Source organism: Gossypium arboreum, chromosome 12 (genome assembly GCF_025698485.1).
Source record: "Gossypium arboreum isolate Shixiya-1 chromosome 12, ASM2569848v2, whole genome shotgun sequence".
Classification (NCBI taxonomy): domain Eukaryota; kingdom Viridiplantae; phylum Streptophyta; class Magnoliopsida; order Malvales; family Malvaceae; genus Gossypium; species Gossypium arboreum.
The window spans coordinates 113,121,332-113,262,453 of record NC_069081.1 but is presented as its reverse complement, the minus strand read 5'-3'; the positions used below and the strand labels follow the sequence as shown (position 1 = coordinate 113,262,453).

Sequence of the window (141,122 nt, the reverse complement as noted above, 5' to 3'; positions counted from 1 at the left end):
CTATTTAACAATGAATAACTAAAAAAAATTGAATAATCAGATTCTAAATGAGTGAGTAAAAAAAACTTTCTAATAAGTGATTGACTAGTAGTATATTTTACCATTCGGGAAAAGAATTTAACGAATACGAGCTTTAATGTTTGAATGAACCCCAATCCAAAATATGGGGTTACAACTAGGTTTTAAATATGGGCTAATGAGTAAGCCTTGATTATTTTAAAGATAACAAATATTATTTTAACAAATTATATATATGTATTTTTTAAAATTAGAAAAATATATAGATACATATACATGATTCTCATAAGCCATATATCCATTATTTTATATAAATATTTTACATAAATATGCTTAAAAATCTTAATAAGAAAAAAAAAAAAAAAAGGTGGTTGAGTAATAGCTTAAAAAATGAAACGGTTCAGGAAAGTCCTAAGAATAACAAAAAAAAAGATGAGGTGGACGAAATATGTAGTTAGTTAGTTGAGGTATAAACATCGAATTAGGGGGGTTGGTAATAAAACCGCCACTTGGCCACCTCCACGCAGGAAATAAGAGGAAGCTCCTCCACCTCTTTTTCCGCCACCATCTCTTCATTCTGTAAGTACCAAAAGGGATACATTCGTCATTCTGTAAATAAATAAATATTGTTTGCTAATACATTTTTGTCGCCAAATTCGTAAGCCTGCCTGTGCAGAAGAGAAGAGAGGCGAGGAGAGGTGTTACATATCCTCCTCTTCCCTACAAATCTTCTCTTCTTCAAGCCAAAACTCCCCAATATTTCTTTCTGAAATTCTAAATAATAATTGAAAATAAACACACCAATGGCGTCCTCTGATAACTTGAGTGACAAGAACGCTGTTTTCAGAAAGCTGAAAACAAAATCCGATAACAAGGTTTGTTTTTGTTTTTCTTTCTTTCTTTCTCTCTTTTTTTTTTTAAAGATCTGATTCCGCTCTAGAAAATTCCGTTACTCGATCTCTGGTTTTTCTTTTTGTTTTTTAAATTTTGTAGATGTGTTTCGATTGTAATGCAAAGAACCCGACGTGGGCGTCGGTGACGTATGGGATCTTTCTTTGCATCGATTGTTCTGCCGTTCATCGTAGTCTCGGTGTCCATGTCAGCTTTGTCAGGTACTAGCATATATATGAATATATAAATACGATTTCTGTTTTTTTATATATATTTTTTGAATTAATTGATGTGTTTTAATTTTGTGATCCAAAATTCCAATCATGCGTGAAGAAGTTGTATATATTTTCTTAAATTATACGAGGGTAGAAAAAGGCTTTATTTTCCCTTCTGATTAATCTTTTCGTAAGGAAACTGAACTATCTGGTGTTGACATTTATAAATTCAATATAGGGGAAGGTTTGATTAAGCAGATTATGTTCTATTGGTGCCTGGCGGGGTTCTCCAGGAAATTGAATTTCGAAATGAATGCTTGTGAGAAAATTTGGTTCCTTTTTGTATTTTTTGTCTCTGTGAAATTTCCGTTCATATTTCTATAGGTGGCTTGCATTGGACCTGAATCGTAATATGAAATATCTTTTGTGTTATTGTAATGAATTTGATAAATTCATTGTCTGATTTATCATGCATATGAGATAAGCTGCTACTATGTTAGTATTTGTTCTTTGATATATTTCCAGAAACTACTCAGAGAGGATTGAATTTCTTTTAATGGTTTGATAGTTGAAACCTTTTTGTAGAGATTAATATGCTATCATACTTAACATCTCTGCAAGTTTTTGTGGGTAAACAATGTAGCATGAAAATTACTTCCTATTGAGCTATTTTCTGGGTATTAAGGTTGTTGATGCTCATGTTTAGCCAAAATTGGAGGTACATAATCACTTAACCTTCTCAATAATTTCCTCCTTACTGGCTGAAAAAGCACCTTTCCTAGAGTGTCCTACTTACTAGCCAAAACAGCAAGAGCTTTCAGATATTTTGTCTACTATGAAACATGTTCATTAGCGAAGACTTGTGACTTTGAGAATCTTATGGTGTTAATACCATCATTCAATGTCCCAGCTATTGGGTATATATATGAGCCTCTGTGTTCTTAGAAGTACTTATATTTTTGCAGGTCTACAAATTTAGATTCATGGTCTCCTGAACAGTTGAAAATGATGATCTATGGAGGAAACAACCGTGCACAAGTTTTCTTTAAGCAGCATGGATGGACTGATGGTGGCAAAATTGAGGCCAAATATACTTCAAGAGCTGCCGAATTATACAGGCAACTACTGGCAAAAGAAGTCACTAAAAGCATGGAAGAAGAGGTGGGTATGCCATTGTCCCCTGTTGCTTCTCAGTCATTGAAAGCATCCAATGGGTTTTCTGATAGCAAGATTGATGAAGCTCCTAAAGAAAGTTCTTTAAGAGGGTTAGGAAAACCGGAAGTTTCTGCTACACAAAAGGCTTCTCATACGGTTGCTACAAGCACTGTCAAGAAGCCTTTTGGTGCAAAGAAGACTGGGAAAACTGGGGGGCTTGGTGCCCGGAAGCTTACTTCAAAGGTATTCGCATAGACTATTGTGAGCTATTCAGTATTTCAGTTAGAGCAGAATGATCATAGGGATATCTTGATTAGAACAGTTACTTATTTTGGAGTTACTTTAAGGTCCTTTTCTCTTTATAACCTAGTCCATTTTAATTTCAGCCAAGTGAAAACCTCTATGACCAGAAGCCCGAAGAACCAGTTGCTCCTGTTACTTCCTCAACTAAAAACACTGTGCCCGTTGCCTCATCTTTTCCATCGCGTTTTGAGTATGTAGAAAATGGTCAATCTTCTGAATTTAATTCTGGTGGCCCACAAGTAGTTAGCCACATTGCTCCTCCAAAATCATCAAGCTTCTTTGCTGATTTTGGAATGGACAGGGGGTTTCAGAAGAATTCAATCTCAAATTCCCCAAAAGTGCAAGTAAGTAATATATCTCCTGGATGACCAAAAGCTTAATATTTTGTACAAGTGGCTGATGGTTTAATGGAAGGCCTCCTTTTGGTTTTAGAACATATGGCTCTTCTGTTTGATTCTTCATATCACAAACTTGTACTGCTAGAGACGTTTGCCACTTTCATAATGAGGATGTTTGACATCAAGGGATTGAACTCAGTATATTATTCTGGTTATGGTTTTAGCTAAAGTGAAGTTAAAATTTTCTTTGAAAATCAAATTAAAAAACATGAATTTGAAAGGAAAATGCTCCTATATTGCACATGTCCATGAAATACAAGGTTGGAGAATTTGATGGGCAGGAAGTTTTGTGTGATTATGTTTTACTTTTATAATTGCCCCTGGAAGTGGTCAATCTTAGTTATTTTTTCTTTTCTAAACTGTTTCTGCTTTTTTGCTGTTTTTCTTATTGCTTCTTTTTAATCCCAGGTTCAGGAAACAGATGAAGCTAGAAGAAAGTTCTTGAATGCGAAATCTATTTCATCAGCCCAATTTTTTGGTGATCAGACAAGAGCAGCAGACAATGACGCTCAAGTCACTTTGCAGAAATTCTCAGTATGTGCAGCGGCTATTCCTTTCTCGAAAGATATCTTTTTTAAGTGCTCAAAAGGCACTATTACTCTATCACAAAATTTAGTACCATTGCATTTTATCCTTTCCCTTAGTTTTATGGTTTGACAGTCGGCTGTAAACAAAGTAGATTCTTAGAAGAACCGTGATCATAATTTTTTGTTTTCGATTTTAGTATATAACCGTAGTAGCATCACTTATTTATGGTAAGGAAGCAAAAGAAAACACTAATTCTTGTAATATGCTTTGTTTAATCATCTTCAACTAAAATATATAGGCATGACTGGAAGTAGTTGGTAATCCAATTATCAGTTCAGTGGCTGTGAGAGCTGTAACAAGTACAAATTTACTTTGAAATGTGGTTTGTATTATGACCAGCCATCTTGTTCTTTTTTGCAGGGATCAACAGCCATCTCCAGTGCTGATCTATTTGGTAAAGACGCAGATCATGACCTCACCGCTAGTGACCTCATCAACCGATTCTCTTTCCAGGTCTGCTTACTAATGTTCTTTTCCCTTTGTTTTGCTTTATTTTATGAAGTCGAATTATTTATTCATTTATAATTTATAAAATTTTACTTGCAGGCACAACACGATATGTCGAACCTTAAGAACATTGCAGGGGAGACTGGAAAGAAACTTAGCTCATTTGCATCCACTTTTATGTCGGACCTGCAGGATAGAATGCTGTAATGTAGTGTTTTGGGTCTGAATATATACGAGTTTTTGTAGTGAATGAAGAGCAAAAGTGGGTTTATCATACAATTGGTTGACAGTGAGAAATAAGATGGTTAAAAACCTCCACAGCACAGAGCGGATAGTGTGTGTGTACTGGGGACCTGAAACAATGAAAATCAAAAATCAAAGCTTGCCAAAATGGCATTTCATTACCTGTGTATTCATGTTCTTTTCTTTATGTTAACAGCTTGAGATTCCTTACGTCAATAAATTTTGCAGTTTTCTTTCCTTTTCTCATTCAAATAATTGCTTAATGACCAAGTCACTACCCACACTTCATACGTTTCCAAAACAAATCTCTTGATTATCTCACCGTGTTTCTTCAGATACTGCACTGCCCCTCCCCAAGTACTAGCTTCTTTTTCAAAGTAATGATCTAAAGCTATCAAACCTTTTAAAAGTTCAGTAATGCATATAAAGCTACATCAAATGGATGGTTTTCCTATATGGTTTTGGCTGTCATTATCAGATTCCTATGAGAATATATATCGGCAAACCCATCTAAAGTAAACAAAAAAGGATGGGTAAGGGTAACCCTAGTCACCAAAAAAGATATGGGAACAAAGGATATAGGCCATAGCAATTGATCGACCATCATTCCATTGGCTGTACATAATGCTTATGCTTTTTCATTATTAAATAAATAAAACAACATACTAGTTAAAAAGTACACCAAAAAGCTCTAATTTTTTTTTTTAAAGTAATAGTTTCCTTCGTACTCGTTGGAACTTGGAAGACCAGACCAATACTTTTTTTCCCATAATCCTCTTTTTAATGGGTTTGGTAAGGTTCTTCTACCTCTCCTTCCCGTCCAATGAGCTTTCACCTCTAATTTCAATTTCAATTTCTTTTGTTGTTTATTTCTCCTTTTTCTGAAAAGAAAAAAAAAAAACCCCATGAGGTTTGCTTTTAGGCACATATTCTTTCCAATAGCTTCATTTCTTTATACTAGTGATTATATAAATAAACAACTCTTACTCTTTTTTTTTTTTTTTGTCTTTTTCTTTCTCTTATCATGATCTATCCATTTCCATAATTGTTGACTCTCCCACTCCTTGTTGAGGACAAGATCCAAATACTTGCAAGAGAAATAGCATTTGGATTCTTTATCAGCTAAGCTAAGTGCAACTTTTACGAAAAGAAACTGAAATTGCCTGCATTAATAGACACAGTCCAATTATATAGCTGTATTTCGGAAGTAAGATCATAAATGTATGATATCAGTATAAAAAAAAAAAAAACACATCTCTAAAATTACTTGTAAAGAGACTGGATCAAGAATAAAGACAACCCAAAAGGGAGAGAAATTGGAGAAGCATGCATTACCCTACATTATTATTTAGTCTCAGGGATCATATATAAATGTTGAGTGGGTGGGTGAATGAGTGGATGAATTTCATATTAATCAAAATTCAAAGTGAATCAACTTTAGTGTACAATAATTAAGTAAAAGGCAAAGCAATCACTTTTTTTCAGGCTTTCAGTATTTTCTTGGATCATCACAAGTAAGCTCCACTCTCTTTCACATATATTCAGTTCACATATACATATATATGTGGGTGTGTATGTATATAGTGGGAAACCGCTAAGAAACTTCCAAGCTTGGGCTATCAAAGGGCATGGAATTTAATGTAATTTTGGTATAAACACAGTGAAGTTGACGTAGTTGTGATAATGAAAGATGGCAAATGACAAAGAGAAGGAAACAACTTGGTTGGGCTGCCTCGTGGCAATGAAAATCATGCCACCTTCTTTGCAACTTGCCCCACCCCTCCAACCCTAAAAGATCCTTTATTTTTTTTCTTTACATTATAAAATTTATATAAAGGAGCTTTGTTTTTATTAAGACTTATGGTTCGTACAAAATTACCTTCATATTAATTTTAGAATTTTTGTTCACTGACCAAATTTTATTATAAAATTCTTATCATTTACCAAGTCAACATTCTAGAAATTCAACAATAATTTCAATTAAGAAATCTCCTTATTTAATCCACTAATATTAATTTTATATTATAATATTATATATTTGACATTTATGTCCTATAAATTACATAATATATATAAAAATAAAATACAATATTATAACATTAAAAACGGATTAAACCGGGTTAGGTTAAGACCTTGAACGTTGAAGTACAAACTTGACTCATATTTTAAATGAGCCTTGCTCAAGTTTATTTTTTAAATCCTTTCAAATATTGAAAGAGACTTTAAACTTGAACGACTAGTTCAACTCTTAAATAAGTATAGTCATTTATATAAATGATGCTATGTATTTTTTTAAAATTTTTATTTAACGATAAAATAAGTTGTAATTTATAATAAAACAAAATTAAAATTTAAAATTTATGAAATATTATATTGTAAGAATAATATACATTGAATGTCTTAGGAGAGAACAACAAATTGCAAATCAGATATCCAAACAAATAGAGCCAAAAGAAAAATAAAATAAAATAAAAGATATTAATGCCCTTAAATTTGAGAAAACTCAAACAAAATAAAACGACGGCAAAGGTACGCAGCAAAAAAGGAAAGGAGGAAGAATAGTCAAAGTCAAAATCTTGACTTGATGACATGGCACGAAGTCATTGGCCAGAACGCTAAACCTACGAAGACTTGAGAAATGAGACGGAAAGGGGGCAGTCGCAGTTGCAATAATAGAAAGCCGTCCCACACCCAAACCACACGGTGTGAAAAACGACGTAGCATCAAACAGCACCAATCTTTTGGTGGGTTCAAACCAACCCAATTAATTCTACCATAAAACATCTTCTATTCGTTTTATTTTTCATATATATATATAGAGAGAGTATTTATTTGTAGTTAATGTAAAATTAATAATGATGGTGAAATTAAATACTGTAGTGATATAATAATTTGAGATAAAAATTAATCTAAACGCACTACATCGTACTGCTCATCCAAATATCTACTTAAGCTAAAATTTTAGTACAATTTAAATGTTTAAGTTTGATGGATAAAAGAGAAGAAGCTACTTAATTTTGTTTGATTCACCTATTGCCTTCTTATTTCATTGAACACAAAGATGTACTACTTAAAAAGAGGATAAGTGTTTAGAGCTAGTTGTTTTGTTTAGATAATATAGCAATAATTGATGTTTACTTTGTCATCATTTTTGGGTAAAATTGGAAACTAGAAGATGTATAACTGTTACAAATTTATTAAAAGAAAAACTTAAAATATTTATGGCATTTTATTGTGTGGTTGCGAATGCTAAAGAATTGAGTTTGGTATGTACAAGTTGCAATTCAAGATTCAACAATCAAGAGTAGATCAGCCTCTTAATTAATTATTAAGCATTTTTTTTCTTATGGTGTTAAGTTTGTTGTTTCCTTAGGAGATGCAATTACTTGTCCAGGGATTTTGGAGCCAAGATGAAGCTAGCAAGAAGGTTCAATCCCCAATTATTCTAATTCGTATAGGGATTATACTCCTTTCCATTTTTATAAACTTAATTTCATGATATTAATACTGCTCAAAAATAAAATAAATTATGTACAATTAAATTTTGTCTAAAAAATTTATTTATCGAAAAAGAAATATAGTTAAGTAGTAAATCTATACGAATGTGAAAACAATGATTCACTCGAAGAGTAAAGGGTCATGAAGGGAAGAGGAATTAGTAGAATAATTGTAGCGAGTTAGAGAGGAATTAGAAGTGCAACCTAGATAAGAGATACGAGATGTATATGAGGTTGACTTTTTCATGCCACTTGTCCTCTTTTGATTGGTGAGCTTATCATTCAACCGTTCTTTGTTAAGTTGGTTGTGTGATTTACTTGCGTTGTAAGATATATAAAATATGTTAACGATAAATAATAATTATGTTGTTAAAATGATTGAAGGATATACCTTTTGTGTTTAAACAAAATAGCCTCTTAACGAGGTCTAACGGAGATGTCTCTTAGTAAAAGTAAGGTGGAGGATGTACGACAAAAATATTTATTTTTCTTTCATAGAATATATATTTTTTTGTATAATTATGTGATGTCTGAAATAATGACATATATATATATATATATATATATATATATGTTTAATATGGAAAGAAAGGTTGATTTTTGTTTCTGCCATGTAATTCAAACAGGAACTTGCTTAGGAGTTAAACTTCTTATCTACACAAACAAAAACAATTTTCTTCTCTAGTTTTTCACCAGTAAGAAAAAAGAAGCTTCTTTCTAGCTTGAACCTAAAGAAATGCAAAGAAACTTAATTACTTCAATTATATTTCATGTCATGATATGGACACATCAGGTTCACAATAAAAGCATCATAGTATATAGATGGGTGTGTTCAAAGAAATTTCACTGCAACAGTCTGCAATGCAAACAAAACAAAGTAAAAAAATATTTTATAAAAGAAAAATATGGGGGACTTTAGAAAAAAAAGAATAATCTCTTTTCCCCAGAAAAATCCCATACAAGATTTGTGTGTATACCAGAATATGAATTAGGGATATGTAATAATCATCCTCATTGATTCTCAAATATCTTCTTCTTCTAGGCTTAGTTAGGTGATTCTGAATAATCATCTTTTACTGTCTCCTTATTGCATGCTATTACTTAGTGACTTCATCTTTATAGCACCACCACCTTTTCAAGCCTAAAATCTTTTTTTTTTTTATAACTATACTGTAGTCATATTTTCTTTAATAAGGGAATGGATAAGGAATATTTCGATATCAAATTTGAAATTAATGTTAACAAAAAAATTAATATAATCTTTTATCGTTTTACTCGTGTATTAAATAGATTTGTGGGGTAAATTTTTTTTAAGAATATTTGTTGTTGGATAAATTAAAGCATATGTGCCATCTTAATCTCGTTTGTGTTATTTTACTATATGAAATAATTGCTTGATCTTTCACTTGTGGCATCATCTTTTCAAATCAAATTTCCCCATTTTACATTTTATATATGAATTTCTTTGTAGCATTTAAGACCAAAGTTGAAATTGTCTGGTCATTGTCTCTTTTCGATTATCTATAAGCATGGGTGTTCTGTTGTGGACCCCCGCAACCATTTTCTTTAAAAAAAAAATTAGGTATTTATCCAAGTACTATATAACCTTACATGATTAACAATTATTTTAAAGTATTTATATATATCACATTGAACACCTTCTTCTTGCATACGTAGGTTTTGAAAATCATAAAACACAATAAAAAGTTGGTTCAACTCAAACATGTTGAATTTTTTTTTATATATTTTATTATGAGGTGGAATTGGTTCTCTACGAGAAAATATTCCAAGTGTTATTTTTTTGAGTAGTCGATTTGAACCCTAATAATTAAAGGTTTTGTTCTTGTGTTGATAGAATAAGTTCTTCACATGGATAGTCTCTTTAAATTTAACTAGATAAAGTTTTTATTATACCTCTTTTGAATTTAGACACGTGTCAACATAATAAGCTATATAAGAAATGTCCACAATCAGCACTCTCGATCACATTCCAATTATCCATTCTCTTCCACCATGAAGTCTTGATAATTAATCCTCTCGATTCTTTTGTCTCCATTCGACCCATTTCTCGACAAGAGACCTATGCCACCTGCTTCCTTCTAAAAAACATGGACTTCTTGCTTTTGTGGATAGCCACCTGCTTGATAAGCATCCTTAACAGGCACTCGCTTTTTAGGTGTGAACATGTCCTTATAGGTCATTGGGCCCCACCTAAGCATCACAATCTCATATTGCCATGGGCCTCACTATGCGCACCCTCTAGTATGTTGTGATGGTAACTTCCTATATAATGACCTGCCACGTTAGACTAGCAGGCAAGAGAACCTCTCTTGTAAATATCGAAGAGGATCTTTTGGAGTCTTTAAGCAACCTTTAAGCACTTACTCCTTGTTACCTTGCCTCCTCAACCTTCTTTCTATCCTTCGGTTTTCACCATATTTTAACTTTAATAAAGTATTGCTAAAAATCTTCAAAGATGTGCTTTGGTAGTCCAAGTTATCTTAGTTAAAAAATGTTGATCAAATATGGGAAGTTACGTTCCCTTCGAGATGCAGTTAAGTTGCAATTGGAATTGTATTTGGATAATATAATCGGTACTAACAAAAGTCATTCCTTGTGTGATGCCGAGCGAGAGAGTTGACTTATTTTTTGAGTTTAATATTTTTGTCCAAATTTTTTCAAATTTCGAACAAATCTTTAGACTTTTAGTCTTAAACATGTAACCCGACTCATAAATATGTCTAATATAATGCACCAAAACCCATTATTTGCATGAGTTGAAGCATCATTTCATTTATAAAATGAAATTAGGTTTTGTTCCCCAGCACAACATGAGTGAAGTGTAACTTTTTGGTGATAATATTATGCAATAATAATTCTCAAGTTCTAGAAAATGTATATACGTTTTGTAACCAAGGGTTTGGCGGACCAAAACCAAACTCCATCATATTATTAGGGCCCTATTCTATATTACCTAAACTTCATGCATTGAGGCTTTTCCCCAAATTAATTTGTCTTCATTTTGCTATTTATTTTATGTAACTCTTCCCTTTAATTTTGTTTTTAAAAATGGCCTTAACATAATCAATAAAAGAAAATTAGACAAACCCAACGTCACAAATAATTAATTTAAAATAAAAAGTATATAAACAAAGCAACTTAAATAATCATTTTGTACATAAGCAAAAAGTTGGAATTAAGAGTTTAATTCTATTAATTTATATAATATTTTTGAAATGTAGTAAAGACCCGAAATCCATGTTTGAAAATCCTATGCAACTTTCTAACACCGAAAATAAAAATAAGCAAAATTCAACCTCTTACATATTAAATTACTATAAAAAATTATACCAAATTTGTTCATCACAGCATTATTCAAATTAATTACCTCACAATAAAAATGACACATTAAAATAATCACAAACTTTAAAGAAATAAAAAGAAAGAATAAATTTATGAAAAATAAATAACGATAAGACCAAAGAGAGAGAAAGAGAGAAATGTGAATGTGAAAATGAAAGGGAAATAAAAAGGAAAGAAGGGTTCCTTGCACCCAACGCATCTCCCATCGACCTTCGAGAGTTTAGCTTCGGCTCTGTCTATAATTCATAATAAGAACTATCCCTTCTTTTCTTTATTTCTCATTTTTATTTTCATCTCTCTCTCTCCCTCTTCTGTCTCTGCTCGCCGCCTTCACTTCTTTCTCTCTCTCCCTCTCTCTCTAATCTCACTCAGCCTCATAAAACAGAGCATTACCCTTTCGAGTTCAAGACTTCAAGCTGGCGATAGAAAATCAAGAATCCACTGTCCGTGAAATTAAGCCTAAGAACAGAAGAATCATGGTATCTTCTGTCCTCTAAAAAAACTACTTTTTTTTTTGCTCCTCATTCTTCTGTTTCTTTCACTTTTGGACTTTTTTAATTCAGCTTTTTTTTTTCTTGGTTTCTTTACTTTGGGTATTGATTAGAAATGTGTTTTAATGAAATGGGTTCTAATGTTATTTTTGGTGTTTTGATAGGGTGCTGGTGGACCTGATGAAGAAGACAATAGGTGGCCGCCATGGTTGAAACCTTTATTAGGAGAACATTTCTTCGTTCAATGCAAGCTTCATGCTGATTCTCACAAGAGTGAATGCAATATGTACTGCTTAGATTGTATGAATGGCGCTCTCTGCTCTCTCTGCCTTGCTCATCACAAGGATCATCGTTATATTCAGGTTCAATATTATTTCCCTTTAAAATCGCATTTCCTTCTCTTCTTCTTTAAAAAAAAAATTCTATTTTTATCGGTTTTTTCTTTTGAAATTTGTCTCATTTCCTCTTATGGGGATATGAGGAATCCCGTTATTCAATCCCCTTTTCGGCATTCATGTTTCCAATTCTGGGATTCTGTTCTCTGTCCTTTCTTAATCGAGTTTGTTTCCGATTTTGACTTAAGCACATTTCTTTGAATTTCTACTCCAGGTTTCACTTGTTCTTGCTCTGTTTTTCGTGATGTACTAAAAAAGATTTGAACTTTCATCCCAGTCTAGTCCAGATGTTCGTACTTTTCTTTCTCTAGTTAGCCACCTCACATTTTCCCACCATCCAAGCAGGCAATGACTCAATTTTCAAGGTCTCTTATCTGTTTTTTAAAAGCCCTTTTTCTGCATAATAAAAAAACCACTACTTGTCCTTCAAAACAATGGTGGTTTTCCGATCCTCAGTTTCTAACAAGAAAGCCAAATGCTTTTCTCGTGAAAATGGGTGTAATCTGATCATATTTTGCAGTATCTGGCTGATGGGACTTAAAGTCTTAAACTCACAAAATTCTCATTGGATTTGACTGTTATTTGTAATTCGCCACAAAAGTTGTACAGTTATTTCGATTTGCTAATCTAATTTGCTCTGCTTTCTGTTTTTGGTTGTATGACAGATTAGGAGGTCCTCATACCATGATGTGATAAGGGTATCTGAGATACAGAAATACCTGGATATATCTGGTGTTCAAACCTATGTTATTAACAGCGCTAAGGTTGTGTTCATCAATGAGAGGCCTCAGCCAAGGCCTGGAAAAGGTGTCACCAACACCTGTGAGGTCTGTGACCGTAGCCTGGTCGACTCCTTCCGCTTCTGCTCTCTTGGTTGCAAGGTAAATCCGCTGTTTCCTTTTTAATTAAGTTTTCCTCTTTTGGTCAACGGTATTGTTTGGTTGCTGAGAAACTGTATGATAAAGTAAGGGTTGTAGTTTTCCAAGCAAAACCATAATGGTCAAAATCTGTTTTAATTTAGTTTGGTGAAACCATGTTGACTTTTCTAAAATACATTATAATCTCGAACTCCATTCCCCTTGAGCTATATGAAATGTTAATTCTAATTTGTTCTACTTTTTTAACATTCAGATTGTGGGTACATCAAAGGATTTCCAGAAGAAGAAGAGACATGTGGCCGCCATGGCATCAGACTCTGAAGATTCATACAGCAGCAGTGGCCATGGAAAGCTCAGTAACAAATTGCAGAGCTTTCGTCCTTCAACGCCCCCTCCAACTTCGGTTAATTATCGAACTGCAAAACGAAGAAAGGGGATTCCCCATAGAGCCCCAATGGGAGGACTAATCATACAATATTAAGACATAACCATACCCATAGAGCTCATCCTTTTTGTCCTGGAGTTGAAATATATTTATCCTAATAGTATTTGCCCCACAGATACACACAATCGTGGTGCCACAATGCCCCCTAATGTTTAGAGCCGCCACCTCTCTCTAGTATCGTGTATATAAACATCAGCAGTAGCAGCAGAGAAGGATGGCAAAAATAAGGGCCCCAAATGAGCTTTGCTTTTAGTGTTTTACAAGTTGAAAATTAGGTTGAGAGCGTTAATTTTAATGTTTAGAGTTTTGGGATCTTATACAATAGGTTGGTTGGTTTAGCAAATAATGATGGGGAAATCAGATGTGTAAATAGGGGGAAAGGGTAGTGCAAAAAGAAAGGCACTTACTGTGGTGCTGAGGTATGTTTATGTTACATATATTAATATTCGGGGTGGTGTTATGGAATTGAAATCATAGTAAGGTTTTAGTTGCTTTGTTGTATATGATTTGATTGATTGCTTTCCGTTTTTAGAAGGTTGTTCGATTTTGGTTGGTTGGGTAATCAACGGCGCTGATCAACTTCCAAACTTGAAGGGCCCTCCAATTCTATGGTGTGCGTGTGTCTTTGGGGGTATGATTGAAATTTTGTGTTTCGCACGCGTCAAATGTTCAGCGGTTTAGGTCAGCCGCCCCTTTTGCCCCAATACAGCTTTTTCACTCATGGGACCCTTAAAACTGTGATTACATTTTGGCCCTTGGATCTTGCAATTGCTTAAGTACGACTTGTTTTCATAATGGCCTCTGGAGGTATTAAATCATTGTAATAAAACGTGAGATATGTTTTTTTAGTCTATTTTAAATGTGTTTTAATTTTATTTAAATTATTAATTTAATCCTTAAATAACACATAATAAAATTTAAAATAAATAAGATATTGTTATCTACCTTTTAAAAGTAAAAATAAAATAAAATAAAACTAAAACCAAAAGAGTGGTAGATAAAACTTTCGTACAAACTAAGAGATTTAAAATATTCATTTTATAATATTTATTTTTAAAATTTTATTTTAAATTATTTAAATAAAATATTTAAACAGTTAAATTTAAAATGAGATATAGAGTTTAGAAATGTTTTATACGATTAACTTTTGTTTCTCGCATTATTATATTAACACATATATAATTTTACGTTTTCATTTGATTCAAATTTATTTAATTTTTAAATAAAGGGTTTAAATGTGTCATAAAATTTGCGTGGTTAAAACATAAAACTAAAACCCCGTTAACACGTGACTTTGGCATGCGATGCACCTGGCCTTTGGTACATGCACCCTTCACTGATTTTTCACTTTCCATGATGTTATTTTTAAGAAATATTTTTTGATAAAAATATTTTTAAGATAAAATAATAAATTATTTTTTAGAGAAAACTATTTATTTTAAATTAAAATTGATCTAAAAACACTTTTTAATAAATAATGCCACTGGTTACCTAAAACCCCAAATCAATTAACCCACGTTTCTCACAACATTTCCTTTCACATACTTTTTTCTTTTCTTTTTTAGGAATTGTTGCGAAGGAACCAAAAGTTTCTGAATTACATTTTTTTTTTTGGGGCGCAAAAGTATCGTAATTAAATAAGAGAAATGATTGTAAAATATAAAAAAAGAAAAAAAGAACGGCCTTTGTTTTGGATCTTTTTGAAAGAAAAAAAAGGTAAAAGTGTAGTAAACGATAATTTTATAGATTTAACAATCAAAGTTAAATTAAAAAAAGAAATGTTACTTAGCATTGGCCTTTGTTTTACTTGGTTTTTATCAAATAGAAGTAAGATGGGGTTAAGGATAAATAAGGAAAATCAAGACTGAAGATAAGAGTCAAATAAAAGAAATTTGGCATTTGGGTTAAAATAGGATACAACAAAATCAAATTAATTTGAAGCAACACGTGAGTTTTTTATGTGTCGTCTTATAAGGTTAAAATAGTTGTTCTTTCAACGTGCTTACGTTGGATGATTAAAGAATATATTTGTGGCCACGTTGGGGGTAGAAGCGCTAAGCAAGTGTTGGTGAACTGTCCACGTATCAAAACATCATGTTCCACGTGTGAATTCACTACTTGCCAGCCTAGCAACACCATTCTTTTATAAACATAAAACATCATCCATTCCAAAGCGAATAACGTGGAATATTCAAGAAATGTAAATTAAAAAAAAAAAAGGCATTTGATTTGGTAAACTCTCTGCTTCCAAAGTTTTGCAACGGTGCAGCACCGGCAAGATAATAACGGAAAGAGGATGCAATGTGCAATTTGGAGGGGCAATTGGGCATAGTGAGCAGTTGAATGGCTGCTTCATTTGCGGTTTGCTCCACTTCAATGAGGAATTCTGTAGGTTGAGAGCATGTGAAATAATAAACCCATGATTAAAATCACATGCATTGCAAAACATGTGTTCTGTTTCCAGTGGGAGTGGGACTTCTCTACATAGAATCCAACCTCATAATTCATGTCTTAATAACACTGTGATTCCTTGAAACAAATCAGATCTTCAATAATTCTGCCCTTGCCTCTTTAAACAGTTCAAATAACTAGTAGGAATCTGTTGTTAAGTTTTTGGCTGAATCGAAATTTTTAAAAATTTTAAAGACTTACGAAGAATTTCAAAAAAAAAAAAAGAATTAATTTAAAATTTTAAAACTTTTTAAAGAAAATTGCAATTAAGGATGGTTAAGGTCAGGGTTTCAACCTTTAAATTTTAATTTTAAAATTATAGTAAATAATATTTATATATGGTATGTCTGTATTTTAGTAAAAAAGTAATTATATATTATGTGTGCATTTGAGTGGATGTGTGTGGTGAACTTGTAGGATATCACATTAAGGAAAAAGAGAAATAAAGATCATAACAAAGTGGGCAACGGGGATGTCAGTTCACCTTCTTTTTTGAGTTGTTTCATTTGCTGCTTTTGATATGAAATCAAATGCCCATCTCCATCCCTCAAAAATAATAAATTAATAAGTTGCCAAACTTTTTTATTGGAAAAAGAAAATCAGAGACAAGAAGGTGGATCCAACCCCCAGCACAAGTCGGGGCAATATTGCACTTCAGAAAGCTTCTGTTACTATTAGCTCTCCTCTTGTCCTCAATGGTTAGGTGCTTGTCACTCAAAACTTTCCATTTACGTACGAAATTTATATGATGCAAAAGTGAAAATGTTTCATTTAATTTTACTTAGAGATTTCATATTACTCGAATTCGATCAAAGTTAGTGTTGAATGCACATTAGAAAACAATGATTGATGGAAGATATTTGTGAATGAGATTATGGGTGTCCATCAGTGTAAAAGATGGACCAAGCATAGTTTTTATTTTTCTTTTTATATAGTGTTTTGGAGTAAAGTGGATAAGAACGGCTGCTAGCTAGACAATCCTGGTGTTAGATCCCTTCACGAAATGCCAAACAAAGTTAATGAAATTTGTGATGCAACCCAACGGTGTCTGGCATTGGGCTCACATTTTTATTCAATCATCAGTAATGGAACCCAACTTGGAGGGACCTCACCTGTAAATGCAAAACTCCTTTGGAATGTCATTTGTGGTTGATTCTTTGGATATGGATGGCTTTTGCCTTCCAGGCAGTTGGGGTTTTATTTTTGATAGGGTTTAGGTTACTGCCAATATCTGACCAAAAGGACGTCGCAAGAGCCATCCCCATGCCATAAAGCAGGGTCCCACTGGAAGTAAATGAAGTGGGTTCAATCCCAAGGATTATGCCTGGATTATTTTATGCTTAACATTCTTTTCTAAACGTAATCTATTGTTGACATGTGTGGCTAGGAATGATTTGAAATCAATTCACTGTGACATCATTCTGCATGGGCAACCCAAATGAAGTTAATCTCAATTCTGACTTAAAAAAAATTATAGTTTTTATCTAAAGTCAAAAGCTGGTATTCAAGAAAGTTCCACAAACTCCCTCTTAAATAGTGTTATGAAGCACCAGATAACAAGTTGTGGACAATGCCTTTTTTTTTTTTTATGGTTGAGGCATGGAAACTTCGTATCCTCTTACTAGTGTTCAACTTTTTACAGCCACATTTATAGAGGGAACTAAAATTTGTACGTAACGAAGTGGGGCAATAATTTAAAAAAAAAAAAGTCAACTAGCCTGTTCATTTCATTGATGAAACTCGTGATTCTCCTTCACCCATCGTTTTTGACTTTCTAACTTAAAGAAAGCCTTAAAATTTCGAGTCTATTTTACTGACCAGTTTAAAACAGTCCAGTCCCTTAAAAACCCCAATAAAAACTGAGGGTGTGAAGCGCAAGTTGTGGCGAGGGAATTTCCCTTTTGCATGTGTTGTGCGCTCTGACTAAAACCGTACAAACCGAGTCAAGTCCATTAAATTCCATCAAGTTGGTACAATTAAGGGCACGTTTAGTTGCAGGAATGGAATAGAGCTGTAATGTAATAGAGTTGTAATGGAATAGAGCTGTAATAGAATAGACCTGTAATGAATAATTCAGTTGTTTGGTTGAATGGAATAGAATAGAGTTGTAATAGTATTCTTGTGTTTGGTTGAATGGAATAGATGTTGTAATAGCATAAGGAAAAAGACTTAAATGACTAAAATACCCTTAGTAGAATTTTTTAGATAAATGATTATTATTTTAAATTTTAATAAAATTATTATTAAATATAATTTAATAATAATAATAAATAATAAATAATTTAATCATATTTTAACATAAGTATTATTAAATACAATTTAATAAAATAATATATAATTTAATAACATTCTTAATATTATTATTAAATTATGAATTAATAAAAATCATAATATATAATATTATAAAATAATATATAACTACTTTATTATTTTTAAACACATATTTAATGTGCTAAATGTTCCATTATCCATTTATTTTTTCCTTGCACTCTTTTTCTTCCTTTACTAAATTTCTTTTATCTTTTATATAATAAAATCAAGTTTATATAATCTTCAATTGAGTTAATTGGAAGATTCGTCTACAACCATGGCTGAATCAACATATTATCATCTTTATAAACATATCATTTATATTTTTATATAGTTAAATTAAAACACTTGTTCCTTATCAAACAACTGTAAGGAAAGTCACTCCAAGCTAAGGTGCTATACTGTAAACAAGCATCAAAAGAGCACATAAAATATATATTTCAAAGTTTCATCTCAAATTGGATTATCCTCCACATTCATGCAACCAAACATTGCAAATGACACACATATCTACATACAATTTACGTTCTGATCAACTACATGTTGGAAGAATACTCAATAGCAAGATACTTTTTCGAGTAATCTTTCAAACCACGGCTTTTCCATGCCTCACGATATCTGATCCCAATGATGTCTCCGAACTCCTGTTTGTCCTTGAGAGCCCAGTTAATCTTGTTATTATCGATGCCAAGATCAATCATAATGTGCTTGTTTCTGAAAAAAAAAGTTCACTTTACATTGAATCAGCTTAATAGCATCACATTCAAACTGCTTTTATTAGCCCTATCCGATGACCTTAATTAACACCAATTTACATCCCTTTAACAACGAATTTAACCTTTTCGATCAAGAACAAAAATTAATATTTAACAACTATTGTTTTTCTTTTATTTCATACATGCAGTGAGACCAATTGCTCTACATATTACAACACATTCAAATAAGTATTTATATGTTGGAATAATGAGCTTTCAAGTCGTAGTTTTCAAAGATCATTTAAGCATTTAATTGTCAAATTTTCACTTCACTACTAACAACCGAACTTAGTAAGAATAACATAATATTTTAGCTACTAAACTCGATTTATAAACCCCTACAACCATAGCTTACTCCGCATGCAAACTTCAGAATTTAAACATGAGAATTTGCAAAGTTTCCTTTGAAAACTCACTCACAAGCACATTCAATTTGTCCTATTTTGACAGACAAGACAAAGAACATGCGGGCATTTGTATCCCGCAACAACACACTCAATAGTATTAAAATTTATTAGTTCATCACAAGAACAATCCATGATTTTTAATCCAAGAATACTCAATTATTTGGTCCCAAAACTGAATAGCATAATGCAACAAATGGGACCGTCTTTACGACCCTCAATCAACATGAAAATAGAACCATTAATTTGTTCAAATTTTGGACAGCAAAATAAGGGCACAAAATTGGATAGCGTAATTTTACACTATTTCCGAGCAAAGATTTAAACTTACAATAAACGAATCTAGCTAATGCCGATAGTAAGTAGCCTTGAAAATTTAAAGAACATTTTCACCATTAAATCAAAGCCAAACATCAATTCTAATTTAATATATATATTTTAAGCATGAAAATAACAAAATGAGTTTAAAGAAAACTCACCATTAGCAACACTCAATTTGTACTTCTAAAATGACAAGTCATTCGCAAATAAAACGCAGCTTTACTCATTAACGACACATCATCAAAATCAATCCCGAGTTATACATTTTAACCACGGCACCAAAGCACTATAAATCACAGCTATAACCCTCCTAATTTGTCATTTGAAGATACCACAATTTCATTATTAAGACCGCTTAAATTACGACAATTAATCCACTTTAGATAATGGTTTAAGACAACATAAATACTTACATTTTAATCAAGATCAAGTAGTAGGAAATCTTAATTATAACTATGACATCTTCTAATTTCACTTAGGACATTAATATTTAATCACATTAGAAGTAAAAAGATAAACCCAAATACGAAATTGGGTATTTGAAGATTTCAACAATTACCCAAATATAAACTAGAAAATGGAAATCCATTTAACCTAAAACCGAATTAACCCGAACATATTCATACATGTAGACCAACACTATACAATCCAACCATAAAGTCGATAACCTAAATCCATTTGACCTAAACCCAAATTGATCCAAATACAAAATGACCAAAACATGAGCTTCAAATCCAAATTAGTGGTCATAAAACAACAAAACCCAAATAATAACAAATCAAACCCAAATTGGCAAGATCTAAAATAAATGAAAATTTTAAAACTTAATTTGATTCAATCTACATTGTTCCTATGAACCCAAACTGACAAACTATTAGATCTATAAAGATGTATAGGAGATTACAACAAAATTCAAGCTAATATAGGTAAACAAATAGATGAATCTGCTAGAAGTAGAAAATTGGGTTGATTAAAATTGTATTGATTAAGCTAAATCAAAATCGTTATTGAAATTTTGAAACATGACAGATCCATTTTGAAGCATCATAAAAGGATTAAAATGATTTTCGTAAATAATTCAAAATAAGTGTAAAATGAAAGAAAAAGAGTTGAATCTTGATGTTGAAACATGTGAAGAGCAACAGATCTAGCGAACTGAATGGAAATGGATCCCCCAAAGACCAAAGGCCTATGGCGTAAACTTAACGTACGCCAATTCTCGAGTTCCTTCGGTATTTCTTTCCAAAAAAAACCCTTTTTCTTAAGATTTTTGGCAAAAAAAGAGCCCTAATCGAGACTCCAGCCTTGATTTCTCCAATCATGGGAAAATCCAATTCACATACAATAGTAAAACGAAGATTACATCAACATGTTTTCACACCCCAAGATTAAAAAAAAAACCAAAAAAGTTAACAAAAATTATCAGCAAATAGATTAAAAAACTTGAAAATGCCTATTATTTCTACTAATTTAACAAAAAAACTAGAAAAAAAAAAGAAATCAAAATTGGAGAAGAGTTACCTGAGGGAGGACTGCCGATTGTTTCACTTCTCAAGTTTCCATCTCAATCGAAAGCCTTGTTAAGGGTTGGAGTTAAAAAAATGAATCTTAATTGAAGGCCTTGTTAGGGTTTATCAAAGGGAGATAGAGTTGGTGATAACAGAAGCATGAAAAAGAGGGAGACAAGTTTGGAATAAAATAGGAAGAAGAATGAAAAAAGCAGAGATTGCTTCAGACGTGAGAAAGAGAAGGGTAAAGTTGAAAGTCTCAACATAATTTTTTACCCAGCCATTCGTTGAATCCCTATTCCGTGGGGAGGGTGCCGAATTGTAAACGACACTTTTGCGTTGAATAAGGCCGTATTGAATGAGGCTGTAATAACCCATTACACCCAACCAAACAAAGTTTTAATGGGGGGCCCACTGAATTCAGCTGTAATGGCTTAGCATTACATCCAACCAAACATGATGTAAGACTTTAATAGAAAAGGTTCCCAAGATTCAGCTTATATTGGGCTGGAGTTAGATCCAGTTAAATATACAGTTTTGGGTTATCTGAGAGGTGAGGTTTGTGCTGGCAAATGGATTGCATTTCGGGTTTGAATCAAAAGAATGTGTTGTTGTATTAATTGCTTCATATATATACACATTATAGTCGACTTCTCTCTATATCTACAAAGAATCAGGACTATTACTCTATTAGCATTGCAGCCGCAGCACGCCATTGTTCGTGCATTTGGGAACTTTCACCATTTCAGCTTTGCTGGGAAATACTTGGCAATGAGGGATTCATAATATGGCTTGACCTTTTCAACATCAACGTGAGCTTTGCTCTTGCTGTACAAGTCATATTTGTTGAAAACATGAAGCCATTTCATGTTCTTCTTATCCTCCTCATTGATGAACTGGGCATAAGCTCCATGCTTGTGCAATGGGTAGAAGGAATGGTATCTGATGATGAACAATCCTGCCTGTGGCAATGTGGTCCCGTTTTCTTTAGCCACCTAATCAAAGTTATGACAGACATTACAATATTATGGTATTAGCCTAATTACATCAAAGGATCCACTGAAGGAGTCAAATTGTATACCATGTACATGTAATCATCATGTCCCCATGACATAAGCAGATTGTCCAGTCCACATCCTTCAGAGTAAACCCCATTATTGGTGTTGTATTTGGGGTTTTTGAAATCAGGGTTCTCCTTAAAATACTGCACCACAGAGTTTGTAAGAAGTACAAATTAATCTTAGGTTCCATCATAATAACACCATAAAAAGATACATCAAAGCAAAGATTCAGAAACCTTGTAATGGACATTGAACTCATCAAAAGCACATCCAACAGGGAAAGTGTCACCTGTTATATTGAAATTAAATTTGTCAACTAAAAGTATAAAAAGAACTTAAGTAAACTCAGAACAAATACTACACTTACCAACAACAGCCCATTGAGGTAGCTCACCAAATTTTGGAAGAACAAGGATCTTTCCAAGATCTAAAATGCATTGGAACATTATAAGCTAATTACTCAAAAAAAGAAAACTGTTAAGGGTTGTTCTTTTTTTTTTTTTTTTTGGGTTTTTACCATGAATGAGTGCTGTCAAATGCAACCAGTCTTCATTAGGATAGTCTTTTCTGATTGCTTCAGCACTCTGCAACAAATGCTGAATTTGTGGTTCATCTAAGTCGGGATCACTGTCATCAACAACCTCATTGAGGAGCTCACAGCATTCCCAAATTCCCATTTCTGCCTTATTAAGCTTCTTGTATTCTTCCCTGATCTTCTTCACCTACATTATTCGCATGACCATGTATTAAACATCAATCAAATCGTAAAAGTAATAAACTACCACAATGATTTCCTTACGAAATCATATGTTTGGTTGATATGGCTAGCTTTGTAGTGTTGCTCTACTTTGTCAGTCCTTGCACCTACTTCATAATCCCTGCCATAAAATTCACCAAACTTTCAGTATCATATGAAGGCAACATTCAAAAATGTGTTTTGAGAAATAATTTACCTAAATGTGTTTCCAAAAGCATTGTTTTGAGGCACTGTAAATTGGTCATTCGATACCAATTTATTTGCGTCAGGCTGCGCCTGCTCGGCACTCTTGGCTTGAGTGACTGAAAACCAGATAAAAGCATTAGAGCAATTAATCATCATTGAATGAAAATCAAAATCAGATGAAATACCATTGGGTTTCTCAACGGAAACTGTCATTTTCACTGCATTAACCAAGGTAATAATTCATAGTCGATTAGATTATTGAGATAAAATTAAGAGAAGCCAACGGATGTTGGTACGAATTGAGACAGTTAGAGGTGGGAATTAATAGCAACTATAAGAGGGACCTTGAACAGATATTTTACAATATGAAAATATCACTTTCTATTTACCACCAAATTTAACTAAAATCGTCTAAAATTAGAAGAATTTTGCACAAGTTTTGGATAATCATTGTCTCTATTTACTAATTTGGGTGTTAAAATTAGAGGTAAATTAAAGAAGGAAGTTTATTCGGACCATAAATTAGTAAATATAAGTGTTTAATATAATTATTTTATTTGATAAAAGTAAATATCAATTTTAAAATTATATTTTATATTAATTTGGATAGTTTGGGATGAAAGATAAATATGATAATTTACATATCTCATTTTTTAAAAATAATTTTGTTACAATTTTTAATAAAAAATCAACTTAATATTTTTACATTAAGTCAACCTACCTTTTATTTTATTCAACACTTTTTGTTTAAAAAATTATATTAAATAAAATATTAAAATGATTATCAAACACATTTAATTAAAATATTAAATGTTGAAAATTTTCATTTTCAGTGAAATAAAAATTTTCAATGATTTATCAAATACACTCTAAATTAAAAATGTCTAACTATTTGTTTAATATAAAAAAATAAACCATTAATGAATACAATATTATGGTATTATATATATATATTTAGGGCAAATTATAAATTTAATCACTTATATATGATTTTAATTACATTTTCATCATTAAACTTTAGAAAGTTATGATATAATCACTAGTGTTATTAATTTGTTACTTTTTATCACCAAACCATTAATTATCCTAAACAAGGTAATGTGCCATGTTATATCATCATTTTAAACAAAAAAAAGGTAAAATTCCACAGCTAGTCCTTATATTTTTTGGGGGCAATTCAATTCTTTTTATTTTCTTTAATTTTCCTTTTATTTCTCTATTTTTTTGTTCTCTCTTTTCCGTTTCATAACATTAGCCATTATTACAAGAGGGTCCAACTTAAACAGGTGAAAGCTAAGATGGGAAACATCAAACAAAAAGGAGATTGCTTGAGAGATGAGCAACAAAAATATTCATTAAGAGCAAAGTCTGGAGACTTTGAAAGACCATGTCATCGATTGAAACAAGAAAGTAAGATGATGATTAAGCCAACAAGCAAGACCCAAATCAAGCTCGCTCTCATTTTCGATATTAAAACTCAACAGGGTGAAGATTTTGTTGAAGTCATTACGTTCACTCAGTTAGTTTAATTTCTCCCATATCCGGTTCTCATTATATAAAACTATTTTTGATGTGATTAATTGAAAATGAAGCTAAACTTGTTTTCTTACATTCTAAATTTTGGTGGCAATCAAATTGACATTGCAAGTTTGAATGAAGTCAAAAATTAAAACCCAGAGCAAGGAAACATTGCAAGCAGGTCTCATGCTTTTGTCGGTGCCGTAGAAAATAAAACAAATTATTAAAGTAAAGAAAAGTTTGCTACGGATTTTCAAGTTTCATGTGTTATTGCCTTATAGCTTGAATGATAAAAGAGCTTATTTACTTTTTAGATTGACTTTTGATTTATTTATTTTATTTACATGGCACGTAATGGGTACAATTATGAAAGGGAGAAGAAAGAAAATGAAAGGAAGGAGAAGAAAAGAAAAGGTTAAAAAACAAAAGGAAAACAATTAAATTATTATAAATTTGAAGAAAGTATAGGGATTAACTATGCAATTTAATATAAAATTTTCATCTTCCATTATTACAATAACGATGGTTAGTGATTTCAATAACTAAAATGTAACAAATCGATAATATTAATATTTATTTGTAATTTTTTTAAAATTAAGTAATAAAACATACATAAATAATTAAATTTATAATATTAAAATATTAATTATTGAAAATATAAAATATACAAGATTATATTAATTTCAAATTAATGTGAGTATATATAGTTGCGTTATTTGAAGGTCAAGTGGCCTTATGCATTAATAAGGAAATCCAAATGAGTGAGGTTGGTGCCATTAAAGATGAAGTAAGGGCTTTTTAAATTTCTCAAGCTTTAATGCATTACCGAATTATTAGATCCAAATTATTATGTAACTATGATTTGAACTCAAGTTATTTTTCAAAATAAGATAAACACTCGATTAATAGGTCATAATTTAATATTCAATATCAAAATATTATAAGATAACCGTAACTCTCTTGATCATATCAATGGTGATACAATATAAAAAATATTATAAGATAATCAGAACTCTCTTGATCATATCAATGGTGATACAATATAAATGTTTTACTTGATGAAAATGGAAGATGTGAAATGATGTGAGAAATATATGCAGAAAATATTATTTTAGAATTTAATATTACTTTAAAGATATTAAATTACTTAAAACAAAATACCCTTAAGAGATTTTGAAGGAACGTTGTGTGCAAAGCACTATCATCAATTTAGTTTTGAAAGTAACGTATGAGATGAAAACTAACTTGTTTATAGTTTCAACTCAAGGAAATCCGCCTCTGGTGTTCCGCGGAATTAATAGAAATGAAAACTTAGGCTTTTGGTGAGGTATTGTTGATTGCATGCCATAAATTAAGAAGCAAATAACGTATATATTGTAATGAGATGGATGTAGATACGGAATTAGAAAATTTGTTAGGGGAAGCCAACATTAAATTATAATTTTTAAAAAATTAAATTAAATTTTTATCATTTTTAGGAGGTTCAAAGTGCAATTTTACCTTTACTAATAATTTTTTATAAAAAAAATTAAAAATGGCTAAATGAAAATGCCATCATATCATCGTTTATTTCTCTTTATTTTTAGGCTCAGTTTCTATTGTCTCCGGTAGTGAAACCTTACATTACTAGTGACCATAAATTCATGGCTGCAAGGTGACGTACCAGACGGTCATTGAATGTTGAATTAGGCCTTCTTTCTTATTTTCCCCCTTGACTTGATTTATAATTTTGTAGAATAGTAGTGAGCCATCAGCCAATTCATTAGTGCTTGAGTTTCCCAGTACTTGCACTCATTGCTTTTTGGCTACAAATCTTATCAGGAATGCACTTAATAGTTCGGTTTCTCAAATTTTTCTTGCTCAACCTTAATTACAATTAAGAGAATCAGAATAATTTTAACACATACTGATATTATGCTTTTCAAATTTTGCTGATGCCATATGATTAATATAAATACTTGTTCTCCCCCTTGTTAATCGGAATCTTATGCTATGTATTAATTAATTTAAATCCTTTGCTGGGTGGTTTTACAGACTAATAATAATCTTTGACAGGCTGAGGCATAGTGGCTTCAGTTAGCACTTTGCAGATATTCCAGTATGGACCATCTCATATCTCTGTTTTGTCAACTTTCTTTTCTTAGGTTCCATTAAAATGATTCGAGCAAATTTGTGGAATTTTTTGCACAGTGGGTGTGTAATGGCCTTCAAAGGGGCAAAACCTACTCTTAAGAACAGTGACCCATTGTCTTATTTTCTCAACGAGAGTGACTCTTGACATAAAGCACTAAAAAAAGCTACAAATGAAAAGAAGAGAAAAGTTAAACTAACACTAAGGGGGTAGAGAGAAAAGGGTTTCTTGGTCACCACACTTGGACTAAAACAAAGCTTCTTTATTGACTAAAAAAACTGCCTACTTCATTCATTTTCTTTTAGGTTGAACAATAACTTTACCTTGTAAAGAAAGTCATTTCATGTCTAAGAATGTGCCTGGAAAATAGTTGTTTGTGTCAACATTCTTGGTGTTGCTAAAGTTCCTGATTTCTTTTACTTGCACTTAATCTTATAGTAAGAAAATCAAAGTCCCTTTGCTTCAATGGCAAGGAAAAGAGAGTGAGGTACTGTGGGGGAATATATGCTTATCTCAACTCGAATTTTCATACAATTTTCTTAGGCCCCACAGCTACAATTTGATGAATTTATAAGTCACAATGGAGCATATTGAGTTTTATATTGCTGGGGATAATTTTGTCTAGTGTCTCAAGAAATATTCCTACCTTTTTTTTGCTCCGCCCTTTTTCATTATAATGAAACAATGAAAGGGATATTAAATCATGCCATGAGGTTCAGAAAATGCAAAGAAACACTACCTTGGCACATTGTGAGGTAGAATTTCTGTCACTACAAAATGCAAGCTTGAACTTATCTGGTTTACTGTATACCTAATCTGATGGTTCATTCCAGAATTTAAGACTTTGGGTTACATTAAACCTTTGTCCAAATTTGGGTTAGATTAGGAAGTAGAAGAAAATCATCACTATCTTCCACAGTTCCACCTATTTTAGAAGATTACACATATGCTATATTTTTCACTTCAACTGCTACTGTCATAGACAATAATAAAAGCATTGATTATTTTTTGAATTCCCAACCAACATCATTACATCACCCCCTCGCACCTAGTCAACATATCATTATCCTCGCATACAAAAAGATAGCTAAAGAAAAAGAAGAGAAAGAAAAAAAAGAAAGAGAAAGCCATTAGTACCTCTCTTGTTTCTTTCCTGTATTTGCTTTGCTTTCCATGTAAGCCCTCTTTGGGCTTAGCCTACTTTTCCACCTCTTCTTTGTCTCTTCAACAAATTCGCTTCTCAGGCTTACACTGTCCTTTTGCATATGTATTGTTCAATTGCAGTGCATTATAATTTTGCTCTTCCGGTTCTTGCTATATGCTTAATCATGCCATCCTGTTTGCAGTATTCATAAGGTACTCCTTTTGATCTTTATTATTTCTCTAGTGTCTAAAGGGCTATTCCTACATAGGAAGAAGAGAGATTATGTCGGAAGTGATAGTAAGTTAAATTGTTTTAAGAGTTTTCATCGACTTGCTATGGGGTCTGCTGGTAATACAAAAACCTGGGTGCCGTACATGACCACCAAAGACTGTTCTCAAGGTTTTTGTAGCTTGTATTGTCCACAATGGTGCTACATCATTTACCCTCCACCACCTCCAATAGAATTCACGGTTAATCCTTCAGGCCCGAATTTCTCCCCTCTTGTGATTGCGATCATTGGTATTCTGGCCAGTGCTTTTCTTCTAGTAAGTTACTACACAATAATATCTAAATATTGTGGGAACTCGGACTCCTCTAGTAGAAGAGAAAATCATGAAACTGATGAAGTAATGGAACACAATCACACCCCATCTGTGCATGAGCCATGGCAGACTTCAACTACCGGACTGGACGAGGCTTTGATCAAGTCCATTGCGATTTTCAAATACAGAAAGGGCGATGGCTTGATGGAAGGAACGGATTGTTCAGTCTGCCTCAACGAGTTCCAAGAAGATGAGAGTTTGAGGCTGTTGCCTAAATGTAGCCATGCATTCCATGTCCACTGCATTGATACCTGGCTTAGGTCTCACTCAAATTGCCCTTTGTGTCGTGCTAATATAATCTTTATTTCTGCTTCACCAACACCTCCATTGCCACCTCCAGTACTGACAGAAACTCCTTCAGTCAATGAATCCTTGCAGGATAGGCAACCATCCAGAAATGAAAATCCAGCTGATGAAAGACATTCAGAAAGGGTTTTCATTCCAAAGACTCCATGTCGTACTTTGAGTGATCTAGGGAACATGCAAGGAGGAGATGCAGTGATTCATATCAGAGAAGAAGGTTATCAACAAATGAGAAGATCAGTGTCGATGGATCATTTCTGTCAACCCCAACTTTCAGTTGCAGACAATTTGAATAGGAATCAAGGGGGAGATCACAGCAGAGGTGAAGGGTACCATTTCTCATTAGGTATGGCTGGATCATCAAAACAATCAGCAGAAGGCAGTAAGGTTAGCAATAGAATGTGTGTGTTGCACCGTGTAATCAACCCTGCTGCAATGAAGAGATCCTTTTCCAGTGGTAGATTCTTTCTTACTAGGCAAGGAAGAGTAAGAGATCCATCTATTCATCTTTAAATATATATATATATATATATATATATATATATATCCCTCGTATAATCATGATTCATGAAAATGATAAGAGAGATTGTGTGACTGTCTAATAGCTATATCCGTAATTGGTAAAGATGGTCCAAGTGAGACAACTCTTGTGAAAGCCAAAAATTATTTCAATGTTTTAGAACTTCCCCATTTCTTTTGTTAGTACTTCTTTTTTTCTTCCGATTGCCTCTATTCCAAGGGTTCCAATTTGCATCCACGTTTTATCTATTTAATGTACATTAAACTCAATACGTGAAGAAAGTTCAAAATGGACCTACAATTATAAATGTACTCAATTGATGGGTATCCTCTACAGTTATCTATTTCCGTTAAAATTATAACCAATGAATGGGCTTTTTTGCACTAAACTTTTAGGTTCACCATTTCCTACTGGAACAAATTTAGACCCAAAAGTGGGAAAGATCTTGTAATAAAAGGCCCAAAATATATTTCTTTATTGTTCACGTTTCAATTTTGGGATCATCTAAATTATTTGCTCGGACACATATATCTTCTTCTCACGTAGATATTTGTTTATTACATGCAAAATGCAGTCATATTTATCAAAAAAAAAAAAAGGTTTATTGAATTGGGCCTTAGGGTACTGCTGTCTGAAACTTGTACCAACGAATGACTCATTAATATTATTTATCCCAACACCCAAAAATACTATCTACTCTCTAATCTTTTACCAACTACGTGTTTATAAACATACTTAATAAATATATTATAATATAATTTATTATAATTATATATATGTCACATATTTGGGTAATTATGTTGAAGAAAAGAAAAATGCATAATGATTTTTTATCCTCTAATTTTACAATATATATATTAGCCATTACTTTATTTTTCGTCTTTTTAACTATTAAACTTGTATTTTTATCAAATCACTCAAAATAAATGGAATTTGTTAACTTTACTAATGCAACATACATATGGATTGCCACATTAATATTTAATTAATTTTTCAAATTTAAAAAAATTAAAAAATATATTTTTAGTAATTTTAACTTTTAGAAATAGTTTTTGTTTTTGTTTTCAACTTTTAAATTTTAAAAAAATTAATTAAATGCTAAGCAACAATTCACGTTTATGTAACGTCAGTAAAGTTAAGAAATGTTAACTTTTCCATCCATTTTGAAGTGATTTGATAAAAAATTCAAGTATAAGGGCTAAAAATGCTATAAATTAATGAATGGCTAAAATGATTTTTTTTTTTTTGTAAATTTGGAAGACCAAACAAGTCATTATGCCAACAAAAGATATATTTGGGTAACTATTGTAATTAGTAGGTTCCATTGCATTGAGTATACCTGGAACACTTTAATTACATTCTCCAATCTAGGAAAAGGGTTAGAATTTGAGTAGACGTGTTCATGGATCAAGTCGGATCTATACATTATATTAATATACTTTATGTTTGCCGAAGCTTAGTGTAACTGTCCGTTTTTAGTAAAATAGGAATAGTAGTTTCAGGACCACAAATCCGAAGTAAAAAATTTTATTTTAATATTATTTTGTGAGCTAAAGCATGCTAGTATTATAGTATAAAAGTTTCGTTAAGAAATTTTAGTATTTACATGTTCAATTTGATGAAAAGGACTAAATCGCGTAAAGTGCAAATGTTGTGTTCTATTAGCTAAAGGTATTAAATAGCTATAGAACTTTAAAGTGGAGGTCCTTATATTGTAATTAGACCATTAAATGAGTTAGTGGATGTGTATGGCTTGGTAATTGAGTAATTTTTAAAGTTAGGTAAGGGTAAATTGGTACGTAAGGAATTGATGATAAAAATAAATAAAGCAAAACAAAGCCTTCATCTTGGTTTCTTCACCAACTGAAATATAACGACCCAAAATTTATGAGTATCAGAAAAGTGCATTTTTGGGTCACTATTTTAATAAAATGAGTTCGTAAATATTTATTAAAAATATTTATGAAGACAGTTGTGTGATTAATTAGATTTTAGTTAGGAGAACTAGCTTGAATTAAGGTTAATTAGGTATAAGGATTAAATTGAAAATAGGACAAAATTTGAATTATAAAATAGAGAAAAGTGAAGGGACTAAATTAGTAATTGAACCATAACAAGTGTATGGTAATAAATGAATACATATGTACTAATAATATACACATGTATAAAAATTAATAAATAAGTATTACTTAGTATTTAAGTATAAATATATTATATTATATTATATTATATTATATTATATTATATTGTATTAGTTTAGTTTGGTTTAGTTTAGTTTAGTTTAGTTTAATAATAAAATAAACAAATAAAGTAAATAAAGAAACAAAAAGAATGAAAAAGAAACATAATTGAAAACGAAACAGCGAAGGAGAAAGGAAAAGAAAAGAAAAAGGAAAAATTAGGATTTTAAGGTTTGAACTCAAATTGGTAAGTCATTTTAATTCCTTTTCTTGTAATTTTAATTTTTAGAATCTTAGAACAAAATACTATTTGATTTATGTTGGAATTTTAGAAGTTAGTGGATTTTTAAATGTTTATGTTGTATAAATTGAAGTATTAGGGGTTAAATTGATAGAATTTCAAGATAGAATTGAGAAAAGAATTGAATTGTAAAACAAATTATAAGTTTTGAAGTAATTAGGATTAAATTGGGAAATTTTAAAATTTAGAGATTTATGGTGAAATTAGAGAGTTAAATTTAGTTTTAAATGGTAGTTGAATGAAAATAAAGAATAAAATTGTGAAGAAAATAATGTTAGATTTGATTAAGGACTAAATTGGAATTTAGGCAAAAGTTGTGTACAAATTGAAATATTCAATGTTAAATTGTGTTGTATTGATGATTTTTAAATTGTTTTAATTCTGTAGCTAACATTGAGCCGGAGACATTGACTAAGAAAGGAAAAGATAAAATTAACGAGGAGTAGCTCGAGAATTACGGTTTGTATTTCTATAATCCGAAGCTAGTTATTAATTGTTGTTTTTATTATTTAATATGTATGGTAAGTGGAATTGAGGTGAATATTGATATTGTGGTATTGAATTGAATTGAATTGAATTATGAATATATGTGATTATTTGAATTGAAATGTGTATTGATTGGAAATGGAAAAATGATTTGGAAACCCTATTAACTGTATCGGGTTGAGTCGGATATAGTTGGCATGCCATAGGATTGGAAGTGTTTAAGGATACTTCGACCATGAATCGATGAGACACTAGGTGTCAAACTATTTCTTCGGATAAATTCGATGAGGTACTGGGTACTAATTTACTTCGGCATGGTCGATGAGACATTGGGTGTTAATCTATTACTTCAAATTATCGGATGAGGCACTGGGTGCCATACTGGTGTATTTTGGTTGGATCCGTGTATCCGCCAAAGTCTGAGTCCTGTTAATAGGGGTAAATAAATGATTTGGTAATATGAATGATATTGGATGATTTTGAACATGAATTGGATTGGGATATTGAATTGAGTTATGAAATTGAAATATTTGAACCAATGGGTTCATAAAATGATTACTGATATAGCGAAATGATATGTATATCCTATTGAGAAAAGTTATTTGAATATCAATTATGAAATTGAAATAGTAAGAGATAAGAATTGATAGTGTTATGAATGATGTGTTATGAAATTGATTATTTGTTTGAATGATTTTTGTTATGTGTGTTTATATATATAAATATTGTAAATTCTTGTTTAATAAGTATTCAGATTACAGAAATACCACTGAGTTTATACTCAGCATACGGTTGGTTTCCATGTGCAGGTTAGGTTAAAGTCAGATCGTTGAATTAGAATCCAAAGCCGATCTCAAACTTAAAGTGGTGAAGTACATTTCTTTTTAGTAATGTTATGTACCTAGGTTATTTTATGTAGGCCATTTTTGGAAAACGATTGCAATGATGTTATAATATGAAATGGATTGAATATATATATGAATATATGTGTCATGTTTAAAGTTATTAAGTAATGTGTTTTGTTTGAATTTGATATAAATTTAGAAATGGCTTAAATGATGTTTAATTGAATTGTTTGGACATTATATGTGAAATACCTATAAGGGTATATTGGTTAGTTACTTAGAATGATTAATTTGACATGTTTTAAATGTATTTGAATGTATTTTAGATTGGATGAATGATTAGTTTTGTGTTGCTTGAGGTTCAAGATTCACAGGGTTGGTCAACTTAATGAAAAATGCTCATTTTAAGTCCACACAGCCTGACACACGAACGCATGACCAGACCGTGTGAGACACACGGCTTACACATGGGCGTGTGGTTAGGCCGTGTGTCCCCTGCATCTTAAAAAATTAAAACAAAATGCTTAAGTATTTCCACGCGGGCAGAAACACAGGCGTGTGTCTCAGCCGTGTGAGGCACATGGCCTAGCACATGGGCGTGTGACTTGGTCGTGTGAGGTAAATCAGGGAATTACACAAGGTCAGACATAGCTTGAAGCACGGGGGTGTTTAGAGTCACACGGGCGGCGTATGAGCCCTGTACGTAGAATTTTTTTTTAAAATTTCATGAAAAATTTTCTAGACTTTCGGTTAAGTCCCGATTTGTTTCCAACACATGACTTGAGCCTCGAGGGCTCAATAAAGGGACATTATGATTAAATTATGATGTGTATGATAAATTATTATGTGATTGTTCGTATTTGTTCTGTTAAGTCTGATAATGCTTCGTAATGCTGTTCCAACGACAGATAAGGGTTAGAGAGTGTTATAGAATTTTACAGCAAAGAGAGACCTTGGGAGCTTAAAAAATTTGGAAAAGAAAATCCCTTGCATGTAAGTAAATTTTGTCATGTTTTTGATGATTTTTATGTTTTCGGGATCGTTGTAGCTTAACCTAGCTAATTCGGGGGCTAATTTGCAAAATTATTGAATGTATAGGGTTTTACCATGAATTCATTTTAGTTGTTTGCGAAGTTTAATGGAAGAAAATGAATCTTTGTTGTGAGTTAAACAACTTTTGTTAAGTAATTTTTGTTGAAACTGTCAATTAAGGGTTAAATTGAGAAATGTGCTAATTGTGTGCTAAATGTGTGAAATTGTGAGATGTATGGGCTGTTATAAGCATGTATTAAATTTGACTAGGCTTGGATAGGGGTGAAATTGCATGAATTTCATTTTATGAGCCTAAGGACTAAATTGTAAAGAAGTTAAAAGTATAGGGGCAAAATGGTAATTTTTTAAAACATGATTTTTGGATTGAATTGAATAGAATGAGGTTTAAATTAGTTAAATTTGATTATATAGATCAATAAAAGCAACATACGAATTTAGATCGGGGAAAAGACAAAGTATTGAAATAAACGAACGTTTTTCTCCGTGCGAGTTTGAAGTAAGTTCGTGTAATTAAATTGCATACTTATATGCTTTAATTGAAATATATGTAGGTGGATTGTATAATGACTATATATAATTATCAAGTGCATAATCGACGCCGTACGAAGAATACCGAGCCCCGTTTGAACCTTAGGAATTTGTGGGATACAAACGACATGTCATTAGGGTTACCAATACTCAACTCGTATAAGCTTACTGTTATTAAGCTTGTAGGAGCTTTCCATTTATAGCTTGTATGAGCATATACCCGCGTATCTAACGATATCCTAAGGGGTTCAACGGGCATAGTTTTTGTTATGATTTTATATGAGTTCGATATGAACTAGTACAGGTATTGACATGAATTACAAGGAAATGGTTTATATATGATACATGGATATATGGTATAAATGTCACATGTATATGCAATCTAATTAGTTATTGAACTTATACATAATTCTCGGTTTTTATATGAATACATGGCTAACTTTGTTGATAAATATGTGTTAGGCTTTTGGGCCAAATTGAGTTGTATTATGCCTTGATTTTTGTAACAGCCTAATTTTTAGTGGTGTCGGAACAGTGATTCGAGATCACTAAATCCTACAAATGAGTAGGAAATATTATTAATTTAGTGAGTATAAATTAAATGTAAAGTTAGGAAAAATTTTGAAATAGTGAATAGTGTACTAAAAAAAATAAATATTAAAATAATTAGAATCGAAAACGAGGTATCGAGACCTCGAGAATTTTAAATCGAGCCATAAATATTTTTATATGGAGTGTTAATATGTTAGTATTAAAGTTTCGTCAAGAAATTTTAAAGTTTTGATAGTTAATTGAACAAAAAGGACTAAATTGTATCAAATGTAAAATTGTGAGAAATGATTAAATAGCTTAATTGATAAAAGAAAGAGGGTTTAAAAGGAAAATAGACCCAAGGTCTATTTGGGCTGGACGGAAAGGGCATGAAATCAGCAATAAAATAAGGAGAATTAAGGGTAAAATTGGAAAATTGTAAAATTTACTTAATAAAGCTAGGACTAAAGTGGAATTATCTAGATTTCTCTTTATTTTTCTGCATTCTCATCAGAAAAACGCCATGGAGGAGTTCTATTAAGCTGGTTTTCATATTTTTACTCCAATTAAGTTCAATTCTTGATTATTTCTTGAAATTTTTGTGTTTTTGTGACTTTTACAACTAGGTCCACTTGTTGAAATCATTAGTTTTTGATTCTATGAAAGAAATTGAAAGTTTCTATACATATGTTCTGGAAGTATATGATGATTTGGCATGGAATTAGAGGTTTAAATTGTTTATATGTTGATTTTATTGTAAGAATTGAATAGAAAGTGAGGACCTAATTGTAAAAGTTAGAGTTTTATGTGGAAATTATGAATTTCAATAGTTATGAAATAACTTATAATGTTTATGAAAAGTATTAATTGAGAAAATTATCTTAATTGAGGGGTTAATTGAGCAAAGACTGAATTGTATGAATTGTGAAATTTGGGACAAAATGGAAATCAACATTTTGCACTAAAACTGTTTTGGACAGCAGCAGTAGTCTAACTTTGAAAAATCACCAAAAATTGTATAAATAGAATTAGAGGATGAATAAAATATGAAATTAAAGCTTATTGAGTCTAGTTTCTTATAAAAGAAATTATGTAAGCAATGGAATTTTAAATTATGAGATACAATAACTTTTGTGAGACAAGGTCCGAATGATTTCGGGTTCCCCTGTTCTGACTTTGTAAAATCATAAAAAATTGGATAAAAATAATTATGCGCTTAAATTAATATTTTTAGAATCTTTAATGATTCTATTTTCAATATAAACAAACGGGAACATCATTTGAATCTTGTACGAGGAGATAATTAATTTTTAGTGAAGAAGGGTCGGAACTGTCAGACAGCAGAACAGGGGAGACTTCAATGAATAAACTGTATTAATTGGCCCAACAAAAAATTATGAAAATTTTATGGTAAGAAGATAGGTGAATCTAGTTTCTGGGAAAATTTATGGCTCTTAATTTGGACTTCTGTAGCTCAAGATAAAAATAATTTAGTGACTATGACACAGATGGACAGCTTGAATATTCACATAAGTAGATAGTCAAAATTATGGATAATGTTACCTACAAGTGTGTTGTTTATACTAAGGATGTGGATGGAGAGGAGGAGGAGGAAAATATACAAAAAATATATGAATGACTCGTGTATAAATTGATCACATGCCCGGTTATAATCGATAAGTGTTGAATTAGAAACGATATAATGTTTTATTTGGAATATTTATTATGAAATTATGATTATCGCTATAATACAAAAATTGAACTTGTGAGTTTATATAACTAAATTTAGTGACCATTTGTTAATATTATTAAATTTCAATATTATTTTATGAATGGTGATTAATATTTATGTATGTTAATTGTTGAAAATAAGTAAATTATGTACAAAAGTTATGAACTTAAACTGAGAATTTCGGAGGAATGGAATGCAGGAAATGAGTACAATCTTTCAGTGAAAAAGATGAATTGACGGTAAATTACCCAAGTAAATCGAGATTCAGCATTTGTTATGAATTCTCGTGTTTGCTTTCCGTTTAGCTCTTACGAGCTTCCGTTAACTCATATGAGTTTCAGTTAACCCTTTTGGGTTTCATTCACTCTGGTGAGCTTGATTAGCCTTCTAAGCTTCCGCTTAGCACTTCATGCTTCATCAACCTTCGGCTTCGCTTAGCACTTCATGCTTCAACACCTTGCCTTCTGTTTTGCACTTATGTGCTTCAGCTAAACTTCGGGCTTCCGTTTAGCACTTATGTGCTTTAGCTAAACTTCGGGCTTCAGATCACGAATGACTCAATTCCGTAAGACGTTCTCTAATTTGACAAAGATTGGTAAGTGAGATATGAAATTAGTATTGGTAGACTTATGGTTATTATTGATATTGATCTAAAATAAGTGTACCCATTGATATTTAAATGATTCAAGGGGTAAAGTTCTAATATGAAATAATATGAGTTTGAAATGAATTATTACCGGTATATACCGAAATATATGGAAATAATGGTACGTGAAATATTAATATAATGAAATGAATGATAAATGTTTATAAAGAAACAACAAAAGAATGATATGTATAATGATATGTAAAAACGTAATTATCTTTAATATGTTGTTACAAGGGAAATTATGTATGTTGAGACGAGCAATAAACTCAAGTGTGATATGATGAGAAAATAAGTTTATCTATGTTGAATTTATATGAATATGTTCAAGTATGCTAACAAGTGTTGCTGTTGATGCTTAGACAAGTGCCAAGCTATTGGTTAAATGGTAAAATCTTTATTTTTGTATGATGTGTTGAGAGGGTAAGCGCTTAAATGAAAATGTACTTATGCTCATGAGAGAGTGGCAAGTTTTAAGTTATGCAATATTTTATCAAATGACTTATCATGTGATTAATTGAAAAGAGTTATGTCCAAACGAACTAGCTTGTGGGTATGATGGCATGGTATGCTTATAACCGGTGTGTTATACATAAAGAATAAGTGTGGAAAGTAAAGAAACACATATGAAAATAAAGGAACTCGGAAAAGTTAAAATTTTATTAAGCTAGAGATGATATGTATAAATAATGCTGTGGATTTATTTATTTTGTGAATTGATGAATATAACTTCCTGAATATTGTGTAAACCACACGACCTAGCCACACAACCTGTGACCCCTTACAGTATTGAAAAAAAAAATTTAAATATTTTTGAAAAAAAATTTCTGAGTTCTCGGTTAAATCCCGATATATATATTTTGGGCTTCGATGGCTCACATAAGAGATACTATGATTAAATTTGATTGATTTCAGGTATGAATGTTATGTGAAGCGAAATTTTTGTTAAATGATCTGTAAATTTTGGTAATATCCAAATCCCTATTTCGGCGACGGATACGGGTTAAGGGTGTTACAATTTTACTTACCTAAATTGTAGTTGAATGGTGTAACACCCTCTAACCCCAAACCGTCCCCAGAATAGGGTTATAGGGCATTACCGAAAACAGACAAACTTTATTATTACAAATCGAAAATAACCACAAAATTATACTCAAAATAAGGTTAATTACCCTTATCGAGGTTCTGCGGACCTAATATGAACCTTTCGTGGGGTTAGGATTCGAATCCTAACTCTACAGGCCTCCCTGAAACACTAAACACAATTATACAAACCAATCCAATTCACTTCCACATAACATGTAACTATATACCATTCATTTCATAAACTTAGGAATCGTCCCTTTATACGTCAAACTCCTTAAAGTTTATACACCATATTTTACATTCAAAACATTAAATATATACAAATGACCACCTAAAACCTAGTACATGCCACATTACCAAAAGATAAGATTTTTACCACAAAATGAGTTGGAGTCGGAGATAATTTTGAATGCAGAACCGGACTCTATTTTACCTAACTCGCATACGAGGAAAACAATCAGACGCTGAGTATTAAAATACTCAGTGGTATTATCATAATTCAATTCATAACATCAAATCAAGTTCAAAACATAAATGCACAAGTAGTCAATTAAATATGCCAATTCATGTCATATTAATGTCATTCAAATGATTATAAAATTTTCACCAACATGTAAACACTTAATTCATAACACTTTCATGTATACATAATTCATAAACATAAAGTTCATGCTTTCAACTTCACAACACAATTTCTTTTCACATTTCGTATCATCATTTTCTTTCACCTTTCATTCGATAATTCAGATAATCAGATTCAGATAATTTTTGCTCATTTCACTTATAGGCCCTATTAACCTGACTCGGACCAAGGTGGATACGCGGATCCAACCAAACACACCAGAGTGGCGACCAACGCCTCATCGGATAGTTCGAAGTAAATCAGATCTATGGCACACCAAGTACCTCATCGGCCAAGCCGAAGCAATGTGGCTACCAAAGCCTCATCGAAACTATCCGAAGTAAATCTATGGCACACCTAGTGCCTCATCGACTCGAGGTCGAAGAATCCCTGAACACTTCCAATCCTATGGCATGCCAATTATATCCACTAAGCCCGACTAGTTAATAGGGTTCGATCATATTTCCATTTTCGAAACATTTTCACATTTCAATCAATTCTCTTATATTTCTCAATGTAATCGCAACTAATCAACAATTCACATTCAAGTCATTTTCACGCACATTCATATATATATATATATATATATTACAATTAAATATGCAATAATAAATACTATGAATTATGATAATACAAACCGATTTTCCTCGAGCTATTCCTCGACTACTTTCTCTTTCCCCTTTGTATTGGATGCCTCGATCCCTTTGTTTGCTACGAAAATTAGCATAATTATAATTAATTAATATAATACAATCCAATTTAATTCATGAGTATAAACATGCAAATTTGACCATTTTTTTTTAGATATATAATTTCACCATTAAGCTGTCTGTTTGAGTCATTGTTACTAAATTATTTATATCTTGAGATAAGAAACTCCAAATTAATATCCGTAAATTTTTCTTCAAACTAGACTCATATATCTTCTCACCATAAAACTTTCAGAATTTTTGGTCTAGCCAATTAGTACAGTTTATTCATTAAATACTCCCCTATTATTCCATTTGACAGTTCTGACCTCTCTCTACTAAAAATCAACTATCTCATTGTACAGAACTCGAATAAGGTTCTTATTTATTTCTTTTAAAACTAGATTCATTAAGGAGTTCACACATATAAATTATACTCCATAATAAATTTTTTACAATTTTTAATGGTTTTCCAAAGTCAAAATAGAGTGTCTCGAAATCACCCTGAACCAGTCTTACAAAATTTCAAATATCTCTTGATTCATAAATTCATTGCTTACACTGTTTCCACTATAAGAAACTATACCTAATAAGCTTTAATTTCATATCTTATTCATCCTCTAATTCAATTCCTACAATTTTTAGTGAATTTTTAAAGTCAGACCATTGCTACTTCCCAAAACTATTTTGATGTAAAATGCTAATAACCAAGTTTATAACACCAATTCACACCTTATTTCTATTCAATTTCCATCAAAATATTCATATAACTATCAAATTTTCATCATTTTTCTATAATTCCGAATTTCTTTCAATTTAATTCCTAAAACTCAAAACTTATGGCTTGTTTTACAATTAAGTCCCTAATTCAATTCAAATTCAAAATTTTATCAAATTAATCCCTAATTTCATCATTTCTTCAACATAAACCCTAATCAAACCTTCATTAATTTTCAATATTTTCTCATGAATTCAAGAAAATCTTTCTCTAAAGCTTCAAAAATACCAAAATTAGAAAGGAAAGGGCTTAATTAACTTACCAATTTAACTTTCAAGCTTCAAATCTCCAATTTTTCCCTTTTTTTTTCTTCCTTTCCTTTCTTTCTCTGTTTCGTGAGCTTCTCTGTTCTTTTCTATCTTTCTTTTTCTTTTATTTCCTTTTTATTTACTTTACTTTTAATAATAATAATTTAATATATATTTTAACACATAAAAATCTCAGATTTTTATGTTTATGCCGCCTCACTTAGGACAAATGGCATAATTGCTATTTTGGTCCTTTTTATTTTCTTTTAATCTATAATTCAACTTTCACACTTTATTCAATTTGGTCCTTTTACTTAGTCACTCTTAATTAAATTAAATTCACTTAATTAAACTCTAATTTAACTCATAATTATCCTCATAAATATTTTTAATAAATATTTACGGACTTAATTTCCTAAGACGGAGGCCCTAAGACTCGTTTTTCCGGTGCCCGGGAATTTGGGTCATTACAAATGGTAAGTTATATTTTTAGTTATACGAACTTACTAAGCTTAATTGCTTACTCTGTGTTATTTTCAGTATTTTATAGTTTTTCGGAAGCTCGCTCAGGTTGGAAGTTGTCGAAGACCTCATCATACTATCAATAAACTATTTTTGTACTTTTGGCTTTTAATTTTGGGTTTAATGGCATGAATAGGTCATTTTGGCTAATGATAGCCTATATGTTTGATTATGTTTTAGTAATTTGGTTTGGCTTGTATTTGGGTATATTTTATTATGTATATATGTGTAAATGGCCTTATCATATTGGTATATGTTTATAATGTGAGTGTGCTAGTTGTGAATTGGTATCTTCGGTACCAAATAGTTGAGTTTGATAAGTGATATACATGTTAAGTTTTAGGTACAATGATGCATATGTGTTTGAACATGTAGGTAAGTTTGGAGACATTGTTGGTATGTAATTATGTGGCCAATTGAGGTGCCTATGAGTATCATGGTTGTATGTGATGTTATAACATGTTATAAGCTTAATGTGAGTTGGTTTTGAATGCCTATTTGTGTTATAGTCATATGCAAATTGTTGTGTTTAGGTTGGTACCTATTTGGGTGAGAAATATTGCTTGGAAAATGACCTATTTTTGTCCACACGGGCAAAGATGCAGGCGTGTGTCTCAGCCGGGTGTCCCCTGTAATTTCTAAAGAAAACAAGTCAGTAGCTTCACACGGTTTAGCACACGGGCGTGTGTCTTGACCATGTGACACAAGTCAATATACCATCCAGCTTTTACACAGCCTAGCACACGGCCTGGCACACGGGCGTGTGAGGTTATTTCGAAAGGTACACGGCCTGGCACACAGGCGTGTGGTTTGGCCGCGTGACCCAAGTTAGTGAGTCACACGGGTACGGACACGGGTTGGGACACGGCTGTGTGTCCCCATTTCAAATGCCCATACAGCCTGAGACACACGGCTTGGCCACACAGGCGTGTGTCCCCTGCACTTTGAAAAAAATTTAATGTTTTTCGAAAAATTCCTTGAGTACTCGGTTTAGTCCTGAACTATTTTTAATGTCTATTTTGGGCCTCGAGGGCTCGTATTAGGGACTATATGATTGATTATGAATGGTTTTTGATTTAAATGTGCGACAAACATGAAATGTACGTTTGTTCGATTGTAAGTCCAGTAATGCTCTGTAACCCTGTTTCGGCATTGGATACGGGTTAGGGATGTTACATTTAGTTTGACCCAAAAAATGAGCTTAAAATTTTGCCCAAGCCCCGAGTTCAACCCATATTTTAAACATGCATATTTTTTTCTGCCCAAGTTTATTTTTCGAGCTTAATAATTTTGACCAAATCCTCTCATATTTCGAACGGGCCTTTAGGCTTAAGTGGATAACCCAACCCATGAACACGTCTAAATTTAAGTAATTATGTAGGTCAAACAATTACATTCAAATCTATTCACCTATGACTTTTCAAACATTTTCCATCTTGATTTAAGATTAAAAAGTTATTTTATGCAATAATAATAGAATTTTAATTTTAGCACATATATTTTATATTTTAAAATAAATTATATGTTATTTTACTAATCACGTTTAAATAATTTAAGAATTTTATTGACAAGGGATAATTTCCAATACATTTTGATCTACTAAAAATTATTTGCTTTATATATAAAGCATGTGTGAAAAATAAAATAGAATAAAATAAATAAAATAAAGAACACATAAATTTTACGTGGAAACCCTTTCGGAAAAAAACCACAGGCAGAGGAGAAGAAAATTCACTATGTCGAAAAATTTTACTCAAATACAAGAGGAATAGACTATGTCTATTTATAGGCTTGCAAAGCCATATTCTAGTAGGATTGAAACACCTTATCCTAATCAATATAAAATAGATGGAGTTTAATAAGGTTTAAAACCTTATTCTAAAATAAAATAAAAGAAGTCTAGTTCTATATGGATTTTACTTTTATTTTATTTTCCATCGTATTTTATTTAAATAAGAATTTGGGTCACTTAATTCTAACAATCTCCACCTTGACACAAATTCTCAATGAACAAGTTCTTCATCGCGAACTTTCAATAAACAAGTTCTTCACCTCTTCCAAAAACCCCTTAAGGGTTTAACTTCAACAATGAACACCAACCAAGTCTAAGCAATGCTCAAACTTGGTTATAGGAAGTGACTTAGTCATCATATCTGCAAGATTTTCATGAGTGCTAATTTTGCTCACAACAATATCACCACGAGCAATAATATCACGAACAAAATGATACCGAATATCAATGTGTTTTGTTCTCTCATGAAACATTTGATCTTTTGTAAGAAAGATGGCACTGACCGTCACAAAATCTCGTGCTGATTTGAAGGTCTTCATTGAGTTCACTAAATAGTCCTTCAACCAAATAGCTTCTTTACAAGCCTCAAGAATCGCCATGTACTCAACTTCAGTGGTAGACAAAGCGATGTAGTTTGCAAAGTGGCTTTCCAACTAATTGCACAACCTCCGATTGTAAAGACGTAACTCGTGAGAGATCTTCTTCTATCAAGGTCTCCAAAGAAAATCAGCATCAACATACCCTATAACTCCATCTTTAGTTCTTCCAAACTGTAAGCAAACATTAGTAGTGCCTCGTAAGTATCTTAAAATCCACCGAATCGCTTTCCGTTGTTCTTTACGAGATTCGCCATGTATCGCTAACCTGACCGATTGCATATGATAAATCTGGACGTGAACAAACCATAGCATACATGAGAGATCCTACGCACTAGAGTATGGAACATGTGACATGTACTCAATCTCATTATCGATTGAGGAGATAAGGCCGATGAAAGTCCGAAATGGGTCGCTAAAGGAGTACTAACAGCTTAGCACTCTGCATATTGAACTCCGCAAAGAACTTTCTCAATGTACCCTTCCGACTTAGGTACAATTTACTTGCTTTTCTATCTCGAGAATCTCCATACCAAGTATCTTCTTTGCTGGTCCTAAATCTTTCATCTCAAATTCTTCACTTAGTTGGGCTTTAACCTTTCTTATCTCTCTTTATCTTTTGTCGCTATCAACATGTCATCAACATAAAGAAGTAGATACACAAAGAACCATCACTGTTTTTCTTAAAGTAGACACAACTGTCAAAACTACTTTTTTGAAATCATGAGAAGTCATAAAGGAATCAAACCTCTTGTACCATTGTCTTGGTGATCGTTTCAAACCGTAAAGGGACTTTTTCAGAAGCAAACATAGTCCTCTTTTTCGAGACTATAAAACCTCTCGGTTGTTGCATGTAAATATCTTCCTCAAGTTCTCCATGCAAAATGCGCTTTTACATCTAACCGCTCAAGCTCCAAATCATGCATGGCAACAATACCAAGCAAAGCTCGAATCGAACTATGCTTAACAACCGGAGAGAACACATCTGTGAAGTCCACTCGAATTTGATCAGTAACCCTTTGCAACAAGCCTTGCTTTATATCCGGGTTCTTCAACTCCTCGAGTCCCTTCTTTCTTTTTAAACACCCATTTACAACGAATGCCTTTTTACCTTTAGGAAGTTTTACAAGATCCCATGTTCTGCTTTTTGTGGAGTGATTCCATCTCCTCTTGCATAGCAAACATCCACTTTTCGAGTCTTCACAAAATCGCCTCGAATAATTAAATGGCTCTTGATTCGCATCTATATCTTCAGCCACATTTAAAGCATAAGCAACTAGATCAACCTCGGCATACTTCTTTGGAGGTTTAATTTCTCTTCTTGTCCTGTTTTTGGCGATAGAGTATTGCGGTGAAGAAGCAACTCTATTCTCAATTTTTGTACGGGCTTGAGGAGTTGATTCTGTATTAATCTGATGCTCCACCTGCTTTTGGTTTTCTTTATTGGAAGAGTCTTTAAGAGATAAGTTAGGTAGCATAGCAGTTTCATCAAAAACAACATCTCTGCTAATCACAACTTTTCTATTTTCAGACACCATAACTTATAGCCTTTTACACCACTTTATAACCAAGAAAACGCATTTAATGGATCTCGGTTCCAATTTTCCATTATCAACATGAGCATACGCAGACACCCAAAAATCTTTAAATCGTAATAATTAGCGGGATTACGGACCATACCTCTTGTGGAGTCTTTTTCTCAATGGCAACGGATGGAGATCGGTTGATCAAAAACATGCAAGATGAGGTCGCTTCGCCCAAAATGACTTCGTAAGTTGGCATTTGACAACATACATCGAACCTTCTCCATGATCGCTCGTTCATTCGCTCGCAACGCCGCTTTTGTTTGTGGAGTATGACGAATCGTCAAGTGTCTCATGATCCTTCCGACTTGCACAATCTATTAAACTCATCGTAATGTAACTCTAAGCCATTGTCTGCATGCGGAGGTATTTTATCTGCTTTTCCGTCTGCTTTTCAATCATAATTTTCCAAGACTTAAATGTGGAAAACACATCGCTTTCGCTTGTGAAGAACGCCCAAACTTTTCGGAAAAATCATCAATAAAGGTTAGCATATAATTAGCTCCACCTCTCGAAGGCACTCGGACGGCCCCACGGATCGTAATGGATATACTCCAACGCTTCCTTCGTGTTATGGATTCCTCTAGTGAATCGAACTCTCTTTGCTTCCCAAAACACAAGTGCTCACGAAATTCGGTTTGCAAATTCCTTGCCCATTAAGAAGTCCTCTTTGCTTAATTCGCCATGCCATTCTCACTCATATGCCCTAGGCGCATATGCCAAAGTTTAGTAATATCATCATCCGACAAGGAAGAGGAAGCGACAATGCATCACCAAGAATGATAGAACCTCAGAAACATATAACTTGGCAATCTTTCTTTGCCCTTTCATCACAACAAGGACCCTTTGAAATCTTTAAAACCCCACTTTCAAATTGTGTATCTGTACCATTTTGAATCAAGAGTACTCAACGAAATTAAATTTCTTTTCAATTCGAACATGCCGCATGTCACTAAGTGTTCGACAACTCCATCAAACATCTTAACTTTAATTGTTCCAACACCGCGATTTTACATGAAGCATTATTTCCCATCAAAACAACACCTTCAGACATCGTTTCATAAGTTGTAAACCAATCCCGATTGGGACTCATGTGGAAGGTGCACTGAATCAAGTATCCACTCTCGCTTACTTTAGAATCATTGATGAAGCAACTAGAAGTTCACCATCGTTGTAGTCTTCTACAACATCGCCTTCACCGAATTTTCGGTCTGTTTCCCTTTTGATTCGCAGCCTCCTTTTAATCTTATTTTGTAGCTTATAGCACTCAGATTTAATGTGCCCTTTCTTCTTGCGAAGTTGCAAGTTTTACCTCTGCTTGAAGATTTCGATCTACCCTTAGATTTACCACGAGGATTCCGCCTGTGTTCTACCACGATCATCATCAACATTCCGGTCTTGTCTCCCACGAACAATGAGACCCTCTCCCGAGAGTTGGGTTTAACCACAAGATGCTTCATCTTATCATACGAGGTTAAAGAATCATAAACCTCATCAACCGTGAGAGACTCATGGCTATATAAAATCGTGTCTCTAAAGGTTGAATAAGACGGGCAACGAACAAAGTAGAATCAACCCTAGATCTTCCTTATCATATTGAACCTCCATGGCCTCCAAGTTTGAGAGAATTTCTTTAAACACCATTAAGTGTTCGTGTACGACGCACCTTCCTCCAAACGATGAGCATAAAGACGCCGCTTCATATGCAACTTCCTTGTTAGAGTTTTCGACATACATATTTGTTCTAGCCTCTTCCATAATGCAATGGCGCTTTTCTCTTTCATCACATCCTGCAAAATTTCGTTGGACAAATGCGATGTAATTGTGTTAATGCCTTTCGATCCTTACGCTTCTTCTCTTCATCTCATTAATGTCGAAGGCATCTTATCTATCCCTAGCAGGCATCCTCTAGATCCATCTGCAAGAACGCTTGCATCTTAATTTGCCACAACGCAAATCGGTGTTGCGATCCAACAATGAATTTCATACTTCAAAGACGCCATTACCGTGATCGAGATGAATAACCCTAAGCTCGATACCAATTTGTGAAAAATAAAATAGAATAAAATAAATAAAAATAAAGAACACATAAATTTTACGTGGAAACCCTTTCGAAAAAAAACCACGGCAGAGGAGAAGAAAATTCACTATGTCGAAAAATTTTTACTCAAATACAAGAGGAATAGACTATGTCTATTTATAGGCTTGCAAAGCCATATTCTAGTAGGATTGAAACACCTTATCTAATCAATATAAAATAGATGGAGTTTAATAAGGTTTAAAACCTTATTCTAAAATAAAATAAAAGAAGTCTAGTTCTATATGGATTTTACTTTTATTTTATTTTCCATCGTATTTTATTTAAATAAGAATTTGGGTCACTTAATTCTAACAGCATGTATAGTGAAATTAGTGAAGCCATTGCACTTCAACATAATGTTGTTGGAATTGGACCAGACCGACCGATTTGAACAAGAATTGACTGGTATAGTGGTCCAGACAAAGAGATTGAATCGATTTTTAAGCAAATTGATTGGAACTGGTAAAAAGCCAAAAATCAGTGATTGAATCAATTCAACTGATAAATATTTTTTATAATTTTTAAATATCTATTAATTTTATTGAATTATTTTTGGATTAACAACGAAATCTTTTGTGTCAATTATCTAATTGATTTGATTACCAATCATAATTTTAAAATATTGCTTCAAAATATAATTTTCAAAGTTAACATACCTTAATATTAATCTTATCTAATAATATATCAATAAATAAAATTTTAACACAAATCTAAACTAATAATAATGATAATTCAAAAAAAATAATATTACAAATCTAAAATAAAAATATATTTTTTCAAATTTAATATTTAAAAAATTTAACCTTACTTAAGTTTGTTTGTGGTGGGGACCTTTTTTCTCTCATTGTAGCTAGAGAGGAGCTTCCTTGCTTATTTTTTTTAGTCGACAATGTGGGGGTTGGGGGATCAAACCCACTCTTTTTTATACTGCAATGTATATATATATAATTATATAATAAATATTTAATATAACAACATTTTAAGAAAAAAAACAGGAAAAGTAAAAAATTAGCAGAACCTGTGATTGACCAATCACGAGTGTGGCGGCATCGGCTTGACAGTCTATCATCGACGTGACCGATTATTAGTCACAGGTTCTGCTGATTTATATTTTTTATATTTTTATTTTATTTTTAAATGTTAAAAAAGGAAATTATTTATCAATTTATTCTAGTGCCATCTGACACATTAGTGACAACATTAATTTTTTTTCGACCTGTATTTGTACTTTTGAGGTGTATATTTTAACATAATACATACCGATGTCGCTGATCAGAAGACACAAAATTTTTTTTTCTAAACAACTAATCATTAGTGTAATGATTGGTGACAGGTGAGGCTGGTGTCATCGATTGGTAAGTGACACCGTTTTTTATTGTTTAATTTGTCTAATTTCGTAAATAATATCAAAAAGTATTTATTTTTTATATTATTTAAATAAAAGACCCACTATTTTTCGGTCAAATAATGTACTTAAACTATAATTTTATAACCATGGCCCTTGCCATTATTTTCAATAAAAAGTCCAATTCAACCAATAAAAAGTCACCACGTGTCTTTTTTAATCTACATAATCATTTACATGAAATTAAAAATATATATTAAATATATATTACAATTAATTTATTTTTATATTCTTCCTCTCTTTTCACCGCTCTTCGTCTTCAAACCACCCATGTTTTTATTTTCACGTTCTTTTTCCTTTGTTTCTTTTTCACTTCTACGCTTCCCCAACAAATATTTTTTTTACATTCCTTTTTCTTTCTCCTTTTGTTTTCCATTAAATCTAGGATTTTCCACTTCCTTATTCTTCCATAATTTTTATATTTTTTATATTTTTCCATTTTTTATTTACCTAAAACTTTCTTTTTTTTTTTTATTGTCGTGAATAAAAATGAGAAGGAGGTGATGATGATGGAAAAAAGGAAGAAGATGAAGATGGAGGAGAGAGAAAATATAATATTAAATAATTATTTTATTTTAAAAATTATATTATTAAAAATATCACGTACAACTCTGAATTGATTGAACGATTTGTTATCGAGATAATGATAAAGACGTATAATGGTTATAAAATTACATTTTCAGCACATGATTCGATTAAAAAATTTAAATACCTTAATAAATAAATAAATAAAACAATATAATTGAATTAAGCCTATTAATTAACCTGAATTTATGGTGATGTATTTGTAGGTTAAAAATTTTAGTATGAGAATTTGAATTTATTATGAAGTTTCTATACTACGTCGATTCACTATAATTTAATTGTTCCTAATTTCTTTGATTTTCGAAATGTGTATTTTGAGTGTGTTAAGACCAATTTTTTTAATTCTATTAAATAATTGGATGTAACTTATTTTTTAAAAAACATATGGTGCCATGTACATATACCATAAAATTTACGTACACTAAAACATTTTTCTTATTAAAAAAGAAAAAGAAAAAAGGAAAAATATATAATATTTATCTAATTATATAAATGTATATACCAATATACCATATCATTACATTACATTACATTTTTAAGAAAAAATAAATTGATGGAATGGATTTAAACTTGAAAGTACACAAATTGAAAATTAAAAAATGGAATTATAATAGAAAACTGAAATCAGGCAAAATACATAGTTCGAAGAATATTTATACATTTCTTTTTTTTATCTTTCCTTCTTAAAAAAAAAAAAAAAAGAGAGGGTAAAGACTGATCCAACGTCACTGTCTGATTTACACAAGAAGACATAAGTCTTAATTAAGGTACAGCTTCATGCTTACATAAAGAAACAAAAATGAAGGCTGAAATGAGAGAGATATAATGATCGAATCCCCAAAATAAAATTAGAATCAAAATTAAAAAAAAAAATAGAAAACCCTCTATATGACCCATCAAGCTTGTAAAAACTAGAAAAAAACCAAATCACTTTTTCCAATACCCGTCCCGGTCCTAGCACCAACTTCTGCAATGTCAACTTTCCAATTTTCTTGATCATCTAAACCCGCTGATGCCAAAATTTGTCTCCTCTATTATTAGAGAAAGAGAGACATGAGTTTCATTACAAACCTGCCAATCACCTGCTTGTACCTTCTTGGATTTTCTTACATGTATGTAAACCCAAAATAATGAAAAGGAGGGTTTGACAGTTTTTTATTTACTGTTCAACATATGGCTTTTAGTGAAATATCGATTTATATGGATAGTAACATAACTTCTTAATCTTTAGTAGTGTAATAATTAAGTTATGTACTGAGATTCTTAAAATAGAGATACACAGCTATAAACCAATGAATCAATGTCATATTCACGTTTAGTAACTAATATCTTTAAGATTTTAGTGAAAAATCATGCAAGTAATTGGGGTGAAGCTACTCATATGATATGCCGATGCATGCATGAGACCTAAACAACGATCTCATTGGCATTTTAAGAAAAAACAATACGTAGTATTAAAGTTTGTATATATTACATACCGACCTGAAAAGTCAAGCCTAGGAGAAACTCATAACACACTATTTTTTCATTGATTCAAGCTACATACATACAAGAACAGTAAAAAGGAAGAAATCCAGAAACACAAAAAAAAAAAAAAAAGTGGGTGGCATATTGGTGATATGAATAGATCAACATAAGGCAGTGGCATCTTGCTCAATTATTCTGATCATGTGGTGAACTGCCCTTGCTATGTCATCTACGGAACTGAGCTGGCATCCTTCGTCAACCTGCATTCAGAATGTTTCAAATTTTAGCCCAAAAATCCTATGGTTTTCTTGAATTATAGAGAGAAAAAAGAAATAACTAAACAAAGGTCGTCTAAAATAATGGAAAATGACGTTTTTTTCCTTTTCAAGGAGAAAAACATAAGTATACGAGAGCAAAAGACGGTATATGCCCACTCCCCCATATGACAATAATTGAAGACGACCATCTCTTAATAGTCGTAGAATGTCCGAAGAAACACTACCCCATCCATCATTGTTTTCTACTATTCTATGAAAACATAAATATAAATTAATCTTTTCTTTTTCTAAAATTAATGAACTCAAAATTTTCATTGACTCATCTTAGTATATTACTTTTTCAGTTTCTTATGGAGTGCAATTTATATATTTATACGCAAAATTGGATTGTTATAATATTACCTTGGCACTGATAGAGTAGAGAACAAATGGATCCAGGGTTGTGACATTGAGGTGGAGGATGGAAAGGAAAAGTGATTGAAAACCAGCAACAAGTTTGGAAAGCTGAGTGGGACCTTTTCGCAAAAGAATTCGAAGATTAGCATGAGTTTCAATCAATGTCACCTCAATATCGGCTATTGATGCCTTAGTTTTTGATGTATATTTGTTAGGGATCTGAGACCAGGTGTACTGAGGCTGCATAAGAAATTGTGCAAATGGTGGTGATGATAGCATTTTGGAGTTGGTGTTGGTGGTTTCTTCATTGGCAGCAGCAGCTGGTGTTACTTGTTGCAGTACCCTAAACTTTTCAGCTTCAAGGGTCTGCAGAAGGTGCTCAAGCTCCTTCACAAACTCTATGGCACCACCAACTATGGATGCTTGATCACCCTACACATGCAAAAATCATAAATTTATCTTAAAACTTGCTTTGATTTGGGATAAAAATGTAGATATATATATTCAAACAGCAAATGAGATTAACCATGAGTTTTCAATCATGGTTCTGCTGAATTTCTATTTAAATAATAATATAGCAAATGAAAAAGCTATTTTGATATATCCTTTTTATTACTATTTCGATAATTTAGAGGAACAGCTTTTTCTTCTATTAATTCAGCTTTTGCATGACTAGCAAACAAAAGAATAATCCAAAGAAAAGCAAAAGGCAATAATAGATTTCTTTTAATATTTGCCAATTCTAGCTGAACTTTTTTACCTGTCTGATACAATTTTGCCGCAACATTATGCCAACCTTTTTTCAAGTCGGAACTATTATTGAACTTTAGACCCTCAATCAGTCCAGCTTTTCAGAACTGTACTGAATCACATCAGAATTGCATTTCGCTTAAGTATATCAATTAGTTAAACTTTGAAGGATTTCTCTAAAAGTAAAGAACTCGTTAATTGATGAATAAAATATGGTTATACTTATAAAATTCTAAAGCTATGAACTTAAGTTTAAACAACCCAGAATAATATAGATACAACATTTAATTCCAAATCCAATATATACTATAAACTAAACCCCACTCTTTTGTTAGACAGTTAATCGTAATTATTAGCGCATCCCAATATAGAATTGAAGTAATGACTCATTTGAGGAGAGGAAGATAAAAAGAGAAAGGATGGGGAAGACAAACCCTTTGGACATAAGACTCAGGCATGAGGGAGCGTAAAACAGCTAGATGCTCATTCATTTGCTTTCGCCTGTTTCGCTCAACAGCAATGTGAGTCATTCTTTGAGTCTCGGCCTCTTCTTTGTTCTTGCATAACCTTGGCTTTCTCCTTCTCTTTTTCCTCCCTTGAACTGCCAAATTCGGCCTCCGCTCCACAGCTTCCGTTGCTGTTGAGCGGCAACATTGTGGAGGAGTCACCATTGGAAAGCAATTCAAAGCAGTACTAGTAGATTGTTCTTCCATTGAGAAAGTAGTCATGAAAGAGTCATTGCCGCTGTATGGAGTTGCAGATATGGTATCATAGATAACGAAGTTCAAGAGGTCGTTGGAAGAAAGGGTTTCAAGAGTCATTTCTCTGCTGAAGCCCAATCTACACCTCCAAACAATATAACTTGCAATTCTAGTTTCTCTAAAGACTAAACCACTTTCTAGCATGAACCTCCCAGCTCTACATAGAGGTTAAAATGAAGGTGTTTTTTTTGTTTTTTGAAAGGTAGATTTATTTATATCCAAGAGGTTAAACAAAGTTAGGGAGGGGGCATTGGGGGTAATCTTATGTTATGTTATCTATAGAGAGAAAGTCAGAAGGATATGGTGCACGTGAGAGGGGCAGGAAAAAATAAGGTTTTATTTTGTGATAGCATGAAATGAGAGAGAAAGAAAGAAGGTCTTCACTCAACCCTGTTTTAGATTTGGGTTTGTCTTCCCGATTTTCATAGATGCTGTCAACACTGGCAAAGCCTCTGCAATGGAGAGTGTGGTGGGGGGACCCAAATCTATATAGAAATATGCATACCAACAACACAACAAGCAACTGGTTAAAAGCTACCCTTTCAACATTCAAATCTGTGTTGCAATGTGCAGAGGGGAGAAAAATGACTGCCTCACGCACTCTAGATTCTCAATACACATTACTTTACTTACTTATCATGTGCTTGACATATGACAGCCCATTCTCTGCAATATGATTGGGAAAGTTTTTTTTTTTTAATGAATTTCCTTGTTTGGTTTCATGGAAATTGGATTCTACCTAGGTCGTTTCTCATCGGTCTTTATATTGATTGGAAAAATGCAAAGAACACATATGAAAATGTGAGAATCCATGATCTTGTAGGCTAAGGCTTAGGTTAAAAAGACCTATTTGAGTTATTAAAGTGATTTTTCAGCATTTTGCATGAATCACGATCATCAACCCCAACCGTGATGTCAATTATAGACCCAGCTTTTGTTGTAAGTGATCAGAAATCCATGAAATGGAAGCTGCACCCAGGACTAACCATTTAGCCTCTCGTGCATCCTTTCCCCCTCTTTTGATTAGTTGCACCATTTTATGTGACTGTGTACTAGAATTGATTTTGAAATATTAGTATTTAAATCATCTTATACAAAGCTGTAAGATCAATAAAATAAATTGGTACGCAAACAACCTCTTAACTTAAAAGGTAAATATATTTGTATAAAGGAAAATTCGATATGAAAAAAAAAAAAGAAGGGAAAGGCACGAAAGAAGTAAAATCAGCCAAAAATTGCAAACAGACATTTATAAATTAATGATAGCTAATGTGTCGAAATCTTACTCAATATAGATTGTCATTATAGATTAGTGTTAGTGGAATTGTTGCTTTGCGTGAAACATCAAAACAAGCTGATCAAAACCATTTTTTCTTGGCTTCCTCTTTTTTCTAAAAAAATGCTAGTTATCATAATGCATATTAACAGAACATGAAAGCAATTAGTATGGTTTTAGACTTTAGTACAAGAACGCCTTCGTTAATGATTACAATGTTGATTTATTACAACAATAATGCGGTGCCTTATTTCAATCGAAACCCAATTATTAATCTTCAATTTTCTTTTTTCTTTTTATATTATTATACATTCGCAGTACTCATGGCAATAACGTAACAGTGCTTCCTAAAATAGCACAAGGAAGACGTCGAGACTCGAGCCATAGCCATTTGCTTCGTGTAGTTTAGTAGTACTATTTTATATATCTGAAAATATGACGGAAAACATAAAAACAAATTCGTATATATACGTATATACAATGATATACTACAGATATGTATGCATCGGTTGGCACAAGAGCGAGTGAAGGAGAGAGAGAGATAGAGAGAGAGAGAGATAGAGAGACAAGAAACATAGAAAGGGTGGCCTTATGCCCTTTTAAGTACTGATTGAGGTGGACCATGCAGGGACCAATTTGTCAGACACATTGCAGGGTAATCCATGTGACCGTCAGCTTCCTAGACTTACAAAGCAGTACAAAAGTTTTGCAATCTTCCATAATCTAATCTCTTACCTTTTCTTTTTTCAGCTTTTACCTTCCATAATCTAAACTTTTCCTAGTTTTTCCTCTCTGCTATTGTTTTTAAATTCTTTTGTACAAATAAACGTCGATATCTTACACCTCATAAACTCCAAAACTACATACGATTATAAATATCCCATCCATACCACGAGTCATTGCTTGTACGAGATGTGCTAAATAATAGCCACATCATATGGACAACATAACATATACATATACATATGCATATGCATATGCATGTGCATTTACATGGGCATGCTCGTTATCTTAGTCGATGAGTATAGCTTGGTTATAAGAGATATTGTATGAATAAATATACTTAATTATGAGAAGAAAACAAAAGGAGTTATTGCAAGTAATCTGCATACTAATAGAAGAAATGATAAGCATTAATGTTAGAACAATAACAAAATGATTGTGTGGTCACATTAAAGCTTTTGAAGCAATGTGCGCAACAAAACCAGATTAATTGCTTGTAGATTTTGTTGATGGCAAAATAGGTGAAGGTAACCCTCTCTTAACTCCGAGTCTTAACACGTGTACGACTCATGTCTCATCTTGATTGTTTATTTGGAGCACACAGTAAATTTTTAAATAAGTAACAATGGGATAAAGATGACCAACCGAGGTCTCACATATAAGCCATTCAAGAAAATATCCAACACTTGTCCTTGACGAGATAAATTATAAGAGTTTCACCTCTTATGCATATGCTAGTCTATGAAGCCCGGCCTTAGTAGTGAAATGTTGTTCTTGGTGAGGTAATGGATGGCAAAGTTGTGCCACAACGACGTAAAGGTGGCAAAGCTTGGGTGAGTGAGGTACTAATAACAATTGCCCCTTCCAATCAAAGGGAGGTTATAAAGTGGCCTTCCCTATATAGATCTACATATTTGGTTTTGTGGTGATGAATGCGCGTCTAACATACAATCGGTAAAGAGGTAGCACATGTTGTATAGATAAAACTTTTGAAGAGTGTGTTTTGAATTTTGAAAGGGCGCCGTTTAAGTTTTCACTAGTTAATAAGGAAGACCTGTGTTCAATCATTATTGATTAATGAATGATGAGTTTATAATTTATAATATAGGACATGTGATGTGCCATTTTAAATATTCTCTTGTACATTTCTTTATTTATAAATAGGGTGCCTTGGGGAATTTGTAGAGATTTTTTGGCTTCTGCATCTTTGGAGAAAAGATTTTAAGAAGAGTTTTCTGGTTCAAGGTTTTGTTGGAATCTCATCCGTCGTTGGTTTTTGGGAAGTTTCAGAATTCTTGACTATGTTTTTGTGTGTTAGGACTAAGCTTTTAGATTAGTACCATGGTTGATAGTGGTGGGAAGGAAAAGGATAGATAAGGCTAGTCAATGATAATGATTGGGTATACCCAATTACGCCTTTGAATTTTTTATTCTTGATGCAGTAAATTGCACGAGGGACATGATAAGAGGTTTTTTTTTTTTTTCATTGTTTATCTTCGAGGTTGAGTTTCACCTTCCTTCGAATTCATTTCAATACGAAGTGTTAAAAGAGATGGGATAGCCCCTAGCTAATTGTCAGGCTTCTCTTGATGGATTCTTATATGCTTTTTCATCGATTGTCATTAAAAAGGTGAGCCTCCGATGCTGAATGCCTTTTGCAAGATTTACAAATCCGTATATCCAATTTCAAACGTTCAACAAACGATAAGCAATATAACAAGCAATATTTTTCTTGATAAATAGAAATATATATTTTCATCAAGTAGGAAAACAAAAAACTGTTTGACTTTTCCCTTCGGTAGCTCACTCCAACCTACGAGCATTGTGCCATAGAGGCAAGACTTCTTTTTAGTTTCCAAATTTAGTTATTTTTATTTGTGTTGTGTTTATTTATTATTTATTGATGTTTTGTTTTAATTATTTTTTTTATATTATATTCGTGTTATGTTTTAATTTCTAATCAATATGATTAATTAAAAATTGGTTACTTGAGTATTTACACATATTTGACTCGCACCTTATTTAGTAGCTGAAACTCAATAAATTTTAATTAAATTAGATTACTTTTAATTTAAACTTTATAAGTAAATATTAACATATAATGTGAGGTCCATATTATTCAATAATCTTTTCAAAGTTTTATATAATATTTACTATATTTTATATTTAGATATGATATAATTATATATTTAATTCCCAAATTAAGAACTTATTGAAATGTACATAATGCTTCAGCTTTAAATATAAAATTATAAAAATGAATATTGACAATTTTAATATTAAGATAAATTAATTTAATAATGTATAATAAATAACCTGTAAGAAATTAATAATAATATTATTAAATTATAATATATTAATATTAATATCCAAATCATGATGAATTTGTATATTATTTTAATATTATTTTTTTAAAATTAAATAAAATTAATATAAATAATTTAAAATTAATTACATATTTTTGAAAATATTTTTAATTACAATATTTTTAAAAATTTATTTGAAGAAATTCATTAAAAATTTAAATAAAAACTAATATTATAAAAATATTACAAATTTAATATATACAAATACAAATTAGTTGTAAACTAAGCCAACAAAGACAATTTCCATATTTACTCTAAAACCTTGCTATAGTATACTTCGTATAATTTATACAGTAATTTAATTTTAACTCTGAAATTATATATTTAAAAGAATATCAAATTACTACTTGATATAAATGTTATATTAAAACTGTAATCTTATTTTTTAGCATAATGAAAGGTCTATTCTAGCTTAGCAAGTATCAGCAATTGGACATAAGAAACCTTAATATTTGAAAATGGCTATTTTTTTGCTTTCATTTCTTTTTTGCCTTTTTTGGCCAATCAATCATGACACCTAGCATCTTTTTAAGTATTTCCAGTTCATCAATGGTGGAGGGTACAACCATATAAAAGAACTTTCAATAAAATGCCTTACCAGCAGTTAGGTAGATATGCAAGTTAAGTTATATAACAGGAAATCTTATACTTGATGTAAAATCTGACTCCATTGCAGACCTAGAAAATTTACCTCTTTGTTTCGTGTGAGCTATAAAAGTATGAAAAGTTTGATGTAATTAAGTTGCCATATTGAAATCCATTTCACCAAAGATGTCTCGACTTTCAGTTGCAGCAACAGAAGGTAATATTGAAAGTCCCTTGCTGAACCTTTTGGATTGTTGTTCAATGGTATCACACATTGCTGAACTTTGCTCATATTTTAGAACATAAAGAATCAAACTCTTGAAACGCTCAGAAAATAACTGGAAGAACCGAGTTTCAATTCTGTAGGTTGATTCCAATGAGCAGTTTTATGATTGAATGATCCCCTCGTCCTTTTTCTCAAATTATCGGTTCAAGGAATATTGAATTAAGTCCTGTTAGTTTAAAACATTAGAGTGGTGAAGGTTGTCAATAAATTCTATTCAGAATTTTCTAAGGGTATCGTGAAAATCCAATTTTTGTTTATCGATTTCAATCTCCTATGCGAGTCTCTGACGGTTCACCAGAACCTCTGTTTCTGTCGTTCGAGGGGCTCGTAAATTCACCAAACACAGTACAACTTCTTGCAGCATGATGCCCCCTGACAATTTTTATTTTAATGTGCTCAGGCAATCTGAGGGTATATCTATCTTCTTCTTTAGCTTTACCTATGGAGTGTCCCGTAGAATGAGACCTAGAAAATTTTTCCATTCTTTCGTTTTTCCTAGATTGTTGTTCTTTTGTACTTGAGGTGACTTGTACTTTATCTTCTCCATCAACTTTCTCATCGTTATCATCTTTAATGTCAATGCAAACGGAATCTTCTACTGGACTTTGATTTGCTGAACTTTCAGCATTTGTTGAAATTTCATGCATGGAATTGCTACGAATAAGTAAAGGGGATTTCTTACTAAGCACATCTAACTCTCCTCGACAAACTGGACAAGTTTTATGGGATTCAAGCCAAAGATCAACACACTCTTTATGAAAAACATGGCAACAAATTGTCAAAAGACGAAGCATATCCTCGTCCTTGAACTCTCCCAAGCAAATAGCACATTCTAGGCCATACTTTTCACGACGAAACTCTTTGACAGTGGAATAATAGAATGTTGGAAATGCTTGTATTAGTTCAGGATCAAGGCCATTACTAATATTTTCACCTGCTGCCGGAGCTACATCAACCGGAGGTGAAGGGTTACGCTGATTATTCCAAAGACATGCAAGACTTTCTAGGATACACCTACAAAAGTATAATGTTAAAAAACCGAAGAAGAAAGAAATGAAGAAAATTACTGCTACGGTTACAGGTGCTGGCAAGCTAAAGTCTGATGAGGGTGTTCTGGCATAACAAAATGATGGTGACATTGAAATAGTAAAGGTAGCAATGACCAGAATGTCAGTCATTCCGGCCTCGTAAATTTGCATTGATGAGAAATGAAAATGAAGAAAAAAGAAAAAGAATGAGATCTTTTTTTTTTTTTTTTTTTTTTTTTTTTTTTGTGAAGGGGAAAAAAGGGGTTAATTAGGTGGCATGTCAATGTACTATTAAGTAATTTGAAAGCTGATGGATGCTTGGTAAGCATTATATTTATGGCTATTGAGCGAGTCCTTTGTGTGACTTTGCTCTGTTTACTATTGTTGCCAACCAATGACATTATTGAAACCACACATGGCAAACTACAACATTCCGTATTTAGTATTTGGTTCCTTTTGCTTCAACCTATCTGAAACTTTATTTACATGCACTGAATACTAATCCATCCATTTAGTTGAATAATTACTTGATTATATAGTCAATCTGAAGGTTAAGAAGATTTGAACTTGTAGTTAAAACAAAGGTTTCCTTGAAAATGGTAACTTTAACAGAGTAGAAGTTCTGTTCTTTTTCAGATTAAAAAGGGTCATTAATAATATTTGATAACAAGGGCGGAATCTACAGCAGTCATACAAACTTCTTATTCCCAGCCAGGGACGGAGTATTCATGCATAAAAGTTATACAGCCAAGATGTCAATAGCTAGGGATTCTTTAAAATGTGTAATGGGTGTCGAATGTATCGAAATTAAATTTTTAGGCCTAAATTAAAATTAAATTAATTTTGCAGTATAGTAAGTAGGGTCATCTCAAAAATTAGATTGATCAATTTTTTTTTTGGTACATTAAGAAGGATGAAACCATAATTAGACTAGATGGGATCAAGTCATTCTATAGCAATCGTCATGTGGTTTTTGAAGGATTTCATCCGGGAATTGCTTAGATCCATACATGCCCAGAGGCTTTGCGAATGCCATTATTGCCAAACCATCAGCAACTTGGTTACCCTATCTGAATACATGTGTCACGATAATCCTCTAAGGACGTTGAATCATTTCTTTAATAGCTAACAACATTGTTGAATGATGTAACTCAATTGATTCATCTTGAATTAACTGAATTGCAGTCATACTATTCATCACAAGCGCAACCCTTTGAAGATCTAAACTCCAAGCAAGTTGAAGACCCTCTAGAGCTCTCTAGAGTTCGGCGTTTAGCTCAAAACAACAACCAATATATTTGGAGAAGCCAGAAATCCACGTACCATGGTTATCCCGGATAACTTCACCTGTTGAAGCATTACGAGACACTTTACACATAGCACCATCAATGTTTACCTTATACCATCCTTCTTCATGTGGATGCCACCCTACGAAACTGCAAGTTTTGTTTTCTCTTTGCTTGAAAAAACTCATTGTTTCTCGGTTGAGCTAAAAAAACTCATCCCGCATTCTACTACTCTTCTCCAAGATATTAAACCCTTCAATGAAATCTGCATTAAAGATAACATTGTTTCTTCTAATCCATAATTGCCAACAGATAACACCAAAAAGAGTCGGCCAATCATCAAAATTACGTGCAAAATAATTGGAGTCGGATAAGTTAATCTCAACCCAATCCTCCATACTGAGATTAAAAAAATTCCTGTCTTTTTTTTTTGTTTGATCACCACCATCCATGCCATTAGACCTAGGAAACAATGTCTTAGAACATGATTAATGGTATCAGTTGATTTCCAACATAAGGTGCCTCCTTGCTCTTGCATAATTAGAAAGTACTTTGTTTGAAAAAACAAGTTAGGGAAAAACTTGTACCTTTTAAGGACTCGAAAAATGTCAAATTTTGTCATGACCATTAATCTCTAGTCCACAAATAAAGTCATATGCAGAGTGAATCGTAAATTTGTTCTTGTTATCAATACTGTACGAGCCCAATTTAGCCTGGGGCCCAATAAGATCCCAAAACAATTAAACAGCCCAAAAAGACTTTAAACACCTAAACTATCAGACCCAAAACAAACCTAATCTAACAAACCCAAAACTAAACCATACACCCAAACCCAAAATTAAAAAACCCATGCCCAAACCTAAGAGGCCCAAAACTTCAAAATTTAAAAAAAAAACCCTAGCCCCCTAAACCTAGTGCCGCCCCTAGTCCCTAGCCTCTGCCACGCCGCTGACGTCAGCGCCTCTACCACCACCTACTCCACCCTCGCCACTTGCACCGCCACCTGCAAGAAATAAAGACAGAAGTGACAACAATAATAAAGAAATATATTGTAAATGGCTATATAAGCCAAGCAAAATCAATGTAAAAAGGAGATTTTTTTTTTCTGAATAAAAAAACAAGAACAGATTCAAGCAGAACAAAGTTCAAAGGTGTTAACATCTTTTTTTTTCTTGTTTTCTTTTTTTTTATTTCTCTTTATTTTCCTCATTCGAAAATATATATACCTATATTTTCTTTATTTTCCTTTAAAAAAACAGTTTATATATAAATATATTAAAAGTATAAAAAAAAGAAAAAAATTATTACCTTTTAAACTCCGACCGCCGTGTGCGGTGGTGACAACGGCAGACGGCAGCAACCGGTGTCGGAGTTCTTCCAGGGTCTCGCAGGCGAAAAGAGGGAGGAGAGAATTCAAAAGAAAGTTTCTGTTTTTTTTTTTGAGGAAAAGAGAAAAATTGAATATTTTTTTAAAAAAAAATTGGTTTATATAATGATGCAAAACGATGTCGTTTTGGGCCTAAGCTTCAAGCATCAAAACGACGCCATCTAATCCTTTGACCTGAGATCCGACCCACTCCTGGCCTAGGATCCGCGTGTTTTTAACGAAAGGGCTAATTGCGCTTTTAGCCATTCCGCTTTTTTTATAGCTTTGCAATTAAATCTTTTATTATTTCTAATTTTTACCCCGTAATTTGTTTCGATTTCAAATTGGTCCCCCTTGATGCTATCCGTTTTGGAGGGGAAGGGAAAATTACCTTTTGACCCCTCCTTGTTATTTGCGCGTTTCAATTTAGTCCTTCACCTTATTTTATTCTAGATTTGCCCCAAATTTCTATTTTTAGTCCAATTTTAGTCCTTTTTTGTTATTTTAGCTACATTATTATTAAATAAATTAATATTACTATTATTATTATTATTACTATTATTATTATTATTATTATTATTATTATTATTATATAATTTGTTTTATTTTACTTTCAGTTTTTTAACTAAGCTTTTTGTTTTATTTGTTTCTCTACTTATCATCCTTTTTAGTTTTTGGTTTGTTTATTTTTTTATTGTTATTTCATTATTTATTTATTTACTTATGTATATATTTTTATATATTTTTCAAAATTTATATTATTATTTTAATTATAATTCTTGTTGTTATTATTATTGTTATTATTGTTATTATTATTATTATCATTTGTTATTTTGTTTTATTTAATATTTTTATTTTGTTTTATTATTTATTTATTTATTTATTTATTTTACTATTAGCTTGCTTTTCATTTATTCATTTACCTTATTTTCATTTATTTTCGCTTTATTATTGACGCTTACATTATCGCATCTATTATTATGTTGTTATGTGTATTAACACCGTGATTTGCTTTCACATTTTTACTATAAATCGTACTGCAATAATCTTTACTCGATGTATAAACTATATTTTTAAAATAAGTAAGCTTTCGTATTTTTGAATCCGAAAGGTCGTTCCCAAACTTATGGGGTTTCGATTTTCTCGATGAATCCAAATAAACGAATGTTTTTAAAGCACGAATTTTAAATATTCTCAGGTATTAAGAAAAAGATTGTATTCTAACTTACGGAATATGATTTCTTTCTAAAATCGAGATAATCAAATATATTTCAAAAATAAATAATTTTTGGTGTTTATTCTCGTTTCGGGAATTTAAAATATTGTGTCCTAACTTACGGGACATAATTCTTTTCCTTAATTAACGTGAAACACACCTTTTTCTCAAAAAAAATTAAATTAAGCAATAATTTAACGATGGATCATATTTTTTTTCAAAGTTCTCAATTTTCAATACTAAGACACTAATTAATCAACTAGGTACCAATTTTGGGCGTTACGAGGGTGCAAATCCTTCCTCATGTGTAACCGACTCCCGAACCCTTCTTTCTAAATTTCGTGGACCAAAATCGTTGTTTAAATAAATAAAACCATTTATTAAAAACAACTTTTACGAGGTGACCCAATCACACCTTATCAAAAAGGATTGGTGGCGACTCCCACGTTTGTTTTCGTTTTCAAAATCAAGTCGATCCCCTTTTTTCAAAAAAAATGGTTTCGACAGCTTGGCGACTCCATTGGGGATCCAAAATAAGATAGTCAAGCCACGAGTTGATTACCTTTTATCTTTTTTTGTCGAAAATTAGAAACTTGGTTTAAATTTACAATCCTTTCGTTGCATTTCATCCATTTTTGTTACGATCTTCATCATTATGGTTTATAATTGTTATGTTGGTTTAAATTTCGGTATCTTTTTACACATTGCATTGTATGAGCTGTTGATCTTACCATTTTAAGTGGGAGTGAAAAACTACTCTTTCATGAGGTTTTCACCTCCGTATGGGATAGTGGATCACTTTCGGGATACATTCCTACCTATGTCTTTGTGAGATTTTTATCTCCGTGCAGCCATAGGGAAATGTGTCCCCCTGAACTAAACTCGGTCCGTATGATCCTATAATGGGTGAGGGTCGAGGAATCTGTCAGTTCAGGTACCTTTACTCTAGAACCGAATCCCATATAGCGAGCCTTGAGGGCCCACCCTAGGTAAAACTGTACCAAACCCTAGTAGTTCTCGAATAGGTGCTCTATTTGTTATTTATTTCTTCTGTACTTATATGTTTTGTTTTGTTTTGTTTTGGTTATGATTGCATTACATTTTCATAATAGAAAAGAGGTGTTGATTCACGTTCAGTTGCTAAATAGAGAGCTTGACATGGAAAACGGATTTCTTAATAAAGTGGAAAATAATTCGGCCGTCCGAATATGATTCGAGTAAACACGGCGATAGAAGGGTGATAGTCTAACGAAGGAGTACACGACTTTGCTTCATTGCCCGAGGATTCAAGCTGACAAAGATTGTTCGAGATCCGTCAACGTTCCAGTTTCCTTAAAGAAGATAACGAGTATCACGAGGATAAATGAATAATGGGTCGCAGCCCGGATCAAGCAAAAAGGAGCTAGTAAAGGCATATTAGAAAATTCGAGAGATTTGATCTTAACATCCTGATAAGAAGAAAGGGATCGATGTTTTTAAGTTGAATATTCGGGCAAGGTTGAATATATATCTGTTTTATGTAAAGAGATTTATTTTCTAGTAAAGTTGTTTTGTTAGAATTGAATCAGAATCAACGTCTCTTTTTTGCATTCATTTCATGCATTTGCATTGCATTTCATCATATGAATTAAAATTTATAAAAGGACCCTGATTAATTAAAATTATGACAGTTAACCTGGAAACCAATGAAAACCCACCAACTAAGTATCACTACAGTACTTGCCGCAAGACGAAAGTAATGGATCAAAGAATAGAAAGATTAGAGCAATTGCAAAGAGATATGCAAGACCAGCTGCAAGTACAGATGCAAGAACAACTAGCCAAAATTCAACAGGATATGAGGGATCAAATGCTTGAATCCCAAAGAAGTATGATGAGCCAATTGACGCAGTTACTAGCTGGAGGGCTCAAAAAAGGGAAAGGCTCAGTAGTCAACGGTGAGGATGGTAATGAAGACCTCATCTATCCCCCAAGTTTTACCTCAATAAACGCTCAGACCCAACCAGACACCCATTTACAAGGGGCATCCATTACTGTCAGGCCCCAACAACATCAAGCCGGTACCTTGGCACCGATGAACTACCCGAAGGGCTCAGGTTTCAATCCGAGGAACAGTCTAACCAATCATGTAGTTTCTGATCTAGACGAAACGGCAGAAATAGAAAAAGTAAGGGTTGAACTGCCAAAACAACTCGAAGATCGATACAGGTGGTTGGAGGAAAAACTTAGAGCAATAGAGAATGCTGATTACCATTGCGGGGTTGACGTCAAAGATCTAAGTTTGGTTCCAGATTTAGTACTCTCACTGAAATTCAAGACTCCAGAATTTGAAAAGTATAATGAGACTAGTTGTCCTGAAGCTCACATCACAATGTTCTGCCGAAGAATGACAGGATATGTTGATAACGATCAACTGTTAATTTATTGCTTCCAAGATATTCTGATTGGATCAGCTGTCAAATGGTACAACCAACTGAGCCGTGCCAAAATTCATTCATAGAAGGACTTGGCACAGGTTTTCATGAAGCAATATGGCCACGTGACAGACATGGCATCCGACAGAATTACACTGCAGAATATGGAAAAGAAGCAAAGTGAGAGTTTCAGGCAATACGCCCAAAGGTGGAGGGAAGTTGCCATACAAGTCCAGCCACCTCTCTTAGAAAAAGAAACCACCATTCTATTCATCAATACCTTAAAGGCTCCGTTCATTACCCATATGTTGGGAAGCGCCACTATGAGCTTCTCAGATATAGTAATGTTTGGCGAGATGATTGAAAATGCAAAAAGGAGCGGAAAGATAGACGCGGGAGAAAGTGCCAAGAGGTCAACCCCAAAGAGAAATGAAAATAAAGTGAATAATATGAGGAAAGGGTATTCTAAATCGGTCACTGTAAGCCTGCCGAGTGCCGTAACTACTAGCTATCAAGGCCCCTTCAGGCAAGAATCCAAATCGAGGCTAAACACAGAAAGACTCCAGTTTACATCCATCTTAATGTCATATAAAGAGCTGTATCGAAATCTGTTTGATGTACATGTAGTATCCCATCTCTACTCGGAACCCATACAACCTCCTTTCTCGAAATGGTATGACACGAATGCTCAATGTGAATACCATGCAGGAATAACGGGGCACTCAATTGAGAACTGCACCATATTTAAGAAGTTAATCAAAAGGTTCATTAAGATGGGCATCGTGAAGTTTGACGATCCATCAGGACTTAATGTGGTAGGAAATTTGTTACCCAATCATCCAGACTCAGGGGGTAAACGTGATAATTGAGAGGGGAGAAAGAGGTAGAAACCCCACTGAAATGGGTTTTAAAATAAATGATAGATATGAGAATTCAGAGAAGATACCCAAAGGGATAGAGTGTTACTGTGAGTTCCACGCTGAAGGTGGTCACGAAATCAAGGAGTGCACTGAATTCAAAGTTTTGGTGCAGAGTCTAACGAATAATAAAGAGTTAGAATTCTTTGAAGAAGTCAAAGGCCCAGAAAGAATGCTAGGAATTCTGAATACAGTATCGGAAGAAGGATGTGGAAAAGAGAATTTATCAGGTATACTTAGAAGTGTTTTGAATAATTAGACTGTGGGAGAGATCTCTGTATTTTTAGAGCTAACTCAGAGTAATGTTCAAAACACACTTATTGCTCTAAGCCTAGGAGTGATGAGAATCCTTTTTGAAATAGGTTTATGTTTAAAATCTTTATTTCAATAAAATGAATCTTTGCTATTATTTTGAGTAAACATTCTTTCATTCTTTCCATTTCATTCATAATCATACTATACAAATAATTATTTTTAGATTCTTTTTGTCTTTTGGACTCTCTTTCAAATATTCTTTTATTCTTCATTCATTATCATACCATAAATAACTATTCTCAAATTTATTTATTCTTTGGAATATTCCTTCGTACCTATAACAGGTCTCCAAATATCAACGGTATGAGCAAAGCTGCTACTAAACCAGTATCTCCTTTTGAGCGAGGTATGTGTCTAGAGGGATTTCAGGACTTTGAAGATAACAGAGATTGTAACTTATCTCCTGATTTGTTAATGATGGTAGAAAAAGATGAAAAACGGATCCTACTTGTAACACCTCTTAACCCCAAACCGTCACCAGAAGAGGGTTATGGAGCATTACCGGAGTTTACAGAATAATTACACACAATTCCATTATTTTCTTATGTTTATGTCAAAGTTGTCTTCTTGAGCAGCAGTAACTAAAATATTTATAACTGGAGCGACGAAACTTCAAATTAAGTTCCGTTAATTTTCCTTAAAACTAGACTCATATAACTTTCTACCACAAAATTTTCAGAATTTTTAATATAGCCAATTAGTACAGTTTATTCCTCAAAGTTACCCCTGGTCTGCTATTTGACAACTTCGACCCTTTTTTACTAAAATTTAATTATCTCATAGCATAGGACTCGGATGATGTTCCCGTTTATTTCTCTTGAAAATAGACTAATTAAAGATTCTAAGCATATAAATTATAGCTCATAATTATTTTTATACAATTTTTAATGATTTTCCCAATTCAGAATAGAGAATTCCAAAATCAATCTGACATTGTCTCACAAAAATTCAAATTCATACCAAATTAGTCAAATCCTATTTTATACCATAACCAAACCTAAATTTATTTATTTCATCCTTACATTTACAAGTTCAAAATGACACACACATAAGACATCCTAGGTACATGCCATTACCCATAATTAACACACTTTACCTCATTGAATTCGGGATCGGCCTGGGATGCTGATTCAACGTTCTATCTTTACTTTACTTGCGCACGGAAACAAACCGTACGCTGAGTATGGTATACTCAGTGGTATTTCTATAATCCAAAAACTTAAAATCACAATAACAAATATAACTATTCATTTATTTATTTTATAGATAAGTTTCATTTATTTACCATAAAAATTCTATACAAGCCATATAACAAACACAACAACATATTTACTCAATTCTTTTCATTTGCTTACCGTATAAATTCTTTACAATATATTCACAATTCATTTGTATTCACACTTTACTTCTTAACAATATACCATTTTAATTCATTCTAACATCAATCATCATCCATTTGAACTTCACTCATTTCATGAACCTTTTGGTTCATGTTTTCAATCTCATATCTCAATTTCAATTCTCAATTCAATTTCTCATTTCATTCCAATAGCTCAATCAATCAAATTCACTCGATTTATCTTTTCACTTATTTACCTCTATTAACAAGACTCGGACTCTGATAGATACGCGGATTCCTCCCAAACACACCAGAATATCCAACCCAAACACACCCGGAATATTATAAATCCTCCATAACACACCAGCATATCATATCCTCCCAAACACACCAATAAGGCATTAAATGCCTCTTCGGATAAACCGAAGTATATAATAACAGAAACATCTTCTTGGCCGAACTACAAATCTCCCCATCACATCACAAATCCAATGGCATGCCATTTGTATCCAATCTGGTCCGATACTGTTAATAAGGTATTTGATTCACTTTCTCAATTTAATAAATCTTTCATCAATATACCATTCTAATAATCACATATATTCACACATTTTCACAATTTCATACATTTTCATTCAATTCAACATATATATTTCAATTATTCACATTAATTCATAATTCAATACAACTCAATTCACTTTTCAATATCAAATATTCAATTATCACAAATCTCATATATTCATATCAATTCCTTATATTCCAATCAATATAATTTTTCAATATAACATTCATTCAATATTCAAATTTTTACATAAATCATATATATATTATATATTTCAATCAATATAAATTCAATCAAAATGATTTCAATCAATATAAATTTGATTAATTCATCACATACCAAAATCAATCCATTTCAATTGTAAAATATCATAATTCTAACACTAAAATTGTCATCTCAGATATAAATATAACAAATAATGACTGAGTTTGGATTATAGAAATACAAATCGTATTTTCTCGAGCTAACTCCCGTTGTCTTTGCCATTTTTCCTTGCTTAGCCGAGATTTCCTAAGACAACATTAGCTATGGAAATTAAAACAATTCATATTCGTTAATTCTCTACTAATTTATATCTAATTAATAAATTTTGATTCAATTTCTACTTTAATTTCAATTTAATCTTAACTAAATTCACTTACTTTTTCTATCTCAATTGTACTTCATTTCTATTCAAATTTTGTCCAAACTCATACTTAACTATTAAATTTTCAGCATATTTTCCTAATTTCGAAAATTTCATCAATTTAGTCCCTTCAACATAAAACTTATGAATTACTTTACAATTCAATCCTTATTTCATTTCTAACTTGAATTCCTATCAATCTAACCCCTAATTCATTTTTTTATTCAACATGAACAATATTTAGAATTCTAATAACTTTTAAAATATTAATTTAATTTCATCAAAACTTTGTTCTAACGCTTTTAAAACATCAAAATTAAGTAAAAATGGCTAAATTAACTTACCTATTAAACTTCCAAACCTTCAAACCCTAATTCTCCCTTTTTCTTTTCTTTCTCCTTTCTTTCTTTCCTTCCCCTGCTTTTCGTTTGCCTATTTTGTTTCTTTTCTTTGTTTCCTTTCTCTTTTTCTTTATTTATTTACTATATATATATATATATATATATATATATAATATAATAATAAAAATAAAATATCTATTTTTAAAATCTATTTAATAACAAATATTTATTTAACACTTGTATGCATTTTTTTATTATTACACATGTCGCAAATTTTACCATACATTTGTCATAATTTAATATATTTATTACATAAAATCTCATAATATAATTATTTAATTAATAAATATCTTATTTAATATTAAATACTAATATTACAATTGTACACACTTATATTTCACATTTGTACCAATAAACTCATTACAATTGTCATTATTTAATTTATTTATCAAACAAAAATCTCATTATTTAATTATTTAATTAATAAATATCTTTTATTCTAAAATTAAGTAAATATACAATTATATTCCAAGTGTTCAAATACATATATTACACTTGTACAATTTTATCATCACACATTTGTCTTTATTTCAATTTATTTCATAATATAATAACTTAATATCAATTAAATAATAATAACCATAATAATAAATTAATTAATTAATATAAGAAAATCCTAGACTCTTCCATCTTTTGCCGCCTAAATTCATACATTAGGCATAATTGCCTATTTGGTCCCTTTTTATTTTCTTTTAATCTACAATTCAACTTTCATCCTTTATTCAATTTAGTCATTTTTCCTAATTACTCTTAATTAAGCTAAATTCACTTAATTAAAACTCTAATTAACCACTCGATTAACTTCATAAATATTTTTAATAAATATTTTCTAATCCATTTTTCAGAAATAGTGATCCGAAAATACACCTTTCTAATAACCTTAAAATTGGGGTCGTTACACTACTTTACAAAGAGTCAGTGGACATTATGAGCCTAAAGGTGAAGATCTGAGCCTATATCACTACAGAGACAAAGCGAGACTTCATTGAGTTATTCTAAGAATTCAAAGATGTTTTCGCATGATCGTATCAAGATATGTCTGAGCTACTAAGTCGTGTAGACGCTGTTGAGACTAAGAAAATCTTGGAAAAGGTCCATAGAGGTGTCTGAGGAACACATGCTAATGGTTTTACAATAGGCAAGCAAATCATGAGATTTGGGTACTGTTGATCCACCATGGAAGGGGATTGCATCAGTTATGCCAAGAAACGCCATAAATGCCAAATTTATGGAGACAAGATTCATGTGCCTCATTCATTTCTTCATAGACTTTCTCTATGTGGGGCATGGATGTTATTAAGCCGATCTCGTCAAAAGTTTCTAGCAAACATCATCATCTTTGTGGTTGTCGATTACTTCACTAAATGGGTGAAAGTCGCTTCATATGCCAATGTCACAAAGTCGACAGCCATCAAATTCTAAAAAGAAAAAAGAAAAAAAATGAGATCATGTACCAACAAGGAATGCCAAAAAGGATCATATCTAATAATGCATAATAGCATGATATCAAAAGTTTGCAGTCTGTTTAAGATCAAACGTCATATCACCCTAAAATGAATGGTGCAGCAGAGGCAGCAAAAAAAAGAAAAAAAATAAAAAAAAATATATAAAAAGATCGTAAGGAAAATGACGGAGACTTATAAATATTGGCATAAAAAGATACCATTTACCCTCTATGCTTATCAAACGTCAGCGAAGACCTTCGCCGGGGCAATATCTTTCTCATTGGTTTACGGAATGGAAGCGGTTTTGCCCATTGAAGTCGAGGTTCCTTCTCTCCAAGCTTCGATTGAGTCAAGAATTGGATGAAGCAGAATGGGTCCAGTTTCAATATGATCAAGTGAATCTGATTGAAGAAAAGAGTTTAAAAGTATCCATCATGGTCAAATGTATCAAAAACGAATAATGCGAGTTTATGGCAAGAAGGCTTGCCCCAAAGAATTCCATAAGAAGGACTTAGTTTTGAAAAGGATCATTCATATATAAAAGGACTTTAGAAAAAGTGGATGTCGAATTAGGAAGGACCTTATGTGGTAAAAAAGGTCTTCTCTAGAAAAGCGTTGATTTTAAACGAAATGGATGGCAAGAATCTGCCTAATCCCATAAATTTAGATTCAGTAAAAAGTTTTCCAAAAAAAACAAAAAAAAAGGGAAGAGAAAAGAAAAAAAGAAAAAGAAAAAGAAAAATGAGAGGCTAAGGCGAAAACCCGCAAAGGGCAATTCAAATTTTGATAAAAAGTGGGGCATGCGGTAGTCTTGCTATTTCTGAATTAAAAATGAGGAGGTATACTACATGTTGGGGTATCGACAAAGTACTCTAGATATCTTAAACACATGTCAAGCTCAAAATGGTCCTCAAGAAGTTCGTGTAGAATAGCTCAGGCTGCGATATCTGAGGCACCTAGTCTTCATCTTACCCATATTGAATTTACTATCTTTGATTACTTTATTTGTTTCAAGATACGCTCCCAATAAATTTCCTTATTATTGCATTTGCTTAACTAATTTGTTTTGAGCTATGCTCCCAATCAATTTCCTTATTGTCAATTATTATGATCTTTTTTAAGCATTTTGCATTGAGATAATGATTAATGGACTAATAAAACTTTCACAAAAGAAGTTATGCATATTACTCTAAAGGCTTCTAAATAGTACAAGAACCTAAAACAGGACTGTTGTTTAGAACTAACCAAACCTAAGGGTTGAAAACATTTGAGAAAGAAGAGTTTAAATTGGGACTACTTCTTTGGGTTTTCTATCAAAGATATAAGCTGAACAATAAGACAAGATATTGTGTCGGTGATAGAACCTTGATGACCAAAGAGCAATGACAACCCAAACATTAAGAAATGATCATTTTCATGACATTCTGCATTCATACAAATATCATTCATACACATCTAGTTGGGAGCATTTGATTCATTCTGATCATCACATCCTAATCATTTGTTATAAACATAGGCCCATGAAATCAATTCTACAAGTCATGTCCCTCAGAGGACGATATAGCAAGATCAAAACAAACCTTATCTTCCTGAAGTTGCAGTGGAGCAGGTTGAAATTACGAATATTATCTCCCTAAAGTTGCAGTGGAGCAAACTGAAGATAGCGAATCTTATTTCCCTCAAGTTGCAGTGGAACTTATTGAAGCTATAATTACAGATCTTATCTCTCTGAAGTTGCAGTAGAGCAGATTAACACAAACCTTATCTTCCTGAAGTTGCAATGGAGCAGGTTAAAATTACAAGTCTTATCTCCCTGAAGTTGCAGTGGAGCAGACTGAAGATAACGAATCTTATTTCCCTGAAGTCGTAGTGGAATATGTTGAAGCTATAAATTACAGATCTTATCTCTCTGAAATTGCAGTAGAGCAGATCAAAACAAATATTATCTCCTTAAAGTTGTAGTGGAGTTGGTTGAAATCACAAGTCTTATCTTCCTGAAGTTGCAGTGGAGCAGATTAAAACGACGAGTCCTATACCTCTAAAGTTGTAGTAGGTCGGATCAAACCTATCATTGCAAATCTTATCTCCCTAAAGTTGCAGTGGAGCAGACTAAAGACAGCTAATCCTATCTCTCTAAAGTTGCAGTGGAGCGGATTAAGGCGACAGGTCTTATTCTTTAAAGTTGCAGTAGGTCAGATTAAACCTAAAACCACAAATCTCTCCTCCCTGAATTTGCAGCAGAGTAGATCAAAACTACAGGTCTTATATCTCTGAAGTTGCGGTGGAATGGATTAAAGCAACAAGACGCAATGGATTGGAATGAGGCTACTTAAAGAAGAGAAATACCAAAAGAAGTCAAGACTCCGTGAGGCCAGGCAAAATTGGTCTTGCTCGAAAGTCTTTACTCTATTCTTATTACACTACAACGAGCAAAGAGGGGTAGCTGTTCAAGCCCAATTTAGCCCGGGGCCCAATAAGACCCCAAAACAATTAAATAGCCCAAAAAGACTTTAAACACTTAAACTATCAGACCCAAAACAAACCCAATCTAACAAACCCAAAACTAAACCATACACCGAAACCCAAAATTAAAAAACCCTAACCCAAACCTAAGATGCCAAAAACTTTAAAAATTTTAAAGAAAAATCCTAGCCTCCTAAACCTAGTGCCTCCCCTAGTCCCTAGCCTCTGCCACGCCGCCGACATCAGCGCCTCTACCACCACCTACTCCACCCTTGCCACTTGCACCGCCACCTGCAAGAAATAAAGACAGAAGTGACAACAATAATAAAGAAATATATTGTAAATGGCTATATAAGCCAAGTAAAATCAATGTAAAAGGGAGATTTTTTTTTGAATAAAAAAACAAGAACAGATTCAAGCAGAACAAAGTTCAAATGTGCTAAGATCTTTTTTTTTCTTGTTTTCTTTTTTTATTTCTCTTTATTTTCCTCCTTCAAAATATATATATACCTATATTTTCTTTATTTTCCTTTAAAAACAGTTTATATATAAATATATTAAAAGTATAAAAAAAAAAGAAAAAAATTATTACCTTTTGAACTCCGACCGTCGTGCGCGGTGGTCGACGGCAGCAGACGGCGACTATAGGTGCCGAAATTCTTCTCGGAGCTCGCAGGCGAAAAGAGGGAGGAGAGAATCTAAAAGAAAGTTTCTGTTTTTTTTTTTTGAAGAAAAGAGAAAAATAAAGATTTAAAAAAAAATTGTTTAAATAATGATGCAAAACGACGCCGTTTTGGGCCTAAGCTTCAGGCGTCAAAACGACGCCGTTTAATCCTCTAACCCGAGATTCGACCCACTCCTGGCCTAGGATCCGCGTGTTTTTAACGAAAGGGCTAATTGCGCTTTTAGCCCTTCCGCTTTTTTATAGTTTTGCAATTAAATCTTTTATTATTTCTAATTTTTAAGTTGCAAATTGTTTTGATTTCAAATTGGTCCCTCTTGATACTATGCGTTTTGGAGGGGAAGGAAAAATTACCTTTTGACCCCTCATTGTTATTTGCACGTTTCAATTTGGTCCTTTGCCTTATTTTATTCCAGATTTGCCCCAAGTTTCTGTTTTAAGTCCAATTTTAGTCCTTTTTGGTTATTTTAGCTACATTATTATTAAATTAATTAATATTACTATTATTATTATTATTATTACTATTTATTATTATTTATTACTATTATCATTATTCTTATTATCATGCTTATTATTATTACTATTATTAATATGTTATTATTCTTTATTTTATTATTATTATTTGTTTTATTTTACTTTCAATTTTTAACTAAGCTTTTTGTTTTATTTATTTCTCGACTTGTCGTCCTTTTTTATTTTTGGTTTGTTTATTTTTTATTATTGTTATTTCATTATTTATTTATTTACTTATGTATATATTTTTCAAAATTTATATTATTATTATTTTAATTATAATTCTTGTTATTATTATTATTATTATTATCATTTTTATTTTGTTTGATTTAATATTTTTATTTTCTTTCATTATTTATTTATTTATTTTACTATTAGCTTGCTTTTCATTTATTCATTTACCTTATTGTCATTTATTTTCGCTTTATTATTGTCGCTCACATTATCGCATCTATTATTATGTTGTAATGTGTATTAACACCGTGATTTGCTTTTACATTTTTACTATAAATTGTACTGCAATAATCTTTACTCGATGTACAAAACTATATTCTTAAAATAAGCAAGCTTTCGTATTTTTGAATTCGAAAGGTCGTTCCCTAACTTACGGGATTTCGATTTTCTCGATGAATCCAAATAAACGAATATTTTAAAGCACGGATTTTAAATATTCTCAGGTATTAAGAAAAGATCGTATTCTAACTTACGGAATATGATTTCTTTCTAAAACCGAGATAATCAAATATCTTTCAAAAATAAATAATTTTTGGTGTTTATTCTCGTTTCAGGGATTTAAAATATTATGTCCTAACTTATGGGACATAATTCTTTTCCTCAATTAACGTGAAACACACCTTTTTCTCAAAAAAAATTCAATTAAGCAATAATTTAACGATGGGTTGTATTTTTTTCAAAGTTTTCAATTTTCGATACTAAGACACTAATTAATCAACTAGGTACCAATTTGGGCGTTACGAGGGTGCTAATTCTTCCTCGTGTGTAACCGAATCCCGAACCCGCCTTTCTAAATTTTGTGGACCAAAATCATTGTTTAAATAAATAAAACCATTTATTAAAAACCACTTTTACGAGGTAACCCAATCACACCTCATCAAAAAGGATTGGTGGCGACTCCCACGTTTGTTTTCATTTTCAAAATCAAGTCGATCCCCTTTTTTAAAAAAAAAATTGGTTTCGACAAATACCCCATCCAAAAAACCATCCTTGTCATGTGATGAAGGAGGTTTATAAGCTAAAATGTTCAACACCACTGGACTCGACAAGATAGATTTGAACAAATCCCAATTCCAATCCCCACACAGTGATACCATGTTTGACACTGAAACATGATTATCAGGTATAAACTCGGGTTACGTGCAAACATCCACAAGAGACCCCACTCCTTCACCCAATTATCTCTCCAAAAATCCACATTTCTTGAACCGAGGCCTTTGTTCTTTGTCTCTTTCCAAATTTCTTCCCATTCCACAAGACTTATCCCTTTTTTCTCAGTATGACCCCAAACAAAATTAGGAATGATCCTCTCCATTTTAGCGCAAACTCCTTTCAGGATTACCATCAACTACATAGCATAAATAAAGATAGTTGCTAATACTGCTTTAGCTAACGTTATTCGACCTGCTAGCAAGAGTAGCTTAGCCTTTCATCCTACCATTTTTTTCTTCATGTTATCCATTATATATTGGAAAGTGTCTTTTGTTACTCTTTGATGAAGTAGTGGAACATCTAAATACTTTGTCAAATTATCCACATAGGAGAAACCATGACTACCACTAATACTCAAATTCAAATCTTGTGTCACATTCTAGAGAAAAAAATCCTAGTTTTTTGAGTATTTACCCAATGGTCCGATTTGTTATGACCAAGAATTTGAGTAAACTAATATAACAAAAGTTTCAGCTTTAGGAAAGATTTTGACTTCAACTTCAACTTCAACTTCTAACATGTTCAAACCACTTATCTTTCTGTTTGTAAATTAATTGCTGGAATAAATCGACAGGTAATTCCTTACCAAGTGAATAACCTTGAAATCAGCTTCCACAATCTGATTCCTTTGCCTCCTTGCGAACTAGAAGAATTTGACTCAAATCAACAGTCTTAACTGCGTAGGTCGATTAAATTTGATCGTTAACTCCCTTGACGGATTTAACCACTCACTCAATTGGTCATGTCAATTTGTTCTTCAGTGAACCAAACACGATAATTGTGAATCACATCGGTTCAACAACTATATGTCATCTTTGATGCTAAAACAACGTTATGAAATGAGTGAATCTATATCCTAAACTATAGAATTAAATGTATAATTTTAAAGTCTCACAGTCCAAACACTAAATTAATTATCCGCCTAAAGTTAGAATTAAAATTTAATTACTCATAATTTTAAAGAATGCATAAAGGAAAATTATGCTCAAAAGCAATATTATTGAAAATTCAAAGAAAAGCTAAAAAAAAAAAAAAAAAAACCGTCGTTATGCGGCTACAGCCAAAATTCAAAATCGCCACTTCAAGAAAAATGCTGGTCTTTTATATTTGCCCCACTTTCACGCCATAAATAACAATAATAATAATAATAATAATAATAATAATAATAATTTAAAAGCTACTAAACCCTAGAATGAAATATATAAGTCATTTCTTGTGCTTCAAGGTAAATCTAGTTCCTAATTCAATTATTAGAATAATCGTAATGTTTAAGAATTTTGTGCTCTACTGATGCAAAATTTTCATTGTAGTCCATAATTTAACTTGTTTTCCAACAAATTAGGCAACATTATACCCTTATAAAATATTATCCATAGAATACTAAAATCAAAATTAATTAAACTAAATAATAAAAATATGTCAATTAGGTGGCCTTTTCAATTTGAAAGCTAAAAGTGAGCAATGAAAAAAATTTCCCACATCACATAAGCTAAAGGGTAAATGACACAACTGTCCTGGGAATATCTAAATTATTCACTTTCTCACTTGCAAGGAATTTCAGCTCTTATCTCTTGTTTGCTATAACAACAGAGTTTATTCAAAATCATCGATCCAGTCTCCATATATCCGACTGATTTTATCTGGTCCTTTCCAATTGTGGGGAGTTGTTTGTCCTGGTTTCTGGAGTACAATAGATGTCCGCTGTGAAGGAACTCCAAGATCTGAAAGTGGAACTGAAGGGATTGATGCAGCCATAGTATCTGCAGGCGTCTTTAAAGGCGCTCCTCCCGCTTGCTTTGAATCGAAAGGGGCAACAAAAGAATCCTTAGCTTCTGTATCCCCAAGAGCACCTCCATGTCTGTGTAGCTCTGCATAAACAAGAAATGTTCATCCCTATAGCAAAAGTAGACCAAAACAACTCCCCAGTTAAAGCTTGTTTCCATCAAATAAAATGCACGCTAAAGCACATAAGAGTACAAGCATATGCCTGTAATAAGTTCATGATCTCACTTAACAAGTACGTTCTACCATGATAACAGTCCAGCATTAACTTGCATCCAACTCACCTGATACTCATTAATGATTAGTAAACTATATGGTTGCTGTCAAGGAAGAAAATTATAATATCATCGTTTGTTTTATTGGATTTCTAGCCACTTAAAGACAACAGCAGAAAATTCCATCATGCTCAAGGGAATTGAAAATTTACAACTAATTTTCCGTAAATGGGAGCATTTATCTAAACCAAAAAAGAGATAAAAAGGAAAAGTAAAACGGTTAAACAATCAATACACCGTACCAGCAAGTCCATGAGCAAAATGACATTTATTTCCAAACGGGCAGTACCCAGTAAGTTCCCACTTATTACAAATCCTGGTCTTCCAATTAGATGGTTTAATGTTCGATCCACTCCCACAACCGCCACTAGCAGCACCTCCTCCCCCTCCCCCTCCCCCGCCACCACCATACCCTCCAGGTCCCAAACTTATAGCCACACTCTCTCGATTCTTTGACTGCTCGTCATGCAAAAATGTGCAATTATCACCATAAGGACACCCTTCCTCAGTATAAAATTTCTTGCAATGCCTTCCTTTATATGATCTCTGTGTTTCCCCTGAAAAACTATTAGACCCCAAAGAAGGAATGTGGAATTCCTCTCTTGGCTCTGCCAAAATCCCTTTCTCTTCTTCATGAGCAGCTACTATTTCTTGCCAATTAGGAGGTGGGCGTCGAAGCTCTTCAATGCTATGTGCAAAGTTACAGTTTTTAATGAATGGGCAAGTGCCAGCCCTGAATTTGCCACAAAGCTTGGTCTTGAAAAACATTTTGCCTATGGCTTTGGACCTAGAACTTAAATCCTGGGAATTTCTTGATTTCTTGTTTGGTGGCATGTCTGAATTGGACCGCGATTGAGGTTGTCTTTGGTCGTAGCTGAAATTAGAAGGTGCATCGTTAAAGGTTTCTTCATTGTTCCAAGCACGGTAATCTTCTTCTGTTGCCCAAACTGAAGGGTCTATCGAATTTGGAATTACATGAACTACATTTTCTCTACTGTAATCCATGTTGGTTTTCACAAAAGATTATCAAAAGGAGTTTTTTGTGGAAAAAAAAAAGAAGAAGAAGAGAAAACTCTAATTTTAGTAAGAAAACATGATGCAGATGTACCCAGAAGCTAAAATTACATCAACTGGATGATTTCGAAGTTACACTGTGAGATTTTAATGATTTGAGAAATGTGTATTTGATTACGCATCTAAAGACACCAAAATTTAACAGAAAATATGAAGACAACAACAAGATAGAAATAAACTACAACAGATCAAACAAAGACAGAAATGAAGAAACAATAAAAGAAAAATCCATTGAAAGATTTGTTGTTCGATCTATAACATTAAAATACCATAAGAGATTTTTTTTTAAATCACGAAATGTTGGAAAAGGATATATAATTTATCAGGATAATAAACATGTAAACGTAGATATATAATTTTTCACCTATGGAAATAAATTCGAGATAGATTTCGTTTATAGACCACAAAGAGAAGAAATCAACAAAAGCAAAGAAAGAGTTTCAACACTTATTTTTCTGAAAAAATTATGGCTAAACTCTCTGCAATCAGCAGAGAAGTTGGAAGAAGAGATAAACCGGTAAAGAGGCCAAGCGTAAACTTGTAGTTTTTTCTACCTTTTATTGGCTGCTTTTTTTTTTTTTAATTATGTCAAATTAATTTTTGTAGGGATGAGGTATTTAGGAGGTGTATGGTGATAATTCGAAATTGAATCGAATTCTGTTTATTTAATATATAATTAATTTTAATTTTATTATATAAAAAATATTTTATATTAAAAATAATTTAAAATTTTAAAAAATATATTTTTTAAAATATTTAAAAAATAGATATTAAAATTTTATCAAATAATATTTAAAAGTTATAAATAAAACTCATTTTATTAAAATAAAATTAGAGAATTAAAACAAAAATTAATATAAAAATTAAAACCGAACTGAATTATAATGAATAATTCAAAAAATTTAAAAATCAACCCAATTTAACTACATTTCTTTTTTAAGAATTATATTTGGTATTTTGGCAGAGAGTATATGTAATAGATCTTGAAGATTAAACATTATTCTTCTATTCAATCAATTTTTTCTTGTGCAGTAAAAGCATAAATCTTTGGGGCATACTAATAATAATAAGAATTGTTATGATGTTCGTCATTATTGACTTGTTGTCTGGTTATTCGATTAATATCAATCTGGTTCTTTTTACTTCAGTGGTGATAGCTTGCATAGTTTGCTTAAATAGGTTTATATCGCCATGCAAGCATACCCACATTTAGGAAACACGTGTTAATTTTAAAATAACATATATAGAGTTTACCTAAAATGTCACATCTAGAGACTATACCATATAAATAAAAAATTAACCTCCTTAAAAGATAAACTCACAAAACACTCAATAATAATAATAATAATAATAATAATAATAATAGACATCTATATTTATTTTCAAACTTCATTCTTAAAATGTAATTGCAAATATTAATTTTTGGTTAACCACTTGCAATATGGACGTATATGCATGTTGTAATGCAACTTCCTTCCTACCCCTTTTAGTGGAAAATTTAGTTGTTTACTTTTATGTCTATTTTAAATAATTTAGATAATAATTTGTTGTGAAAAATATGTTTATTTTTAATTATTTATTTCATTTTGGTTAATTGTGATGAACATGGTTTGTTTTATAGAGTAATATGTAAATAGAGAAACAGTAGAATTTTCCCTAGGGATTTTTCTTAAAAATTTTCCCTTTTTTTTATCAATTTATAGAAAGGCTTTTATTGAGATTTCAAGGACGGTGCTTTTTTATTTTTTTTTCTTAACAAAGAAACAAGTTGTGTAGTGTAGGCCAATTTTAGAGCTGTGAATCTCGGCCTTGCAAACTTGTTCCTTTCGGCCCGACCCAAGAAGATACACTGAAATTATTGTCTTTTCGTACATAAAATTAGTTCTAGGGTTTTCATTTCTCTCTCAATCTTCATCTGCTCGCCCCAATCATGGGAAAGAAGAAGTCTAAAGAACCGGTAACGATGGCCGGACCAGACACCGTTTCATCTCAACCTGATATCTTCAAAACCATCTTCGGTGACATTACTGAGCCAAATGCCGCTGCTTCATCCCTTTTTTCCGATGACAATCCATTCAAAAGAAAACCCGAAGAAACCGTCAAAAACCCTGAAAAGGTTTATTCATTGGATTCTGATATGGTGGAATTGAAGCATAGGAAGCGGAAGGAGAAAGAGAAAGCTGAAAATCTTACCTTGGGTTCTAGCGAAGAAGCTATAGAGACTCAGAAGTCAAAGAAAGGGAGGAACCCTGAAAACCTAAATTTGGGTTCTTTAGATAGCAATGTTGAAAGTTCAGGTCTTGATGCAAAAGGCAAGAAAAGGAAGAGAGATGAAGTGGAGAAAGAGTACGAGGACAGCAAATATGGGACGGTGGCGGTGGCGTCCGATGCAGAGGAGGAGGTTGTCGTGGGGCAGAAGAGGAAGAAGCCAGAGGACGTTGGGGTAGTTGCTTTGGTTCCAAAAGAGGGGTTTGATGATGACAGTAAACTTATGAGGACTGTTTTTGTAGGAAATTTGCCTATTAAAGCGAAGAAGAAAGTCTTGTTAAAGGAGTTCAGTAAGTTTGGAGAGATTGAGTCTGTTAGAATTCGATCTGTTCCTCTAAATGATGTAAGTTTTCTGTAATTCTTCCTGCTCTTTTGTGTCTTTTTTTTTATTGTCAATTATGTTTCTAATTGTTTTCTTTCCTGTTTAGACTAAGAAGCCGAGAAAAGGAGCTATAATGTTAAAGCAAATTAATGAGAATGCTGATAGGTATGTTAAAGAAAATTAAGGAGATATAATGTTTTTTGCATTGTTTTCCCATGAAATATAAATTCTGGACAGAATTCCTGTTAAAAACTATATTTATATTGAACACGTGTGATTGTTTCACTCTATCATATCTGTAGTTCTTTATTTTGATGTAAGCAATTTTCTGTCAAAATGCTTTCCCTCCCCCTCTCCTTTTGTAAAGTCAACTCCCATATATTGTTGACTACTAATATTGGTTTTTTGCAGCGTTCATGCGTACATTGTTTTCAAAACTGAGCAATCTGCTGAGGCATCTTTAGCCAATAACATGGCTGTGGTATGTTTCTTTTGTTAGTGCTGGCTGAGCAATTGTAATGCATAGGGTGAAGATACTGTATATTGATTATATTGTTGTGTTTGTGGATATAGATTGCAGGGAATCACATTCGTGTTGATAGGGCGTGCCCGCCGAGGAAGAAGTTGAAAGCAGAGAATGCTCCTCTCTATGATAACAGGAGGACTGTTTTTGTTGGTAATCTCCCATTTGATGTGAAGGTGATCACTCTGCCTGATATTTGGAACTTGGTTACTATGTGAAATCAATATTTCCTGCCAATGGTGCTATGATCTGAAAATAACGTTAAAACTTATTGCAGGATGAAGAAATTTATCAGCTCTTTTGTGGTATCAATAATCTGGAGTCTAGCATTGAAGCTGTTCGGGTTATTCGAGATCCTCAATTTGGTGTTGGCAAGGGTATTGCTTATGTCTTGTTCAAAACAAGGGTATGTCTACTCTATTCTTAAATTACTTTCAAGCCTTCATTTATCAATTCAAATGTGAAACATTTTATTTCTTGTTTCAAAAATTGTGTACTTCCTTGAGTCTTGAAACTTAGTGGCAGTAGTGTTGTTAGGTTAATTAATTAATTAACACTATTTGGGCTCGGCTCATTTACACTCCTGCTTGTTGCTATCTATTGCATCTTAGAGGTGAACCAGGGAATCACACTCTGTATTGCTGTATAACTTCAGTTGCAATCCAATCTAGTTTCTGTAGTATAATAGTTTGATTAGCTGTGTTCATAGAGTTTAGTCTGGTCTAAAATTTTCCGTCTTTGGTGAGGGAAGAGGAGAGGAGGGTCTCTAGATTGGGCAACTTGTAGGTGTTATGTTAGCAAGACAGGGCACAGGTAACTTATACTTGTCTTACAAGTCACTGTTGAGCATTGTTTATGCAGGAAGCGGCAAATGTGGTTGTTAAAAAGCGAACACTGAAGCTTAGGGATAGAGAGCTAAGGCTTTCTCATGCCAAATCCGATGCTACCTCATCTAAGAGAAAGAACCAATCATCTTCAGGGACAGATAGTACCCCAGCCAAGAAGTTGGCAATTGATTCAAGGACTCCCTCAACTACTGGCAACAAATCAAATACAAAAGCTTCTTTGTCGTACCAGGGCTTGCGTGCTAGCAAATCAGGTTTTGAGAAGAAAGTTAGTTCAAGGGGAACTATTGGCCCTGTAAAAATGAAATTTAAAGCTCAAATAACGGATAAGCCAAAAGAACGCTTGACCAAAAGACCAGCTGTTGCTGCTAGAAAGGCCAAGGCAAAAGTACACAAGGATGGTAGTGTGCCCAAACAAACAGGTGTAAAACGCAAGCTGGACAGCTTCAGTCCAGGGAGTGGCTCCCATAAGACGAAGAAAGGCAAAATGTTTAGGTAGGAACAGAAGATAGGCCTTGTATCATGCTTTGATTAAAAGCTCCAACCCGATAGAAGTATTGTACAATTTTAACTGTTGTTTTATTTGTTCAATGTCAAGTTTGTCATGTGATTTTCTTATTTGAATTTTCAGCTACAATTTTTAGTTTCAAAATATAAGGCATAACTGGGTTCTCAGTAATAGATAATTTTATTACCATGAACAGTTTAGTTGAGGTTGAAATTTGTCCGAGTTGGAAAATAAACACTGCACTGTCATTTTATTTTTCTATCCCTTTCAATTTTTCATCCTTTTAATTTTCTTTTCACTCTACCCCCAGATTAAAGCCAAAGGCTTTACCCCCTGATTTAAACTAAAAAAACATATGAAACGATAAAAGAAAGAAATTTCTCTTTGTATCCCTCCGTTTTATTGGCAGAGTATGGTAAAAAATGCCTTGTACAGCATTCTTCAATATGTTTACATTTATCTTCTTCACATGGAAACAATGGCTCTATTGAAGATAAATTCACATTTAGTCAGAAAAAAGAAAGGGCAGGGATGAAATATGAAACAAAGCACCTTGCATAATTAGTCTTGGTAATTTGTTTTATCGACAATGTAATTATTGTGTCATCGACATTGTGACACTATTGTTCTAGCTGCAATGCTGTTGCTGCTGAAGATTGATTAACTTAAAATACGGCCCCTCTTTGTTTTCTATGAGACTAGAATGATTCCCTTTCTCTATTATTCTTCCTCCTTGTATAACCGAGATTTGATCTGCATTTTTAATAGTTGACAGCCTATGTGCCACCATAACTGTTGTTCGGTTCCTCATTAACCTGTCGAGAGCTTGTTGCACCACACGCTCTGACTCGACGTCTAGAGCACTGGTAGCTTCATCAAGCAGCAAGATTTCTGGGTTCTTCAGAACAGCTCGAGCAATGGCTACTCTCTGTTTCTGACCACCCGATAGTTGCACTCCTCGTTCCCCAACTTTTGTTGAGTAACCCTCGGGGAGGGAACTTATGAAACCATGTGCATTGGCAAGCTTTGCTGCTTCTATTATTTCTGATTCTGAAGCTCCTTCTTTGCCATAAAGGATGTTTTCATAAATGGATGTGGCAAAAAGAGCTGGTTCTTGTTGCACTAGACCAATGTGTTTCCGAAGGGATTTCAGCTTCAGTTTCCTGATATCTCTGCCTGTAAGGATTTGACAAATGAGATTTGGTTGAAATAAGGCGTTTTACTGGGAGGATTTCAAGATTTTCACGAGAAAAACTTACCATCAATCATCACTTTCCCAGCTGTTGGATCATAAAATCGAAGTATAAGAACAAGAACCGAACTTTTACCAGATCCGCTTTGCCCCACCAGTGCCATACTCTTGCCTGAACGTACTTTTAGATCGAAGTCCTTGAAAATGACTACGTCTGGCCTTGATGGATAACTAAAGTGGACACCCCTTAGCTCAATTGTACCTTCCACATTTGTTACTTCTTCTCCAACATCCCCAATAACTTGAGTCTTTCGGTCCATAATCTCGAACACCGATGCCACCATTTGGTTCCCTTTTAAAAGGTCTGGAATCAATGCCAGAGTTTCACCCATGGCTAATGCCGTTATAATCAAAACCATAAATGATTTCATGACGGATTTAAAGCTAGCTAGCTCCTTCCCCATTAAAATAGAACCATACCTGCACAAATTAACAGCTCATGATTGAGCTCTGCAATTCATTTGATACTAACAATTTACTAAGTATTGCAATGCACAAAGACTGTGTTATGATTTGTGAATGCTCATTAGTTAACTCTCATACCATAAGGCAAGGCCATAAGATGAGAAGATGAAGAACTGGGAAATGCCGTAGAATATCCCTGCAATTTGACCACGGTTGAACGAACGCTTTGAAGGCTCTACCAGCTCACGGGAATAAAGATCAAAGATCTTCTCCTCAGCACAAAATGCAGCCACAGTTCTAATATTGCTGACAGCCTCACCAGCGAGCATGTTTGCTTTTAGATATGCTTTGCTTAAGTCACCTCCAAAGCCTTGCATGAATAGTTTCTGAATAATAGGGAAGAATGTCACTATAATTTAAGTTTTGAGCTTATATAAATTAATGTCAGGAAGGGTGCAAACCTCGCTAATGTGACCACTTATGATTAATGGGAAAGTGGCCAAGATAACAAGTGTGATTCTCCAGTTTAAGATGAAAGCAATAATGAAGGCAGCAACGACCAAGCCTAGATTCTGGATGAGAATTGATGTCCGATCGACAACTACACCTTTTAGAAATGTTGCATCACTCTCTAGATGCGATGCTAGCATGGAACTTGCGTTGTTTGGGTCGTCAAACCATCCAATTTCGTTCCTCAAAATGGCTGCAAAATTAAGTCACAAGCACATGAATTTTACAGGTGGTTAGGAAAAGACAAATGATTGCGAGTACAGCATCAAATATTACCAGAAAACATCACTTCACGCACACGGAGAGTGAGTCGCTCTCCCATAATACCGAAACATAGGTGCTCAATTGCATGAACAATGACAGTTATAACTGCAGCACAGCAAAATAGGGTGGCAATTTTCTTCACTTCATTGCATGTTGTTTCCCAGTCCATGTAATAGGATACTAGAGCTTGAGAAACCCCTAGAGCAAAGAGAGGCATCTGAGCTCCAGCAATTAATGCAGCAATGGTTCCAAACACCCCATAATACCAGTCAGGTCCTATCATAGAATATAGTCTTCTTGGTGAAACAGGCTTCCTTGTATCTATTCCTTCAGCACCTAAACGGCTAAATACGGAATCCTTGTCGGAACGAAAACTTGCACCAAAGCTTGTCCTTGTTCGGGATAATTCTCGTGAATAACTCAAACTATAAAGTGGGGAAAACAAACAATTCTGATTAATGAATTCTTACTAGACTAGCATACAGAAAACATGATATAATGCCTGATGCAAATCAACTGCATTGTTTTACTCACCTGCGTGGTGTACTCATTGCAGGACTCTGCGAGGGGTATCGTTGAAGTGACGCCGTCTCTTGAAGCTGAACGAGTGAAGAGTAGGCACTGTTAGGATTTGAAATGAGCTCATCATGGCTGCCAGTTTCTACTATCTTCCCACTTTGAACAACAGCTATCACGTCTGCATTCCTAATAGTAGAAAGTCGATGAGCCACGACGACTGTGGTTCGTCCCACCATCACACGGTCAAGTGCCTCCTGCACACTCTTCTCAGATTCCGCATCAAGTGCACTTGTTGCTTCATCAAGTAAAAGGATAGATGGATTCTTCACTATTGCTCGAGATATCGCAATTCTTTGCTTCTGTCCACCTGATAGTTGTATTCCTCTTTCACCAACCTGAAAAACCAAACCAAACACTTACAGTTCCGAAGTGGTCGTCCATGTTAATTCTAAACAAACTCATGTTAAGGTGACTAGAATAATAATGGTAAATGGCTACCTGAGTCTCAAATCTATCAGGGAGATTATTAATAAACGTAATGGCCCCCGAAAGTTTCGCAGCACGTGCTATCTCTCCGAGTGTAGCATCATATTTCCCGTAAAGGATATTCTCCCTAATCGTTGTTGCGAAAAGTGCTGGCTCCTGATTAACCAAACCAATTTGATGTCTAAGCCATTTGAGATCAAGGTCCCTGACATTATTCCCATCCAACAAAACTTCCCCTGCAAGGGGCTCATAAAATCTTTCAATCAATGATATGACCGTGCTCTTCCCAGAGCCACTTCCTCCCACAAGAGCTACAATTTTGCCAGCAGGTATGTTGAGGCTGAACCTATTGAAGATTACTACATCCGGGCGAGACGGGTAATTGAATGACACGTCCTTGAATTCAATGTGACCCTCCACTTTGCCTAGTTTGTGGCCTGTTTTGGAGCTGGTTTTGCTAACTGTATTCCTCTCTATCATCTCAAATATCGGATACGCAGCCACCCTTGCTCGAATAAACGCTGAGATGTCGGGAGCTGCCAGTCCTAGTGACCTGCACCACAACAAAACCATGTAAATATCGATATATATATGAACGGTTGAATAGATGATGAATAAGAATCCTAAGCTTACAGGCCGGAGATGACAACATTAAGCATGGTAGTGAAAGAATCCCCACCATCGGCAATGTTCTTGTGAACAACTATACTGGTGAACCAAACGAGCAACGCCCAGGAAACGAAAAGCACGCAATGCATAGAGCCCAGTCCAAGGCCCTTGGCTAAGCCAGCTCTTCTGCCGTACTTGTATGTGTTCATCAATGCTTCTTTATATGATTTCACTGCCCTTTCTTCCCCTGCAAATGCTTGGACTGTTCGAACATTCCCGATCACCTGAAAGACAAGTCACAAAATCTGTCAGATAATCTCTGTACGTAAAATGTGTTATTATGCATGCATGGGAGATCGAAATGAACTGACCTCTTCCGCAATTTCACCGGCCTTGACGTAGGAGTTTCGAACTCTAGCAATAAGCCCCGTGGCTACGTAAGCATAAAGCCCACCAGCAATGGCAATCAAGGGGACAATTGACAGTGTTACCAAACTGATTTGCCATACTCTCGCAAATCCAATGCAGAAACCTACTATAAACCTGCTTACGTAATGCATGAAATTCCCCACCTGCCATCGTTCACCTCATTTCTCATTAATTTTACGCACCACCAATTTTTCAACGTTCCTTTTTTTTGTATTTAAAAATGTAAAAAATTAATCTAATTACTAAAAATTTACAAAAATATATTCTTAAAAATGATTTCATTAACTTATATAATTTTACAAAAACATAATTATAATGGAATTAAAACCAACCAAATAGTATTCAATGTTGGTAGGGGAAAGGAAAAGGAAGTCATTTAAAACATGGTAGGAATATTGAATCTGTAATTGTCAAATCAGCAACCAAATATTAATTTCCATTTTGTGGTTAAAGATAGAAGACAGACGGCAACGTCTCTATTCTCCCACCTTTTTTTCGTTTCAAATAAATCTAATAATTTTACACGGATATCCATCACATCTTAATATCCCAATCATGTTCGGCTTTAACAAAATACTTTTACGTCATGCACTTATGACTTGTTTCAATTCAATCCAGACACAATTTATCAGACAGGTCCTCTCAAACTCACCCCTTATAGCAAAAATATTTTATATATTTTTGCTTTTTATTTTATATTAATCTCACCTTTAATTAGTCATAAATTATCGAAGAAGTTCATTAAATTAAATTATTTTACTTTTTAGGTAAAAAATCTCTAATCTAATCAATATTACATATATAAAATGTCAAAATAAACAAATAATTAATTAATAAATCTAAATTTGGGAGGATTTTAATTCCAAAATTAGGGTTGTCAAGTTCTTCAATTCTTTTTTAGAAAATTAAGAGTAAAAATCAGCAATTTTCTTCTTTTTGCTTGTAGGGTTTTCACAAGGTTACAAAATTTAATTAATGGAAATTCTTAGATTAAGGCTTTGTTTAGATTACCACTAGAGTCTCAATTTAATGAGTTTAAGCAATTTTTTAGGCCAACTCACGGTTTGTTGCCTTTGGGTAACAAAGGACCGGTACGTTTAGAGTCCAGGTAGAAACTTGGACAAATAGCTCTCCAATTTAACTTCTTTTTTTTTTTTTACATTTTAACTTTTTTTACTTTTTTTCTTCTTATGAATTGTTATTTCCTTTTACGGTACATTTTATTTAAAAATAAAATAATTTTAATTTGATAAAACTAATGATTTTATTACATTATAAATTAATAAAATGTAATTTATAATTATAATTAAGATGATCACTGTAATCACATACATAAATAGTGTATATAAATTTTATGTTTTTAATTAATGATTTAATATAAACAAAACATAATTCTAGTTATATATTATATATTATATATAAATATTGATATGATAAAATGTCTTTAATTATTATTTCTATTATCATTTCATCTTTACAATAAAATTTAAATCTAAACATATATTTAACTATTGTACAAAGGAAGTTAAATTCAGAGGAATTAGAGCAAAATAGTTTCAGGACTACCCGAACTGGTTCATACAACTTTGAACCATATATAAGAAGGATATTTCAGTTTTGACATCAAAAAATAGAAAGAGCAGCTGACAAACATCTGGGGATGCTTAAAACCCAGAAAAATACATCGAACAAGCCAACCGACTAATAAATGCTAGTGAATCTTGTCATGTATTTATAAAGGGTAAAATTTACAACTACTTCTCTTTTCATTTATTTGCCACTATTAAGTTTGAAGTTGCAGAGGCAGATAAATAAAAGCGGCGTCAGATTATAGTAATTCTCTTGGGATTGTCGGTTCATCCACACCGTTACTTTTTTTTTTTTTTCAATTTGTTAATGCTTCGTCATTTTCTTTTTACTTTGTTTTATTTGATTATTTACAGTTTTATCGTTTTTCTGTCTTAATTGTCTTTTTAAGTCAATAAAATCCCAAGACCATCCCAAAAATGCTACTTTTGTTTTCATATTATACTCCTATAAGATTGAGAAACAAAATTAAGCCAAAAAAAAGCGGATGAGAAAAAGAAATACCTTCTCAGAAAGAGCATCTTGAACAAGAATAATGTCACTTGTAATGGCGGAAATGACTTGTCCTGTTGAAGCTTCAGTGTCAAATAAGCGTATGTCTTGATTTAGCATAGACTTGAGGTATGCCATCCTCATTTTTGCTGCCTGTCGCTCTCCAGTATGCATCCAACAAGCCACCTCTATACATACATGTATATCATCAAAAAAAAAAAAAAAGAGTAAAACTTTTGATAAATTAAGGAAGCTTTTTGCGTGAGGGGGAAAGATTGTCACTAACCTATCCATGAGGAAAATAAAATAGCCACGCTGAGGTATACAAAATCCAATGAGTACTGCAAAAAAGAAAACCTTTAGTTTGTTGTTTCAAAAACCCTTTTCGTTGGTAGTTTTTGTGATAGTATACCTTTGCAACTTTGTGAGAAGCTTCTTTAGGGAAGAGATAAGCCATTCCAGCAACGTTTATCAATTTCCCAAAGAAGATGAAGAAAACAGGAACCGATGCACCATGCACGCATGCACCAATGGAACCCAAACCCATTAGCACATAGTCGTAAATGTCTGCAAATGAAAACAACTTCAACAATGGAACTTTGTGATCCTTCTTCTTCTTTCCTTCTTTCTTCTTTGTGTCATCCTCATCAATATCTTGGTTAAATGAACCAGAAGGTGTCATTTTGGCCTCAAATACGGCCGGGAAAAAAAGCCAGACCAAAAAACAATCAGACACAAGTCGAAGAAGATGAATGGAATACAGTGAAAGAGAAGGTTTAAGAACTGAAGAGAAAGAAAAGATAGGAAATGTGAAGAAGATGAGACCTTTTATTGCAAACTTAACCTATGGCCGTAAAATCTATTTAAGTGAACTTTTTTCAACAGTTGGAAGTAATGACGAAAGAAAAAATCTTATAAAAGCACAGCTGAGCTTGAAAAAATTAATAGTAGTTAATTCTCTCGAGAATTGAGATATTCGAATGGGTATTTTTAGTATTTGAGTTTTTCTTATCATATGGTATATTATTTTTATTGTAACAATGACGTATAACCTAATCTTGCTGGCTTTTGTCATAAATATATAAATATATATATATATGTTGTTATGTAGTTATGTACCTTAAATATTCTTTAATGAATTTTTTAACTATAAAAAATTCATTTTTATCTCAAATTACATTTTAATTATTTATATTTAAAATATTATATTTTAGCCTAGTCACTGAGTCGTTAATTATCATTAACAATTAACGGTAAACCGACGTCGTGGTAGGTTAAATCATCATTTCAAATAAAAATTTTAGGTTAATTATACAATTGATCTCTATATTTTTTCATTTTGAGTAATTTAAATTTTTATATTCTTTTTAACTTTCTTTTTTTTTTCCTTTTTTTTTTCAATTCTCTTCTGCTTCACCCTTTTTTTTCTCCTTTCTCCATGTAGTTTTTTCTTTTTATATTTTTCATTTGTTAAAACTAATCCCTATACTTTTATTTTTTTGAACAATTTTTTTTTCTTTTTATTTCTTTATTTTCCTTTTCTTCTTCCCTTTAGTTTTAACAAATGGAAACATAGAAAAACCACATTAAAAGAGATGGAGAATGGAGGAAAACAAAGGAAGAAGCAAAAGAGAATGAAAAAAAAAAGAAGGAAAAGTTCAAAAAACATAAAAGAAAAAAATTAAATTGCTCAAAATAAAAAAAATATAGAGACTAATTGTATAATTTAACTTAAAATTTTTGTTTGAAATGATGATTTAACCTGCCACGTCAGCTTATTGTCACACCGTTAACCACAAATAATGACTCAGTGACTAAAATATTACAACACGTTAATGTAACTAAAATGTTACAACATGTTAATGTAAGTGATTAAAACGTAACATTTCAAACATAAATAACTAAAAAGTAACTTGAGGTAAACAAAAGTAATTATTGAACAAAACTAGTAACAAATAATTATATTTATCGAATATAAAAATAAATTGATATATTTATTTCTTTAAATATATATATGATTGAATCAAAATTAAAGTACTGTATAGCTTTAAACAACAATCAAAGTTTCATATGTATAATTGTACCAAATCAAATTACATGTTTAATTTTGAGATGTATTCTTATTAATTTTCAACTTTATTATATCAATCATATTTTCCTATATAAATTTTAAAAAAATATATTTTACATTTTTTTACTTATACGGTGTGTGCTCTAAACTCTCTAAAGACAAATACATATATATGGGAGGAATCTATTAACACTAGTGTAAAACTAATATGGTTTTACATAATTTTATAATATGTTATGATTAATATTTTAACAATTCAACTGATGAATTTATCAATATAATTGTACTTGTCATATATGTAAAATTTCGAATCGATCCGATATTTCTATCATATCAATATAAAATATGGTCTATATTAATATATAATTAACATTTGAATTTTATTTATTTTTACATAAAACTATTACTTTAAATTTAACATGCAATATGATTTACATTAATGGAACAAAAATATGAGGATGGAATTATTAAAATATTGATAAGAGAATATAAAATCATATCAATTTTACAATATAGATATATCCTTCATTTTCTATATATATGGAAGAAAACTATATAATATATAGACAGAGGGAAACTAAAATAAGGGTGGAAATATACCGCCTCGTGAAGATAATAAATTGCATGCCAAGACATATTAATTATTAGGAAGAAACAGGGGGTGAAAACGGTTGAGAAGCTGAGAGATCACGGTTGTTTCATGCAATCTTAAATGATAAAACCAAGGCCTAACTACAACAAATCCGTTCAATCCCATTCTTTTGACTCTTTGACTATATTTTATAGTTTACGATAATTATTTTCATAATAATGTCTTTTAAAATTTTAAACTTACATATTTTTTTAAAATAAAATGTATTTTATCCAACGCTTTTTAGTATGTATTTTTAATTTCATCGGATAAGTAAAATATGGATATATAATATAAAGATATATATATAAAGTTCATATGTACATTTCTATATTCTTATTAAATATTTATTATAAAAATTCATTTAAGTGAAATAGATTTTATTGAAAATGAAAATAAAGGGGCCGATAAAAAGCTGGTATAAAAACTTATTCTTCTAGGAGTGAATTGAATGCATGGTTTTAGTCAGCCAAGGGGGATGTGTATTGAGGGAATTACAGCTGGTATAGTATTAAAATTGGAAGAAATAAAAGTATTGTTTGCTCAAAAGCTATGCATCAAAAGGATGGATGTGATCAATGATTGGTGAATTAATTCCAAGGAGATGGTCAAATTTTGGATTGGAATGGAATGCAAAAAATGCCCTCGTAAAGGTTGAATCTCGAACCCATTTTATGGTCAAGGGCAGTTGATATGGATCATGCTCTCAATTAATGTCGCCGATGTCATTCATCTAACCATATACCATACATTAGGTCAAGGTTTTTTATGTACATATTTTCAATGTCATTGATACTATTTTTATAGGGAAAGGAGGAGGGACATAATTATTTTGGGAAAACATTGTAGGAAATGTGACAGTGGGAGTTTTATTTCATAGATTGGACCAGGCAATTGAATGGGATGTTGAGGTGAAGACCTAGTACCATCATTCATTCATTTGAGCCACTTCAGACGACCTGGTTAGGATGTCCAATGGCTATTCAATTTCCCAAATGATAATAAAAGCATTGCTTGTCCCAACTCTTGCGATGTTGTCTTTAATGTCCATTTCTGAAGCAGGACAATTCTCGCTATATATACATATATAGTCTTACCCCTTTTCTCATTCAACTTTTTCGACGTAGTAAAACATTAAAGTTCACCATATGAAAAGGATCAAGTTAGCTCAATGAGAAGGGATTGTATGAAACTGTGATTCCACGTCATCTCTATCCCTTTTTAATAGGAGAATGATAAATTAGATTAAGAAAAAATTTGGTTTGTCATTTTCCTATTGGAAAAATAGATAGAGATAATGTGGAATCACAATTTCATACAATCCCTTCTTTAGCCTAACTATCTTACTCATTTTCTAAAGTCCCCCAAGTATTCGGCACAACTGAAAGGCTTAATCATCGGCCCATAAAATTAAAATGATCATTTTCTTTTTTTGTTATTTGCGATATCAAACTTAATGATTAAACCTTTTTTTTAAAAAATTGATAAAAGAAATTAATATTTGATTTACTAAAAAGACTATGTCATATCCTTGAAATAATTTAATGAAAATGTTTGTTGATGATGCAATATTTAGTAGTGGAGATTACAAATGGTTCACATTGTGATATTGTGAAAAGTCGGTCATAGAGGTTTTCAAGTACTTGGAAACTCTAGGACAGAATGGGCAGGATTTGTTATAAATGTCAAAAGTAACATATTTTAACCTTATTCTTAATATATTTTTGGATGATTATTCGATGTAAAATCGTGAATTTTATGCTCTTAATCCTTTAAATTCATTTTTCTATACTCAGGAGAGTATTTGGGAGCAAAAGTAGTGAAAAATGAGAGAAAATCAGAAAATTAGAGCAAGGTACAGGGGCCACACAGGCTGGGCGCACACAGCCGTGTGAGCTACACGGGTTGCCAAACGACCACATGCTAGACCATGTGGAAATCATGATCTGCACTCCAAACATGCGGAAAAATGCAACTTTTAGGTTTTCGAACATTCTTTGACCTATATATATCAAATATGAGAAGAGAGGAATGAGCCATCAGAGAATACACAAGAAAATGACTCGGTTACACCATTAAAACAGTCTCTAAAATAGATTTCCATCATGATTGAATATTTCATTTTGATTTTTTTGAAGTTTATTATGAATTTCTTTATTTCTTATGGTTATACTGTCTTTGAGATATTTTTATTTGCGATTATGAACTAATTTTCTAAATACCTAGGGAGATGAACCCTAGGATGGATTCTGTCTTTTGATTTATATTTTAGCAATAAATACTTGAATCTTGTTCCCAATTATGTGTGTTTAATTCTCGGTTTAGTATTTCCTGACTATTAATCCATGTTTGATGTGCTTAAATCAGAGGAGAAAAAGTCCCTATTTAAGAGTAGATCTAGCATAATTGAGTAAAGTTGCATGCAATTCTAGAAATAGGACGATATAAATCTACTGGATTAGAGTCAAATCTAATAGGGGGATCCATAGACCGATTTAATACGATAATAGATGTTTTAATTAGAAAGAAATTTCAATTAATTAACCTAGAGTCAGTTGCTCTTACTCTCGAAAGAGGTATTATCATAATTTAGGGATTTCTACGGATCAAGATACTAAGTAAAGAAATTGTTTAATTCAAATTGATAATGACAGATGAAATGTAAGTGAATTCTTTCCTAAGTATTGTTTCACTTATTGATTGCTAATCGTTTATTTTCCTGATTCATACTTTCTCATGTACTTTAGTTAATTAATTTAGTTAATTTTAGTTTTAATCAATCTTTACAATTTGTCGATTAAATAATAGAAAGACAGTAATTATTAATACTTTTAGTCATCATAGGAATGATATATTTGCTCACCATAGCTATACTATTAATTGATAGGTGCACTTGCCTTAGTTAGATTTTTAATTAGTTTATGACTACAATCAATTTTGTTATATCTTCGGCTCCTCTCTTTTGATGATGGAGAGAGCCTTATATCAAAGGGGAAGGGGTAGCTTGACGTGAATCCCCTCAAATGATGCCTATTGCATAGAGTGATTGTAGAGGTATGGAAAGCTTCATTAGGATGTTATGGAGGTGACCCTTGAGTGAGTCTTGTTGAACTTAGGATGGCAGTAGAGATAGGTATGACAATAGCCCCCTTTCCCCAAGTTAAGAGGAATGTTATGAAGTTGCCTTTCTTGAGACAATACTGGCATGGTGTCTCTCATTTGTGACGATAGAAATATCTATTATTGTAGCTTCAAAACCAAACTTGGTGAAGCAAGTCTGAAGACGCAAAATAAGATTGTAATGACCCGAATTTTACGGTTATCGAAAAAGTGTATTTTCGGTCTTCGTTGCTGAAAATGGATCCGTAAATATTTATCAAAAATATTTACAAAGTTAATTGAGTGGTTAATTAGAGTTTAATTAAGTGAATTTAACTTAATTAAGGATAATTGGATAAAATGATTAAATTGAATAAAGTGTGAAAGTTTAATTATATATTAAAAGAAAATAAAAAGGACCAAATAGGAATTATGCCATTTAGCATAAGTGGGGCAGCATATAAATTAAAAATATATAATATATATATATTTATTAGTAATAAATGATATTAAATTAATTTATTATAATTATATTATAAGATAATTATATGATAAATAAATTAAATTGTGACAAGTGTGTGATAAAAATAAAATACATGTGTAATAAATATTATGCATACATTTGTAATATATGTATTTAATTATTAATAGATATTTATTAATTATAAAAGATATTTATTAATTAAATAATTATATTATAAGATTTTTATATAATAAATAAATTAAAACATGACAAATGTATGATGATGATATGTTACATGTGTAAATATAAATAATATTACAATTTTAATAAATATATTGATTATTAAATAGATATTTAATAAGTTATTATATTATATATATAAAGCAAATAAAAGGAAGAAAAAGAATAGAAAAACAGAATGGTATGAAACGAAACAGTGAAAGGAAGGAAAGAAAAGAAAGAAATGGAGAAAAGGGAAAATTCAGATTTTAAGGTTTAAAAGTTTAATTGGTAAGTCAATTTAGTCCTTTTTACTTAATTTTGATGTTTTGGAAGCTTTGAAACAAGGTTTTGATGAAATTAAGAGGATATTTTGAAAATTTTTAGATTTCTAGATATTGTTCATGATGAATAAAATGATGAATTAAGGTCTAAATTGATAGAAATACAAGTTAGAAGTGAAATAAGAATTGAATTGTAAAGTAATTCATAAGTTTTGAATGGTAGGGACTAAATTGAAAAAAATTAAAAATTATGGTCCTATGGTGAAATTAGAGAGTTGAAATAAGTCTAAAGTGAAAATTGAATGAAAATATTGAGTTAAATATGAAGAATAAAAGTTAGTCTCGGTTTAGGGACTAAATTGGAATTTAAGTAAAAGTTGAATAGAAATTTAAATTGAATGGTAGTGTATTGATAATATTTAATTAATTTACGTAGCTAGCGTTGTTTCGGAAATCTCAGCTAAGCAAGGAAAAAGGCAAAGTCGATGGGAGCTAGCTCGGAAATTACAGTTTGTATTTCTATAATCCAGACCTAGTTATTAATTGTTATATTTTTTTCAATGCCTTTAGTGAATGTTAGAAGTGAGAATTATTGTGTTTGATAATGGAAGAGGGTTGATTTGATATGTTATGAATTTATTGAATTAATATTGAATTGAATTATATATATATATATATACATATATATATGTGTGTGTGTGTGTGAATGTGATATTGTGCAATTATGATAATTGAATTTTGGGTAAATGTTATGATAAGTAATTAAGATGTGAATTATTTGTATTGTGTTTTTTTTTATAATTGAAATGAATTGATTTAGTATGTGATGAAATTAATATGAATAAGTGATTATTGTGAAATTGAATTTTGTTATTGAAAAGTGAATTGAGTTATATTGAATTGGGAATAAATGTGATTGTTGAAGTGTATAATGATTGGAAACTGGAAAGTGAATTGGAAACCTTGTTAACAGTATCGGACTAGGTCGGATATAATTGACATGCCATAAGATTGGAAGAGTTCAGGGATACTTCGACCTCGAGTCGATGAGACACTAGGTGTCACTATATTTCTTCGGATAGATTCTGTAATAGCCAAATTTTTCAGTGGTGTCGGAAACAGTGATTCGAGATCACTAAATCCGACGAGTAAGTTTAGAAATTTTAACAAATAATAATTATAGGCCAAGCGCGAACTTAAAAGAATTATTTTTAATTAGTGAATTTTGCGATTTTAAAAGAATTAATCAGGTAAATTTGGTTGAAAACAAGGTATCGAGACCTCGGATTTATAAACCGAGCCATAAATATTTTTATAAATATTTATGGAGTGTTATTAAATTAGTATTAAAGTTTCGTTAAAAAATTTTAACGTTTGGTTAGTCAATTAATTAAAAAGGACTAAATTGAAAAATAGTGCAAAATTTATTAAATTGTGATTAAATAATTTAAGTGATTAAAAGGAGGATTTAAAAGGCAATTGGACCCAAATTGTATGGGCTGGACGGTTGGGCAAGAAAATCAGCAAAAAGACAAGGAGAAACAAGCGCAAAATGGGAAATTTTGCAAATTAAACATATAAAACAAGACAAATTTGAAAAATCTAGAGATATCATCATTTTCTTCAGCAAAACGCCATGGGAGGTCTGAAAGCTGCTGGTTTTTATACTTTGACATATGTGAGTTCAATTCTTACCCTTTTCTTTGAGATTTTTATGTTTTGTGACTTTTACAATTAGGTCCAAGTGTTTAATTCATTAGTTTTTGATTTTATGAACAAAATTAAAAGCTATCATTGATAAGTGTTAGCTGTTTATGATGAAATAAAATGAATTTGAAGCTTTGATTTTGTTGTTTGATGATTTTATCAAGTAATTTAAATAGAAATTGATTTTAGGACCTAATTGTGAAAAAGTTATGAATTAAGGTTTAGTGTTAAAATTCTGATTTTTAAAGATTGTGTAATAGTTTAGAATGATGGAATAAAATGTTAATTGAGAAAAATTAGCTTAATAGATGGGCTAATTGAGCAAGGACTGAATTGTATGACCTTTGAAATTTAGAGGAAAAATGGTAATAAACATCTTGAACTAAAACAATATTGGACAGCAGAAGTAGACTAACTTTGAAAAATCACCATAAATTGTAGAAATCGAATTAGAAGATGAATAAAATATGAAATTTAAAGCTTATTGAGTCTAGTTTTTCATAGAAGAAACGGTGTAAGCAATGGATTTGTAAATTATGAGATATAATGAATTTTGTAAGACAATGTTAGAATGAATTCGGGTTCCCCTGTTTTGACTTTGGAAAATCACCAAAAATTGGATAAAATTAATTAGAGTCTCAAATTTATATGCTTAGAATCCTTAATGAGTCTATTTTCAATAGAAATCAATGGGAACATTATCCGAGTTTTGTACTGTGATATAATTAATTTTTAGTGAAGAGAGGTCAGAACTGTTGGAAAGTGAAACAGGGGAAACTTAAATGAATAAACTGTACTAATTAGCTAAACCAAAAATTCTTAAAATTTTATGGTGGAATGATATGTGAGTCTAGTTTTAGGGAAAATTTACGGATCTTAATTTTGAGCTCTGTAGCTCGAATTATAAATAATTGAGTGACTATGACTCGTGTGAACAGATTGATTTGAGCATTAATAAGTAAATTGTGAAATCGTACTTACAAGAATGTTATATACATTAAGGATGTGGAATGGAGAGGAGGAGGAGGAAAAATATATATGAATATTCAGTTAGCATGGCTAATTTGCATGTTTTAAGCTCATGGACTAAATTGAATAAAAGTAAAACTTTAGGGGGCAATTTTATAAAAATGTCAAAAATGACTAAATTGAAGGGAATAAATTGTTTTATTATCTAAATTAATAAATTGAATGAAATTATCAATTTAAGATTGGGTGAAATTTGGGAAAATGGTAAATTACCAATATGCCCCTAAATCTTGGTATTTCTGCAATTTAGTCAGGTAGGTTCGGATACCCTGAATGAGCATGTAAATATGAAAATTTAATTATTGTATCATATTTTATATGATATTTTGAATTGAATATATGAAAAGGATGTTACATGAAACATGAAAATGAATACTAAATAATATAAATTAATTGAAATTATTCTGAAAATTTCGGTAATACCTCGTATCCTATCCCGGTCTTAGGTACGGTATGGGGTATTACAGATTCAATGAGGTACTGGGTACCACTTTACTTTGGCTAGGCCGATGAGACACTAGGTGTCACTATATTGCTTCGAACTATCCGATGAGGCACTGGGTGTCATTCTAGTGTGTTTGGTTGGATCCGTGTATCCGTCTGAGTCCGAATCATGTTAATAGGAGTTATTAAATATAACAGTGATCAGATTGATACTGAATGAAGAATTGAAATGTGGACTAAAACACATGAATCGTATTATACAGTGAAAGCTATCTGGGATAGCAAGTTGATTTGATATGAATGGCAATGATTGTTATTGAAATGGATATGTACAGAACACTGATTGAAAAGTGAATAGTTGAATATAGTTTATTGATATTAAATAGTGAACTAAAGTATGATTGAGACAAATGAATTATGTAGCTCTGGATTGGATAAAAGTGAATATTATAATTGTTTAATGACTTGTGAATAAATCGTGGAAAGCTATATAGGTTAGTAAGTGAAAAAATGAAATAAGTTACAATAAATTTATCTATGAATTAAATAATTGAATAGTTATGATTGTTATATGATTTTAAGAGTTTGTTATTTTTTTTATTTTATTAAGTGTTCGGATTATAGAAATACCACTAAGTATACCCATACTCAGTGTACGGTTTATTTCCGTGTGCAGGTTAAATTAAAGTGAGAATGTCGAATCAGCATCTCAGGCTGATCCCAAATTCAACGAGGTAAAGCGTGTTAATTGTTGATACGGTTTATTTTAAGGTGTCTTATATGTGTCATTTTGAATGGTGAATGTAAAAGTGAAATAAGTAGATTTAGATTTTGGTAATGGTATATAATAGGACTTGACTAATTTAATTTAAATTTGATTTATTTGATAATATTTGATAAGTAATTAGAATTGAGTATTGGATAATATATAAAATATGTAAATTTAGCAAGTTTTGAGCATATTTAAATGTGTTTAGATTGGTTGAACATAGGTATTTTATGTAAATTGTTCGATAGGTTCGATAGTGCTCTGTAACCTTGTTCTAGCTACGGTTTGGGGTTAGGGGGTGTTACAAAGATACATTAGAGGCAAGTTTGATTTGGTGGAATAAAATAAAATGCCTGTAAAGGTGAGCTTGATTTGGTGAAATGAAATAATATGCTACTAGAGGCAAAGCCTAAATTGACAAAGCGAAATAAGACCCATTTAGAGGCAAGCTTCTAAAGGCTAGTTTTGGCAAAGCAGACCCAAATAAACTTATTATTCAATCATACATTGTAAATTTGAAGCTTGATAAAACCTTTATATTGTGCTTTTTGGGAGAATCGTTTCCCAATGGGAAACATACCCTGCTCCTTAGCTTTGGCATTTGTTACCTCTACATAATTTTTCAGGGCATTAAGGATATACTTGTCCAAAGGTTGGGTAGCCACCTAACCCGATAGGTTCGACCCGATTTTGGTCAATCTTGAATAAGAAATTTTGTGCTTCGAGTTGACCTGTTTCGAATTCAATTTTGAGTAATAAAAAAGTTTTTTTAATTAAATATTAATTATAAAAAATAACAACTAAAGATATATTTATAATATTTTATTAAAAAAATTTTAATAGTAAAACGAGCTTTTTGGATGACCTGGCTTACTAGAAAATGGGCCTGAGTTTGAAAAATATTTTGGATTAGAAACTTGGCCTAAACCATAGACACCTTTAATTAAGGGGTATTTTAAAGAAAATTAAAAAAAACTTAAGGATCCAAACATGGAAATAGTCCTTTTATTATGCATGCTAAAAAGTAGTCAAAGAGCATGAAATTTTGGAGGGGGCAAACATAGAAATATCCCCTTTTCTACTAATAGATGCTAAAGAGTTTGAATTTTTTTTTTTTGGGGGAGGCTACCCTACCAGCCCCCCCTTCGCTACGTCATAGAGAAATAAAGCCAAAGAGGAATTCAACATATTGGAATGGTGAGAAGAAAGACTCAAATGAGAAGCCACAGTTGAAGTGCGGTGATGATCTAACAATCGGTAAGTTAGATGAAGACAGATTTAAGTTCGTGTTTGGTTTAAATCCGTAAGTTTGTTGTCTACTCAAATGAGATTTTTTTGTCCCAATCAATACTTAAAAAAGATATTTTTTTGGTTGACTAAAATGAAAGTGTAAACATGATTTGGTATGTACAGTTTGGGTGACCAAATTGCAAAGATTTTATTTTGAGTGACCAAACTGAAAGCATCCTAAAAGTTGGCTGACCGACTAAATAGTTTACCCTTATAAATATTCAGAACGGACGAGCCTTCTGCTCAAGCTGTTCAGACTGGAAGCCATCAGGAGCAGTATCAAAAAAGGGTATGTCTAAGAACTTGGTTGCTTCGATTGACGTGTCTGATGAGTGTTATCCTCAAGCAAGAGGTCAAAAACCTGCAGCAAGTAAAGTTGAAGCTGAGCCTACAGTTCTTGTTTTTGAGAAAGTTTATCTGAACAAGGTGGAAAAAAACAGCTCGCTCACTCACTCTACTTCAAGTACCAAGAAAGATAATGGTGAGAACTCCCATTTGCCGTAACAAATAATAGTGTTGACTTGGAAATTAATGCAAGTAATTTGCCCCACAACCAACCTCACCCCGATTATTAGTGAAGCCCTTACTTGGCCTGCAAGTTTTGGCTCCAACACAATATATATGACTATAGCTGTCTGATCAGACAAGCAGGAAAACTCATACCTGGATGGAGTTTGCTGAATGAAGATGATGCATCGGACGAACTTGCAGATGCTGTAGTGGCCTCAGCAAAGGATGAAAATGAAGAGGAAATGGGACATATTTTTGTAATTTTGTATGTATATTTATAAAACCTTGTGTAATTTTTTTATTTTTAAGAATTAAGTTTAAATTTTTATTTTTAAGAATTAAGTTTAAATTGATAAAATATATAAAATTGAGAATTAAACTAGTTAAATTTTTTAAATTACGATAATTTGATAAAATCAATAAAATAATAAAAATTAAATTTATTTTTATACCAATAAAAAACAGTTCCGCTAGCATTAGTAATAACTAAATTAAAATTTTTAAACTTTAATCACCAAAATAAAATATATGAAAACTTCTAGACCTGAACCATCCAAAAGAATAAGCACTAATAATTGGATCACTCGTATAAAAAAACCTAATTGACAAAAGTCACATTAATCCAAAAATTAATTAAAAATATATAATAAAAAAATAATTATTATTTTATTATAGTCTTGTGGAGTTTTTACTCAACTGACTGCTGAGGATAATAATCCATAATAACATCTCTTCTGGATAGGTTCCAAAAATTCCTTTTTATTTGCTACAATTCAGTTGAAAGAAAGACAGATCTCAAATTTACGTCCAGAACCAGCATCCAATTTGGAAACTGAAATTATTTCAAAGCAATTACCTAGACGGGGATGATGATACCAATAACAAAATTATAGTAATTTACAACACACGGGAAAAATGTCTTTTAAGGAAGAATAGGAAACACAAATAGCCCAGCCAAATATCCTTGCCCTTGGAAGACGACGGGCAAGGTTTCTATTCCTTCACCACTTCATCTATCAATAAGGTTGATCGATGGTATTTGCTGCTATCCCTCTGTGTGCTGCTTGCAACCCTTGGGTCCATAGTGTTGACAGCCGCGCCTTACAATCTTTTTGCACAAGTAACAGTAGTGCATTTGGCATGCCCAGCAGAATAAGTGATTGTTGTTGCCTACCTGTTAATGCGTACAATCAAAACATTAAACTAGAACCCCTATTTACATATCAATAAATCAATCTAACAATGTCAAAATATTCCGGTTCGAATATCGAAGAAACTTTTTGTTATGTTTTCGACTACAACACATATATCAGTAATTTTGGGTAAAAGTACCATTGGCTGGGGTTGTCATTTTAAATCAGGATGAATGCTATATAACATGACATTCATACTTCTGTGACATATCAGTTAGTTTCCACAAGATTGCATTAGGAGATAAAAGGTACATATAAGGGGAAAAAATTTCCAACAAACCGATTTAATTTTCTCACCTTTGCATTGAACTGACGACAGTTAGGGCACGGCAGCCCGCGGTCAGCAAATAGTTGAGCGTGAACTTGACCTAATACTTGGCGTACATTCACCCTTTCCTCCCACTCCCGTATCATTTCTTGTGGGAACAATTCACATGCCCCATCCCTCCAATAAGGAAAGAGGAAAAACCTTGTTAGCTAAATACTGACCAATCAACTATTCACGAGTTGAACCAAGCCAACGATAAGACTTTATCTGGAAATATCGTATGTGTTTGTGTACCTGAAATGATCATATCCGCTAATCGCACTGTTACAGCGGTAGCAGAAATACTGCCCACAGTTCTCACATACGATCTTGTTACATCCCTCAGTCCTTGAGATTGCCATCTTACAAGATGGACATTGCTTGGCGTCACGCATTATTTCCTTCATGCTGAGAAGTTCATTGATCATCTCACGCTCCCTGCGCTTTTGCTCATGGTCCAATTGGGATGAACTTTGGCGTTCCTGTCAACAATATTAATTCCATGAGTGATGAGCAAAGTTTCTATAATATAAGTAGATGATCACAGGAAAAGGAAAATGCTAAAATATCTGAAAGCAGTGAAGGGAAAGGAGCACAGCCAAGAAGAAGACATCGACAATCATTGATCTATATTATTCCATGAAGTCCAAGCTAAAGCTATAAACTATCCAATTAACCTTTAAAAGCCAATTTCTACAATTTACAAGGAAAACATGAGAGCAAATGCTGATGAAAAATTACTGCAGAAGAAATGATAAGCTTGTCCAAGTAGACATGAGCAGAAAAACACCACTGAAGAAAATGACATAGCTAATACCTGCAGGACACGAAGCTTAATTTCTGGTGCCATACAAGCTATGCCAACATGACGGCGCTCCCTACAAAGGGTACAAAAGCTAAAGAAGCACTTGGAGCATTGTGCATGTTGCTCTTCATCCTCTAAACAAGGTGTTTCACATCTTGGGCAATATGCAACATCTGACATTGATTCAAGTGTTTTCTGTAGCATAAGGGATTCCCACCGTTCATACCCTTCATCGCCAAGCAACCGTTTCAATAAAGCAGGAGGGACCATACCACCACATTTAGCTTCAGGGCATTGCAGCTTGGTTATGGTGGCTTCAGAGATATGCATATTAGAATAAGTTTCCATGCATTTCCAGCAGTAGAAATGCTTGCATGGCAGCCTAACAAAGTCAATACCTGGTGAAAGAAGGAAAAAAAAAAAAAAAAAAGAGCAATATTCAACATAGGACCAAAAATGTCACAATAGAATGCACAATATTTTCATCATATTAAAGCCAAAATCATAGTTTATTTTCATTTTTTATTAAATGCACATGCCATATGCTTAATGGCCATCCATACTCAAATCCAACCCCCCAGAAGTCACAAGCTCCCAGCATGGTTAATGCAAGTTCTCCAACTTATTATAGTGGAAATTTTCTTAACTGAAAATGATATTACTGATACTTTGGATCCACAATGTTAATTAACCTTAGCATAACAAATAAAATCATCTAAAGATGACACACTTAAAACATCAAGATATTACAAACCCTTGGCTTCTTTTCAAGTCATGCTCTTCTCTGGTAAAGCACAAAGGATGAGCCCTAAAATGTTCTCAGAAGGAAATGCCGACAATAGCAGAACTTTTACAATTGATCAATGTAAAATTACCTGCATGCTCACTAAGACAGATTGAACATTCATGCAAGCCTTTTAGGAAGTTCTCATGCAATTTATCTTCATTGTAACTCCTAATAAATGGAACATCAACATCTGGGGAGACACTTCCTGAAATTGCACGTCTATCTCCAGTGTTCTCAATACCATAAGGACCAAGAATTATTTCTTTATCAAACCCAAGATAAGAAAGAGAGAAATTCTGTAACCATTCTGCCCATTGGTACATAACTTCTTGCCCTTCTTGCTCCTTCCATAATGAGTCAAGCTGACCACAAAGATCAGAGATTCTAGCAGGATGCAACCACTGAACAGAGAGGGTGAAATAAGGAGGAAGATGACTGGGGTACGATTTAGGCAGTAAACAAGTCAACACAATCGGTGGAAGATGTTGGACTTTGAATGAGTATGAAAAGTCAACCGAAGCCTCACTTTTTGCACCAACACCATTAGATGAATTAAATTTTGTTGTTATAATTTTCTCTCCACAGCCTTCAAGATGAATATGAATCTGTAAAATAATACAAAGGTATCATCTTAGTCAGTAATCAATTGATTGTAGCTACTAGCTAAAACATGAAGTTATAGAGCAAATACATAACCTTCAAGGACCGTAAGCCCATATGTTCCTCGAGGATGAAGACATTGTCTCCATAAATAGACTGTATCACAAGTAGCTACCAGGAAAAAAGAAGAGAGATCAGATAAGGAGAATTGGATATAGATAAAAATGAACCCTTTTTATGGCCAGGGAATTGAGAGGGGGAAGAAACAACTTTAGCATCATCACATTCCGTTGACACAAATTTTAGGTTTTTCACTAGGACAACAATGACACAAGACATAGTTTTAAAGCATATGAACTTCAAGAAGCTAAGCTAAACTCAAGATCATCATTATTCGGACCAAGATTATAATGCCTTCGGCTTCAATAATAATAACAACAGAATAAAAGAAGTGCACAAATTTAGAGAACGCAACACAATTGTTCGAGAAAAAAAAAAGGGAAAGTAGTAGAAATAAAAAATTCGAGGAATTACCTCGTCCTCCTGCAACTGTTTATTGATGCTCAGTTGTTCCTCCGGCAACTCGGGTTCATCCCCCCTTAACCGCAGCTCCTCCAACCTATTCACTAAATCATCCGCGCCGTCATGTGATTCATCTCCTTCAATTTTCTCTCCGTCCTCTTCAATCTTTGACTCCAAAACCTCTCTTCCTTTATTTTCATTTTGGTCCACATTCACGTCTTCAGCTACACCCAAACTCGCGTTATTATCCTCAGAGCTAAGCTCATGTTTGAAAGAAGCGAGGTCGGATCTTTTAACGAACTGGGTTTTCACCACGTGGCCACGTCGGTATTTCCAGCTGGGATTTCGATGCGTTTTATGGGGTTCTGGGGTAGAATTGAGGAATTGTTGTTGATTAGAAGTAGAGGAGGTTGAAGGAGAATTAAGATTGGATTCCTGTTGTTGTTCTTGGGAACCATGCGGTGGTTGTTGAGGAGTACCACGATCAGGCTTGACGGACCAGGTATCGTTGCTTTGGTGGTGGCTTCCCCTTGATCCTCTTCTTGCTCTTCTCATGGTGGAGGCCGAAGTTACCAGCGAGCCTCTTTTGGCGGTGCTTTCTTTGTGGTAGTTAGCTATATATTCAACCTATTTTTTAACTCTAATTAAATTATTTTAAAACATAAGTAACTCCAATAAAACAAAATTCCATAACTAATTTATATAATTATTTTTTTATTTTTCATGTTCAGTGTCCGACCCAATAATATCTTTCTTCAAAACTTAAATCTTATTCTTTTCTTGAAAATGCAACTTGATTTGCGACTATACCTAACATTTCTTAATATTTGATTTTTTTTATTTTAATTATTTATATTTAAAATAATTTAATTAAAATTAAAAATAAGTTGAATATGAGTCAGTATATAACAATAATTTTATATATTTAAAATGGGTGATGTATTGAAATTTTATTAGAGCCTAAAATAATAATTTTTTATATTTTTTGTGTGAAAATATGCCTCAAAAACGTTATATTTCATTAAATTAGATTTTAGTATTTATTTTCTAACTGTCTTAAGGTCTTTATATAATTTCATACGATATTTCAAATAGTTTATCAATAAAATGATTGCTTTAAGATCAAATTTGAAGTAAGAATTATAAATCACAAATATTATCTGGCTTTCGATTATTATTATTACAAATAAGTCCACTTATTATTTCATTTTATTATATAAATCTTATTTTATAGTATAATTTTATTAATTGCATTCAAATCCATAAATTCTCTTTTAATGAAAAATCAATAGTAGTTAAATGAATTTTTTGGGAATGCCCTTTTACTATTGTTAAATTGTGTGTATTTGATTTTATGGGAATGATCTCCAAAAATAATCTGTTTATCGATGGATTTTCAATATAGAGAGGCAGGAATTACTGTTGCTAAAAGCTTATAGCCACAAAATCCTATAGCAACGACTTGAATTTTGTCGCAGTATCTTTTTAACATTAGATTTTCACGGTTTAAAGGGACGGCTTTTATCCGTCAGCATATATCTTGGCCATTTGGTTCTAGTTGACTATGCGCACATGCTGGTTTTTTGGAATTAAACCTGTACCTATATTATTCATTGCTTAATGAAATGTTATATATATAATTCAAAATCAATAAAATTTAAACGCGTATGTTCTTTACGCTGTATAAAATAAGATATTTTAATATGAGAGTTATAATGTCTTTAAGTTATTGAAATATTTGAAATGGCACTTGACCATTAGCCATGGATGACATTTGGCAGTTCATATTTTCATGGTATTTGACAATCTCTAAAGATGAATGGCATTCAACCATCTCAAAATGAATTAATGGATAGTTCTCAATTTAATGGAAATAAAAAGATACATTAAAAGGAAAAGAGGATTCGATTATGAATGGTATAAAGTTATTAACAAAAAATATCGACTATGGTCCATTTCAAGATCATGAAATAAAAGAATTAAGTTTTCATTAAGTAGTATTTGAATTTCTCTATATGATTGAAAGAATTAAAAAGAATTGTAAAAGCTTTTAAGTATTGTTTATTCGTCATTTTTACTTGTAATTTAGAAGGTTCATATGAAGAATTGAAATTGAACAAATCGGATAAAGGATGATTATATTGTCTATCAAATTCAATAAGGAAATATTTTATATTAGGTATTGGAGTATTTGGCTCATAAAAATAGAACGTAGATGTTATTGTAATTTTTTAATACTCATTTATTTAATTTAATAAATGAATATCATTCCAACGATTCACAAATAATTTATCGAAGTTTTATTTATTTACAATTCTAGGTTATTATGACCAAAACTAAATGTTATCTATTAAGTAAATAAAAGAAATATTATAAAATTTAATTTTTTAAAAGTGTTTAAATAAGAGTTTTTTATATATATTTCACCTTAATTTAATATAAAATTAAATGTATATTAACATATTTAGAATACAATACATGATAACTAAATCAAATGTTAATTGAAAAATAAAATAAAATATAATTTGAAGATTTGAATTTTTCTTATTTGATTATATATATGAAAATATTAATTTTATATTTTGATATAAATAAAAATAAATCAAAAGTTAAAAAAAGAAAAGGAAAAGAGCAATTACTTAAACTATAATGGTATATTTACAAATAATCATCCTTTAACATAACAACATGACATATAACCATGTAGTAATGATCATATTTAGAAAATAAAATTAATTGAATAAATACTATATTTCGATTTACTAAATTATCTGGTACATATTTTATGATAAAATATTTTCAGTGAATTAAAAGCAACCCAACAAATTACAATAAAACTGAAAATGGGGAAGCCAATTTCGACATCAGCTTCCTCAGAAAAGCCGAATCACGAAAAGAAATGCGCCTCCTGCAGGCTTCCCTTTCCCTTTTAACGCAGCTCTCTCTTTCGGCCGTTAAGCCGCCCGTTGTCTGTTTCTAAGTTCCCTCCTCTCTATTTTCTTCTCATATCAATCCTCTTTTATATTTCAAATTTCGCAAATATCTAATGCCGCAAATTAACCCTGCCTCTAAACCCTAGAGTCCCCCCCCCCCCCTTTCACTTCTCGGCTTTACTTTATACTTTAATTATTATTATTATTTCTTTGATTTTGTGACGTGGAATGGATGGGGTGAGTAGCAGTAGCAACAACCAAACCGATGCATCGACGAGCGGCGGAGGAACCCAAACAGCAACACAACCTCAGCCAATGCCCCAGCCGGTGGCAGGGCATAGTGCAAACGGGCCACCGCCTTTCCTTAGCAAGACTTACGATATGGTAGATGATCCTGCCACCGATGCCATCGTTTCTTGGAGCCCAACCAACAATAGCTTTGTTGTTTGGAACCCGCCGGAGTTCGCTCGGGATCTTTTGCCCAAGTATTTTAAGCACAACAACTTCTCGAGCTTTGTCAGGCAACTAAACACCTATGTACGCCTTAGTAGTTAACTCGTACTTAGTGTTTTGAACTTACCTTTATCAGAAAAAAAATGTAGGAAATTTTAATTGATATTGTCTCTTTTAGTTTGACTTGTGAAATATTTGATTTCCTTGATGATAAGGTTTTATTGCGGATTTGACATTGCTCCTAATCGAGTTAAATGCTTTGGAAGTGGTCGGCTCTAAAGCCATTTCTGAGTAGGTTTAGGAAAGCAACTATCGTAGAGGATAAGTTTTAGGAATCTTTTATGTGAAATTAAATTTAGAGGAACAAGTTTAGGAATATAGGATTGCATGGTAGCAGCAAATCACTGTTCTATGTTAGGCTATCTCTAGGTGAGGGCTTTAGCCAGCTAGGGTTTCAAAGTTATCAGTTAAATTCTCACTGAGGCTTTAGGGTTTGGTTATAAGATGTTTGTGAAGAATCAAGGATCATATGTGCTAAGCTATATTATCATTTTGGTTGCTTTGGTTTCGAAAAACAGGCTCAGGATCCTGTCTCAACTAATTGTGATGTTTATACTGGGGAGTTGATGGCTTTGTCATCGTTTCCCATGTCCTGGAATTGTGTGATTTAAGGTTTTAATTGTGCTTCTTCCTGGATTTTCTCAGCAACTAAATGGAGCACAATGGGGAAATTGGAAAAAGAAAGCAGATCCATGTTGTTCATGACACGTGGTCACAAGGTCATCAATGGATAGTTACTTTTATTTCTATTTGTTTGTTGCTGCTAGCTTAAATGACTCATACGTAAAGAACATTTAATATTAGATGTGGAGAGTGTGGTGCATAGAATGTCTCACTTAAATAATTAACTGTTCAGATCCTGATAATCCAACATAAGATTGGATATGTTCTTCAATGTTGGGTGAAAGACATGCTTATTGCAAAGTCATATTATCCAAGTATTCAGACTTCTCTTGTATTAGTTTAAGCTAGACAGATTTTATGAAATCTGTGTGCTAGGCTTTTCTCTGGGATTAGGCTTTGATCACTGTGGATTTAGGTCCTCAAGAGCTAGATTTTGTCTTTTGGACTGACATGGAATTTAATTTGTGATATTAAGGTCAATAAATGACTAAAAAGAATGAATTTGTTTGCAGGAATGAGTAACCAAATAGTAAGATTTTTGTATTGTGATGTGAGGGAAAAATTTAAAATTAGTCTTTTTACATTTTTCTAGTTAGATAACTTGTTCAATATGGAAATCTTTTGCATATTTCAGGTGAAAGTTGTGCAATCAGATAGTTGTTCAATCCTGATAAGCAATCATAGACTAATGCCATACCACGGATCTAGTGTTCACTTGACTGAGGCTAGCATTTAGTACATGCAAAAATAAATCTCTTTTAGGAAAACGACATCTTCAATATTCTAAGATCTTAGTTCAATTTTCTTTCAGTGATAATTCTACCATCACTCTTTAAAAATGGAAGAGCTAGCCAATAAATGAATTGTGTGTATTAAAAATTTGTTTCTGCTACACATGCAACCCTCAAACAATATGCGTAACCTTTTATGTTCTTTGCATGCACATGCTCTTTTTATGTACATGTGCATCATAAATACATACACTATTCTGTTCATGCATGATCCTAGGTTTTTGGCTTTGGTTGTCATTCTACCAATATGAGATTCAGAGTTCAGATATATTTATGTTTTTCTCATTATGTGAGGGCTACTTTGGAGCAGTTTTTATCTTTGTTGTAAAGCAAGAGATCTAGAAAAAGGTGCTTGTTGTAGACAGTAGTTTGGAAGATATTCATCTGAAATCTTATAGTTCTGTTTACACTATAGTTTGGAAAATGCTCATCTGAAATCTTATAGTACTTTTTATGCTGTAGTTCAGGAAATGTTCATCTCAAATTCTATAGTATTGTGTAGATCTGATTCTAATTTATGTCATGCTCCTCTACAGATTTCCTTGGGAGTGGGGCTGTATATTATTTTGGCATCTTAGTACCATGGGTGTCGCATAATGTTTGTTGAATGATCCTCTACAGATTTCCTTTGGACTGAGATATATGTTAGGTTGGCGTCTTGGCAGATTGAGCATTACATTTAATCATTTTCTTCATTAGATATTCCTTTTAACATTATATCAATCTGCATTTAGGTAAGCTTTTTTACTAGTTAGTAGTGTTCTTAATAAGATTATAAAATGTTCCAAGAAGTAGGTATCTCATCAAATCCATGTCCCCTCAAGTATGATCGTAGAATAATGGCTTGAATTTATGATTTGTGTAACATAAATATATTGATCTTTAGGAGCTCGAAATGCCTAGAATGGTGTCTAATTTTAACTTTGTTCTACAGCCTCCAGTGAAAATAGGAATTTCGACTGTGATGGTTATCGGAATGCTGGAACTTTTTCTAATTAAAATTTCAAGGTTTAGTTGACTCAAGCTGCCATCTTTTACTTGAGTTTCCCTGTATTAGTTTCTATTGAGGTATTCTATTCCAGTCAAATTTCTGAGCTCAATTTGAGCTCGTTATATGGTATTTTTTGCCTTCAGAGTTTAGAGCAGTGATAAGCTTTGTCCTTGACTGGGGATCAAAGGTGGGGCCCATTTTGCTCAGTCTTGGCTCATTTTCCAAACAAGCTGAAAGAACAGTTTCGATTTATTTTATTTAAACTAGTTCCAATTCAGTTCCAAGCGCTGCTTGTTAGTGATTGCCCATGAATTTTATTTTTTGTCATTCCCTTGGGACCGATATTTATTTAATTTTTTCTATTTTGTCAGTAGCAATTCTGCTGAATTATCTGTTTTCTCCATATTTTTTGTTCTTGCCTCTATTTTAACAGGGTTTCCGAAAGGTTGATCCAGACCGCTGGGAATTTGCAAATGAGGGGTTTTTAAGAGGTCAGAAACACCTTCTTCGGAACATTAGCCGTCGAAAGCCTGCCCATGGCCATGGACATCAACAGACACAACAACCACATGGACAGAGTTCATCTATGGGTGCCTGTGTTGAGGTTGGGAAATTTGGGCTTGAGGAAGAGGTTGAGAGGCTCAAGAGAGACAAAAATGTCCTTATGCAGGAACTTGTTAGGTTAAGGCAGCAGCAACAGACTACTGATAACCAGCTGCAGAACATGGTGCAACGTCTTCAGGGGATGGAGCAGCGGCAGCAGCAGATGATGTCATTCTTAGCCAAGGCTGTGCAGAGCCCCAGCTTTTTTGCTCAATTTGTGCATCAGCAAAATGAGAGCAATAGACGCATAAGTGAAACCAACAAGAAAAGGAGGCTAAAGCAGGATGGCATCATTGATAAAGACCATTCAACTGCCTCTGATGGGCAGATTGTTAAATATCAACCTTTGATGAATGACGCAAAAGCAATGCTTATGCAGATGATGAAAGGGGATGCTTCTCCCAGACTAGACTCCTTTAACAACAGTAATGAACATACCCTGATAGGTGACGGTTCATCGTCATCTAGTGGATTGGATGGTGGGAACAGTTCAAGTCGTGTATCAGGGGTGACTCTTCAAGAGGTCTCACCAACTTCAGGTATCTCGGGGCATTGCCCCTCAGCTGCCATTTCTGAAATACAATCTTCCCCGTGTACAACATCCTCTGAAAGGATTACAACAGCAGAGCTTCCAGATGTGAGTGCACTGATTGGAGCAGAAAAACCACCATCCGTGTCTGTTACACAGACAGATATAATTATGCCTGATCTTAGTCAAATATCGGAAATGGTCCCAGAAAGCTTTGTTGATATTCCTACTGAAATGGGGAATGATGGATTGATTGATCCCGATACATTGGCTGTAAATGGTTTGTTATCCATAGAACTTGATGAGATTGGTTCTGATCCTGACATAGATGCCTTACTGGTTAACTCTCCTTTTTTTCATGACCTTTTTCCAAGTCCAGTATGTGAGGAAATTGAGTCAACCTCAATGGAGGGTAAAAGCAAGGAAAATGAAGGGCAGGCGATGGACGATGGATGGGACAAATATCAGCATATGGATAAGCTCACAGAACAGATGGGTCTTCTTAGATCAGAAAACAAGGGGATCTAATCTTTTATTTCCATTTATTTGAGGTGAACCTGAAAGTTGTATTTTTTGACTTTTATTTTGGTCATTGGAAAACGAGTAATGTCTTCATATGTATTCTGGTTTTGTTTTGGGTATTGTTCCTCCTAACTGGAAATTTTCCTGCACTCCACCATTTTGTGAGTTTGGTAATTGGTGGTTAGTGAACATTGATATGAAGTAGTTCGGAGACGGTTGTTGCTCCTACCTTTTAGTTTGAGGGCACCAGCATCTATTGGCTGACTATACTGTAAAACTAAAGATAGAGTGAAACAAACAAGAGGTATAAGGTTGGTGACGGGTGAGATGGTATTATCCCTACCACGGGGCGGATATCAGTTTAATCATGAATGTTCATTACTGGGAAATTTGGTTTATCTTGTGGGACATTATTCTATCTTGTGATCAGTAAGCAGATTATTTCCCTTTTGGATCAGAAGATAAATATGATGAGAAATTTGACTCAAATCACTTGTATCTAAAAAAAAAACACAAAATAGATATGTCAAAAGAAAACATGAAATCAACATAAACTTAAAAATGATTGATTAATCGGAAGTAAAATCAAAGTTGTTATGTGATGCATGGCTTGACCTTCCATTTCGCATTGTGATCCTAATAATTCGATTTGTTGATATAGGCGGTAGGCAAACACATTATTCCCCTTTTCTTCAACTCAATTGCTTCTCTAATTATTATTATTATCAAAACTAAGGAATTCAATTTTCCCCCTTCATTTCGCAGTTGAAATTGCAATTTTAGAAGCACATTTTTAACGATTAGTCCCTTGAAATTGGGTGTTTCGTTACTTAAAAAAAATACATTAAAACATAATTTTTAATTAAGAAATACGTGTCAACTTTCAAGTGCTGAAGAGACCCACACGCCCATAGATCATGGGATTTTCACTACCTATAATCCTAACTTATGGGTTTATAGCTGTTAGATTATTATTTGCTATCAACTGTATGCTTCGCAACTTCAAACATCAAGATTACATCTTTAAAGATAAGAAAATTAATTAAAATTTGTGGGGTTTTTAAAAAAAAAAACATTAATAATAATTGTAGACTAGTAGATAAAAGCAGAAGGCAGAGGTAACAAAACAAAAATAGAAAATGTGTAAATGACACTAGTTAGGGAGAGAAGGCACCAACAGGGACTCCGTTTATCCCTACCGTCACCGTTAGCGGCAGCTGATTTCCGGCAATGGTCCCATTATGCAGCGTTGCTCTCAGCTATTGGTCCAACATCCCCAGACATCGAAAGCCTCTCCGACCTCGAGAAACTCACCGTAATTGGCCATGGCAATGGTGGCACTGTCTATAAAGTCCGGAACCGTAAAAGCTCGTCGGTTTACGCGTTAAAGGTCCTCCGTTTCGATCAAAACGCGGCTGTAATACGGCACCAGGTGGCATGTGAAGCTGAAATCCTGAAAAGGGTTGATTCACAATTCGTTGTGAAATGCCTCGCAGTGTTTGATACTATAGGGGGAGACCTGTGTTTCGTTATGGAGCACATGGAGAAAGGATCCTTGTACGACGAGCTCCGAGTGAGGGTGAAGTTGCCTGAGGATGTTGTTTCGGTGATTGCCCAAAGAGTTGTACGAGGGTTGCAGTATTTGCATGGAATGCAAATCGTTCATGGCGATATAAAACCATCAAATCTGTTGATAAACGGGAAAGGAGAGGTGAAGATTGCAGATTTTGGAGTGAGTAAGATTGTTGTTGAGACGCGGAACGCGTGTGAGGCGTGCATGGGTACGTGTGCTTACATGAGTCCTGAAAGGGTTGATCCAGAGAGGTGGGATGGGGGCAACGCCAATGGTTTCTCCGGTGATGTTTGGTCGCTAGGTGTGGTGCTATTAGAATGTTTGGTTGGCCATTATCCGTTGATTGGTCTCGGGGAGAAGCCTGATTGGGCAGCTTTGATATGTGCCATATGCTTGGGAGAGAGGTTGGAGATACCGGAGACGGCTTCGCCGGATTTTAGAAGCTTTGTGAGGAGGTGTTTGGAGAAAGATTGGAGAAAAAGAGGGTCGGTGGATGAGCTTCTTGATCACCCTTTTGTGAATAGGATTTTGTGAGGCGGCTCTTTATTCTAATCAAGCAAGGACTCAAATGGAATTTGCCTTGCATTTGCACCATTGAGTTCCTTCTTCAATTTTGCTAGAAAAACAAAAACTTTGTTTCCAGTTTTAGTTTTTCTCCTCATAATGCGACCTTTCTGGGTTTCCAAGCATGTGAAGTTTGCCATTGTTAGAAATGGGTGGAAAATCATGTGCAGAGAAATTTTATAAAAAAAAAATTCCATTTTGTTGGAAATGAGTGAAGGGTTCAATTAAGCAAAGAGATGGTGCTAAATGGTGAAATATTTGCTATATTTAAAACAAACAAACAAAACTCTACTCTGATTAACCCTTACAAAATGATATTACCAGTTGCAATCGGTTCCACTGTAAAAACTCCCAGTAATTGTACCGGGCTATTAAAGAATTGGCCTCATTGTACTTGCAGATTTCCACCCTGCTGCCTGTAACTATGAGCACCATGAATAGTAAAACCTTGCAGAGCTCTAAAATAACGCCTTTCTGTAAGAAAGGTCAAAGCTGCACTGAACTCAACGTTAAGTCTCGTATTCAAGATGCAACCCTGAGCTTTATGCATTATAAGCTTCTTTGGCAATATCCTAATGGAAGATTGATCCTGCTTTTCTTTACTGTAACTTAGAATCTGAATCGAATTCCACACCGCAATGGACTGTGCTACGTACATGAGCATTTAAGGTATTAAAATCTCAAAAATGGAAAGGCAAAACTGTCTTGTTTAACAATAACAGTCAGAAGGAAATACTTGTAATTCTTCACATGTGTGCATGATTTCATAGTGAAATTCAGCAATATACAGATATAATGAAGTTGTCTGAGTAAAGCCAATCTCTTAGCTGTAAAGTCCAGTCTCAGGAAATCTGAAATCATTTTTTCGGGGCTGTGCTACAGTTTTTTGTAAACTCCATCTGCTTCTGTAGAAACCCACCTGGTCGAATCCATAACATCGAATCAATAAATACGACTCCACAAAAATACAGGAAGCTAGAAAGACATACATATTGAAGCCAAGAAGAGTTTGGTATGTGGACAAACAACTATTTTTTCAAGGCATTTAAGTTCCTTTTATCACTTCCTTTTTACTGGCAAACCGGATCTGATCTACAACAAAGAATAGAGAACAGAACGGCAAATAATGAGAACAATGGAGCTGTAAGTAAAGGTAAGGTATGGTCAGGTTAATGTAGGACCTTGAAAGAGGGAAACCACAACTGGAAAATGAATCAAATGATCCACGCATTAAGCAAACTTGAAGTTTGCAGGGCTCGCGTTATAACAGGACTTATATTTGATATACAGGAAGTAACAAAATTGAGAACGCAAATTGGTGTGAAATGAATTGAAGGATTAACCTGGTCTTGATATCAGGTGGATGCGGGAACGAGGACCTTCAAACTTCCAGTTATCTTCATCCAATGATTTAACCTCTTCATTGAGTGCAGCCATCAAATCAGATTTTAAAACTGCAATGCAGAAGCAATAAGAATTTTCACTGAGAGGACCTATAGAATAAGCAGTAGGCTGCAACAGTAACTTGGCAAGTAAATTTTCACATATAGAAAGCATAAAGATGGACCTAAGAATTTTCTCTTCACATTCTTTCCATTGTGTTAGGACTTATCAAAGCAAAATTAATGTTAAAAACAATTAAAATCAAACCTGAAAACAATCTAATAAGTTTTCAAAGTAATCCTCCAATACAATCTCAAGAAACTTACAAGCATAAACCAAATAAATCAACCCATTGAATATAATGTCTGTAAGAATAATGAAACTGAAAAGAAGACATCAACTTTAGTATCATATATTTTATTATTTTGATGTCAAAAACCCAAATTTATCCACTCAAAGCCTCCTACAACAAGACCATAATCTTCCAATACTAAAGACATACAATAAAACCCAGAAAAAATCCCACAAACATAATTAAACCCTAAGTGTTAATGCAGAAATAAAATCACCCTAATGACTAAAAAGCACAAACTTTACACTAATAAATGCATATTATTCCAACTCCGAAGAGAAAGGAAGAAAACCAAAAGAGAAGAAAGAAACAAACCGAGCATGGCCTCATCTTTGCGGTCTTGAATGGATATAAGATCAGAAGGGAAATGGGAATCCTCCAAAGCAGCATTAGTACGACCACTTGCTCCTCCTCCTCCAACGATTGCTGTAGTTGATATTGATGAATTCGCTGGTGATGAACTATTCATTTTTCTTGTTTTTACCTTGTTTTGGATGAAAAAGGAAAAAAGAAACTACCTTTCTCGAATGCTAGATTTACAGTTCAGTTCTCAAACTCTGTTCACATGCTTGGAACTCGGAAGGTGTTGATTTGGGTTTTTGGGTCTTATTTGCAATATTTAAAATAGTAAATTGAATTTTCCTGCTTTTCCTTGTTTATGGGTTCTGGGCTACGGAGCATATGGGCCTTATTTTAGCCCAAAGCTATGCTATTTGATATAGATCTTCATCTTTTTTAAATTCAAAAATTGTTTCTTTCCTGGTCCTGTAATCTGGGTTGCTCTTCCTCTTCCAAGATTGATCGAGTTGAGTCACTAAGAGCGTGGAGATTGATTGCTTTGAGTGGGGAAAATAAAAGGAAAATTTTAGGTCAGCTCTCTCCTTTTGCCTCTCATGTTTATTTTCGTTATGATTAATCTGATTGTATGCTTTGCGTCTGGATCTTCTTTTTATGTAATTCAAATCTCTCTCTGTGTGTAAGCTTTTGGTAAAGTTTTGAATTGGGGTATTGATGTAGTTAATAGAGAACTAAAATTTGTTTTTTAGATCATTGTTCTTGTTCACAAAGAGAAACATTTTTAAACTATGGGAACTTATCCTTATTTATTGCAAGATCGATAGATTTGTTAAATTATGCTTCAACCTTTCCAGAATTCATTCCTGTTTATATAAAGCGTTTAATTTAATATGGAAATTTTATTATCATGACACTTTCATGTAATTTCTCATCCACTTTGTGTCTTGCATTCAGTTACTCGATGTCAACCCTACAATGTAATCGATTATGCTTTCATCTGAAACTGGCAATATTGTGGATGTTCTTTTCTGGTGCTGTCTTTTGCATACATGTCTTCGCATCCACAACTGAGGTTAGTTGACATCATGTATGTTACTCGAACTCTTCATTTTGCTCGGAATAACCATGTCCTACGCATGAAGTTTGTCTTGCTTGTGCCAAGTTTCGAAGAATTTGACATTCTTAGTTTTCAGGTCGAAACAAACTCAGATGCTGGGAAATTTATAATGAAATCTTATTTTGAAAATTATGAGAGCCTGCATGATTCAAGTTTTGAAGATTTTATGGCACATCAACTTTCTTCTAGTTTGTGTCAAGGGATTCCCGATAACTGGAATGTTGGTGTGAGACTATCAGTTAGAGAGCTCTCTCTGATCGGTGAAGGTTCTCATCGTCATTTATCTTCGTCTATCAGATTGCAGATTGGAGCAGCTTCCATTCCTAAATTGCCTGCTCATCTATGTGAAGTTATAGTCATACAAAGACTACCCCTTGGAGTATTTGCTGACCCGTTTGAGCTACAAAATCCTCACAAGCACAAGGGTAAACCAGCTATTGATTTCCCTTATGATACAACACAAACCTTTTGATATATGCAATTCTATTCGTTGCAGCATTTAGAGATATAGCTGTTTTTGGAGACACCAACTTGGAATTGCCTTCATTTCAGTCCAATCGATCTGCTGTTGAATTCCACATTGATGCTGGATCCAACATCTTGTTTATGCAGAATAATGGAACGGAATTTAACTTATTGCTTCCATTACATGCTCGATATCAGGTGAGAGGAAAATCACCTTTCAATACGATTGTGTTTCAGTTACTTTTTAATAGATTTTACTATCATTAGAAATGTTTAATCTTTTTCATTCACTTAGCAAAATGCACTTGTATAGGGAGTGTCGATTAGAAAGTTCAGGCGTTTTCTTTTTCCCATGTTTGCAGCCCCTTGATGAAAGTGGCTATTCTGTTGTTGAAATTGGTGAACCTGATATGTTGATGAGATGCAGTGTGGAAGGAAAGCAACATAAGCAGAGTTGTTTGTTTATGTCACCACCCAATGAGAAGGCTAAATCCACAAGCGCAACTGTAGCATGGAAAATACCTGCTGGAATGAAGGCACATGCTGGATTTGTATCTGTTATAACCTTTGTTACAGCCTTGTTATCAACTCTCTCAATTGTATACGCATCTATGTTTTGGTCAGGTACCAATGTATCCAAAACTTGAAGCAACCAGTTTCTCCGTCATAAACTTTGTTATTGGGAGACAGATTTTGCACATTTGTTCTTAAAGATTTTGACCTCTTTTCATCTGAGTTCAATAATGTCTTCACGTCAATGGTATTTAAGTCATTGAGAAAATTATATGTCAGCTTAACCCCACAATGCTTGAAATAAATCAATCTAGAATACCAGAAGGCACTATGGAATATGCATGTATATTGAGAAACAAAGAATTATAACTGGTTATTACACGAAATTTCAAGAAAACAATCGGGAGCACGTAACGCAAGAAAGCTGTAACACAGCCTCAACAAACCCAAAAACAACTTACACTAAAAAGAACCTACCCGAAGATAAACAAAAACATCATAATGAATGACCGATAACCACATGCTATATACTAAGAATTTTAGTGAAACTCCAGTCAGACATCATCCTCACAAAACAACATGATCAAATGCATTACCAAAAAGTTCACCCTCCTCTTCCCGAGAAGATCTTAAGGATCTCTAAGGTCACCCAATTTGGTGGGACCTATCAATTACAATGGTTAACCAAACATGTCATCATTGTGTAATTACAAACAATTACACCGAACTAGGTGACTTTCCAAACACTACCTAAATGGTTCTTCAAACACATTGGATGAGTTGTTTATCAGGCTGCCAGTACTATGATCACGATCAGAATCACAATTGCAAATATCACCAGTAGCAAACAGGTCTGTCCAAAGAGAGCAACGACATTAATTCCTTGGAAGGATAGTGGATGGTATCTTTCACTGGTGAAAACAACTATACAAGGCAGTTTTAAATAGGCAGTTCATTGGTCAATTTAAGTGTACAATCAATCATGATTCCTAGACCCACCAAAGGAAGCCCCATACCATGTCCCACGACTCCAATCAAAGAGGGATAAAGAAAGTGTCAATCTCTCAAGATGGTACTTTACGTCTGGCGCATGATTGTGTATAATTAATAAAAATTACAACAGAAGAATATATGTTTACCAGGGAAGAATTTGATCTCTGAGTCTTTGCAGCTTTCACAAGATGGGATTTTGCCTGTACAGTTGCAGCCCGAGAATTTTCAATATGGGTTCCAATGTCATCTGCAGCATAGGTTGACTTTGAGCTCTTTTTAACATGACCCAGAAGGTCAGAAAAATCATAGCGAACTCAATACAAATGATGAAATTTTTTACCAATCATAGTTCCTTGTTCATGAACTAGCACGGCTAAATCTTTGAAGATCTCATTCACCTCACCAATTTGCTGCTGAATTTCTTGGATTCCTTGTTCTCTTTCTTCAATGATAGCCTCATTAAATGCAATCTCATTATCCAACAGCAATACCTCCTGCCTGCAAGAAGAAACAACACACAAATGCTAAAGGCTGTAGTTTGATAACCAAATTCATAAAAATCAACAATACAATAATGCAATATATAAACAGTCTATAAAACAAGTAGTATCCAAGGATTAGCTAAACCTTTGATTCAAAGTTTCTGGGAACAGAAAAATTCATGAACAAGGAACTATGATCGGTAAAAACTATGAGATCTTCAAAGTCAATCTATGATCAATCATCCTTCCAGATTTTGAATCTACAATTTAGTAATTCAGGGTATCGAGTATGATGACACTCCAATCTAATACATGCAAATACAAAAACAGACGAGTGCGCATTAAGAGACACCCATAATACAATGAAAAACTGGCATGAAGACCAATTCCAGAATCTAATTAGAAAACTTATCCAAGCTGCCGATGAACATGAATCAGCACCACAGAGGCACAACAACAAAGAAAATTCATGTTTAAATTCAAAAAAGGGTAAGTGTGCAGCATATGAAACGGATAGCATTTGTAAAGCAGAACTTACCTTCTGGATTGCACAAGAAGGCCAGCACTTTCGTCTGATCTTGTGTCAACCTCACCAGCTTTGTAGCTGTATAAAACAAGAAGAAACCTCCAGTGTAAGGATAAAAGTAACACGCAAAAGCCTCGGCAGATTTGAAACATAACACTAGGACAACTATAAAAAATTTGCATTAACCACCAGTAAATGGCACAAAATTCAATTATCAATATGGATGTCATATACAAGATTTTCAAAACCATCTTGCTAATAACTCAATTTTCCATGTATGCCATGAACACAAATGCATTGAATTCACTCTCTTAAACATCTATGTACATATAAACCCTCCTGTGGTAAATACCTTGAAGGAGGAACTGCTTGGGGAACAAAAGGGGTGTATGCTGTTTCTCTTTCAGCTGCAAGCCGTTGAGCCTTCTGAAACTCTTTCAAAACTGCTTGAAAGTCTTTCGCAAGTTTAGCATCAGTTACCTTCTTGCTTGCCTACAATAACAAGAAACTATAGGGCATCAAGTACTTCCAGAGGGGAAAGGGGAGAGAGAGGGGGTTTGAGTGGTTTAAAAATGAGTTTGAAATATAGAACAAGAGGAACATCGTGAATAACAACCAATACACTCATCATCCCCTATTTGTTAACTTAAAAAGTTAGAAAAAAAAGAAGGCAGCTTGGGCGAAAAACAAAATCATAACCAGAAAAAACACTTACACTAACTTCAGCACGGTGATCTGATTCACTAGCTTGTTTAAGTTTGGCCGAAGTGTCCTTCACTAATTGCCCAATATGTAGCCTCGTTTTATGCCTGCCGAGTGAGATTTGTCAGGTACACTCCCCACTCATAAAACTAATTACCATATAGTCAAAATCACTCAAGAAATGCCAAAGATAACAACTCGTTGCTCATGCAATACGATGATGTAACCAGAAAGAAAATAGATTGTATAACATTTAATATCAAGAAAGATATATACTTAGATAATTCTGACATTCATCGAAACGAAAATGATAATTCGCTGAGCTTTCCCAGAGGAAAGTCAAATTGAACACGACTAAATGCATTATGACAATTTGTCATTCCCAATTAAAAGCCCAATTAAAAAAAAAAGATGGAATATAAATTAAAGAAATTGAACAAAATTAAACCAACAGTGTTATGTACTTTGATTCAAAATCACAACACGGTCAGATTTATATCCCGTGATCAGTTACAACAGCGATCTACTCAAGTGAAGTGGGCAAAGACTCACAGCTTTTCTCGGAGCTCAGGCGTGTCCTTAGGAGTGCCGAGGGTATTGACGAGTCGCTGGAAGGTGGAAACGGCGGTGTTGATCTGGAAAATGCCAGAAGCCACTGCTTGGGTGGCATCTTGCTTGCCGTTGTTCAGATTTTGCCGAGACGCTAATGGCCGTCCAGCTTCCAGATCTTGAAAGCTCATGATCGCTACTTCTCTACAAGTATATTGATATAACCCCTAACTTTTTCCAGAAAAATAAACTTTCTTTAGAAAAAGATTTTGGGAAAATGAAAATAACATGCGAGCCCAGCAGGCTGTTCAGTTGCAGTTGGAGTAAAAGGGAAAAAAAAAAAAACGGAATCTAAGAACAGGAGAGAGTTGAGGGATCGCGACAGATAGGAAGGAGAAAAGAATTTGACGCTTATTAAAAATAAAAAAATAAAAACCGAAAAACAATAATAGATTTGATAATTCAAAATTATCGTGCCAAGCGGTTGGTTTAGGTTATTTCCTTTCTTGGTTGGCGCGCGAATGATTTAAAAATCAGAAATGGAAAAAAATATTAATTATATCTATTTGGTTGTTAATTAATATTATTATTCGGGTTTTTTTGGTGGGTACGGCAAAGTGGTGTGGACGGGAAACGGGACACGTGGCTGACTCATAGAGGAGAGGGTGAGTTGTCAACGGATGGTTTTATTATTAATTAAATTAAAAGAATATAATTTTAAATTTTTTGAGTGCATCCAAATCCAAACAACAGAAAATGACTTTTCATTTAATTTATTATTTTTAATAAAAGACTGTGAAAATAAATAAATTAATTAATATATTGTTTTCATTTCAAATCAATGAAAAATTAAAACCTTTAACCCATAAGATATGTATAGTCGAACAGAAGATGTGTCGATCAAATATGAAAGTTTCCTAAATTATTACTTGCATGATATGGACAAACAAAATGAAGCGCATAAAATAATAGATTCAACATTATCATATCCACCCATGAAAAAGTAAGCCTTAAGGTGTAATTTTATAAGCTTATGTCATCATTTAATCCATAAATTCATAAATTATATATATTCGTACATAAAATTTTTATCCATTCCTAAACTATTACTCTGAATAATTTTAGTTAAAAAAGTAACGATGTTAAAAAAAATGATACATTCAATTAATGAGAATACATCATTATTAGCATAGCTAAGGGGCAAGTAGGATTTGAGCCCTCTTAAAATAAAATTTTAAATTAGAAATTATAAAATTATATATTATTCTTCAAAATAATAAAGATTTAATTTTATTTTTTAAAATTATAAAAATATAAATTATTAAAATAATAAAATTATATTTTACTATTATAAAATATACAATTTAATTTCAGTTACCAAGAAAAATTTGTTGGCTCCTTCATTGCGCATCCCTTTACCCCATAATAGTTATGTAAAATTTTAAAACAAAAATATAAATGATATAAAATATATTTTTAAAATATTAAATTAAAAAGATTGTTTTTTAGTATACCAACTATATAAAATAAAAATTCTATTTTTAAAAACTATGTTAATAATTGATCAACGCTCAATACAGGATTAATTAATTGCCAATTAATGTCGATCAATACCCAATTATCAACAGCCATATCATCGATAACATAGAAAAAAGGTTAGACATGTGACGCATTAAAAGTTCCACTTTTTAAAAAAAAAATAAAGTGACCAAAATTAACAAATAGATACCAATATTACATTAGTTTTATTAACTTCCTAACTTTTTCCTTAGTCCATGATAAAATATCATTACACTCTTCGATCTTCAAGACAATCTGCATCTACACACATTGTTGACAGATATAGTCGGGACCGTATCGGTTAATCATATCGAATTAGTATTAATTGAATTAATTTATTTTAAATTTTTAATTATTAATTAAATTAGATTTTTAAAAATATTTTAGTTAATCAATTAAAATATTTTAATTAATTTAATTAGTTAACCGAATTTTTTTTGTTAAAACAAGTATAGAACATATAAAAAATAAATAAATTTATAATGTTCATTTGACCGAATTAATAATAGCCTAATACATAAATATATAATATTGTTTATTAAGTGATTTAATATTTTAAAAATATTTTTTTATAGAAAGGGACAAATTAAGCGATTACATTAGATAAAACTATAATCAACAGAAAATAGACATATTATAATCTCTTCCCAACAAATTAATGACTCAAGCTAGTGGGGATCTAAATACACGTATCAAAGAACTATCTGTATCAGCACATACACATTTGGTAATTTTACAACTAAGTTAAAACCTGGCTATGAGTATTACCAACTCAATCCAACACATCATAATAATATAGATGCCATGCTAAATTTGGGTTATAAAAGCGGAAGGCAGTTCTCGTGATTCAGAAAGTGTTTTTAGGAAATGAGTGTTGAGAGGTTAGAGGTTTGGAGCAAATTTTGATAGAGTTTCAACATGAAAGTATTTTGAAGTAGGAGATTTTTATGTTAAACTATATACACCTTTTTGCAACTCTGTCATAGTATGAATGGGAAACTAGATTACCAAATGTGTCACGGAGAGTGTTTAATCTGTGTTTCTGAAGTGACTGAAGGGTGTGCTGTCTTACTCTCACGTGGGTTTTAATGTGATTGATGAGGATCCACGTGTTGTGCATACTCATTTTTGTTGTTTAACGGGGATTAGTCATTAAGGTTCTATAATTAAACTTATGTTTAGATTAAAGGCTGAATCGTGTTTGTTAATAGTCATTTGGCAAAACTATCATTTTAGAACATTTTTAAGGGGAATTTAAGGTGCTAAGATTACTTTTTATCTAATGTGGTTAAATAAAGTAATGTAATTTACAAATAAATTTGGGGTTAAGCCGTACACTTTTCCTCCAATCAAAGAGAAAATCACATAATGATACTCGTTAATGCCAACCCCACATGGAAAATAATAATTTTTAAGACTTGGCGAAAATTTTCTGTTTTAAACCTTAGAAAATTGAATTTTGTGCTTAGCAAACAGCACCAATTCATTTGTAATTCTTATGGAACAATGTAAGTTGATTTTATTTGGATGTTAAAATATCAATTAATTGATAAATATGGTATGTCTTCTCTTGTACATTTCTAACACTTATGATTAATCATAAACTATAAGTATAATTATAATTTTATTATTTATTTTATAAAATTAAAAAATTATCCAATTGTTAGTAAATATATGAACTTAAACATTTAATTATAACATATTTATTGCATAAAAATATTAAATCGTCAATTTTTATTAATTATAAAAATTAAATAAAGGAATTATAACTTCTTAACTTCCGTAATCATCACGATTAAGGTATAATTTTTTAATTGTTTAAGTTGAAACAGAGTTTTAAAAATATTTCATACTTTATATAAAAGAAATTTTAATAATATTTTAAGTGATTCAATGATATTATTAGGCAGCAGAAGTAACTGTTACTATTAACTCTTGTATTATTTTATATAATTAAATTGATTTTGTTTGTCGGAATAACGTGTGAGGTGGGCCTAAACCAAGCAATTCAGATTCAAGAAACGGAATCTGTAATTATTGCCTCAAAACAAATTCTCGCTTTGACGGTTTGGCCCCAAGAAAACGCCTACCCTTTTTTCTTTCTCTCTCTCTCTCTCGCGCACGTGCTAGGCACTTCCCATTTTGTCCACCACCCCAATCCTCGCACGTGTCTCCAAAACCTCTTATAGTCTTATTTCGCTACCCTCGGTATCCTCATTTATTTTTCTTTCTTCCTTCCGTCCTTAAGACAAAGTCACAAAGGCTTCATTAATTGGCTGCAAAGTTCTCATCTCCCTTTGACCATGTCGTCTGTTAGTTTTCTCTTTCCTTTCCTTTGATTTTTTTCTCTTTCCTTTCCTTTGATTTCTCCTTCTTCTATTAGCTTTTGTTTTTGATTCATGAATGTTAACTTTGTTTTCCTTTTGTTGATTCTCTCTCTGCAATCCGAAGTTGTTTTTCACACTTGCTATTTCTTCGTTCCAATCTTTGAATCTATTTCTCTTTTGATATATATGTTTGTTGATTCAACAATTACTGTAACTTTGTGCATAATGCAGTTTGTATTTCAAAGGATTCTTGGGGAAGGGGTGGAGGACTTGATTAATATAAGTTAATGGGTTATAGCTCTTGGGTTGAGGTTGCCTTATGCATTTGATCGTGTTTTTACTTAATTGAATCATTCTAGATTTACCATTTAATTTTTCTGATTTTCTTTCCCAGATCGCTTCGTTTCTTTCTACTCGTAAGCTTCTTGAGGTTGAGTTTTGCTTAGTGCTTATATGATAAATCATTGGAGTTCATAGGTTATGACTTGCAGATATAATATAAGATTAATGAGAAATGGTTATTTTAGGGTTGTTAATTTGCATATATTTACAGTGATTTTCGTTTTTGATAGTTACTGTGAAGATTGTATTAGTGATGCTTGTTGTTGCCATTGCAGATTAAAACCATTAAGGTCAGCAATGTTTCTTTACAAGCTACTGAGCGAGACATCAATGAGTTCTTTTCCTTTTCTGGTGATATAGAATATGTAGAAATGCAGAGGTTTACATTAGTTCCTTCCTAGCACCTTTTTATTCTTACTTTTCGATGGGTGTAAAGCGTATTATATGGTTATGCAGTGACAATGAGCGGTCTCAAACTGCCTATGTTACCTTCAAGGATTCACAAGGAGCAGAGACTGCTATTCTTCTTTCGGTAATTCAACTGCATACTATTAATAAATACGCTATAATACGTGGCCTTTTTCGTGGAAATGGTTGCTTCTGGTTGCTTTGTTCATAACCATTGTAAAAGAAATTTGCAGTGCGATTCTTCTCTTGCCAGACCGTGCAAATATTGAAAAATCTTTGATTTTTTATGACTAAACAGTAATAACAACCATTGACTTTATCTTTTTTTTGTTGTTATCTGTTTTTAAACTTAATTTATCTTATCTTTTATTTCAAATTTGTTTTTTTTTTTTTTTTACTTTCTTTTATCTTTCTTTGTGGTTTCATGAGCTATTAACCTCTATAAATAGTTACTAAGTTGTCAATAAAGGATTGCTTGAGTGAGTACTTGTGTTTCAGGGAGCAACGATAGTCAATCTGTCTGTCAGCATTTCGTTAGCTCCAGACTACAAATTGCCTCCTGCTGCTTTTGCACCGCCTCCTGCCGCTTTTGCACCGCCTCCTGCTGCTTTTGCACCGCCTCCTGCTGCTTTTGCACCTCCTCCTGTAAGTGTCACACTCTATGGTTAGTTTAAACGCTAGAACAAAGCTTACAATTCTATTTTATGCAGCCAATACAAAACCAAACTCCTGCTGGTGCTGATTCGGCAATGCGGAAGGCAGAGGATGTTGTTACTGGCATGCTTGCTAAGGGCTTTATATTGGGCAAAGATGCAGTCAACAAGGCAAAGAGCTTCGATGAGAAGCACCGGCTAACATCAACAGCCTCATCCAAGGTAGCATCTTTTGACAAGAAAATTGGGTTCACCGAGAAGGTAAGTGCTGGTACTAGTGCGGTGAGTGGGAAAGTTAGGGAAGTGGATAAAAAATTTCAGGTTTCAGAGAAAACCAAATCAGCATTCTCTGTGGCCGAGCAAAAGGTGAGCAGTGCAGGATCTGCCATAATGAAGAACAGGTATGTATTCACCGGAGCTTCATGGGTGACTGGTGCTTTCAACAAGGTTGCAAAAGCAGCAGGTGATGTTGGCCAGAAAACAAAAGAAAAAGTGGGAGCGGCTGAAGAAGAGCGAAAAAGAAAAGTGGTGGATGACTTTGCACAGATTCATCTATCTGAGTCACCTAAAGCTACTGCACCAAACGAACAACATAATCCCTCTAAGCCTGCATCTGCTCAAGGGCTGATCCTTTGAGTTACTGCTGCTGCTGTTAATACCTTTGGAATTGAACTCTGTCGGCTCTTAGTAGTTTCTCTCGCATTTGTATTTCTGGTGCGGGAATGGTCCATTATAGCATATTAGTATATAATTAAACTATATTCTGGGGCAGTATTGAGTGAATTGAACTAACGTTACATCGTTGGTGGTGGTTTTGTTTTACAAATTTTTATATAGTTTTATCTGATTAGAGATGATAACGCAAAAGCCAACAAACACAAATCAACATTCAATTTTAAGTTTACACGTGCAACCAAAACAGAGGGTACAATACTACATCATAGTTCAACCTATTGCTTGTTTTTGTCACTATTCTTAGTCCCTTCACGAAATTTGATTTATTCTGATTTCTAAAATCATCTAATCCCAATCAATTTAATAATGTCCTTCAGCCATTAATAACATTTAATGGTTGATCAACATTTATAGAGCAATTCAGGTAGTTTCAATACCACAAAATTTCCCTTTAAATCAATGCATCATGTGCCTTGATCAACCCCGAGAATTATCAAAATTCAAAAGCAGCGGAAATAATGGCATCGGAGAATTCTTCTAAACTCATCCTACCGTCCCCGTCTGTATCGGCTTCCTTGATCATCTCCAACAACTCCTCCACCGTCAGTGCATTTCCAAGTTTGGCCATGGAATGTGCCAACTCAGCGGCTGTGATGAAGCCATTGCCATCCGTATCAAACATCTTAAACAGCTGCCTCAGTTGCTCTTCCCTGCAGGGTGACTTCTCCGACAGAAGCTCCGGTGCTACCATAGTCGTGAACTCCGAGAACTTGACCAGCCCATTGTTGTTTGAATCAGCCTTTTGTATCAGGGCTTCCACCTGGTCTGTGCTGCTGGGGTTTAGCCTCAAGGACCGCAAAAGCCAACCCAATTCAAGCTGCGTTAAGCTACCATCGTTGCTCCTATCAAACGAAGGAAATGTTTCTCTTAGTTCAGCCATTTGCTCTTCGTCTAGCTTTGCGCGTTGATTGTCGTTCATGTTTCATAACAAACCTCAAATCTCTACAAATTTATTCTCTCAATCAACGGTCAAATCGATCACAATAAAATGCAGATATTCATTAGCAAACTAATAAGTGGAACAGAAATTATTGTCTGAGACGGCTTGGATCATCACTTCCATTAACGATGTGTCGGAAAATCGAGATGAATATTGGCATCTGGGCTAATTGATTTGTTTATTCCGAGATATGGGTTGATTTTATTGGATCCAAGATTGCCTTGAAAATCGTTCTTGAAATTCTTCCAGTTTTTTTCAAACTTAAAAAAAAAAAAAAAAACTTTGGGTAGAGAACAAAAATGGAAATATTTCAACATTAAAATCAAAGCTTTTCATGGCTTTTCAATTTTTTTTTTTTAATATTCATTGTATATTTTTAAAATCCAAAATTAAATAACAAAGGTTTTTTAAAACTTTTGCATTTCAAACAGCAGATGAATTTTTTGAAAAAACAAAAGCTTGGTAAAATTATTGACTTTTTAATACTATTGCTTATGATTTTCGGTTCTTGAATATGCTTGGTTTTTGCGGATTTTAAATATTTTTTTTAAAAAAATTGACTCATTTGGATTTGAATATTTGTAGGTTTAGATATTTCATGGTTAATAATAGATTTAAATATTCAAATTCAAATAATTTAAAAAATACATTTATAATCTTTATAATTGATGAACGTTAATTAATCGTAGATCTTGTGATCTTTTAATTTGCTCTCCATTAAAATGCCGTACTTACATTTTCATTTTGAGGGTGATCTACCCATAAAAGGTTTAAGGTTTTGGCATTAGACCTTGAAATAATCATCCCAACCGAGCTTTTTAATCAACTTGAGTTTGACATATGGGGCTAAGAAAATTGCAACAATTGTTCGTAAATTAATAGGTCAATTGGTCACTATTTGTAACAGTCAGTTTTCAATAATATAAGAAATGGTAATTTAAAATCTTTTTTATTATCGAGTCAATAAATATTATTATATAATATTTACGAGTTTACTTTAGTATTATATTGAATTTTAGTATAATAATTTTATTGAATAGATACTTAATTGTGATATAAAATTAAATTATATAAGTGTTAAAAGTTAAATTACTAAATTAAGAACCAAATTACCGCATTGGAATTATAGTGAAGGGTAGATGAATAGAATTTATATAATTATATTTCATAAAATTGAAAATAAAATTTGTTTAATTAAATAAAATATTTGTAATAAAACTTGGACGTGGGGAGAGAGAGAACATTGTTGTTTTCACCTTTCACCACCGAAAATTAGAAAATAAGAACATTCGGCTAAGAGTTTTGGATTTTTGAAGCTTAAATTTGTTAGTTAAATTAATTTTTTTTTTAATTTTATATTTTTGAGATTTTGAGAGCTTGACTTAGATAGCTCAGGGACTTTTTGCAAAATTGCTAAAGTTTATGAAAGTTGACATTGAGGAATCTTAAAGCTTTTGGTATTAAATTGATAGATTTTGAGCTTAGACATGAAAAATGACTAGTTTGTAAAGTGCAAATTATTGGTTTTGAACATTGGGACTAAAATGCAATAACTTCGATTTTGGTATGAATTTTCTATAATTATAGGTTTTGGTGGTTTGTAGAAGGATGAAATTGGATCAATTTCGAAATTGAAGCTCAATTTTGGAAGTTATGACAAATTCAATTTTAAGGACTAAATTGAATAAAATGCAAAAGTTGAAAGTATATTCAATAAATGAAATTGAACTGATATATGATAATAGTATGTTGTTGTGGAATGTTTAGAATTTATAGTTTGAAATTAATTACTATATACTTATTTTTGAACCTTATATATATGTTATAATGTGAATATTTATAATATTAGTGAACTTTTATTTATTTACAATCTAGTACAAAAATGTGAGTTTTGGATTAATCTGAAAATGAATAACTATGAACTTGTACAATGGGAATTGCCCTGATGAAACTTCGTAAGCATATCTTACACATGATTATTGGATGATTTATGATTATAGCGAGCTCCAGCATTTGTTGTGAACTCAAAGATACATGTGACACATATTTAACCTGAATTGGTAATTTGTTGTCGTTTTAAAGGTTTAGTTTGGATTGGTAATCTTACATATATTTATAACTCTGGCCAAGCTATTTGATGTGTCAACATAAAGGTTAGCTTGGACGGGTAATCTGACATGATTATATGCTCAGCACGGATAAGCCTCTGATGTAATTAATACATGTGTAATTGAGTTGTTTGTTGAGTTTTGTCGGGTAATATAGTTAATATGAAAGGTGAAAATGAAATTTGTTCTGCAAAATGCTTAAAGATATCATAGTGAAGGATCTAATGTCAAGTTTGAATATATGTATAACTATGAATGAGATGTGGTTAGATTGAAATGAATATAACTCACCTTGTTGTAGTGTGTTTTGATGAATTAAGTAAACTTGACTATTCATGTTAGTTTTACATATGTACATGTTATTTGAGGTAAGTTACTTGTTATTTAGATATGAGCTTACTAAGCATTTCGTAATGCTTACCTGTTGTTTTTCCTTTCTTGTAGATTTTGATTTTCGGAACGTGTCGATCAAATCTTCAAGGAGCTCACACTATCCAACTCCAGACCTAGTAGACTTTCAATGGTTTGAATTCGGTTATATGTGACATGTACTTAGGGTTTATCATGTTACTTGGAAATAATAAGTTTGGTTTGGAATTTCACTTGTTGTTGAACACCTTTAGTAATGACAACTTGATCATGTTTATAATTAGTGTTATGATATATGTATATGCATATTGATTATCATGTCATATGGATGGTATGAATGGTATAATTTGGTTGAATGATTTTGTTGCAATCTTGTTGTGAAATGGTGCCAAGTGATGACATATTGGTTAGTTAAATTTAGGATCATTTGATGCGTATATGTATTGTGCTATAAATGATTTTGTGCAGGTTTGATTGTGTCTAAGACACCATTTTAGGTACCGTTTGATTTAAGCATCAATAGGTACTAAAATGTGATGATTTTGACCTTTTTGCCATAAGTATTGATGCCTTGATTAAGAGTATTCGTGTTTAACCAAATGAACAGTATTTTAAAACGATAGAGTGCTAATTTAGTATCAATACCAGTGTAAAGTATCGATCCTTGAGGATAGGTATCAATATTTAAATAATGATATTGATACAAAATGACTTGTTTCAAATTTTGAAATTTGACAGAATGCCAAAACGGTATTGATACTGAATTTTGGTATCGATACCTATACTCAAATTTTGAAAAGTTTTCAGTATAGTCCTTTTTCATGCTTAGGTCATCTTTAAAACTTTCGTAAGCTTAATTTTGGCTCGGTTTGTTTGTATTTCACATTATACATGATTTTATGACATGAATTAGTATGTAATTAAATTTTGTATCATGATTTGAATGTGATATAGTATGATAACTATGATAGTATTCCGTAGCTGATTCTGACGACCGAATTGGGTGAAAAGTGTTACACTACCAACCATTGAAATTTGAAATACATGTTTGACTATGAATAATATATATATATATATATATATATAAATCATCTATGGTTTTAAAATTGATTTTAAAATTATATTTTCATCTTTTATAACATGTTTCCATCTATAATAGTAATAGGTTAACAACCATAAAATATGAAATATTTTTTTTATTAAATTAGTTCTTTATAACATCTTCTTTAGAGCTGGCAAATGGGTAGGTTTAGATTAGATTTTCTCAGGCTCAGATTGAGTCAAGTGGGCTCTAACGGTTCGTATGATTCTAATTTTATAAGATAAATGTTTTGATTTTGAATGTAATAATTTATTTTACTTTTATATTATGACAACACAATTTAAATTTGTCTTATTAAAAATCATAAATTATATATATTTAATAAAGTTATTTTATATAAAAATAATTAAAGTGATTATTTTAAGTAAAATTTATTATTTTATGATATTGTAATAATAGTGATATATGTACTAATATTTTTAGTAATAGTTATATACTATAATATTAGTTTATGTATTAGTAATATATTAATTTAGTATATTGGTATAAGGTGTAATTAGCTTGATTTCGTAATAATTATATAATATGTTATTATATTATCATTAAATTTTAATTTTATATATTTATTATACATATATAATTATAATATTAAAATATTTTATATTAAATTTATAAAATTATAAATTTAACATAAAAATATTATTAATTACCTTTCTTATTAATAAAATTTTAATATAAATATGCAATATCTATAAATATATTTAAAAAAGAATTATCATTTGTTTTTATTTTAAATAAAATTATATTAATTATTAATTACATTTGTACTCTTCCAATTTATTGCTCTTTTTATCATTAATGATCACGTAGAAAGAAAATTGATGTGTTAAGATCCCACAGAACCCAATGGCCTCATTCTTTGATATTTTGAGGGATTAACGCCGCAGGTTCCATTAAGCTTTTTACGTCTAAATATTTGTCCTAGTCAAAAGACCGCAACTCACTTCCAAAAATTCTGGACTAGTGTTTCACGGTGAAGGAATTGGATGTCGGTTATTTACCTTATCTCTAATCTTTAAACTTATGTGACCCATTCTTGTTTTGAAGTTGATAAGTATGACCCACTAACATGACCATATCTACAATAACAGCGACAAGTTTTGATGTCTCCATCCACTGGAAATTAACTTTAAAAAGGCTGAGACAGAGAGAGAGGGGATAGCTATTTTTTTTCTTTATTCATCGAGGTTAAAATTGATGTCTAAATCCTTTTCAGAAATGGACCCATCAATAGGAAGATGCGACATCAAAATCTATAGGCAAAGATTCTGTATTGCTACGCAAAAAGGATAATGGATCATCAAATCTAATATTTATATATAGAGAAGCTTGCTGGGGTGTAAGTGCCTTGAAGAAGAGTTTTGATTCCATAAGGAGAAATGAATTGAACTAATCCAACCGTATTCGTTCTATTTAAATAAATCTTATATTGGTGTGATAATTAAAATATTTATCATCTTAAATATGATTTAAATTTAAATCATATTAATCAGATTTTCATGTAATTATAGGATGTAAAAAGAAATGAGAAATCTGAGAATTTAGACCAAACCCAAATTGGGCCTCTCATTTTGTGCCTTATCACAAAAAAGAGTAAAGGCGAGAAAAGCAAATAAAGATGTGGCACTGAATCACGGGGCCAGCAAACTCTCTTAACAATTTTTATGTGTATGTAAAAAGAGTTGCCTTTTGCTTTCGTTTCCCTGTGCAATTGGAGTGTGCAACGTGGAGCTTTCTTTTACCATTTCCCATAAACAAACATCTTTTTCTTCTTCCATTCAACCTCCTTAATAAATAAATAAAAAGCTGAAATTTAGGCAAATAAACAAATCAAAGTTGGTTCAAGTCATTAGGTCAAAATAGTAGTATAAAATATTAAAATTTTCTTGTGCTTCTTTTAAGTAATAGATTTTTAGTACATTTATATTTAGACAGTTCAAATAACTACATTTATGATCAAAGATTACAATAAATTATCCTAGAATATATTTTTCATTAAAAAATGACCCACGAGTTTTAACACAGTATTTTTTGTACCATGAAAATGAGATTGCATCGGAGTTTAGGTCACTCTAGAAGTAGACTTGTTTGGGTCCTTTTTTATATTATTTGGGCAGCTTCTTATAAATTACCTCGTACTTTGCCCCGATGCTTGAAATATAGGGAGGTATAAGGATGTTATGTCATGTGGAGTGGACGTTCTTTTTTTTTTTTTTTTGACAGCTGTTTTGGGTTAATGTCGGGATTCAGTTCTGAAAATGTTTTACCTGGCTTTCCACGTGGAAATTATTACCTCACAACATTGATCATCGAAAAGGAAATCAAAAAATAATTTTGGCTTCACAATAGACTTGGTCCATGGAAATTAGAAACCCTTTCAAACTTAAATTAATTGTTTTTGTTAACAAGCACGTGGTATTACAATATCTTATGCCCTCTTGTAATATTTTAAGTTTAAAATATCATGATTATGCAAAGGAGGATCCCAAGTTAAAGGTTGTTATCAATGTAGGCACATGGACTCAATCAATTATAATATGCAAAAGGATTGATTCCCTTTAATCTTTAATTGTTTAGTTAAACCATTTGACATTTTTTTTCTAGCAATAATCATAACATCAAGCTTTGATATCTTTCCACTTTAATATTCAATTAAATTGATTTATGTAATTTTTCTATTGTTTGCATATTATAATCTTCCTATATCATTATGTTACGATTTGGTTTTAAAATCTTACCTACTAACCCCAAATAAAAGATCGTTTAATGTGACATTACTCCTACTCAAGAAACACCATATGATCCATAACACTTACATTTAGGGGATGGATACATAACCACTTATTCACATTTGATTTAACATAATTTGGATGGTTTACTTTTTCCTTGCATAATCTACTTACTTTGCTTCCCTTCTATGATTTTGATTGGTGGGGACATTGAAGGCTCCCCTTTTGCACTACAGGACTTATTTAATTCATGTAAAGGGTATTGATTTTGTCCATAAGATTCCTTAATTAATTTAGTGTTTTTTTTTGTTGGTATTGTTGTTGCTAAATTGGAAAGATAATTTTTTTTTATTTTTAATATTTATAAAGAAGGAGGTTGGAATTATAGAAAGAATAGTAGGTAAAATGATAAAATTATTAATTTTTGTAATGATTGTTGGGGGAAAGGAATATGGTTGCTTAAGCACCTACATGTCGGAAGTGAACCATTAAGAGAGGATTATGTGTTGAGGATATGGCGGAGACAAATGGGGAATATTGGTCTTGGCAAAAATTAGGAATGGTTTTACCTTAAAACATTGTAACGAAAATTGTTGGCATGTTGTCACCATCAAAGGATGCAGACGAGGATACATTAGCATGGAGTGGTCTCGAAATGGTGATTTCTCTATCTCGACGACATGTAGGGCTATTGTAGGGGAAATTGGGGGAAAGATGATGCGACATCAGAGCTAGTATGGAAATGCAATCTGCCCTCAATGAGTTAAGCAATTTCTTTTGATCTTATTTAAGGAATGGTTATTGACAAATGAGGAATGGGTTAGGAGATGGATGACAATAGATAATTGATGTCCTTGTTGTGTTGTTGAGTTAGAATCAAGTTTGCATATGCTAAGAGATTGCAACTTTACTAGAAGTTAAATGTTTTCTTTGGAGAGCTTGCGACAATGTTGTTGCTACAAAGGAGAATCTCCATAATCGACTAAAAGAGGTTGACTCCTCTTGCCCTCGATATAGTGAGGAAATAGAGACTATTGAACATATCCATTTCTTTTTGCCATTTTGCTTTGGCCTCATGGGGTGTATCTAATTTTAGTTTTCAATCGCACCGAGATGGTTTTCCATCCAAAGAACAGTTGCTTATATATGTTAGCAATTATGGAAAGCACAAAACAACTTCCCATTTAATAGTTCTATGATTAACTTGATAGGGGTTTGGCACGATGCTTTTAGCGATTTTACACAACCTTGTCAAAAATTTAGTGCGACTATTATAAGAGAGATTCACTGCAAAGTGGATGGCACCTCCTCCTACCTTCGTTAAAGGTAACTGTGATGCCTTCTTCAATCCCATATCTGGCAGATTTGGCACTGGAACTGCCATTTGAGACCATTATGGCTTGGTGATTGATGGTTTGGTTGAGAATATCGATGTCGCATCTACAGAGGATGTTGAGGCAATTCCCATTCACCATGCTTATTTATTTGCAAAAGGAAAAAGGTGAACCAAAATTATTCTTGAAATCAATCATGGTAGTGTCATTATGTAACATCCTACTTCCGACCCGATCGCTAGATCCGAGATGTGGGATGCCGTATTTGTTGCTGAAGGAACTTAAGTACCATAGGGATTTTGGACAAAATTGAAAAAGAGCAAAACTTCTTCTTTCTTTTCTTTTCCTCACTTGGACGGCACAATGAAGGAGAAAAGATGAATGTTTTTCATCTCTCTACTCACATAGCCTTGTATATGATGGTTAACTACTTAATTAAGCTTAATTACCTTTAAGTTTAACTTAAAGCATGTTTAATTAATTAATGAACCTTTCTTTATGAAAACTAACTGGATGAACATCATAGTTCACTAGCTCTTAAGACTTTAATGGTTAAATAACCACTAGGTCCTTTGGTCAATTGCTAATTGGGTCCTCAAGCATTTTATAGATTAAAATTTAATAGCGATTGCACTCTTACAATTTAATCCCTGTAGTATAATTAACGATTTTCTTGATTTAATTTCTTGATCGTCCATTAATATGTTTTCAATTTAAGCACATAAGTTCTCTTATTCATAATTTCACTAACTCGATTTACGGAATTGAGTTTCAAAATTGTACTTTTCGACACCATTAAAAATTGAGACGTTACACATCAAATGTGACAAATTAGCTTTGCCATCCGAGTCTTGGAATACTTTTGCAATTGAGCAGGATATTATTTCCTTGTCTTCCTCTTTTGAGGAAATTCAATTTTTCTTTTCCTGTTAAAGAAGAAAATAAAGTGGCGGATTAGATTGGTAAACATACTAAAATTGATTGTAATCTCAACGATTGTGTTGTGAGCCCCGAGCAAGCTTGTCTCGCTCCCTCATTTGTAAGGCTGTTATGCATACAAATTTGCAATTTGTAGAAAATAATATAGTAAAAAAAAAATCCATTAAAGGGTCAGCCACTCAGTCATTGAGAATGTAACACACAAAAAAGAGAAGGATAGTAATTAAGCAAATGTTGGTTTGAGGCTTTGGTGTGAATTCTTATGAGCAAGGTTGGTTTTCAAGGAAGCTTATGACCTATAGACTTTTATACTATTCCTTTATTTAACCATTTGGAACTTAAATTCCCTAGAATTTGTCATACTAATACGCTATTTTTTTGGGGTGTAATTGGGAAATCGACTTTTGGGAAAATTACCCAATTTGGGTTGGTATTGCTCACTTTTGTTGGTTAACAATAACAACTGACGGTGGTAATTAAAGGTAGTGTCATAAAATCTATCAAAAGATTGTATGCTACAAGTATCTACTATATGCCAATTTATGGCCTACCCGAGACTAAAGTCTCATCCAACTTTTAACTAACCATGGGTCCCCATCCCTTGCTTGTGAGCAGTGGCCTGCCCTATATTACCTTTTTCTAGGAAAATTTATCTCATCACCCAAGAAAGAAGAAATCACCAAAATGTAAGTTACTCAATCAACATGTATTACGTTATATTATTAATAGTTTTTCCTGTCAATAAATAAAATGTTTTAAGAAATATGGATACTAATTAGGAAGAATCAAATTTATAAGGTTGAAAACAGATTGAATAAGATTTTAGGTTTCATGAAAACAAGATTTGGATATAATTAAGAAGCTCTTAGGTGGCCCAGCAACTCGAATTATATATCATACTCTTAAAACATTAAAGATAAACTCACCAAACATGCAAAAAGTGAAACTGTGAAAGGGGCATTGAAGTGATTTCGCACTGTTCACGCTGGCATTTTCGTCAATTACTCAACCTTCTAGAATCGTAATCTTATTAACTTACCGTAATTTGACAGCTGTCGAGAATTGGCAAAAAACATAAAGCGTAGACCCGAAGCAGCGTGGTTGGTATGGTTGTACTTTTATTGTGGCAGTTACTTGAAATAATAAAAAGAAAGGGATCTTTTGTCATTTCCTGTCAAACAG

General features: G+C 32.6%; 17 protein-coding genes and 2 long non-coding RNA genes across 25 annotated transcripts; 8 read left to right on the top strand and 11 right to left on the bottom strand.

Moving 5' to 3' along the window:
* Positions 1 to 437: 437 nt before the first annotated feature.
* LOC108477177 (probable ADP-ribosylation factor GTPase-activating protein AGD8) lies at positions 438 to 4,478 on the top strand. Its single transcript, XM_017779646.2, has 7 exons — positions 438 to 893; positions 1,012 to 1,130; positions 2,090 to 2,522; positions 2,666 to 2,926; positions 3,389 to 3,514; positions 3,929 to 4,021; positions 4,115 to 4,478. Exons 1-7 carry the CDS (start codon positions 822 to 824, stop codon positions 4,220 to 4,222), a joined length of 1,212 nt encoding a protein of 403 aa, XP_017635135.1. The 5' UTR covers positions 438 to 821; the 3' UTR covers positions 4,223 to 4,478.
* Positions 4,155 to 5,661, bottom strand: LOC128285626 (uncharacterized). The gene is made up of 3 exons (XR_008276137.1): positions 5,526 to 5,661; positions 5,246 to 5,421; positions 4,155 to 5,139 (listed from the first exon to the last, which is right to left on the bottom strand). It is a non-coding gene; the product is annotated as an uncharacterized LOC128285626 (long non-coding RNA).
* A 5,552-nt stretch (positions 5,662 to 11,213) lies between these two features.
* On the top strand, positions 11,214 to 13,861 carry LOC108476836 (protein RGF1 INDUCIBLE TRANSCRIPTION FACTOR 1). The gene is made up of 4 exons (XM_017779192.2): positions 11,214 to 11,597; positions 11,774 to 11,971; positions 12,670 to 12,885; positions 13,136 to 13,861. The coding sequence occupies exons 1-4, from the start codon at positions 11,595 to 11,597 to the stop codon at positions 13,361 to 13,363; spliced, it is 645 nt and encodes a 214-aa protein (XP_017634681.1). The 5' UTR covers positions 11,214 to 11,594; the 3' UTR covers positions 13,364 to 13,861.
* Positions 13,862 to 21,665: 7,804 nt separating this feature from the next.
* LOC108477720 (inositol oxygenase 4-like) lies at positions 21,666 to 23,435 on the bottom strand. Its single transcript, XM_053023647.1, has 8 exons — positions 23,266 to 23,435; positions 23,091 to 23,196; positions 22,937 to 23,015; positions 22,655 to 22,859; positions 22,505 to 22,564; positions 22,374 to 22,426; positions 22,158 to 22,280; positions 21,666 to 22,071 (listed from the first exon to the last, which is right to left on the bottom strand). The coding sequence occupies exons 1-8, from the start codon at positions 23,291 to 23,293 to the stop codon at positions 21,814 to 21,816; spliced, it is 912 nt and encodes a 303-aa protein (XP_052879607.1). The 5' UTR covers positions 23,294 to 23,435; the 3' UTR covers positions 21,666 to 21,813.
* Positions 23,436 to 27,739: 4,304 nt separating this feature from the next.
* On the top strand, positions 27,740 to 29,480 carry LOC108478280 (E3 ubiquitin-protein ligase Os04g0590900-like). The gene has a single exon (XM_017780719.2). The coding sequence runs from the start codon at positions 28,209 to 28,211 to the stop codon at positions 29,289 to 29,291; it is 1,083 nt and encodes a 360-aa protein (XP_017636208.1). The 5' UTR covers positions 27,740 to 28,208; the 3' UTR covers positions 29,292 to 29,480.
* Positions 29,481 to 39,787: 10,307 nt separating this feature from the next.
* Positions 39,788 to 41,166, bottom strand: LOC128285254 (uncharacterized). The gene is made up of 2 exons (XR_008275716.1): positions 41,038 to 41,166; positions 39,788 to 40,019 (listed from the first exon to the last, which is right to left on the bottom strand). It is a non-coding gene; the product is annotated as an uncharacterized LOC128285254 (long non-coding RNA).
* Positions 41,167 to 51,015: 9,849 nt separating this feature from the next.
* LOC108478665 (transcription factor bHLH71-like) lies at positions 51,016 to 53,851 on the bottom strand. Its single transcript, XM_053023429.1, has 3 exons — positions 52,912 to 53,851; positions 51,734 to 52,159; positions 51,016 to 51,313 (listed from the first exon to the last, which is right to left on the bottom strand). The coding sequence occupies exons 1-3, from the start codon at positions 53,380 to 53,382 to the stop codon at positions 51,215 to 51,217; spliced, it is 996 nt and encodes a 331-aa protein (XP_052879389.1). The 5' UTR covers positions 53,383 to 53,851; the 3' UTR covers positions 51,016 to 51,214.
* A 4,886-nt stretch (positions 53,852 to 58,737) lies between these two features.
* On the bottom strand, positions 58,738 to 60,976 carry LOC108477719 (RING-H2 finger protein ATL29). The gene is made up of 3 exons (XM_017780226.1): positions 60,826 to 60,976; positions 60,030 to 60,129; positions 58,738 to 59,488 (listed from the first exon to the last, which is right to left on the bottom strand). Exons 1-3 carry the CDS (start codon positions 60,974 to 60,976, stop codon positions 58,738 to 58,740), a joined length of 1,002 nt encoding a protein of 333 aa, XP_017635715.1.
* A 16,894-nt stretch (positions 60,977 to 77,870) lies between these two features.
* Positions 77,871 to 80,172, bottom strand: LOC108478623 (zinc finger CCCH domain-containing protein 12). The gene is made up of 2 exons (XM_017781094.2): positions 78,792 to 80,172; positions 77,871 to 78,360 (listed from the first exon to the last, which is right to left on the bottom strand). The coding sequence occupies exons 1-2, from the start codon at positions 79,552 to 79,554 to the stop codon at positions 78,086 to 78,088; spliced, it is 1,038 nt and encodes a 345-aa protein (XP_017636583.1). The 5' UTR covers positions 79,555 to 80,172; the 3' UTR covers positions 77,871 to 78,085.
* A 1,219-nt stretch (positions 80,173 to 81,391) lies between these two features.
* Positions 81,392 to 84,302, top strand: LOC108479179 (uncharacterized). Its single transcript, XM_017781627.2, has 6 exons — positions 81,392 to 82,234; positions 82,320 to 82,378; positions 82,625 to 82,694; positions 82,787 to 82,912; positions 83,014 to 83,142; positions 83,598 to 84,302. The coding sequence occupies exons 1-6, from the start codon at positions 81,554 to 81,556 to the stop codon at positions 84,078 to 84,080; spliced, it is 1,548 nt and encodes a 515-aa protein (XP_017637116.1). The 5' UTR covers positions 81,392 to 81,553; the 3' UTR covers positions 84,081 to 84,302.
* Positions 84,303 to 84,466: 164 nt separating this feature from the next.
* On the bottom strand, positions 84,467 to 91,664 carry LOC108479178 (ABC transporter B family member 2-like). The gene is made up of 12 exons (XM_017781626.2): positions 91,055 to 91,664; positions 90,929 to 90,983; positions 90,655 to 90,830; positions 88,506 to 88,706; positions 88,159 to 88,418; positions 87,538 to 88,078; positions 87,055 to 87,434; positions 86,533 to 86,945; positions 86,208 to 86,449; positions 85,885 to 86,132; positions 85,349 to 85,761; positions 84,467 to 85,265 (listed from the first exon to the last, which is right to left on the bottom strand). Exons 1-12 carry the CDS (start codon positions 91,322 to 91,324, stop codon positions 84,718 to 84,720), a joined length of 3,747 nt encoding a protein of 1,248 aa, XP_017637115.1. The 5' UTR covers positions 91,325 to 91,664; the 3' UTR covers positions 84,467 to 84,717.
* A 12,136-nt stretch (positions 91,665 to 103,800) lies between these two features.
* Positions 103,801 to 108,076, bottom strand: LOC108479969 (uncharacterized). Of its 2 annotated transcripts, XM_017782846.2 has the most exons (7): positions 107,385 to 108,076; positions 106,947 to 107,021; positions 106,339 to 106,855; positions 105,476 to 105,861; positions 104,914 to 105,140; positions 104,649 to 104,796; positions 103,801 to 104,332 (listed from the first exon to the last, which is right to left on the bottom strand). In XM_017782846.2, exons 1-7 carry the CDS (start codon positions 107,925 to 107,927, stop codon positions 104,204 to 104,206), a joined length of 2,025 nt encoding a protein of 674 aa, XP_017638335.1. In that variant the 5' UTR covers positions 107,928 to 108,076; the 3' UTR covers positions 103,801 to 104,203. The 2 variants fall into 2 exon arrangements, with proteins under 2 accessions (XP_017638335.1, XP_052879273.1); XM_053023313.1 differs by lacking the exon at positions 106,947 to 107,021 and having other exon boundaries at positions 107,385 to 108,075.
* A 2,077-nt stretch (positions 108,077 to 110,153) lies between these two features.
* LOC108479647 (heat shock factor protein HSF8) lies at positions 110,154 to 115,267 on the top strand. Of its 2 annotated transcripts, XM_017782367.2 has the most exons (3): positions 110,712 to 110,842; positions 111,464 to 111,537; positions 113,658 to 115,267. In XM_017782367.2, the coding sequence occupies exons 2-3, from the start codon at positions 111,481 to 111,483 to the stop codon at positions 114,882 to 114,884; spliced, it is 1,284 nt and encodes a 427-aa protein (XP_017637856.1). In that variant the 5' UTR covers positions 110,712 to 110,842; positions 111,464 to 111,480; the 3' UTR covers positions 114,885 to 115,267. The 2 variants fall into 2 exon arrangements, with proteins under 2 accessions (XP_017637854.2, XP_017637856.1); XM_017782365.2 differs by lacking the exon at positions 111,464 to 111,537 and having other exon boundaries at positions 110,154 to 110,842.
* Positions 115,268 to 115,935: 668 nt separating this feature from the next.
* Positions 115,936 to 117,411, top strand: LOC108477283 (mitogen-activated protein kinase kinase 10). Its single transcript, XM_017779789.2, has one exon. The coding sequence runs from the start codon at positions 116,026 to 116,028 to the stop codon at positions 116,983 to 116,985; it is 960 nt and encodes a 319-aa protein (XP_017635278.1). The 5' UTR covers positions 115,936 to 116,025; the 3' UTR covers positions 116,986 to 117,411.
* Positions 117,412 to 117,608: 197 nt separating this feature from the next.
* On the bottom strand, positions 117,609 to 119,373 carry LOC108477285 (protein SAMBA). Of its 3 annotated transcripts, none has more exons than XM_053023564.1 (4): positions 119,066 to 119,373; positions 118,359 to 118,469; positions 118,005 to 118,107; positions 117,609 to 117,934 (listed from the first exon to the last, which is right to left on the bottom strand). In XM_053023564.1, the coding sequence occupies exons 1-3, from the start codon at positions 119,217 to 119,219 to the stop codon at positions 118,061 to 118,063; spliced, it is 312 nt and encodes a 103-aa protein (XP_052879524.1). In that variant the 5' UTR covers positions 119,220 to 119,373; the 3' UTR covers positions 117,609 to 117,934; positions 118,005 to 118,060. The 3 variants fall into 3 exon arrangements, with proteins under 3 accessions (XP_052879524.1, XP_052879523.1, XP_017635279.1); XM_053023563.1 differs by lacking the exon at positions 118,005 to 118,107 and having other exon boundaries at positions 117,609 to 117,658; positions 117,752 to 117,934; positions 119,066 to 119,371; XM_017779790.2 differs by lacking the exon at positions 118,005 to 118,107 and having other exon boundaries at positions 119,066 to 119,371.
* A 116-nt stretch (positions 119,374 to 119,489) lies between these two features.
* On the top strand, positions 119,490 to 121,373 carry LOC108476528 (uncharacterized). Of its 3 annotated transcripts, none has more exons than XM_017778754.2 (5): positions 119,490 to 119,619; positions 120,002 to 120,119; positions 120,241 to 120,589; positions 120,661 to 120,827; positions 120,992 to 121,373. In XM_017778754.2, exons 2-5 carry the CDS (start codon positions 120,009 to 120,011, stop codon positions 121,274 to 121,276), a joined length of 912 nt encoding a protein of 303 aa, XP_017634243.1. In that variant the 5' UTR covers positions 119,490 to 119,619; positions 120,002 to 120,008; the 3' UTR covers positions 121,277 to 121,373. The 3 variants fall into 3 exon arrangements, with proteins under 3 accessions (XP_017634243.1, XP_052879522.1, XP_017634244.1); XM_053023562.1 differs by having other exon boundaries at positions 121,057 to 121,185; XM_017778755.2 differs by lacking the exon at positions 119,490 to 119,619 and having other exon boundaries at positions 120,020 to 120,134.
* Positions 121,374 to 121,490: 117 nt separating this feature from the next.
* LOC108476529 (syntaxin-22-like) lies at positions 121,491 to 124,911 on the bottom strand. The gene is made up of 7 exons (XM_017778756.2): positions 124,398 to 124,911; positions 123,859 to 123,952; positions 123,496 to 123,635; positions 123,156 to 123,221; positions 122,476 to 122,633; positions 122,282 to 122,382; positions 121,491 to 121,995 (listed from the first exon to the last, which is right to left on the bottom strand). The coding sequence occupies exons 1-7, from the start codon at positions 124,583 to 124,585 to the stop codon at positions 121,930 to 121,932; spliced, it is 813 nt and encodes a 270-aa protein (XP_017634245.1). The 5' UTR covers positions 124,586 to 124,911; the 3' UTR covers positions 121,491 to 121,929.
* Positions 124,912 to 128,135: 3,224 nt separating this feature from the next.
* On the top strand, positions 128,136 to 130,551 carry LOC108476995 (binding partner of ACD11 1). The gene is made up of 5 exons (XM_017779393.2): positions 128,136 to 128,266; positions 128,899 to 129,002; positions 129,080 to 129,155; positions 129,530 to 129,676; positions 129,742 to 130,551. The coding sequence occupies exons 1-5, from the start codon at positions 128,258 to 128,260 to the stop codon at positions 130,318 to 130,320; spliced, it is 915 nt and encodes a 304-aa protein (XP_017634882.1). The 5' UTR covers positions 128,136 to 128,257; the 3' UTR covers positions 130,321 to 130,551.
* LOC108476996 (probable calcium-binding protein CML11) lies at positions 130,260 to 131,718 on the bottom strand. The gene has a single exon (XM_017779394.2). The coding sequence runs from the start codon at positions 131,336 to 131,338 to the stop codon at positions 130,853 to 130,855; it is 486 nt and encodes a 161-aa protein (XP_017634883.1). The 5' UTR covers positions 131,339 to 131,718; the 3' UTR covers positions 130,260 to 130,852.
* Positions 131,719 to 141,122: the final 9,404 nt, after the last annotated feature.

Bases quoted from the DNA above. Each gene is read 5' to 3' on its own strand.
- LOC108476996 (XM_017779394.2), bottom strand. From the start codon at position 131,338: ATGAACGACAATCAACGCGCAAAGCTAGACGAAGAGCAAATGGCTGAA.
- LOC108476995 (XM_017779393.2), top strand. The intron at 129,156-129,529 runs GTAATTCAACTG...CTTGTGTTTCAG, and splicing joins AGACTGCTATTCTTCTTTCG to GGAGCAACGATAGTCAATCT. The intron at 129,677-129,741 runs GTAAGTGTCACA...TATTTTATGCAG, and splicing joins CTGCTTTTGCACCTCCTCCT to CCAATACAAAACCAAACTCC.
- LOC108477177 (XM_017779646.2), top strand. From the start codon at position 822: ATGGCGTCCTCTGATAACTTGAGTGACAAGAACGCTGTTTTCAGAAAG. The intron at 2,927-3,388 runs GTAAGTAATATA...TTTTAATCCCAG, and splicing joins CAAATTCCCCAAAAGTGCAA to GTTCAGGAAACAGATGAAGC. The intron at 3,515-3,928 runs GTATGTGCAGCG...TCTTTTTTGCAG, and splicing joins TCACTTTGCAGAAATTCTCA to GGATCAACAGCCATCTCCAG.
- LOC108477285 (XM_017779790.2), bottom strand. From the start codon at position 119,219: ATGAATAGTTCATCACCAGCGAATTCATCAATATCAACTACAGCAATC. The intron at 118,470-119,065 runs GTTTGTTTCTTT...TCTGCATTGCAG, and splicing joins CAAAGATGAGGCCATGCTCG to TTTTAAAATCTGATTTGATG. The intron at 117,935-118,358 runs GTTAATCCTTCA...GGATTCGACCAG, and splicing joins CCACCTGATATCAAGACCAG to GTGGGTTTCTACAGAAGCAG.
- LOC108479178 (XM_017781626.2), bottom strand. From the start codon at position 91,324: ATGACACCTTCTGGTTCATTTAACCAAGATATTGATGAGGATGACACA. The intron at 88,079-88,158 runs GTAAGCTTAGGA...GTTGTGGTGCAG, and splicing joins AATGTTGTCATCTCCGGCCT to GTCACTAGGACTGGCAGCTC. The intron at 86,946-87,054 runs GTGAGTAAAACA...CCCACTTTATAG, and splicing joins GCAATGAGTACACCACGCAG to TTTGAGTTATTCACGAGAAT.
- LOC108476836 (XM_017779192.2), top strand. The intron at 11,972-12,669 runs GTTCAATATTAT...GTTGTATGACAG, and splicing joins AGGATCATCGTTATATTCAG to ATTAGGAGGTCCTCATACCA. The intron at 12,886-13,135 runs GTAAATCCGCTG...TTTAACATTCAG, and splicing joins TCTGCTCTCTTGGTTGCAAG to ATTGTGGGTACATCAAAGGA.
- LOC108479969 (XM_017782846.2), bottom strand. From the start codon at position 107,927: ATGAGAAGAGCAAGAAGAGGATCAAGGGGAAGCCACCACCAAAGCAAC. The intron at 105,141-105,475 runs GTATTAGCTATG...TATTGTTGACAG, and splicing joins TTAAGCTTCGTGTCCTGCAG to GAACGCCAAAGTTCATCCCA. The intron at 104,797-104,913 runs GTACACAAACAC...TCCTTATTGGAG, and splicing joins AGCGGATATGATCATTTCAG to GGATGGGGCATGTGAATTGT.
- LOC108477719 (XM_017780226.1), bottom strand. From the start codon at position 60,976: ATGAGTTTTTTCAAGCAAAGAGAAAACAAAACTTGCAGTTTCGTAGGG. The intron at 60,130-60,825 runs GTACGTGGATTT...AATCTGAAAAAG, and splicing joins AGTTATCCGGGATAACCATG to AACAGAACTTCTACTCTGTT. The intron at 59,489-60,029 runs GTAATTATTCAA...ATACTTTTGTAG, and splicing joins CAGATTGACTATATAATCAA to GTGTATCCTAGAAAGTCTTG.
- LOC108478280 (XM_017780719.2), top strand. From the start codon at position 28,209: ATGGGGTCTGCTGGTAATACAAAAACCTGGGTGCCGTACATGACCACC.
- LOC108477283 (XM_017779789.2), top strand. From the start codon at position 116,026: ATGACACTAGTTAGGGAGAGAAGGCACCAACAGGGACTCCGTTTATCC.
- LOC108478623 (XM_017781094.2), bottom strand. From the start codon at position 79,554: ATGGATTACAGTAGAGAAAATGTAGTTCATGTAATTCCAAATTCGATA. The intron at 78,361-78,791 runs GTACGGTGTATT...TTGTTTATGCAG, and splicing joins TTTTGCTCATGGACTTGCTG to AGCTACACAGACATGGAGGT.
- LOC108476529 (XM_017778756.2), bottom strand. From the start codon at position 124,585: ATGAGCTTTCAAGATCTGGAAGCTGGACGGCCATTAGCGTCTCGGCAA. The intron at 123,953-124,397 runs GTGAGTCTTTGC...CTCACTCGGCAG, and splicing joins CCTGAGCTCCGAGAAAAGCT to GCATAAAACGAGGCTACATA. The intron at 123,222-123,495 runs GTATTTACCACA...TGTTTTATACAG, and splicing joins CAAGCAGTTCCTCCTTCAAG to CTACAAAGCTGGTGAGGTTG.
- LOC108478665 (XM_053023429.1), bottom strand. From the start codon at position 53,382: ATGCTAGAAAGTGGTTTAGTCTTTAGAGAAACTAGAATTGCAAGTTAT. The intron at 52,160-52,911 runs GTTTGTCTTCCC...TTGCATGTGTAG, and splicing joins CTGAGTCTTATGTCCAAAGG to GGTGATCAAGCATCCATAGT. The intron at 51,314-51,733 runs GTAATATTATAA...TTCTGAATGCAG, and splicing joins TCTACTCTATCAGTGCCAAG to GTTGACGAAGGATGCCAGCT.
- LOC108479179 (XM_017781627.2), top strand. From the start codon at position 81,554: ATGGGAAAGAAGAAGTCTAAAGAACCGGTAACGATGGCCGGACCAGAC. The intron at 82,235-82,319 runs GTAAGTTTTCTG...TTTCCTGTTTAG, and splicing joins GATCTGTTCCTCTAAATGAT to ACTAAGAAGCCGAGAAAAGG. The intron at 82,379-82,624 runs GTATGTTAAAGA...GGTTTTTTGCAG, and splicing joins ATTAATGAGAATGCTGATAG to CGTTCATGCGTACATTGTTT.
- LOC108479647 (XM_017782365.2), top strand. From the start codon at position 110,534: ATGGATGGGGTGAGTAGCAGTAGCAACAACCAAACCGATGCATCGACG. The intron at 110,843-113,657 runs GTACGCCTTAGT...CTATTTTAACAG, and splicing joins TCAGGCAACTAAACACCTAT to GGTTTCCGAAAGGTTGATCC.
- LOC108477720 (XM_053023647.1), bottom strand. From the start codon at position 23,293: ATGACAGTTTCCGTTGAGAAACCCAATG. The intron at 22,860-22,936 runs GTAAGGAAATCA...CGAATAATGTAG, and splicing joins TCAACCAAACATATGATTTC to GTGAAGAAGATCAGGGAAGA. The intron at 22,281-22,373 runs GTTTCTGAATCT...TCTGTGGTGCAG, and splicing joins AGTTCAATGTCCATTACAAG to TATTTTAAGGAGAACCCTGA.
- LOC108476528 (XM_017778754.2), top strand. From the start codon at position 120,009: ATGTCAACCCTACAATGTAATCGATTATGCTTTCATCTGAAACTGGCA. The intron at 120,590-120,660 runs GTAAACCAGCTA...TATTCGTTGCAG, and splicing joins AAATCCTCACAAGCACAAGG to CATTTAGAGATATAGCTGTT. The intron at 120,828-120,991 runs GTGAGAGGAAAA...CCATGTTTGCAG, and splicing joins CATTACATGCTCGATATCAG to CCCCTTGATGAAAGTGGCTA.